This window comes from Boleophthalmus pectinirostris, unplaced genomic scaffold, assembly GCF_026225935.1.
Source record: "Boleophthalmus pectinirostris isolate CB_2022bp ecotype Guang Dong unplaced genomic scaffold, ASM2622593v1 HiC_scaffold_3, whole genome shotgun sequence".
Taxonomy (NCBI): Eukaryota; Metazoa; Chordata; class Actinopteri; order Gobiiformes; family Gobiidae; genus Boleophthalmus; species Boleophthalmus pectinirostris.
Window position 1 is genome coordinate 13,114,559 of NW_026571299.1, and position 121,896 is coordinate 13,236,454.

Here is a 121,896-nt window from a genome sequence, read left to right on the forward strand (position 1 = left end):
CAAAGTGGTTTGTGCATCCAGCAGCACAACATGACAGCGGCTCTTTCTGCAAACGACATGCACAGTCGAGCAGCGAGTGATGTAGTTTGCTATTCCCTGATAGGCTATTAAAAATATATATATATATATATATACAACAAGGAAAAGTGTCAGGAAAAGAGCTCCGGGCTGCAACACACTGCCATCTGCTGGTTGTTCAGTGGAGAGTGCATTTGCATTCAAAACCAGCGGCATTTATGTGTGAGAGGAATGTCTCAAAATTACGTCATTGAGAGAAAAGCAAAACAGAATCCACAAATGCAGATTCCACCTACAAAGTCAAGCATATTTATTTTCAAATCTCAAAAATACATTTACAAATGCACATTTATTTATACGAATGTGTTCTTTTATTTGTATGTCACGTTTTTATATTGGATATTTATAAATGTATGTATATTATATATATATATATATATATATATATATATATATATATATATATTTTTTATTAATTTTATTATTTTTTATTTGTATAAATCTTTATGAGACAAATCTCGCTCCATATAAAAACAGCTCATTAGCTCAAATGTAGTCAGTCTGCTGTGTGCCTCTAATTGGCTCTGTGGACAGCATGCAAGCTACCTCACTGTCTCTTAAAGCCAAGGATAATTTGAATTAACTGCGTAAAATGTAAAACAAACAACCTGTTAAGATGAAAATGATAACTTACTCGCTATTTCAAATGTATTGGCGTTAACGTATGGAATTGTACGAGGCTTTAGAATGTGGGTGTTCTGTTTACAAACACTGCAATGGTTTATATGGTTACAACTCGATTTTTGTCACCCCATCGCCCAAACCCACCTACATTGAGATGGGTCCCCAGTGTCTACCGCTCCAGACAGATTGCTCCAGCAGCATTGAAGGATGAGTCAAATGTGGGGGACAAATTTCCCTACAGGGACAATAAACTACCTTAACCACAATCCATATTCCATATCCACAAATGTATGTCCGATCTCGGTCCTCTCAGCCTCTCATGTGTGGTGTCCAGACAGCTGTGACCTCTGGCTGAGGCATGAGCTGCTAAATGCTAACATGATCAGTCAGGATGGATCGGCCTGTCCGTAGCAATTGACATAAGTGATAAATGATTCTATCCAATTACATGGCTGCCAACAGATAAGCGTCGCTACTCTGCAAGGAGGCAAGATTTTACACAAGAATAAGCTGTTTTTTTTAAATACAGGGGTCCCCAACCACTAGTGATCTGGTGTCTGTTGCCGGGCCCCAAAGAAATTGTTATCCATCTTTTTAAATGACCCATATCACGCTATTTTCTGGCTTTCATGGGAGAGCTCACAGGGGGACATACAAGGGGCTCACAGGAGGGTCCCAAACTGTGTCAGGGCGTGAAGACCTGTCCGGAGCTTTAGGTGCAGAGGAGGGCTCATGAAAGGTTCACAGAAGGGCTCCACACAGTGTCAGAGCGTGGAGACCTGTCTGGAGCTTTGAGTTCATAGGAGGGCTCACGGGAGGCACAGAAGTGGCTAAAAGAGGGTTCTCAGGTGGGTCACAAGAGGCTTACAGGAGGGCTCCACACTGTGTCAGGGCAAGAAGATCCATCTGGAGCTCCGGCTCAAGAGGAGGACAACTGTCTGTGGCTGTTTATATGCACACCAAAAATCTGATCATTATCTGATTCATGGAGTTCTGATTCCGTTTATTTAAAGGGCCCATAGCAAACTATTTTTGATCTCAGTCATGGGTCATGAAAGGGCTCCATGCTCTCTCAGGAAATGAAGACCCATTCAAAGCAATGGGTCAGAGAAGGACTTTTTGGGGGGACTCACTGGTGGGTTCAAGGAGGGGCTCACAGAGGGGCTCATAGGAGGGCTCCATCCTGTTTTAGAGCATGAAGGCCTGTCCAGAACTTTGGGTTCAGAGGGCAGCAGAAAAGAGGTGGAAAAAAGCAGCAAAAAAATGTTGGAAATATGATCCTGATTGTTTAAAGTTAGGTTTCATCTGGTTGGGTCATCTCCGCTACAGTGTGTGGTCTGCAAAGAGGTGCTTGTGAATGACAGCATGAGACCATGATATGGAGTAAGAACATTTTTGGAATTATTGGTGTGTCCATGCATATTTGGGAAATCCGTGCATATTTGGCTGTAGTTGAGCATAGAATAAATATTTATAAACTCTCAAATGAGTCCAGTCATACATAAAATGTGTTGTATTTTATCCATCAAAATACAAATTGAAAAGTTACAACATCAAGAATTACAATCATGAAATGAAAATTTGTGATTACGCTTTTTTCAGTATGAATACAAATTCACAGATGTGACTTTAGTGTCGATCAAGATGCCGGACTCAGATTGCTCTGTCCCTCCTTGTGATGTCATGAAGCATTGGTTTTCAAGTTAACAGCTATATTTTACCTTTTGTTCAGATATTGGCAATTCCACGGTTGAAATGATCCAAATGATTCTAGTAAAGATGTATGGGTTTTAAAAACACAGTGAAGCACTTCCTGTATTACCACATGACATCACAAGGTGAAACAGAGTGCTTTCTGTTTGAGATAACAGAACTCAGCCTAAATATGCAAATATGTTTGTGCATTAAACAAGTGAGAATGAAACAAAACACAACTCCAGATATGTATATGATGAGGAAACAACATTATAATATAGATCAGAAATGGCATAGTATGGACACTTTAAACTTTTTTCAAATTTAGTATTTATTTATGGGTTATCATATACATTTCTTTTTTTTTTTTCTCCACATTTTCCTTTTTCATTTTTTCCACAAAACATTTAGTTGATCTTGACTCTTGAACACTTTATTGACACTACACATCCATATCCCCAACAAGGCACCACAAATTTTTATTCTGCAAAATCATTCATATTCATACTCATATAATTCTAAAACCCTGTAATTTCTCCACAGCAGCGTGGTCGAAAGCGTTATCTCTCCATTTCTATCCACCCCCCAATTATCTCTGCATGGATCAGAATAATAATACGTATAATCCATAACTTTCCCACTATGTAAATGTCCCAGCCAGCCTTCAGTTATGGATGCCCTCGCTTCCTCCTGTTTTGAATACGCTGTCATAGGTTTATCTGATTGAGCGATCGGCTGTCACGCTGCGCTGTGATTGGTCGACAGGCGGTGATAACCTCATTATATATTCGTGGCGGCCCCTGAAACCTTTGACAAACGCGCCTCATGAATTCAGTAGCGGTGTAGGGGCTCAATTGACAGGTTGGGCATAATATGTTTAAAATATAGTGTTTAGAGTCAATGCTATTTGCGGAATATGGTGATTATACTGCATAGGAGGGCTGCTGGGTAATGTGAAAAGGCCCATATTACGATATTTTCTGATCTGTCTTGTTCCTATGGATATGTCATTGCTCTGCCTGGAATGTTCCACAATATTAGATCAAACAGTTCTACTTTACATTTTAGGGGAATAACGATATTCAAGTCTCACAATACGATAACGTCACGGTATGAACCTCATGGGACGATATTTATTGCAATATCGTGGGGAAGTTCACGATGTAACAATATACAAATCTCTCGGTATGATGTTTTCACGATATACATCTCATGGTACGATATTTATTGCGATATTTTGTGGAGATTTAATCCACAAAACTAAGATTTAAAAGTGCTTAGAACTGTTATTTCCATTGTCTATACTTCTATGTAGTTCCCTCTGTCATTTTTTTTTTTTTTTAGCTTAGTTGCTGCACCATAACTCTTAATTTAAGCAAAGAGACTTGTAATTCGATATGTTGCAATGGTCCACGATATTACTGTGAGAACTTTGACGATACGATATCACAATATTTTGGTTATTGTTACATCCCTATTACATTTACTCAGTTACAGGTGTTTATTTTTAGCTCAAAAACAGGCATTCTGACTGTGAGCGGGGTCGCTTCTCCACAGATCTGACCTGTAACTTGGTCTGGTTTGGTCTCCATGAAGACAGAAAGGTTTAATACCATGCTATTTCAGACAAGGGAATAGCATGAAGAAAAGCATTTGACGGACCCTTCACCAGAAAAGTTACACAATAACACGCAAACCTTGCATATTTAGGCTGAGTTACTGTCTCAAGCAGAAAAACTCTGTTCCGCCTTGTGATGTGCTCCACTGTGTTTTTAAACTCCCTGCACTTTCACTAGAATCATTTGGCTGATTTCAGCACAGGAATCGCCAATCTCTACTGAACTAAATATAAAAAAAAAAAATAGCTACCACTACATGACATCACAAGGTGGAACAGAGCAGTTTGAGCTTTGGAAATGTAGAAAGATTATTAAGAAAGGCTTCCTTAAACATATGTGAATGAAACAAAAGTCAACTGTACATGTTTTTCTGATGAGAAAACAACATTCTAACATGACTTAAAGCTCACAAGAACCAATTCTGTTTAATATAGGACCTTTAATAAAGCATGATTTAATTTGTAATTATCTAATACATGAATATATATTTTAATAATTGCAACTAATTATTAGCCAGGCTGGGGCCACCTAGTGCTTCCACTCAATTTTTTTTCTCTGCAGCGACGAGGTCAGGAATTTCTACGAAGTGAAACTGGCTGATGAATCAGGCTAACTAATTACAGGTATGTGGGCAGAAACAGGGAGTTTTTAGAGGACTCATGCCTTGAGCATAGAACAATACAAGATTACAGGATACATGCATGAGTTAATCAAACTACAGCTTTGAATAAACTAATGATGAGAGAACACTTTTTAACATTATAAAAAACTCAAATTCATGTTGATTTTGCATAATATGTCCCCTTTATGTCTAACTACAGAACAGCATCACAATTTACCTCAGTTTGTGACATGAGTCGGCGTTGCTGGCAGAAGAATGTCGATTACAAATAATATTAGAAGCTCACAGTGCATCTTCAGGTCATATTTTGCTGCATAAATGGAGACTTAATATGAAATGAAATGGAGGATACAGAAATGCCCTTGGGTTTTGTGGATTTGGCTGGTGTCCTTAGCGTCACCTCTATTACAGACCAACTATCCTTACATTTGCTGTAGTTATTAGATTGCAGTACAGTCTTTGCTTTGCTATTTTCTATATCGCTCCCATTTGGATAGTGTCATCATATTGTCAGTTATTTGTATGCACAACATCACTGTATTTATGCAAGCCAGTATTGTTTATGTACTAATTTATTTTATGAAAACATCACATATTCTAATATTTGTAGCTGTACTTTGGTGGTTGATTTGTCAAGTGTCTTCAGTAAAAAAAGGTAGGTGAAGGTGCAATAGACTCTGGCCAGTAGAGAAAACATACATTAAATTTTCAAACATATTTACAGACTAGAAAAGTAGGATCATTAGTGTCCCTGAAAGCAATCATTTCCATCCTGGGGGTGAGGACACAAATTTGGGTCCTCGAAGATTCTCGTCTTCGTAGGAAAGAGGTTTGAACCAAATGGTATGAATTTTAATGCAGGGATATCTATTGTGAGTGCAGTATTTTATAATTTTTTTTAAATAATAATTACTGTTCTATAACATTTATATTAAAGGTACACTGTGTAATTTTTCTAGTGGATTGTTTGTTCACTGCTTGCCTCCATGGAGAAGCTTTGCTTTGCCTGGAATGTGCTACACCAGAGTCCTGCACGGATTAATTTTTGGAGACCCGCACCCGCCTGGACCCACACAGTACAGCACCACACCCGTCCGTTAACCCGTGATTATATCAAAGTTAAAGCCGCACCCGCCTGGACCCGTTAACATTCCACTCATCACCCCTCCTTGCCTGTGATAAATTGGGGTCAGCCCATTAGTCTGACAGCTCAGTAGTCCAGGACTGAAGCTACGTCATGTCATTAGAGGAATATAATATAATTATATTTATAATATAATATATATTGTAAATATATACACGCCGCACTATACACCCCAGGACTACACCAGGACTGAACCAGGTCTAAACCAGGACTAAACCTACGCCATGTCATTAGAGGATTATAAATACATACACGCTGCCATATACATGCCAGGACTACACCAGGACTGAACCAGGACTAAACCATTTCTAAACCAGGTCTAAACCAGGACTAAACCAGGTCTAAACCAGGTCTAAACCAGGACGAAACCAGGACTAAATCAGAACTGAACCAGGTCTAAACCAGGATGAAACCAGGACTAAACCAGGACTGAACCAGGGCTGAACCAGTGTCATTAACATGAATATATACAAGCAACACCTGCCGAGCTGATTGCCAGGGCTACACCAGGACTGAACCAAGACTAAACCAGGTCTAAACCAGGACTTAACCAGGTCTAAACCAGGACTAAACCAGAAGTGCAGCCGATCATCTCCGCTGATGGGTTTAATGTAATAAATTCACTAAAGTCTCTCTCAGCCTGGTCCATCGCTCTAGGAAAAGCCAGAGAAATGGCACTTGTTCCAGGGCAACGGACGTCCTGGACTCGTCATTCATTTGATTCACCTGACCCGCCTGTACAATTCCAGAACGTTAAAACCCGCCCGTTTCAGCAACTATTTGCAGGTACCCGACCCGGTGCAGGCCTCTGTGCTACAATATGATAATGGACTTTTTATTTTCTTAAAAAACAAGCATGTGACACAACCAAGCGAAACTGCAGGCCAGATCTATGGACAAGTGACCCCGCTTACATAAGAATTCATGTATTTCAAGGTATTTTTGAGCAATAAAAACAACTTTAATTGGATGCCGTACTGTGGAATCACTAAATACTCAAATATGCATGGTTGACATCTGAAACCTCTTTAGGCATATTTTTGATGAGGGAACAACGTAACAACAGGAACAATGTTTAGCCAAATACCTCATCTTTAAGAAATCAGAATCAACCTGTCATAGTGTTATTATTTAAAACAGCATATTAATACACAGCTTTGTTTATGGCATCTGCACACTAGTCTGTAACTTACAATGGCCATTTAATCTTGAGCTATTTAACAAACTAACTGCTCCAAAGCTCTTTCTGTCTAATCACCGCTAATCACCCATTCATTGCCATTCAAAACCAGATTCATGCAGATTGTGTGAAAAGACGAACAGCAAGAAACCGCCGCCATGTTTTATTTTTAATTTATTTTTACGGCCCATTTATCTGAAGAGCGTAATGAAAGGCCCACAGTCGTCAACATCCATTTGATATAATGGAGTCTCTAATGCACTCAGAAATCAGTGTTCTGTGCGAGCGCTTTTAACGACGCAGATGTAATTATGGACAATTAAGCTCCAATTAGACACACTTTGGGTTTTTGGGGAATATTCTCATATCTCTCCACCAGATTTTGGCCTAAAATGACACCCCAAATACATTCTTCAAATACAACTAGATTTGTTCATTGGCTCATTTATAATATGTACAGTAGATATTGTTGTTGTTTTAAATTGTAATGTACACATTTGTTTTGTCTTTGAGCAGGACACGCGCACTACAAAATCCACTGATGTTATTTGTTGTATAAAGGAGAAATTACAGTTTGTACTCTCATGAAAACTTTTTTTTATTATTATTTCTACAAAGCCTAACATTACAGCCTCACTTTTATTTGTGGTCAGTTATTACTCTATGTACCACCACCTGCTTGTCTCCATGGAGATGTTAATGCTACGCCTGGAATGTTCTAGCCAGGATGGCGCCACCTAGTGTCTCCGCTCAATTCCATTTCTCTCCAGCGAGTAGGTCAGGAATCAAAATACAATAGACGGTTCGCAAAAAACCCAGAAATGCAAGTTTGGGCATCAGGTAATCAGCGAAGAGCCATATATTCAGTGTTGTCAACAATTCCCGAGATCAAGGATTTAAAGCTGAAACAAAGAAAATGTTTGGTGAATTTTATCAAGGGGAAAGACATTATTGCCCTTCTTCCAACGGAATTTGGGAAAAACTTTACATAGGTCACAACCAAATAGCAGCAAAAAAAAGTACCCACCTACCGTCGAGCAAACAAATCCTAATGCTGCGAGGTCAGATGGTTTCCACGAAGTGAAACTGGCTGATGAATCATACTAGTGATATATTCTCTATCCATCCATATTGCTCCTGCCAGCTATAATCTATGACACCCATAATTAAAAAAAGAAAAGAAAAGAAAAAAAAAAAATCACAATTTTCATCTAAAATTACTTAATAAAAGAAAAAACTCAACTGACTTCTGCTTTAGAAAACTGTAGTGTCCAAGCTCACGTCACTGTAAGCATCATCAAAACAAAGAGTCAGCACCTCTGATGGATAGCTGCACCCTACAGATTAAGAACATAAAATTATAAAAGTAAAAAAGTAAGTGCAGAGCAGCGGGTGTAAAACGTTGGCGATGAAAACAGGGACTGATATGGCATCTTGAAAATTAAATTAAAGATTGCTCAGATTTGCACAAATCACTCCAAATAGAACTTTGGGTGAATAAATGACGAGAGGCAACAACTCTAACGTGTTTTAAGGCTCCAAAAAGTTGATTTTGCATAATAGACCTACTTTAAGTTTTTGCTTTGGGGTCCGTCACCTGTTTGTTTCTATGGATATGTCATTGCTTTGCCTGGAATGTTCCACAGTATGACATTAAACAGCTCTGCCTTGCAGTTATTCACTTACAGGTGGTTTTATAGCTCAAAAATACCCATAAAACTAGAAAATACCTAGAAAAACATAAATATCTGACCTGGAACTTGCTCTGTTTTGGTCTCCATGAAGATAGAAAGGTTTAATACCACACTATGAAACTTTCCAGACAAAGCATTAGCATCTCCACAGAGAAAAGCATTTGACAGACCCTCCAACAGAAAAGTTACACAATGCACCTTTAACACAAATGCTCAAAACTCTACAAACTGATCGTATCCTAGTATTCTCTTATTTCGTGACATCTGACTGCGAATTCCTAACAACGTAACTTATATATATATCTACCCACCGCACTTTAACATTCCAATAGTAAAACTTGTGCCTACACATTTCCTCATGTCCTCAGGTGTACCGGTGTGATAAAACCTCACATACTTTTAATGATGTCTGCTCCTCCGGGACACTAAATCCAGCCCAAACGCCCTCACTTTCCCCGCGCACGCTAGCAGGTGTATTCTGGGTCATGCTATAATGTACGCTGGTAGGTCTCATTATAGTTTAACTGTGGATATCCGACCCTGCGCTGAGCTGTCGATCACAACACAGAGCCAGGGATGGAGATGTCTTCGCTTTTTTTACGACTACTTTTGACTTTTTTGGTGGTTTATTTTGAGGAGCATGTAAACAAATTCTACATTGCCAATTTTTTGTTTTGTTTGACTAATAATTATTACCTTTATACATTTTTTAAATTATTATTTAAAGGTACATTGTGTCACTTTTCTGGTGGAGGGTTAAATATTTAATGCTTTTCTCCATGGAAATGTCATTGCTTGGTCTAGAATGTTTCACAGTATGTCATTAAACTTTCTATCTTCTTGGAGACCAAATCAGATCAAGTTGCAGGTCAGATCTGTGGAGAGGCGACCCCACCCATAGTCAGAATGTCTGCTTATCTAGCTATTTTTTAGTTATAAAACCACTTGTGATTGAATAAATGTAAGGTAGAGCTGTTTAATGTCATACTGTGGAACATTCCAGGTAGAGCAATGACATCTCCATGCAGACAAACCAATGGTAGACCCTTCACCAGAAAAGTTGCACAGCGCAGCTTTAACGTATTCATTCTGACTCAACCAAAAGAGTTGGATTGTTAAAATTGGACTCAAGTGAGGTTAATGTTACTTCAAAATAATATTACACAAGTAGAAGTACAAAGTAGTGATCTAAGAAACTACTCTTAAAAAGTAAGAGCAACTTTCTGAACAGAACCTCTGATTTATAATGTTGAAGTGAACCAGAAGACAAAACATAAACTAAGGCACAAAATCTGGTATTTTCAAAATATTCGGTACATCCAAAAATTTTAAAAATTAAAGGTCCGATATTACACAAAATGCATTCTTGTGAGCTTTATGTCATGTTAAAAACAAACCTGGAGTTGTGTTTTGTTTCATTCGCACACGTTGGAGTAACCCTTAATTATTAGTCTGTTTACATCTCCAAAGCTCAAAATGCTCTGTTCCACCTTGTGATGTCATGCAGTTTTAGTTTTCAAGTTACCAACAACATTTTAGCTTTAGTTCAGTAGAGATTGAAAGCTCCAGGTCTGAAAAGATCCACATGATTCTAGTGAAGGTGCATGGAGTTTAAAAACACAGTGGAGCACTTCCTATATTACCACATGACATCACAATGTGAACCAGTGTTTCCTGTTTGAGAGCAGAATTTTGCCTAAATAGTATGTTGTGCTAATGATAATGACGTGTGAATGAACCAAAACCCAACTCCAGGTTTGTTTGTGATGAGGAAACAACATTATAAAGATCAGAAAATCGTATAATATGGGCCCTTTAATTTTAAATATATTCACTTATAGAGTGCTTTTCTTCTATGGCACCGCTTCTGTGAGTCCAATTTTCCCATCATTGCTCAGACGGAGTAGGACTCTGTCACGGTAAGCTGTCTATAACTTTTCCTTTTTCTATACGGACATTTCACAGCGCTCCAAACAGCACCTCCATAGAGCAATGTCTCCCCCTATGGGCCCATGGGTGACACTGCACTTAACAAAGGACAAAAACTGCAAGCTTTGTCTATATTTTCAGTGAGCGGAAATGTATATATAGTTCAGAAAGAGAAAATAGTCTGAAAATGAGAATGTTTATAAATTTTACAATGCATTTTGATGGATGAAAAGCACAAGGAAAGGACTGCCAGTGTGAAAACCAAACACAGTAGTTTCTCTGTCATGGTTTAACATCAGAGCACGAGAAAGGACTAAGTGAGTGGGACAAATAGTCTGTATCTTTCTCTCCCTCTTTGTCTGTTTCTTTTCTTCTTGTTCTCCTCTTGTTCACTGATTCCTCCCTCTCTCTCTCTCTTTATTTATGTCTCCTTTCTTTCTCACTCATTGACTCTACCTCTCTCTCTCTTTCTCTCCCATCCGCTTTCTCTCCGACTGTGTGCTCTCTTTCTTTCATCCTCTCTCTTCTCTCTCTCTCTATGACTTCTTACTCTCTCTTTCTCTCCTCCTTTAGGTCTCTCTGACCGTTTCCCTGCCTCATTGTCTCTCTCTCTTTCTTGCCGACTTCTTGTGCACTCTGACTACTCTCTTTCTACTACTCTCTCTCTTTCTCTCGTTGACTCCTTTCTGTCTGACTCCTTTCTCTCTCGTTCTTGTGCTTTCTGACCCCTCTTTCTCTTTCTCTGAACTTTCTCTCTGACTGTGTGCTCTTTCTTTCTGTCTTTGTTTCTCTCTCTCTCTCTCTCTCTCTCTGTTGGACTTCTTACTCTCTCTTTCTCTCCCCCTTTCTTTCCTTGCCCCCTCACCCCTCCTCTATTTCTTTCTCTCTCTTTCTCTTTCTTGTGCACTCTGACTACTCTCTTTCTACTACTCTCTTGTCTTTCTCTCTCTCGTTGACTTCTTTCTGTTTGACTCCTTTCTCTCTCGTTCTTGTGCTTTCTGACCACTCTTTCTCTTTCTCTGAACTTTCTCTCTCTCCCACTCTCTTTCTCTCTGTGCATTCTTTCTTCCTGTCTTTTGTTCTCTCTCTCTCTCTCTCTCTCTCTCTCTCTGGACATCTTACTCTCTCTTTCTCTCCCCCTTTTTTCCTTGCCCTCTCACCCCTCCTCTCTTTCTCTCTCTCTTTCTCTTTCTTGACTACTCTCTTTCTCTGACTCCTCTCTATCTCTTTGACGTCTTTCTCTCTCTCTCATTGACTCTGTTCTGTCTGTTTCCTTTCTCTCTTTTTCTTGTGCATTCTGACTACTCTGTTTCTCTTTCTCTGACTCCTCTCTATCTCTGTCACTGTGTCTCTGTCTTTCTCTCGCTCTCTTCCTCATTCTCTTTCTTGTGCACTCTGACTTCTCTCTTTCTCTGACTTCTCTCTATCTCTTTGACATCTTACATCTCTCTCTCATTGACTCCTTTCTATCTGACTCCTTTCTCTCTTTTTCTTGTGCATTCTGAATACTCTTTTTCTCTTTCTATGACTCCTCTCTATCTCTTTGACAACTTCTTGTCTCTCTCGCTCTCTCCTACTCTCTTTCTCTATGACTGTGTGCTCTCTCGCTCTCTCTTGGACATCTAACTCTCTCTTTCTCTCCCCCTTTCTGTCTCTCTGACTGTTTGCTCTCTCTGTCTTTCTGTCTCTGACTCCTTGCCGCTTCCACCTTCCTCTCGCTCTCTCTCTGTCTCTATCTCTCGGACTTCTTACTCCCTCCCCTTTCTTTCTCTCTAACTGTTTGCTCTCTTTTTTCTGTTTCTGACTCCTTGCCACCTCCACCTTCACCTCTCTCTCTCTCTGTATTTTTTCCCTCCTCTCTCTCTTATCTTTCCTTTGATAACTCTTCCCCCTCTCTTTCTGTCTCATCTTTTTTCCGTGTCTCTCTGTCTGACCTGACCCAGTTGGAAGTGCCTTAAACAGCGTCACAATAATTAGCCTGCACTGTACACACACAACAACAAAGGTTCATCCAAAACTTCTCTCAAAAAGTAGCTCCCCTTGCAGAATTCATGTTGTTTCTTCTTATTAAGAAAATATGAAAAATAATCACATAAAAACTTTGAGTCTTTGAATTAGCACTTTCTCAGTTTCAAGGTAGATTTTAGCTGTTAAAGCAGAACTCAGTGAGATATATATATATATTTTTTATATCTTTTTGAAGTTGTTGTGAGGTGCATAACATTCCTCACCCCTTAAATGTCTTTATTTGTGTCCATTTGAAAACGTTGATGAGAGTATAAGCATAACATACTCTACTGATACTTTGGAGCTAATGTCATCAACCTTCCTTGTGAGTGTGATGCTAACTGTAGGCACTGCTCTGTCTGAAGCTCTGTTACTTTGGCTACATTTACACATAGCTGGGTATGTTGAGAAACGAATATTTCCTTCCCTCCGTTTTCCAAAATAATATCATGCACACAGCATCAGTTTTCAAAAAAGCTTTCGTTTACATCAGCTTGCATAAATACGCCATTGAGCGCCGTCATAACTACGCCAAGCCTCTGGGCGGCACCTGGATTAGACTCAAACCTGTAGCATTTATTTCATTACAGTTGTAAGTATTACTCAAAAATAAAATGTGCATTACTGAGGGCTTGCCTCTCCACAGATCTGTTAAAACCTCATTCGTCTCTGGTCATGGATATGATCCATCAGCTGTGTGTGCAAATGTAAACACATGAAAAGTGTTTGCACCAAAAGAAATGCGACTGCTGCTCTGAATTCTCCATGATCATCATCAAAGCAAAAGGTAAAACACTGGTCGCACTTTTGGAGCATCAGCTTCTAAAACTCCGTTTATCTCGCTTTACATGTACCGTACTTTCTGCACTATTAGGTGCTCTGGATTATAAGGCGCACTGTCATAGAATGGTCTATTTTCGAACTTTTTTCACAAATAAACCGCACCAGACTTTAAAGGAAACACAACAGTTCGACTTTGTTTGGCGCGTTCACAGTGACTCTGGGCTTTGTTCAGTTGTGGCGTGTAGGGAGGGTGCTGTCTGGGACCGCTGGATTGTTGGCGTGTTCGCAGTGACTCAGTTGTTCAGTTGTGGGTAGAAGTGGCACATTGCACTCACTTTTTCGGTTCGTTCCTCCGTTCCGTTCCTCGTCGGCGTGGAGTGATGAGTGTGGCTGCGGGTGTTTTTCACTGCGTGGTCACTGTCTGCTCCCTGCATGTTTGTAGTTTACTTAAGTTGTGCTGGGACACCTGAGTGGATTCATGTATAGGACACTCTGGATTGCGGGGCGCGCTGTCATTTTTTTTGATGGGGTTGGAGGCTTAAGAGCACGCCTAATAGCCTGGAAAATACAACAATGTGAAACCCTAGTTTTCCAGAATCTCCACTCTAGCTAGAGCTTTTAGAAAGATTCATCTTCAGAAGCAAATTCGCTGTTTGTGTGTAAAAGATGGGTACAAACGAAGGGAAATGCCTGTTTTTAAAAATACCCATGTATGTGTAAACGGGGCCTTATATTAGTTATTAGCACTTTATTATTGAAAATCAGACACCTAAATATGAATGCTTGTATCGATCACAGGCTCCTAAATGCGTTGTTTAAATCCATTTTGTGTTTATTCTTGAGGTTTTAGACTATTTTAAAACTTTTTGGCAGCGTTTGCTAATGTGTACATTGTGTCACCATGGTAACTGATGAACACTTATAGAATGCCCCCACCATGATGTCGCTGCAAACCAATGAGACCATGAGAAGTGTATTTTAAATTAATCTGCTTAAAATGTATACATTCAATTAACATGATGCACTTCCTAAAATTACAAAGTTCAGTCATTTTAAGTCAACATGTATTTATTTTCCATTTCCCACACCTTTCCTTCTGCATCGTTATATCGGACTCCACAGACTGTTGCTATTCAGGACAAGCTCAGATATCCTCACAAAGTCGGGAAGAGAAATTTGAAATGAAAATGATCAGCACATCCCCAAACCACGCTGAGGTGTGTGCATTATAAAATATTAATCTGTCAATCAATATTTCATGTGGAAAATCAAAATTCTGTCTGTGCACGCGCCTACTGCATCTGTGGGTCAGGTAATGGGCTACGGAAAGAATTCCAAGTTTTTCACTGCTGTAGATAATGGTTTATTAAAGGGGATGTGTTATGCAAAATTTACTCTTTTAATGTCAGAATTGTTTATACTCAAATGTGACTTCTTTTACATGTATAAAGGTGCACTGAGCAAATTTTCTTGTGGAGGGTCTGCCAACTGCTTGTCTCCATGGAGATGTTATTGCTTTTGCTATGACATTAAACATATCCATCTAGCATTTATTCATATACAGGTGCTTCTATTGCTCAAAAATACAATACTCCTCCAGTGAATAGGGGCAACTCTCCACAGATTTGAATTGTAATGTAGCGTAGTGCTGTAACCTGCTTCATAGATAGGTTTAATCTATACTGTGGAACATTCTAGACAAACCAATTATATCTACTTGGAGACAAGCAAGTGGTGGACCCTCCACTCCCTCCACTGGAAATGTTACACAGTGCACCTTTAATGGTTCAGCTGTTGATTCTGTTGTTTCTCAGTTTTCTGTGTTTTTTATTTATTTATTTATTTATTTATTTTTCACATTTACTTATCACCGGACATGTTTGTTTTGACACAAATGCACCATGCGTCTCTCTGATTGGTTAATCTGCCTGTCAATCAAGCCAGTACCTGGAGAACTAAAGAAGAGAGTGAGGAGGGGCAGGTCTGGACGTATGTGGAGCACTGTGATTGGTCCAGCAAGTATTCACACTTCAGGGGCACCTGAAGGCAGCACAGATTTAGATTTAGGCTTTTTGATCAGAAAGCGACAAATGGTAAATGGTCACATTTTTATTTAGCGCTTTTCCACCTTCAAGTGTTGTTGTAGTCAAAACCGAACTAAGCGAGACCAAGACCTGTCCAAGAGCAAGGGTCCCGAGACCGAGATGAGACCAAGACCTCTGAGGGTCAAGACCAAGACAAGACCGAGACTTTTAAAGGCTGAGACCGAGACGAGACCGAGCCCACAGCCCATCAAGACCAAATCAAGACCATCTTTGTCATTTTCTATATTTGTATTTTACACTTATTTTGAACATATATATAAATGTTTTTATATATCTATCTCCATTTTATCACTTGACGAGTATCAGACCTCGAGACCGAGTCCAAGCGCCTTCAAGACTGAGACAAGACCAAGTCCAAATGCGGTCGAGTCCGAGACGAGACCAAGACCATAAAAAAACTCTCGAGGCCAGTCTGGAGACCAAAATCGGTCTTGAATACTACAATACTACCTTCAAGGCACTTAAAGCACTTTACAACAAGGAACCACTCACCCATTCACTCACAAATTCATACACCACTGTATGCAGACAGTGGGGGTGAGGTAGGTTAAGTGTCTTGCCCGAGGACACAACGACAGCATTCATCCCTGGGAGCTAGAATCACACCGCCAACCTGTTGGTCAGTGGATCTGACAGCTCAACCAATGATGTTTATGTTGAGAGCGGAATTTGAACCACCAACCAGTGGACAAACACTCTACCAACTAAGCTACTCGTCCTAACTTGTATGCAAGTTACCAAAAATTTGCCTGATTCGATTTCACTTTGTGGAAACCGTCTGACGTTGCAGCATTAGGATTTGTTCGCAATCACTGCTATTTGGTCGTGACGTATGTAATGTGCCAAATCCCGGAGGAAGAAGGGCAATAACGTCTTTCCACTTGATAAAATTCACTAAACATTCTCTTTGTTCCGGCTTTAAATCCTCGATCTCGGGAATTGTTGCCAACACAGAATATATGGCTTCGTCTACATCCATCTTGACCGCTTTGTTCATTGTTGTGCTGTACCACAAAAGGGACTCAGACAGGTGCTTGAGTTTGACGCCATGGCTTTACAGCTCTTCGCTGATTGGCTGGTGTGCGGTCTACAACTTCCGAGGTTCTTAAAAACCGTCTAGTGTATTCTGATTCCTGACCTAGTCACTTAAATTGAGAGGAAACACAAGGTGGCACCAACCTGGCTAACCTAAAATGACAAGGCACAGTAAATAATGCTTTTGAAACACCATACACGCAGTCTAGTAGCAAAAAAAAGTGGATTTTGTATTTAGTCCCACTTTAAATAGATCAAATATCCTCCAGCTATGAAAGTTTACTCCAATTAAAATTTAGCACTACCAACAGATGTGCAGTTTCTCAAAACTCCTCTCTCTCCTCCTGCTCTCGCCAATCCAACTGCACACAGACCTACGTGCCAATCCTTCTCTCCTCTCTGCTCAGCTCTGCCCAAGTGAGGAGCTGTAATCTGGCTGGGACTGTCAGCAGATGCACGGGGAGCTTCCTGGATGTTTTTCCGAAATGGTTTTTAGTATCTGTGAGCAGGGTAAAAACTCATCTGCAGCTTTAGAAAGAGGGTCTCCAAGAAGTCCAGACCTCATCTCTGCCAATCTGCCTACCCAAACGCTCTAATCTCCAGAACATGGTGGACCAAGCTATCTCCGCCACTGCAGGAGGTAAAGCCAGGAGAGAGTGGACAGGCAGGAGCAGCGTGTCGCATGGAGGAAGAAAAAAATAAATCATAAAAAAAATCTGGAAAAAAAAGAAAAGTAAAATGCTGTGTATGTAAAGGCTTTTAAAGAGCCTTTACCTGATCTATGTTATAATGTTTTATCCTCATCACAAACATACCTGGAGTTGTGTTTTGTTTCAATCATTCACACATGTTTAACACACAAACTCTGCAGATTTAGGCTGAGTTCCTCTCTGAAAAACACCTTATGATCATTTTGTAATACAGGAAGTGTTTTTAAACTCCATATACCTTCACTAGAATCATTTCGATTACTTCAGCCTTGGAAATCTCTACTGAATTAAAGGTAAAAAGTAGCTGTTAACTTGAAAACTACTGCTTCATGATGTCACAAGGTGGCACAGAGATCGACCGACCAACAATAAAGGATTACGCAAATGTTTGAATAAAACAAAACACAACTCAAGTATATTTTTTGAGGAGGTAACAACATTTGAACATGGCTAAAATCACAGAAGAGTCAATTTTGTGAAACAGGATCTTTAAACGAATAGAGTGCCTTGGCTTTTGTTATTGTGTGGCCAGGAGGTTTGGAGAAGATTTGCGATAATTTTGTTTTGGATAATTTTGTGAAACAGTATTTTCATTAAAAACTAATTTCATGTTGGTTCAATTTCAAGTTTTAAAAAGTCAAAATCACAACAGCGGTCGGTCGCCTCGACGGTTCAGCAAACTGGTGGATTTAAGAAAAACAGTTAGACGATCAAACAGGCATCAATCAATAACAGACAAGCAAATTAGCCAACGTTATCACCAGGTTTTGGGGATTATAAAACATAATTTAGCCAGCAGAATACAGTGGTATCCAGAAACTTTTTTGAATACTGTATTTTAAAAATGCCCAGATATATTTTTTCTAAACAGCCCCAGTCTTTGCAAACCAGCATTTGAACTTAAACATTTAAACTTTATTGTACTTTGCATTGTATAGATGTTAAAATACTGATATTGACATTGTTTTGTGTAGTTTAGTAACAAAAACATTAAATAAAAAAAAATATTTCAATGGAAAGCAAATGTGCTTTAACCTGATTTAACCTGGCTACAGACAAAAGCAGCATGATACGCTTATGCATATTGATCAAATGACAAAATCCTACCACTGGTTCAAAGTACTTTAAGTGTGGAGACACTTTTAAAATATTCCATCCAGTCCTTGTATTTGCAGAGGTCGCTGGTGCTAGGCTAGTGCATGTCAATGGCCATAGTTATCCTGCCACTAAAAACAGTCTTACCCACTCCACAAAACACCTGGAGCAAATCTATTATTACACGAAACTGTTGATGTAAATGTCTGTGTCGACAGAATAATGTCTGAAATAAAACTAACCTTGCAACACATGAATCCTCGCATGTTGAGGGACTATTTTCTCAGCAACAGTGGACTTTTACTTTGCCTGTAAGATAGGTGCTAGGTGATATCAGTCCGCTGCTGCCTTTCTATCAGGAAGTACAACTCACTGCTGCTCAAACATAAATCCTTCAAATGCAAGGTTAATTTTACTTCTAAAATTATTCTATCAACACAAACATTCACATTGACAGTCTGGCATAATATCTGTTTTGGGTGTTTTGTGGAGTGGGTAAGACTGTTTTTAGTGGCAGGATAACTATGGCCATTGACATGCACGAGCCTAGCACCAGCGACCTCTGCAAATACAAGGACTGGATGGAATATTTTAAAAAGTGTCTCCACACGTCTCCAACACTCTGGCTCACAAGGAAATGAGGTCCTATGTCCAAAATACTGGACTGTCCCTTTAAATAAAACTGAACTAGTGAACTACTAAAACGGAATTTACACTCTGTGGCAGTCCAAAGTTATTCCTCACTTTCATAAAGCATTCCAAACATCCTAATAATTCACTGCAGACAAGAGCGGAGTTTTGTCTTCATGATAATGCTAACTAACTAATACCACAGGAGTTATAGTGGCAAAAACTATTGTTGTGTCCTTAGGTGACTTCACCGTCATTGCCTAGAATGAATGAGGTGTGTGTAAGAAAGTCAGTGGTCGTCAAATCCGTCAATCTGCCTCAGGACGGCTGTGGAGACGATTGCAATTTACCACCACCGGGTATGAATATTACAATATACCTACAGCCCCTTTAACTTTTTTCACCACTACTCCCATTCATAACAACCCAGTTTCTCTCTGCTGCCCTCTGCTGGTCTCATCGTCCACTTTACAGTATGATTTTACGGTCAACATTTCCAAACACATTCTTTCAGTCCGATAATGCTTTCATAGCTCCACGCCTTTCATTCAGAGCACTGTGCCGATGTTGCCAGCTCCCCTGCTCGTCTCTCTGTGATGTCTTTATACAGACTTTATGGGACAGCTTGAGGGATTAGCTCCTACGGCGGCGTGCGGAGGAAATCTCTACGGAACCACACGGCTGAGGAGGAGGAGTGGACAGGAGCAGACGGGGAGCGCTCAAACAGTGAAGAGAATGTGGGAATGTGTGAAATGGACAGAAGAGAAGACAGGGATTAAAATGAAACTGGCAGCTTTCATTTAAATAAGGATTAAGCGCTGTGTTAGTGAATCAGTGTAGAAACAATTGGGGTAAAAATGGATCTCCTTGTCACATTTTCAGTACAGAACAGTAGACAGCACAAAGTAAGCATTCTGGGTTCTCAAATAACTTTAAACAATAAAAGGGTGAACAAATTTGGACACATGCAAAGTTATTGATAAGTTGATTAAGATTTAATCATTTGGTTTCAGCATTTGACCCATTTTTCAAAGTCTCAAACAATCAGGAGCACTGTGGGCAGAGACAGCTGAATATAGTATTACTGTAGTAGAGCTGGTGAGCATATCATAAAAAGTTTGTTTAACGACTGAAAACAATGTCTTTCAGAATTATCTTGGCTCAAGGGCCCATAAAATCTGTTTTGCCTCAGTTCAGATATATTGTACAAACAGCTAGGGTGAAAATGAGACTGATGTCTGCTGTCTGCATTTAATTATAAAGTGTTTTATTCTCTGCAAAACAGTAAGTGTGCCGATAGCATGCTAGGTGTTGTTTGTCTTACTGGTACAGCTAACTGTGGTCTATGCTGGTTGCGGAAAGCATTTAAAAAACGAATCGTAATGAATACCGTATTTTTTGGACTGTAAGTCACACTTTTTTCATGGTTTGGGTGGTCCTGCGATTTATACTCCAGAGCGACTTATAGTCCGAATAATTAGTCTGGTAATTAGAATGCTAGGATTGCAAAAGGCAAGTGAGCAATAAATATGGGCGGGTGCAAACTGTACTAGAGAGGGGCTATTACAATTCTGTGGGGTAATAACTGCTACCACATAACCATCCATCCATCCATCCATTTTCTTCCGCTTATCTGGGGCCGGGTCGCGGGGGCAGCAGTCTAAGCAAGGACTCCTAGACTTCCTTCACCACGGACACGTCCTCCAGCTCCTTTGGGGGGACCCCGAGTTGTTCCCAGGCCAGCCGAGAGACATAGTCCCTCCAGCATGTACTGGGTCTTCCGCGGGGCCTCCTCCTGGTGGGACATGTAAGGAGTACCTCCTGAGGGAGGTGCCCAGGAGGCATCCGGAACAGATGCCCGAGCCACATCCCCTGGCTCTTCTCGATGTGGATGAGCAGAGGCTCTACGCCGAGCTCCTGACCCTATCTTTAAGGGAGCGCCCAGCCACCCCCAGAGGAAACTTATTTCGGCTGCTTGTATCCGTGATCTTGTCCTTTCGGTCATTACCCAGAGCTCATGATCATAGGTGAGGGCAGGAATGTAGATTGACGGTAAATTGAGAGCTTTGCCTTCTGGCTCAGCTCCCTCTTCATCACAACAGTTCGATACAGCGACCGCATCACTACCGACGCTGCAGGATCTACCACATAACAAATTTAGATGATCATGTTTCCTTTTATAGCTTTAAAAATACTAAACTTGCAAAAAACAACAACATATAAACATGTTTTAGAAGTGTCAGTTTTGTTTTTGATGCTCTGAGTCACTCCCCCTTCAGAGCACTATCACAACACAATCAGCGTGTGCCCCACTAACGAAACTACTGCATCACATCAGGTTAGTCAAGTTGTTGTGTACAGTTTTGTATCATGCCTTTATTTAATTAGAGAGACTTGTGTGTGAGCCTGGATGACGGAGGCTTGTGGGCTGAGCATTGCACAGAATCTAACCATAAAGAGGGTTTGAACAGGACCTGAGAGAGATTGCTAAATTACTCAAAGATGCACGGATCACATCTAAAACCTGTTAAACATTATAAAGCAAGCTAAAAAAAAAAAAAGAAATTATCATAATACCCCCTCTTTAACTGGTTTTGTTTTTGTTTGTCTGAACCGGCCACCGCTCCTTTAATTTCCCTTAAGCAGTTATTCTAAGTTAACAAGAGACAGACAAATTTGCTCCTCGTTAAAATCACCAATATGAAAAAAACAAATGAACAAGGACACGCACACCTCCTCTGACTGCTCTTACCTTTCATTAGAGCAGATTTAATTAACACTATCTTAATTGAAAGCACACACCGTTGTGAGAAAAAGGCATCGGACTGGAAAAGACAGAGCGAGAATGAGCAGAGGACGAATCATCTCATTTAGAAACAGTTTTAATTAAATGGCCTTATTTCAGTTCTGGTGGAATTGGTATCATGGTTATTAAGCCTGCGTGGTTTCACCTATAGCCTAGTGGAAATGCAGTCATGTTTTAGTTTAGTATGTGTGAAATTATGGAATGGACTGAATAATGAATTGGTTCTGACTTAAATACAAAAGTAAAAAATCCGTCAAGTGTGAAATCACTGGTGTAATCTGTGTGAAATGCAGCTGGATATAGTGTTTTTTATATAGATACGTTCTGCAAAAGATGAAGATGCTATATTTCTTTCTGTCTTTTTTGAATATTGTAGGATCTTTTTTGAGATTTGTATAAATTGCGGTGAAAATTAAATGTGAAAAGGTGAAATGTTGACCAAAGTAAATCCTTCATTCATTTATATCACTCATTTATAAGAGCGGATGTTGCTGATTTATTTTTTTACATTTATAAATTATTATTATAAGTTACCACAACATGACTCCAGCATATGTATCACCAATAAAATGTACTATTGGGTATTAATTTACAGTGCATTTAAGGGATATATTTAGGTACAGTATATTCCAAAGATTGTATAAATGACCGCCGCATTTGAAATACAAAGTGAGCATGGGCCCACTTTCAGCTCCATCAACCAATTCACTTTGTATTGAAAAAATCTTGCCCTTCTCTCCATAACTGCTGCTGTAGGTTACTCATTTTGGTCTTGAAATATTCATATTAGCCCGTTAATGTACTTAAGAGTAAGAAGTTAAAGTATTTTGTGCAGATTTTGAGGTCTTACAAGGCTTCAAATATAGTGATTTTGATTAAGAATTGTTCAGAATTTTGTCCAGTAGAAACACTTGAATCTATCATTTTTCTAGGTGTTTTGATTTGTATATTTTTGTTTGCTCAAACTACAAATGTGTTCAAAAATGAACCATCAGGGCTTTTCAGCAGGTTTCAGACAATCAAATACTTCAGTCCAGTTAAAAAATTCTCAACGCAACTCAACTTTATTTCTAGAGCACTTCAGAAACAACATGGTGGACAAAAGTGCTGTACACAAACAGATAACAAAACAGTGACAAATGCAATGACAAGTAAAAATATAACAGAATACAAATACCGGTAAAAAAGTCAATCCTCAAACTGTGTTAAAAGCCAAGGGAAAAAAGTACGTTTTTGGAGGGCTGATTCCCCAGCCTTGGAGCAGCCACTGCAAATGCCCAATCCCCTCTCTGTTTTCTCCTGGTCTTTAGGACACAGAGGAGAGCCTGATCTGCAGACCTGAGAGCATGAGAGAGGGTGAAAGCTACAAGCAGGTCAGACAGATACTGAGGGGTCATACCATAGAGGCATTTAAAAGCAAATAAAAGAATTTTAACATCAATGCGAAGGTGTATGCGGAGCCAGTGGAGAGACTGAAGGATGGGGATGTGTGATCAGATTCACATGATCCAGTTAAAGGGCAAGTGGCTGCATTCTGGACGAGCTGTAAACAGGAGAGTGAGGTTTTACTGAGTCCAGTGTACACTAATCTAAAAGAGAAGTAATAAAAGCATGGATTAAAATTTCAAAGTTGTGATGAGATAAAATCGGTTTCACTTTGGCCAGTTGCCTCAATTGAAAAAAGCTATCCTTCCAATTTAAAACTTGTTAATTTGGGCATCAAGTTTAAAACCACAGTCCAGTTTCACACCTGATTTTGTCACAGCCCTAGCCTGATTCATCAGCCAGTTTCAATTCATGGAAACCGTCTGACCTCGCCGCATTAGGATCCGTTCTCTCAATCGCTGCTATTTGGTCATGACGTATGTAATGTGCCTCTAACGGGGCTAACTGGTATATTAAGCTTTTCGTAAATCCTGTAGGAAGAAGGGCAATAACATCATTCCCCTTGATAAAATTCACCAAACATTCTCTTTGTTCCTGCTTTAAATCCTCAGTCTCGGGAATCGTTACCAACACAGAATGTATAGCTTTTTGCTGATTGGCTGGTGTGTGGACTTGCACTTCCATTCTTGCAAACTTGCAGGGGTTTCCAACCTTTTTTCCTCCAGTGAGCTACTTTACAAAACAGAAATGCCAACGGAACAAACTGAGTAAATATGAGCCACAGCCTTACAATTAGAGGCCTATAAAACATAAACCATTTAGTAGTGTAGAAAGTAAAGTTATTATACATTTACAATTTTAATAGTCATTCTATTAACCAAATGTTTGTTATTCAGCACAAAACTTTTTAGTTTAATTCAGAAATCCTTTAGCGAGCTACTTGTAAGGAGGTGGAGAGCTACTGGTGGCTCCCGAGCTACAGGTTGGAGAACCCTGGTCTAGTGTAATTTGATTCCTGACCTAGTCGCTGGAGAGAAATGAAACTGAGCAGAGGCACTAGGTGGCGCCAGCCTGGTAACCACAGCCCAGTAGTGACAATATATTTTCTATGCCCCAATGTCGGAGAGTAGAAAATACATCTCTCAAACGTAGTGAAGTAAAAGTAAAAGGTATCCACTTTAAAATGTAGTTGAGTAAAGTAAAGAGACGTAAAATGTATACATGAATACAGTACTTTACTACTTTTACTTTGTTACGTTCCAGCACTGACCTTAACCTAATAGAATACAACAACAAAGAGAATTCCCTTAGCCCTTATAGAGTTAATATTGAACCCCCCTTTCAGTTTGACTAATCGCACTGAAACAAACTACAAGCAATTACAGGAAACAAGCCATTCCTTCTGCTATACTATTTGTAATCAGGGCGCATGCATATTAGCCCAACAGCTGCTAGCATCCATCTTCCTGCCTGCACACAGCGCTTCATGGTGTGCTAATGGGGCTATGAGGAGCTGGCAGATTGAAACATTAACATCAACATTACAGCGCGGAGGTCGTCGCCGCGGTGATGGATGAGCCGGGGTCATGTGACTGTACGCTCTTCCTGGCGTGTGACCATGTGTGGAGTGACAGGGAGTTGGCTGACAATGAAGTGTCCGCGCGGGACCAGAGCCAAAGAGGACAATATCCAACGGGCCGAGACGAAGGTGAGGCATTCTTCTTTCTAAGGGGTCCCCGGTGAATTGTGATGGTGATTTATCTACAATGCAAGCCAGAGCAATTTACTAAGAAAGATGGTGAAATATTCAAAAGTCAAACAGTGCTTATTTGTCATGATTTTGTACTTTTAAGAGCTGCATTTTCAAATAAAGGCAAGGTTATTAAGAGTTATGTGCTCTGTGCTGACTGGGCTCTCATTCAACTAATATCTGTAATGTTGTGGATTAAATTGGCTACAGGGTCATTTTAAATCTAAAACTTTCTGATTGTAACTAACATAATGGTGAGGAATGCAGTCACAGATAGACACAACATTAGTCAAAATACATCTTTGTGGACAGACCTAATCTTTTTTAATTCCGAATTAATTGTTCTGAATTAAATAGTTTGGAGTTAAAATATTCTCCTTCGGGTTTACATGAAAATAATAATTAGGAATTGAGGTTTACATGGAAAACACCTTAAATCACCTTTATTTAATTCCGTTGAATGTCTGGGGGTGGGGAAGGGTTCTGATTGGACAGGGACATGAACGTATTTACATCTACTGGAAGAAAATACACACTTTAGCAGCTACCGGCTTTTTTGCCATCTCGGTTTGTAGTTACGCCATGGACACAAAAAAGATACAAACTTTTTTCACAGTCGTTCTGATGATAATTAAGCAGCATCTCGTGAATTTTATCATCATGCTTAACTGAGGAGGAGAAGGGAAAAGTGTCGGACAAAGGAGGAAGAAGACAAAGAGTCGACGGCTGCTCTACCTCAGCCCACTCCTGCATCCCACTCGCGAATCCAAAGAGCAGTCGATGAAAGTCCGAAGCGAGGAATGGTGGAACCGGATCATGCAGATCGAGTCAGAAAGGCGACCCAAAAAGCATGAACTGAACACCCAGAATTATTTTCAAGAGGAATAAACGTTTACATGGTCGAGGAATAAATTAAATCAGCTTTAAAATCGGAATAAACCTCACTTACTTCAGAATTAAGTTTAATTCTGAATAATCATTTTCATTACGAATTAAGTGTTTACATGGTCTTTTTAAAGCAGAATTATTTTTTATTCAGAATGAAATCATTTTTATTCGGAATTAAAGCTCTCATGTAAATGTGGCAAGTCAATGTCAAATGCAACTTGAACATAACATATGGACAAAATCCAAACTTGACATATACATGGAAAAAAATACAGATTTCTAAAACCTCCATATACACACCTGCACACAAGATGCCATTCTTAAAAAACAAACCCAGTACATTCCCCTGACATATGAGTTTAAACCTTTATGGGCATGAAAAAGAACCTTATTAATATATTTTTCATATTTATAAGTGTGACATGCTGGTGAAAATGCTCAAGATGGACACGAAACCACACAACAAAGTGAATTTCAGCCGCATGAACACAGACACACTGAATAAGAAATTGTCTGACATTAAACGTGCACTAACCTGGAATGTTCAGGCCAACTTACAGGTCAGATCTATGGAGAAGTGGGCCTGCTCACACTAAGAATACATGTCTTTGCGGTAGTTTTGAGAAATAAAATCACCTGTAAAAGTATAAGTACAAGGATATATTTTTGTTTAATGCCATGCTGTGGACCATCTGAGGCAAAGCAATAACCATCACCATGAGACAAGCAGATGGCCGGCCCCCTACCAAAAAAGTTACACAGTGCACCTTTGATTTACTCCATTATTATATAAAAACAGCTGCAAGGAAAGTGTCACTGCAACCAGAAGAAGCCCGAGTACTTTAGAGGTGACACAGACCTTTCAGCTCTCTTTGGTAAAAGTATGTATTCAATAATTAAACAGTGTGAGCTGAAATTGAAATCGTCCCTGACACTGATCCGAGCAAGCAGCCATCTCAGCCAGCAGAACCAGCTCTTAACTTTTACTCAAAAAAGAGTAAAAGTATGGTGTCAAAACTACTCAAAAGAAGCGCAAAAAGTAAATTGTATTAAAAAAGTACTTTTATAGCAAAGTCTAAATATAAAGACCTTTACTTAGATTTTGCAAAGTAAAAATAGTTCCTTCTTTGCAACATCTTCCTGTCATTGCTTTACACGAGCCTTATTACCTCAGGCCAGATCCCTCCGCCTGGTACTGGGACGAACCTTATTACCCTGGGCCAGATCCCTCCACCCTGTGCTAGAGATGTCCCCGCTCTGGTTGGGGACCCTGGCTCCGACACAGGCAGGCTTCAGGCTAAAACACATGGACAGTGATGTATATTACAGGGACAGCGAGCCTCCCTGTGGGCCCAGTGCTTATTCTCATTCTGTCATAGGGCCATGTGTACGCTCATACATCTGCTCCAGTCACATCCAAGGCCTCTTAGGTGAGTTATTTTCTGCATGTTTAGAGTGATTTCACTATTTGGGCTGTTCCAGCTTTTATAAATGTGTATGAGCAGAACTGATCGTTGTGTGGTTATTTATTTATCATTATTTGGAATTTATTTGCAGACCAATGGAGAGCATATTAACTGCATCCAACAAGGTCATGACGCCTGCAATTTCTGGTATTGCAAAAACACAAAGCTGTATCATCTATTCATTTATATAATTAATGTGTTTTTACTGATGTAGATGTGAGAATGCGTTTATATTTATTTATATTTACTGCTGCAGATTCAGATTAAAGTTTTGTTGTATTTGGTACAATGACAACAAATCTAATCTATCTTACAATTTAATATATCTACATTTTTTTTTGTCTTCAGTCACCAATCCAAAGTGTGATGGTTCAATCCCAACTTTGACCAGTGCATGTTGCTGCTGTGTCATCTGGCAAGATGCTTTACTTACCTTAGTTAAGGACAGTATGTAAGCTCCTGATATGAAATTCCATAAACTCGACAAATTTCTAAAAATCGGTCACCATTGTCAAGTTGTTTATGTTAAAATTTGGTTCCCAGGAAGCAGAATGCGCCTCACATAAGCCTCTCATTTGAGTTACCAGTTTCCATGCTGAAATCCAGCTAGTTTAAAACTAAAATGCCACTCTCTGAGCTGAATGGTCATGACCTAAACCCCAGAACCTGCAGCAAATTATGAATCAGTGCTAGTGCAGCCTCTGCAGCTCAGGAAGGGAACTCTGGAGGTTCTGAGCTTTCATGCGAGGCCTGTCCGTATACTGACAATGAAAAAAACTTGTACTTTACAGATAAATAGATTAAGGCATTGGCAACACAGGTTCAGTTGTGATTGTAGAACCTCTTTTTAAAAACAGTAGGAGTGTCGGCGACATACAGTTCCTTTAAGCTGGTAAAGTGTAATGCAGATAGAATGTTTCATCATAACAAATACAAATTTTGCAACTTTTCTATAGCACCCAGTATCCATTCACCTTCTATTTATATTTTTGAGTGGGACAGATTGACAGGCATTAAAAATGACTTAAACCCCATTCACAAAGATCATTACATGTCTTGCCCAAGGACACCACAACAGTATTATAGAGCTTATAGAGGGCATCAGATATTTGTATCGCTTATATTCACTGTTGTGTTCTTTCTGTTGTCTCTCTCCAGTGGCTAGGCCAAAATTATAAATATATATTATATAGGGTGACCAAACGTCCGTTTTTCCCCGGGCATGTCCGTATTTTGCGTCATGTCCAGGGCGTCCGGGTTTTTTTTTATAAAGTGATGCAAATGTCCGGGTTTTCAGTATCGTTCATTGGGGGCATTAAACTGAGCATCTCTCATAGTGTCTGTGACTCAGAAGGAGCGAGATACAAACAGTCGGTCAGTCTGCAACATACCGAAGCACAAATGCGCATTTAACAATGACTTGTACAAGAAATTCTCCATTTTCCGTCCCGGTCGAGACAAGTGGGAGGCCATGTGCACAGGTTGTGAGTGAGAGTACAGTGGTCCCTCGTTTATCGCGGGGGTTACTGCGATAGGTGAAATCCACGAAGTAGTCAACTTTATATTTTACAATTATTCTATCTGTTTTAAGGCTGTAAAACACAAACTTCATACACTTTTCTCAGACAGGACAGGTGCAACCCTTTTTACTTCCTTCTTAAAACTTATTGCTGCTGTCGTCCTTGTGTTATTTTCTTCCTTCTTTATGTAACAAACTGAAGTCCAACAGCGCAGAGTCCCACACGGGTCCATTTTTGGATACCCCCAGTACAACAACGCACCCGCGCAGGACAGGACCGCACCTGCCCGTTAACCCGAGATTATATCAAACTTTTGCGCTGCCTACGCCACAGACTGAACCAAAACTAAACCAGGACTAACCCAGGACTGATTCCAGGACTGAAGAGGAGGACTAATCCACGACTGAACTAGGACTAAAACAGGTCTAAACCAGGACTAAGCCAGAAGTGAAACAGAACTCACTATCGGGGCGGGCTCAGAGGTGACCACAGGAGAAAGGACCAGCTCAGCTCCGCACCTCACGGAGTTAAACTCGGCAATTGCCCGATCCAAACTGCTCGGCTTTTTCTCTCTTAAGTCCAAGATTAGACCTGGTTTAGTCCTGACCCACCCGTGTGTAATTACTACCTGCCTGTAATACACAATACGCGTTCATACACTGTAAAATATTGCAAAATTGCACACACAAAAAAATCCAAGAAACTGTGAGCCCCCCCCAGGTGTCCGGGTTTTCACAAACGGAAATATGGTCACCCTATATTATAAGTATATGTATTGTATATAGGCTATATATTATTACAACGAATGCCAGAAACAGTCTTTTTGGTTACTATTGGCTGAACTAGATCTTGAATGGATATAAAAATAATTTGTCTCATATTTCATCAGTCCCCTGTCATATGCTTGCACTATGTTTGTGCTAAGAGGCTATGGTCACAACACAAGCACATGGCTTCAGTGCCGCTAATACAGAACACGGCAGAACACCGTATGTATATATTTTTTAATCTAGGTCAAGTTAGGGAGTGCGCCCTCTATCGACCAGCTGTCACTGTGTCTCTGTCTGAAACAAAAACAGAAGAACCATTAGAGAAAACAAGAAGAACCATAGGAGCTCATCACACGCAGACGCCGCTATGCTAGGCTGGGTTAGCGCCTGGGGCAGACTGCGCAGGCTAAAGCAGGTTAAAACTCTCTTCAGTGCTGGGGACTGCTCGGGGAGAGAGGGGAGTCAAGGGAAGCAGCACATTTCTGTCCTACAAAATGAAGCGCACCGACTCTTAATGGTCCATCACCGCAGGGGAAAATGAAAAGACCAGTGTGGGGGTAACAGGGCTATTGTGGTATGATGTGTGATAGTGCGATAAATAAAATGTCACCTATTTTTATCACTTTATTTAGATATAATAGATGATGTGATAAATGATGAGATGACTATATAGTTCAGTGTTAAATCAGTGGTAGAGTTTGTCTTGCGATGGCTCTAGTGGCAGGTATTTTGATTTGTTCATTGCCCAGTTAGTTTGATTAGGTCTTCTAGTAAGACGAAGCTTTCGATTTACCGGTCAGTCTTCGTTCCTATTCTCACCTGTGGTCATGAGCTTTGGGTAATGACTGAAAGGACGAGATCGTGGATACAAGCGCTTGAAATGAGTTTCCTCCGCAGGGTGGCTGAGCGCTCCCTTAGAGATAGGGTGAGGAGCTCAGTCACACGGCAGGAGCTCAGAGTAGAGCTGCTGCTCCTCCATGTCGAGAGGAGTCAGCTGAGGTGGCTTGGGCATCTGTTCCGGATGCCTCCTGGGCGCCTCCCTTGGGAGGTGTTCTGGGCATGTCCCACTGAGAGGAGGCCCCAGGGAAGACCCAGGACACGTTGGAGGGACTATGTCTCTCGGCTGGCCTGGGAACACCTCGGGGTCCCCCTGGAGGAGGTGGAGGACGTGTCTGGGGTGAAGGAAGTCTGCGAGTCCTTGCTTAGACTGCTGCCCCCCTGACCCGGCTCTGGATAAGCGGAAGAAATAGATGGATGGATGGATGGATGGATGGGAGGTCTTCTAGTACTGTTAACTATGGTTTTGGGGTAAGTGTATTTTTGTTTTTGTTTTGAAGGGCACTACAGTTATTGATTTTGTGTTTAAATGAATAATGGACGGTCCGGTCTCAGTCTGGTCTCAGTCTCAGTCCTGGTTTCAGTCCCGGTATGGTCCCAACCTGGTCCCTGTCTCAGTCCTGATCACCTGACAGTCTACGTGGTCGCACCTCTGGACCTGTCCTGACACTCAGTCCTTATTTAGTCCTGGTTTAGTCCTGGTTTAGACTTGTTTTAGTCCTGTTTTTTCTAGGTATTTTAGAGCTATGAAACCACCTATAATTGAATAAATGCAAAGTAGAGCTTTTGTTTAATGTCATACTGTGGAACATTCCAGGCAGAGCAATGATATATCCATAGAAACAAGCAGGTGATGGATCCCCAACCAAAAAGTTACATAATGCATGTTTAAAGCTATGCATAGATATGTTAATTCACATAACACACATGCCAGTATCATTTACACATTATAGAACCATCTTTTATATTTTTTCATCTGGTGAAGCATTTTCTAATCCCTGAGCTCCATGGCGTACCTCAGTCCTCCCACTCAAACACGAGTCTATTCTGTGCAGATGAATTCTAACCTCCCACACTGCTCTGTGGACAAAACGTCACCTCAATCCACACTGAAACAAATGAAGGATTATCTATGGGTGAAGGTGAAATATGTGGGGTATTGTCCAAGAATTATCATATTTATTTAAACATGCAGCTGGGATTATGCAAATACAAACATTGCATCAGCCCTGAAAACAAGTTGGAGAATTTTTTGGACATCCATTACAAAATAAATTAGGTGTTCTTAGCATACACTGTTTTATTTAAAGAGAGGTTATTATGCGAAATTGATTTATTTTTTAACTTTCTACCATGCCTGAAGAGATTTTAGATGTCATCCAGGCATGTTTAAGTAATTCAGTGATCTCTCCTGGGCCCTATTCAAATCCTCCTTACGGTTAGCCGTAAGATTCTGTCCACAAGCCTACGTCACCCATGCTCCACCACGACAATTCTCCATAAATATACAAAAATAATACTAAACTATACACAATAACTTCACAAACCTGATGCGATGTGCTGTAGTTTCATTAGTGTGTTGTGACAGCGCTCTGACAAAAAATAAACTGAAACTTATGAAACATAGTTAAAGGGACAGTCCAGTATTTTGGACATAGGACCTCATTTCCTAGTGAGCGAGAGTTTTGGAGACGTGTGGAGACACTTTTTTAAATATTGCATCCAGTCCTTGTATTTGCAGAGGTCGCTGGTGCTAGGCTAGTGCATGTCAATGGCCATAGTTATCCTGCCACTAAAAACAGTCTTACCCACTCCACAAAACATCCAAAGCAAAACAATTATTACACCAGACTGTTGATGTGAATGTCTGTGTTGATAGAGTAATTTTAGAAGTAAAACCAGCCTTGAATTTGAAGGATTTATGTCTGAGCAGCAGCGAGTTGTACTTCCTGATAGAAAGCTTGGCAGCAGCAGACTGATATCACCTAGCACCTGTCTTACCGGCAAAGTAAAATTCAGCTGAGAAATTAGTCCCTCAACATGCGACAATTCATGCAATGCAAGGTTAGTTTTATTTCAAACATTATTCTATCAACACGGACATTCACTTTGACAGTCTGGTGTAATAATAGATTTGCTTCAGGTGTTTTGTGAAGCGAGTAAGACTGTTTTTAGTGGCAGGATAACTATGGCCATTAACATGTACTAGCCTAGCACCAGCGACCTCTGCAAATACAAGGACTGGATGGAATATTTAAATAAGTGTCTCCACACGTCTCCAACACTCTAACTCACTAGGAGATGAGGTAATATGTCTACAATTCCAGACTGTCCCTTTAATATGTTGTTTTCAGCAAATATAGCATTTTCAAAACAATAAAAGGTAACATGGCGATCTAAATATGTTATGCCTTAGAAGAAAACTGTATTATTGTCCCTGTGGGGAAATTTGTCCTCTACATTTGACCCATACAGCTTGTGCATGTTTTGGGTTGAAACACACCCAGCGCAGAAATGTCAGGGTGGACAGGGAGTCAAACCCACAACCTTCTTGCTGTGAGGTAAGAATGCAAATCAGTGAGTCAGGATTTAACGATATCCAAATCTTTTGGTACGATATTTTCATGATATACATCTCACTGTACGATATTTATTGCGATATTTTGTGGAGGCTTACACAGTTGTTATTATGTTACTTATTCCTCTTAAAATGCCTTGACAAAACTTAATCCAAAGAACTAAGATTTAAAAGTGCTTAGAACTGTTATTTCTTCATGTAGTCTACACCTAAACGGAGCAAAGGATCATGGTCTATGTAGTTCCCGCTGTCTTTTAGCTATTGCTGCATCATAACCATTAATTAAAGCAAAGAGACTTGTAATTTGATAAATTGTGATGGTCCACGATATTATTGTGAGACCTTTGACAATACGATATCACGACATTTCAGTTATTGTTACATCCCTAAAAATGAGTTCTTTGACTTTACTGTTCCCATAATGAGCTAATGTTGTTAGCTTTAGTGTGATGGCAAAACTTCTGGTCTCTGAAAGTTCTAAAAAGCACTTGCCCTAAGAACTCATAAGAATGCTTAAGTAAAGTAAGGAACAACTTTGAAAACCATTGAAAATGAACTAGTTCTGTTTTGAATGTTTTTAAGACGGTAACATTTTGATACAGCAGCATGAATTAAACTTGTGTTATTATTTCAAACAGTTTCACAGCCTTTCTTTCATTGTGTGTACATTTTCTTCCAAACCACAAAATGCATAGAAAAAAAAGAAACACATTGCTACCATTCATTCTGCTGTTCCTTCCATCCTGTTGACCCTGCCTATTCAACTGATAAACTGTGACCCTGCCAATTCACCTGACAAACTGTGTACCTTTTAACACACACATACACACGCAATCAAATGTCCCCGAATGGTCCCAAAGTGAACAGATGTCTGGACAGCTAACGTGGCCTTGCACTGTCTGAGCAGCTTTTTGGACAGATTTAGTGAAAGCTGTTACGGAGTGTCCCTGAACGCCTCGGGCATCAACACCTGCTGTGGTGCATTCGGGTGCCTCTGGAGATACGGATGTGTGGATTTTCAAACACAAAAGCCCCCCGACTGATGTGAGACTAACATCAAGAGAGGAAGTAGTTTGCAGTCTGGAGTTCTGGTTTGGTACAAAGTGGAGTTTTTGTTTTGTCATCCATAAAGGCGTGTTTTTGTAGAGTAAGAGTAGAAAAATGAATAAAATCATATCTAACCTGTTGTGTGGCTAACTTTTGGCTGCTACAAAACATTATTTGATATTAAAGGTTCCTCATTACGCTATTTTCTCTATGTTAGAATGTTGTTTTTTCATCACAAATGGAGTTAAGATGATTAACTGAGATTCAGGAGCTGGTCCATGCCTCAACCTTCTTCTCCAGCCAACCACAGTTTATCTCAACCATGACTTCAATTACCCAGAAGCCCTGTTTATACAGCCTATCCCGACAACACCGTCCATGTCAGCTCTCTTGAAACCCTCCCCCCTATCCGTGTCTTTTGCCCATCCTTCAGTCCAAAGACATCATCTTCAAGGAGGGGGGCTTCTGAAGCAGATGGGTGAACATTTTGGATTGGAGATTGTACCCCCACCGCTAAGTCTCCCCTCCAGACATCACATCTGACCACCGTCAATAAACATCTTCATCATATTCCATTGTTGTGATATGGTCTTTCCTAGTGAAAAATATCTGGTGTTGTGTTTTGTTTCATTCACACATGTTTAACACACAAACCCTGCATATTTAGCCTGAGCTCTTCCCTCAAACAGAAAACATGTGTGATGTCATGTGGTGATACAGAAAGTGCTCCACTGTGTTTTTAAATCTCCTTGTCAAAGCCTGATCTCGCCAGATTTCAGAAACTGAGCAAAGCTGGGCCTGGGTAGAGCTTGGATGGGAGACCACTGGGAAAATCAGGTGCCAGAGTGAGCCATCATTGGCAAAAACTGTTGTTATGTCTTTGGGCAAGACACTTAATAAAATAATAATAATACATCAGACTTATATAGCGCTTCTTGGACACTTAAAGACTCACCCACATTGCCTAATATGAAAGCGGTGTGTGACTGTTGGTGGTGGTCAGAGGTGCCGATGGCGCAGATTGGCAGTCTATTCAAGTCTACTCCAAGGCAGCTGTGGCTACAATAGTTACAAACTTACCACCACCCAGTATGGAGTGAATGAATAAAGCACCAAATTATAAAGTTATATAAGCATTATTAAATTCCATACACATTCACTAGATTCATTTGGATCCTTTCAGCCCTGGAATTTCCAACTGCAACTGAACAAAAGGCAAGTAGCTGTTAACTTGAAAACTACTACTTCATGACATCACAAGGTGGAGCATTTTGAGCTTTGGAGCTGTAAACTAATAATAAAAGATTACTCGAACATGTGCAAATGAAACAAAACACAACTCCAGGTATGTTTTTGAGGAGATAACAGCATTATAACATGACTAAACGCTCATGAGTCAATTTTGCTTAATATAGGAACTTTAACCATAATGTCCTCTTATAATAATGCCATGATAACTGTTTGATTGGCCAACACATACACACATACATAAAACACACATGTGCACACACACACACACACACACACACACACACACAAACACACACGCGCACACACACACACACACTTAGATGACCCATACAAGCCCATGTATCTCCAGTACAAAGCCACAGCAGGTCTCACTGTGAGGGAATGCCTGTGAAGCCAGGAGGATACAAACTGCAATTCTGCCCCCTACTGGCCCAGTGTTACGCTCACAGAGGTCTACAGTGAGCAGCAGTAAAGTGTGGACACCCTGTGGAGAAAAAATAGCTGATCCTTGAATGGAACAGAGAAGAGAAAAGACACAGCAATAAAAGGCTGTGGAGAGATGCTTGAGTGACATTGGACTAGATCATGTGTATAGGTGAATGTGTGAATAAATGTCCCATATGTATGAATAGTGATATGGTTGGATAATGGTGTCTAGTATCCTTAGCTACTTCACCTTTTCATTTACCCTCTCTAAGTTGTATTTGGTGTGATTTGTGCATGTTTGAGTAATCTTTAATAATTTATTTTTAAAACGCCATTTTGCCGATTAACCTCAGCTTTACGCCCATTGCTCTTACTTTCGTCAAGTTCTACAATTGTATATCTTTAATCAGTGATATACGTAAGATTCAGTAGTCATTTTGGTACAAATGACAGAAAAATCCAGTGCTCCCCAGGTTGATCTCTTTATTGTGATGATTTGTAAAGTTTACAGCAAGGTCAGCTCCTTTTTGGCATCTCAGTTTCCTAAGGTGAAAGTTAGTCTTGTTTCTTTTATTATTTTTACTTACTTTTACTAATACTGAGCCTATGAAAAATAATTTTGCAGGACATTGCATTGTATATATGGTTATCAAAAGTATTGAAAATGAGATATTAATTGACACTAAAACTGCTATTGAAACTAGATACTCATTTGAGCAGGTATCCATACTAAAAAAAAAAAAAAATTCCTGAATAGCTTTAGAATGATCTGGAACTGTGTCAGAACAAATATAAGAGCACATAGACTAGTGTACGCCCATGGACCACTTTGGAACGTACCTGGACCATTGAGGGATTACACAGATACAAGACCACAAAAAGAAAGTACTACAATTTAATGTTGAAAATCCATTCTATTGTCTAAAGAAAGAGTGTCTTTTAATATCTGTAGCTCAAAAAACCTAGAAAAACAGGCATTCTGACTGTGAGCGGGGTCACCTCTCCACAGATCTGACCTGCGACTTGGTCTGGTTTGGTCTCCATGAAGATAAAAAGACTCATTGCTTTATCTGTAATGTTTCACACTATGGTACTAACATCTCCATGGAGAAAAGCATTTGACAAACCCTCCACCAGAAAAGTTACACGAAGCAAATTGACAAATTCAAAATACATACATAGGTGTATAATTAATTAATCAATTAGCATAGGTGGAGGTAATGTTATTGTACTTTGTGTAATTTTATAAAAGTGCGTATTGAAATCTTTCGCTTCTGTTGACATTTCTGTCTCTATAGGTATTCTGTAGGAGAAAAAGAGCCCGCTGAGAGGAGGATTGAGAGCAGGAGGGAGCTGCATCCAAATAACTGCAATCACTCCCATGGGTCAGTCCGCAGGGTCAAAGGTCATGAGGGAGGAGTGAAGCAGAGAGCGCACGGTCACGGTAAGGTCAGATCTCCAGCTCTGTAACAATCTCACACCGTCCTCCTGGGAGTCGGAGGTCAGGCTGTCTGCTGGGTGTGATGTGCTGGATTATATTGCCCTCTAGTGGTGGGAAAATGAACAACAACAAGGTGGGCTGAACCGAAGTTGAACAGTATTAGTTCTAATTCAGTTGTAAAAAAAAATTACATAAATAAATTGCACATAACCTGCACTCTTACTGTTAAAAAAAAGGTATTACAATCATAAGTTAACCTAAAGTTGGTACCTTCCCGTTATTATTTTTAGTATATTATTATTCTGGTTAATTGTATGTTTTATTTCACTGTTCAGCACTTTGGTAAACTTAGGCTGTTTTAAATGTGCTGTACAAATAAATTTGATTTGATTTTGATTTGATAAATGTGCCTAAACCTGCAGGTAGAGGACACAGTCTAAGCAATATTTGATTTGATCATGTTTACCTTGTATGTTAGGACACAGGTAGGTAATGATTATCAAATTTAAAATAAAAATATACAGTAAAGTAAGTATACAGTACAAGTAAAGTAAAGTAGACAATAAATGATCATATTAAAACTAATTTATGCAACTGACACAATAACCAAATAGCTGATTTATGATTATGGAATTTAAAATAAAAATATACATACAAAAATTTTAAAACTTTGTTATTAACTTAATTTCCAATGTATTGTTTTGTACATTAGTGCGGGACCAGACCATGAAGCGTGTCAAACCTCCGTCCTGACTTGAGATGGTCCAATCAGCCGCTCATTTGTAGCACGTGTCTCTCAGTGCAGAATTTATCTCCTCGTATCATTCACAACAAGACTTCTTTACTTTAGTGCTTTGTTTGTTCAGTAGTTGGTTCATCCACATGTTAATAGGCTCATGGGAAATCATGGAGACAAGTGATGGTTCCAGGCTATACTTCTTGTTAAGTTAAGTGCCCACAGAAACAAAGAGACAGTGTTAGCAGTCACCTCCAGTCTCTCTCTCTCTCTCTCTAAAACCTTCAAATCAGGCTAGAAATCTAGGGGTAATAATGGACTCAGACTTGAACTTTAACAGCCACATCAAATCAATAACATCTGCAGCCTTTTACCATCTAAAAAACATAGCAAGAATCAAAGATACACTGTGTAAAGTAGACTTGGAGAGACTTATCAATTATCCATGCGTTTGTTTCCAGTAGGTTAGACTATTGTATTGTTCTGCTCACTGGCCTCTCCAAACGAGCTGTGAGAGGCTGCAGAACATAGAAGGCTGCAGCTCGGGTCCTGACTCAAACCAGGAAGTTCGAGCACATGCGTCCTGTGCTCAGGTCTCTGCACAGGCTTTCTGTGGCTCAGAAAATAGACTGAGGCTTGTGTACAAGTCTCTCCATGGCCGAGCACCAAAGTACATCTCTGACATGTTAGTGTCATATGAACCATCTCACACTCTGAGCTCAGGGACCGTCTTCCTGCTGGTGCCCAGAGTCAGGACTAAACAAGGGGAGTCAGCAACTCAGATTCATGCAGCTAAAACCTGGAAGAGCCTTCCTGAACATGTGAGACAGGACTCTGACTCTGTTTAAATCCAGGCTCAAAACTATTCTGTTTAGCTGAGCGTATGACTGAAAGATTTTTATTTCCACACTCTTCTCTCTAATTTAATGTCTCTCGCTTTTTAATTTTATGATGATTATTTATGTTTTGATTTGTTTGTATTTGGATTTTAATGTATTTCTCATTCTGTAAAGCACTTTGAATTACTTTGTGTTTGTGCTATACAAATAAACTTGCCTTTCCTTAAGTATTGTAAAAGTGTGTGTGGTTTTGTACAGTTGGAACATGAAAACTAACACATAAAATATTTCAGAAGTGAGTGACTGCGTATTTAGTTCCCACTGACAGGATTACACTATCTACTACCTACTGCCATTGCGCCCTTTTGCAAGACACACACACATAGTTTTGTCCATACGACTCACTAGAATTTGAACTGAAAATAACAAATGGACTGAGAACTTGAAATATTATAGCGCCTTAAATATAAGTTAGAAGTTATAGCCTATCTTAGAGCTGAATAACAGTTCTTCAGTATTTGACAGTAGTTCTATGAAGAAGGATGAGGACTTCTTGCTATAATCTTCGCTCCTCCTTAGTTTGAAATGAAAAAGTAGGAACTCTCATCTTCTGGATAATTTTAATTTCATTTTCCAATTACCAAAACTCCACCCATTCCGCTTTGGGATTTCACTGTGCTCTGGCAAAAATGTCTGCGGCAAACGACCAATCAGACAACCTCAGTGTCTTGCCCGAGGACACAGCAGCTATACTAGTGCGTGTAGGAGGAACTGAACCAGCAACCCGCGAGCTATAACTGAGCTGTTAGCCTTAATTCTCGCTCCAATCTCATATTTAATTAGAAAAAGCTAGAAACCATTCATCATAGTGTAACATTATCCTCTCGAGAAAGTGGTAGAATAGATAAGAGGGGAAAATGACATTGAGTTATTGATTTGTTTAACCACAGACGTCATTTTTGTATGATTAAGGGCACAAGTGAATCATTTATTTAACAAAACGTAGATTAAATATTGTAATTGCACAAAATGATGAATGAGGAAAAGGGTTACCAAGGAGACTGGCCTGACAGAGATTTGAGAAGAAGTAAATTGTGGAACACTTTGCATTGAAGCACTAATTAAAATATGAATTAATGAATGAGATGTTTTGAAGTAATGGTATTTATAAGGTTTAAGTGGATGGGTGATGAATTATCCATAGCAACAACTAGGTTCTCAATCAAATTTTTTACAAACAGGAAAATATATGGACTTCCGAGTAACCCCAGATCTAAACCAGGTCTTAGATAGGACTATTCGAGGTCTAAACTAGGACTCAATTAGATCTAAACAACCACACTATTGCTATTTTAGTTTGTTAGTAGCAAAAATGTGGACTAAACTCAGACTAAAATAAAAGGGTAATAAGAGTAATATTTTTCTCTAGTCTCCAAGATTATGCTATATTGCCGTGTCAGGAATGTTCCACAGTAATGCATTAAACTTATCTATTTCCATGGAGACAAACAGATGACACGAGCAGGGTTACAGGTCAGATCTGTGGAAAGGTGATCCCGTTCACAGAAATAATGCATGTTTATCAAGCTAGAAATGTAATCTCTCTAAGATTGCAAGATTGGACCAGTGCCTTGGAAGAGATCTGTAATCAAAATTTGGCTTTTTTTCTATTACTTGATCCAGTTTGTAATTCATATTATTTTTTCACCACTGGAATGGAACATATTTCTAAATGTCTGTGGTTTTGTTGGGTTTCAGATGGCTTCACGGCATTCTAAAAGGCCAGTCATATTTTAAGAGGGGGTATTATCGAAAATACTTTTTTGGCACTTTCTACCATGTTATAACCGGCATCACAAACATGTCTGAAGAGGTTTTAGATGTCATCCATGCATGTTTCAGTAATTTAGCGCATTGTTTCCCAATGACTGGTTTGCGACCTCCGGTGGGTTGCAAGAGACTTTTTTTGGGTTGCCTTGTCCCGATCTACATGTAGGTCTGCAATATACATATACAGTATATACATACATATAGGGCTACATTTGATGTCCAAATAGGCTCCTTATGGATACTGCTTATTGCTGGTTCAGTTACCAGTGTTTCCTGTAGCACTTTATAATGGTTCCCGTCTTGACTATGTCCCTCCAAACCATTCTCGCAAAACTACGGTCATCACACTTCTTCTCCACGCACCCCCTGCTCCTCACTTTTGCGGCAGCACAGCTTTGCCTAACCAATTTTCTGTGGGAAACACTGATTACTGTTTTTCACTGTTGAGTAACACTAATTGTTCAGAGAGACACGATCACTCAGTCAACAATAAAATATCCTCATTAATGTTCAATAATGGTCACAAACTTTTAAAATATGGGTCTCCAGAATAAAAGTTTGGGAAACACTCTCTTTTGATTAGCTGTAAGATTCAGTCCAATGCTCAGCCCACAAGCCAACATCACCCATGCTCCATAAATACACAAAAGCATGATACAAAACTGTACACTACAACTCACAAACCTGATGTGATGTGCAGTAGTTTGATTAATGAGATGTATACACCAATTGTGCTGTGACAGCACTCTGAAGGGGGAGTGAGTTAGCACGGAGAGCGTCAAAAAATGAAACTTATAAAACAATGTTGTTTTGTTGGAATATATAGCTTTTTCACCCCCATAGAAGTAAAATACTCCCCTCTTTAATGCCATTAAAATGAATACTGTTAAAATGCAGATTTTTGTTGTAACAGAGGTGGTTTTGAGATTTAGCCTCTAAAAGAAATGATCAACATTTGTGAATTTACTTTTTGAATAGTTCTTATAAAAATACAGTGTAGTCAAAAACAACATTTATAAAGGAAATTTATTGTAAAACTTGTCTTACAGAAAATACAGTTGTGCTTTGTTGAACATGAGTGTGAAGTGTGAATCATTATTGCCTTTTATAGTGAAAAAATAAACAATTTCAATTACACCAAGTCATATTTCCAACACAGGACTCGTATTAGTAAAACAGGAATAAAAGGTTGTGTAGATGCTACACAATTACACACAAATATGCCGGTGATCAGCATTTTGACATACAATTAGCCCATAACAGCTCGAGACAAGAAAGTACAAATATTAAAATACACATTGTCCTGCAGCACAAAGAACTAAAGGAGATTAAAACTGGATTCATTCATTTGTTAAAGACAACTATTTACAGGTTTTAGAAGGACCAAAATACAACAGTCTGTCAAACTAGATGTATTCTCTGGAATAAAAAGATAAAAGGAAGAGTAAAATGTTATTGCTGTTAATACTGTGCTTAAGTGGTTAAGGTTTGGTGTAATGTCAGTAGCTGGTGTGAGTTTTGCTAATTTAATAAAAGTAATTAGAAATCTTTGGGGGAAAAAAATAAACTAAGAGTCAAATGGTCTGTTATTTTAGTTCAATGTCAAATTGTCAAAAGCAGCGAATAAAACTCCACATAGCCCAATATTGTTTAGCATGTTTTGTATTTTATATCAAACATTTGATACGTGTCATAATTTGACAATATTGAATATATTTGTGTTTGAAGATGGCAGCCTTTTTTTTGTGGTATAACTTGACGAAAAATTGGAATTTCAGTTTATCAATTTACATATTTGGACTATGTAGTTCTTGCTGTTTAAATTTGGTACGTTAGTAAAAGAACAGATGAAAAACTGTTTATAAAAGGACGACATTCACATAGTCACATGTCCCTTAGGTCATAGTAGAAAGACAATAAATATGTAGAAACCATAATACTTGATTATGTTAAACCCAAACCCAACACTTATCTCATATAAATACAAGGGCTCAGTGACTCTGCCTCTCGGACACCACGTCCTGTAGTCTCTTCAGCAGAACATCAGGACTGCTGCCGTTCTCAGGACACACCCTCTTACTGGGAGAGTCGCACGACGATGACATCGTAACGTCGCCATCGATGTTAAAGGCCCTCTTACGGCTCACACAGCCCTGACGGATCATACGGTTTATGTCTGACAACTCCTGATAAGCAGAAAAAATATTTTATTATTACTTACTTACTTACTACTATTATTACTATTACTGCAGCTTAAATGGTCTTATTACACAAAATTGATTCTTGTACAGGCCTGTCATGATAAGAAATTTTCAAGTTCAATATACTGCTATAAATAGTAAAGTAAATATAGACAATAAACGATAATATTAAAACAAATTTATACAACTGACACAATAGCTCAGTAGCTGATTTAAACTACAAAAACTATTCTAAATCTGCAATATTGTTGAAAAAAAAAAAAAAAACATGAGCTGCCAAATAGCCAATTAAAACACTTTAGTACTTAGTTTGCATCTTAGAAATTATTGATTAAACTTTTAACAGCTTAAATCTTATCGTACAGCCAAAACGTAACCACAAATTTCCCTTTAGTGCAAAGAAAATGTACACATGATAAAAATATTGTTCCAGCTTTCACATACTGAATGATAAGTCGATATAATAATTATCGTGACACCATGTTAGAATGCTGCTAAATCCTCCAAAATATACCTGGAGTTGTGTTTTGTTTCATTCACATTTGTTTCACTTGAGTAACACTGCATTACTGTCTAGGCTGTTTACATCTCTCAAGCTTAAAATGCTCTGTTCCAACTTGTGATGTCATGAAGCGGTAGTTTTCAACTGAACAGCTACCTTTTGCCCTTTTGTTTAGTAGAGATTTCCATTCCGGAGCTGATTCTAGTGAAGATGTGTGGAGTTTAAAAGCACAGTGTAGCACTTCCTGTACCACATGACATCACAAGGTGGAACAGAGAATAACTTAGCCTAAATATGCAGGGTGTGCTTACCTTCGAGGGGCTGTTGTTGATGCGGTAGGTGTAAGAGTTGGGGGACAGACAGCTGGGGGAGTTTTTGTGAGGAGACACATACAGAGAATGTCTTTGAGAAATCCTCCGAGGAGACAGAGGCTGCGCTCGCACCGAGGGGAACGGGGACAGGGGCGGGGCATCCGACTGAAACAGGAGAAGGTACAGAAATGTTACTTGAAGGCCTGATTTGTCAGATTATATCAAATAAATCAGTTTACTCATTAATTGTCCCATTTACTGAAAGTATGCAAAAATAAGACATGGTTTATTTCACAATTCAAAAGGTTGTGAATTAAAAAGTGTAACGCAGACTTTTTGGATGGGGGTCCGGCACCTGCTTGTTTCTATGGACATGTCATTGCTCTGCTTGGAATGTTCCACAGTATGACATTAAACACCTCTACCTTACATTTATTGAATTACAGGTGGTTTTATAGCTCAAAAATACATAGAAAAACTATACTGTGAAACATTCCAAACACTCCATGGAGACATTTGACAGATCCTACACCAGAAAAGTTACACAGTGCACCTGTAAAACAACTGTTAATAATATACTGTATCTGTAGTTACCTTGTTGTCATGACTGGCGTATCTGAGGGCAAAACTCTTCATCTTGAGCACAAACACGGAGTTGTAGAACTGGATGAGGTCACCACGCTCCTCCTCTCCTGATTGGTCAGTCCCCGAGCCCTGACTGCTCTTCTCCGCAGCTGCATTTAGACACAAGACATTTTTATTTGCTTTTTAATCCTTTTTCATTTAAATTTTTTTTAATTTACAAGAAAAGTATTCACAACCTGGAGCCAGTGTTTCTGTGGTGCTGTGCCTAGATGCTATACTTTATAATCCATATCATCAATGAATATCTCTATTATACACCATTGTTGTGCCGTGGTCTTTGCTAGTGAATATTGTGAATAATATGGTATGCAGTGTATGGTCTTACATTCTCCTCCAGAGGCCGGGTCCACCTCCATGTTTTCATCTGGCACCTGCTCTCTGGAGGCGCGACGAATCAGAACGCTCCGGTACACCTACCCACACACACATATTATTAAACCATCTTGTTCCAAAGATATTCATTTAAAGACATATTATTTGTTCCTGCTGTTACTTACATGGCTGTTGGCCTGAGGTTGGCTTCGGTAACACTTCATAATGTCCTGAAAGGTGTTTGCCTCTTTGGTCACCTATAGAAAATGCAGAAAAAAAGAATTGATCTGATAAGAATCTGAAAGGTTCCCTGAAATACATGTTTAGTCCACAATTCAATAACATAGTGTAAAATAGCAATTAAACATAATACAAAACAATTGAAGAGTAGATATTTAACTGAACATGCTTGGCCTGTTACCTTAGAGATGATGTAGATGCTGCAGAGGAGCAGTTGGTCCAGATGTCTGTCCTTCATGAGGTCGGTGCAGTGAACCAGAGCGTGTTCAAAACAGGTCCAGACCTTCCCCCTCAGCTCCGAGCTGACGTCCAGCTTCAGACAGAGGTCACGCAGACGCACGCTGGCCAAATGGTACACCTGCACATGGACGAGACAGTTACTACTACAAGTTCTGTAGAGGTGAAATGAAAAGTAAGACTGCAGCACGTGACAATGAACAAATCATAAAATCTTCAAATAGATCAAATCATCATATAGATTACATTTTGGTCTTCATTATGATAAAAAAAAATCTGATCAGCTTGGGTAATATGGGAAATAAACATCAAGAATGAGAGATCCTGATTTTTGACTGGATATTTTCCTTTCAAAAAGAAATTCCATTGGCTTTGAATATGGATTTCATGAACATAAACAAGACAAGACTTATAAATGAGTGGCCTTCAAAGTCAAAAGTTTTCATGGACCCAAGAGCTAAGTAGTCCTGACATAGCTAGAATTTAGTAGTAGTCAAGTTATCCATTTGTTAAAAAAGTGACAACATTCTCACACATTCACACAAACTATTGAAAGGAAATAGATTATCTTAGTTGAGCTGACAAAGAATACAGTTTCGGTTTAATGAGATTAGACCCAGTAATTACAGTTAATAATTATAAACCAGTTTAAAAAAGTTTGCATTTTGACAAATTACTATAAAATTCATACCTTGTCCCCTGCTAATTTTAAAGTTTGGGCAGTTTTGAAAGTTCTGTCCAATGAAGCTATCCTATTTTTTTTTTTTTTTATCGTTCATATAGTGTAGATGGAACACTTGTGAATATTCCTGTGACTTCTTTACCTTCCTAAAGAACAGAGCCAGTGAGCCTGTGCGCCGCGGCTTCCCTGCCTGGGGGTCAGAGGTCGAGGGGGCCACGTTGACCCGACTTGGGGACGTAGTGAGCAGGAAGTGCGCAGTGACTGCGTTTGAGGGGTTCACCTGCTGCACTGGGATCAGCGTGATGGTGCGGTCTGTATTCAAACCTGAAGAAAAAAAAAAAAAAAAAAAAGACTGAATTGTATCCATTTAAGTAGGCTAGTAATAGATAGTCATCTCTGGAGTATTGCCAGGGTAATGTACAAACTTCTGTTGACTGTTTTGCTGTTTTAATTTATTGCTTAAGTTGAGATAAGGCTAGAAGGTGACACTTTACTCTTCCAATTGTCCTCTCCAAGGCTTCGAATGCTTGACAGGTGGAATCAACCAATCATAGTGAAGTCTGAACTCTCAGAACAAGGAGATCATTTTATTTACAACTTATATATAATAATATAAAGATACCAAGTGTAAATTAATAGTGATAAAATTGAAAATGTAATGTGGCTCCAAAAAATTCATGAATGTAATTACTATTGTGGGAACCCAAAACTTGTTTTTATTGTCTTAAAATTGAGGAAAAAGATAACTAGTTAATTTTGAACTGGCTATTTCAATATTTTGTCACACTTTCCAAATGCATTCCTAGCATTATTCACCAAAATGAGTTTATAAAAATCTCATTAAAACTTTCAGAGGACAGAGCGTAGTTTTGCAGTCACAGTAATGCTAACAACTAGCATGCCAACAGCGCACCAGAATTACTTTTGTGTTTACAGTCAGTACAAAACACTTGAAGATGCAGACAGCACACTGGCAGGCTCAATTTAACCATAACAGATTATTTTATATCAAGAAGAAAAATATATATAATCCATTGTGAATCAATTTGTAGGTAATACTGACAATATTTATTTTTATTTTGGCTCTGATCTTACCTTGCAGTACCACGGTGCCTGGTGTGGGGGGCTGGGGGGCGATCTTGAGCGTACTGGTGGATCCAAAGGTCAGTCTCTTAGCAGGAGACGGCATCACGCTCCCATTGGTCGTTGCCCCCGTCGACGGAGGATCATCGCCGAAAAGACGACGCTTTGCACTTCCTGCTGCGGGGGAGCTGTATCTGTCATGGACGGTCAGAGGGGAGGCGGGGACAGCTGGGGACACAAAAAGAAAGAGATATTTAAAAAATATGGACCAAGTTTACCATCAGATTGTAATGCTGTTTGTGATTAAAAACATATATATTAAGGTTAAAGTACGCTTAAAATTTACCATCTACGTTTGAACCATCTGGTAGTAATATATAAGCTGCTAAAAACTGGGTAACCTTAAGTATCTTGGAAAAAAAAATGCAACAGATTAAAATAATAATAATAATAAAAAAAGTCTTTACTTTTGACTGAGCTGCCAACGGTGGTTCTGAATTCCCTGATGCGCGGGTGGATGATAGGGGACAGGGCGACCATGGGCAGGTGAGACTGTTGCTGGGATGAGTTTGAGGAACTGTTCCCCCCTGTGGAGCTGGAGCCAGTGTCCAGGCTGGAGGAGAAATTCACCTGGAGACCACACAGACAGGAAAATGGACATGAAAGTAAATCAGAAAGTCAAATATTTTCACAAGAGAACATTCGATTCCATGCAGACAGTTAGCACGTAAACCCGGTGGTTAGTGGCAAACTTGCAGATTTAGAGATGGTAGTTATAAAATGATGAAAAATTATGATGAAATATAAGCTGAAGAAACAAAAATGTATTTGTTCTAGAAAAATGATAATTCTTCCTGCTTTCATTACCTATCAGCAATTAAAATAATCGGCGGAAACTCAGTTCAGTATCCAAAAGATGCTCTGAGTCTTGAGATGTTCTTTCAGATCACCTTTCATTAACTTTCTTTGTTTGTCTCTTCATGTAAAGTGCCTTTGCATATCTTGAAAAGTGCCATACAAGTGTTATGTATCATTACTTTATTGGTTGTAATATTCCAGAGTATGGCATTAAACATATCCATGGTGCATCACATTCCATTACAGGTGTTTTATTTTCTACAAAAAACCTTGAAAAGCATGATTTTCAACTCTCCACAGATCTGAAAGCGTAATTTTGTGTCCTGTTGTCACTGACCTCCTCCACAGTGGGCACTTTGTTGCCCGCGGCCTGCAGAGCGGTCCACAGGGCAGAGTCTGAGGTCCAGGCTCGACTCTCCAGGACCTGCTCCTCGATGGAGTTTAGGTGCTTCACCATGTCCCGGGACAGGCCCTCCTCTGCTCTGATGAACACCTCGATCACCTGCATACAGGAGAGAGATAGGACGGCTTTAGGAGTTGTTTTTAAAGACTACCTTTGACATCCAACATTTTATTGTTGTTTTATGTGCTGCTGATAATCTAGAACAGTGTTTTGTTTCTGTGTACTTTTTATACTGAAATGACAAATTCTGTTTCTGACTGTAAACAAGTATGAGCACAGGAAGTAGAATTGAATTTAAACTTTAAAATTAAGTGGCCAAGCAAACCTGTTCACAGGGTAACAATGTAATAATTATTGTACATAATTTGTACAGCCTGTTTTATTCCTTTGTAAACGTTTAAACCAAGATACATGTTTCTATTTCCTCTATTGTATTCTTCCATGTTTACAGATTTTCTAGTTTCTTTCAGCATTTCTTTTCATTACACTGATCACAAGTTTTAATTAGATTGTCTCACTGAAGATAACTTAAAATGGCTTTTTTCCATATACATTTCCTTGAAAGGTACACATTTTAATCATTGCCATTTAACAATGGCGTTTCTAAATTTCTTTCTCCAGTGTTGGGCCTCTGCTTCAAATCACCTGTGATTATTAACAGGACTTTAGACCAAAGCAGATCATTAACCAATAGAAATAACTGAATCCTGCTATAATTTTATATACTCTTTTAAATCTTGTAAATTTGTATCAACATGATCCATTACATCATCTAAACGTTGCCTGTTTTGTCAGTTACATTACACTTAGTTTCTTATTTCCTGGTGTTGTCAGACTGGTGAGACTGACCTTGAAGAAGTAAAATGGAGGTAGTTTAAAGACGTTGATGATCCAGGGGAAGGTCCTCTGAGAACTGTACGAGAAGAGCACCACCTCCAGACAGCAGGCCATCAGCGAGCAGTGGAACATGTCCTGCTCCAGCAACACCTGCAAAATACAGAACACATCTCAAAAATAAGTCAAAGATACTTCTCACAAATCCAAGACAAAAAAAACTTAATACACTAATTCAGCGGACAAGAGAAGCCTTACACTCATGTCTTTTCCCTGTAGGCGTTTGGTCTCTTGAACCATGACATTTTCTAGGATCTTGTAGTAGAGGATTTCAGCCAACTTGAGTCGATTTTCTGCAAAGTCTGAAAAGAATTTGCAGATTCAAAGATAATTCAACAACCTCTGATAACACTGCACACTGTATCTACACTCTACCTACCTATATGTGATCCTGGAGAGTCGTCAGAGTCGTTGGTGTAATGTTCTTTGAAAGTTTGTCCCAATGTTTTGACTCGAGCCAAAATGCCGTCTGTGGGATCTCGGGTGCAGGACCTTTAAATATAAGACAAACATTAATTAGCACAATGACAAATGGTGTGAGTTCTAATCAAGATTATTTTAATAGCTGTTACAGGGATTCAATGTTTAAAGCTAAATGTCTATTTAAAAAAAACATGTTAATTGAGCTGGGCAATTTTCTGATAGTAAACACAAATTAATTAAAAATAAATTACAAAATGTCCATGTAATCCAGTTTGAAACTTAGCGTGAATATAACCTTCTTCTTCAGACTTTTTTGTGTATGAAGAAAGAGGCAAAGAACAAAAAGCTAAACTAACTTAAATATCTGAAGTAGGTTTTCACTGGGGGCTGTCCTCAAACGGGCCACCATACTCTGCAGCCGGCTGACACTCTGAGTAGCAGACGACACCGGCGTGACCAGGAGGTCCTTCTCCTTCAGGTAAACTCGCCCTGTCAGAGGCGTAGAGGGCGCCAGAGATCCCGACTGTGGAATAAACGAGAGAGATTATAAAAAAAAAAAAGGAAAACATTTAAAGTTATATGCCTGAACACAATTTTATAATTACAATAGGGCGATAAATCAGAATAAATGTGACTAGACAACTACTAAAAGAAAGTGTAATCTTATTTTGATCAATAACTAGACCAGGGGTGTCCAAATTTTTTTCATCAAGGCCCACATATTTAAACACAGACGAAGCAGAGGGCTGATCGAGGGCCGTAGACTGATGCTCAATACAGTGAATAATTGAAATATGTGCATGTTTAACATGTTAGAATGAGCCTTCAGTCTTTATTCATGCAAAGATCCTTAAAACCACACACTAAATATTAAATATTAGCTTCATCAAGGTAGATTTTCAAAAAAATTTGCAGTAAAAAGTAAGTTTTTAATTGAGGCAAAATAATTTGGGCCAATTCACCTGGAAACCTGAGGGCCAAGAAAAATTTGTCTGACCCCCAATTCACACCAAAGTGCAACGGCGCGTAAGCACAGCAGCACAGCACACGAGCAGCAGACGCTCAGCTTTAGAACTCCATTTTAACTGGTCTGACAGTGTACACCGACAGTGTCATACGCGCGTCCAACGAGCGTCAGTCGCTGACGCGCTGCTCGAGATAGGTTGGAGTTCTAATTTTGCAGCGTCAACGGCGCGTCTCCAAGGTTTTCAGCAAGGAAAAGACAGGAAATAAACACGCGGTGTCAAAATAAACTTCCGATGCCCTTTCAAAATAATTTAACCAAAGTCAAGACAGCGACGTAAACAACGCGCATGTGATTTACGATGTCAGACACCAATTCTACAAGGACTCAGGACTAACCCAGGACTAACCCAGGACTAACCCAGGACTAACCCAGGACTAACCCAGGACTAACCCAGGACTAACCCAGGACCAGGACTCACTGTCGAAATGTACTCAGAGGTCCTTCCGTGTAGCCCCAAGTGTCCGCGGGCGAAAGGACCAGTGCAGAGCTTGGAGAACAGGTAAGTGCAGCCGTCGCGCTTTTAGGACACCTGCTCCGCGGGGCTCAGGGTTCGCTATCTCTCTCTCTCTCTCTCTCTCTCCAAGATTAGACCTGGTTTAGACCTGATTTAGTCCTGGTTTAGTCCTGGTTTAGTCCTGGTTTAGTCCTGGTTTAGTCCTGGTTTAGACCTGGTTTAGACTGGTTTAGACTGCTTTAGACCTGGTTTAGACCTGGTTTAGACCTGGTTTAGACCTGGTTTAGACCTGGTTTAGACCTGAATTAGTCTTGACCTGCCCTTAAAATTCCAGAACGTTAAAACTCGCCCGTTTCAGCGACTATTTTCCCTTATCCATCGGTGCAGGACTCTGTATCAACATATAAACGTATAGGCCTTATTACCTGGACGGACATAAGATTTTAATCACACTCATAATGTATGTTAATTATACGTGATTTTATCTTATTAAGGAAAAAAAAACTGAAGTGTTTAATGTGCGTGTTAATAGATTTAAACCTCATTAAACGCAAATGCGTTGCAGTTGTACACTTAATTCACAATACAGCTAGCTACTAGTGATATTAGCTATCACATACAAACTTGTATATTAAGTTCTACTACTACAGTTTCAGCAGATGCTCCCCTTTGGTAATGCTGCTCAAAATGTATTACTAAAATATATATTCAGCATTTAAAATTTTCTCTTCAAATCTGGGGCATAATTAGACAATATTCACAAAATATTTAGAAACATCTGTCCAATACGTTTGCTACATACTCAAAACATGGGCTGATTTATTTTTTGAGGGGCTAAAATCCGTGTGTACCTTCTCGAAGTGTTGTTGAAGTTGGCTGTGCGCTGCCGTGTGGAGAGGTTCATGAACTGCTTTTCTGGGAGTCCCAATTTCCTCATCGGCATCTGCTACAAGAAACACTCGCTCATCGAAGTCCCCCACTGTCAGAACGTACTCCTCATACTCCCGGTTCATGGCTTTACTGAAAGACAACAGCGGAAATGTTATGTAATATTTGTGCATTAAAAGTGCACTGCGCAAGATTTCTGGGGGAGGGTCCGTTATGGAATGTGCCATGGTTTGACTAAACATATCCATTTAGTGTTTATCCATTATGAGTGTTTCTATTGATCAAAAATACAGTAATTCCTCCTATGTATTAGAGCTGGGTATCATTAAGAAGTTGGCGATACAATACATATCTCAATACAGTGCATTTTTGGTTTGATACGATATATATTTCAACTCGGTTCGATATGGGTCAATAAAAAAATAATGGCTAAATCATGGCCACTTCTTGTGCCAAGTTCATATGAAACACAAACATTTTAATCATCAAAACAGTGAAAATGTGTCACATAAATGAGTTTCCTTCTTCTGAAGAAACAACAAAACTATAGCACTGTAACAAAATAATTTAGTAAAATATACCAAAAATACTCAATACTCGACTTAGCAATATACTGATACAGCAGTACCTGATATCGATACTGTATCACCATATTAAATGATACAATAGAGATATTTCAATATTTTTGCACACCTCTATTGCATATAGGAGCAACTCTCCACAGATCTGAATTGTAATGTAGCATAGAGCTGTAACCTTCTTGATATATGATGATACAGTATATCCAAGGAGACCCGCAGGTTGCGGACCGTCCAGTAGAAATGTTACACAGTGCTCTTTTAAGATGAGGAGATATTATGACTTACTTGTTATCAATAAAGTTGTGAGGGTCCAACATGTCAGTCAGATAGTCCTCATTTCCCCTGAGGATCTGAAAGAATGAAAATACATAATCACAAAATAATTAATATTTACAACTACAATGTTTGTTATGGCAAAAAAGGAAATAATGCTTTAGTTTATACTAAATGGTTCCCCCTACTGGTCAGAATGGATTTTTACAGTCACTTTACACCTTGACATTTCAGTGTGAACGCAAACCTGCATGAGCCAAACTGAGTGACGCTCTGGTGTAAATGAGTGGCCAGTGTTACAATAGACGTTTTCTCAGTATTCACAACTTCCTAACCCTGAGGAGGAAGGTAGAGGAGCCAATGTACCTGACAAAACTGAACCCTAGTTGCCACCGCTTTACGTTGCAGATAGAAGACACAGGTTTTTCTCATGCTCATGATATGAACAGGCCTCATATGAAAGTTCAGAACCTCCAAAATTCACTCACTGAGCTAAAGAGGCTGCACGAGCACTAATTCATGACTGTCTGCAGGTTCTGGGGTTTAGGTAATGACCATTCAGATCAGAGAGAGGTATTTTGGGTTTAAACCAACTGGATTTAGTGTTAGGATCTTGCAAGCAATCCAAATGAGCTGTGAATTGTATACTGGCCTTCCTATCACTCCCACAATATTACCCATATTAGTATAAATGGGATTTTTTTTTTTTCGATATTGGTCAGATATTGAAAATTTTGCACAAATATTTTTCCTGCACTGCTCCAGTCTGTGTGCATTCATGTAACATTCACAGTTTGCCATCAGTGCACCAGATTTGTCTTTTTGAACAGAAACATGAGTGAATATGTTAATTTATATCTAAATAATATCAATAAATACATATAAATAAATAAATAGTGTAATTATTTTTACAAAAGCGAAAAGTTAATTTTTAACATCACTGTAATAAAAATATTGTAAATTTGGTCTTTGCAATTGATTTTAAAAGCTTAATATTGGTATCTGTAAATATCGGCCATTCACTATCTGCTCAAAACAAAACAAAAAAAAATCCATAAAGACGAACTAAGAACTAAAACCAGGACCTAAACCAGGACCTAAACCAGGACCTAAACCAGGACCTAAAACCAGGACCTAAAACCGGGACCTAAACCGGGACCTAAACCGGGACCTAAAACCTAAAACCGGGACCTAAAACCAGGACCTAAAACCAGGAAACCAGGTCAAATATCAAGACTAAAAAAGGACTAAAAAAGGACTAAAACCAGGACTAAAACCAGGACTAAAACCAGGACTAAAACCAGGACTAAAACCAGGATTAACCAGTATTTAACCATGCCGTGAAAACTCCTGGCTTAGCACATACCCCTTTGTCGAAGAGCTTCTGGATGTACGGTCTAAAGTAGTGCTGTTTGATTCCTTTGGCCTCCACCACCAGCCCATCGTGGAGCTCACACAGTCTGTCCAAAACACATGGAGGAGGTTCATCCAGGACGGGCCCATCCAGCAGCCTGTACTGAGGAGGGAGGCCTGCGCACACAAAGGGCACATAGAAGAGAGGGACATATATTAAGAGCTGCATTGTGTAACTTGCCCGGTTCTGGGTCCAGCATCTGCTCGTTTCTATGGATACGTCATTGCTCTGCTTACAATGTTCCACAGTATGACATTAAGCTGTTCTACCTTACATTTGTTCAATTACAGGTGGTTTTATAGCTCAAAAATACCTAAAAGAAACTAAGCATTCTGATTGTAAGTGGGGTTGTCTCTCCAGAGATCTGATCTGTAACTTGGTCTGGTTTGATGATAAAAAGGTTTAATACTAGGGGTGTAACGATATCCAAGTCTCACAATACGATGTCGTCACGGTATGAACCTCACGGTACGATATTTATTGCAATATTTTGTGGAGCAAACAAAACTGTTAATATGCTACTTTTTCCTCTTAAAATGCCTTGACAAGACTTAATCCAAAGAACTAAGACTTTAAAGTGCTTAGAACTGTTATTTCTTCTTGTAGTCTACAGTGAAATGGAGCAAAGGATCATGGTCTATGCAGTTCCATCTGTCTTTTTTTTAGCTGTTGCTGCACCATAACTCTTAATTTAAGCAAAGAGACTTGTAATTCGATATATTGTGATGCTCCACGATATTATTGTGAGAACTTGACAATATGATATCACGATATTTTGGTTACTGTTACATCCCTATTTAATACCACACTGTGAAACATGCCAGACAAAGCAAAAAGAATTTGATGGACCCTTCACCAGAAAAGCTACTCAATGCACCTTTAATGTAGAGTGGTTCATTGTATCTACTGTGTGTGTAGTTCAGGTTGTGGAGAATAGTTCTGATGTGGTATGAGTTGACTTTGGTTTGGTCCTTGTTGAGTTTTTTTAAATCATAAAATTTAAGCATGAATGAGCAACTTTTTAAAAAATACTGCCATTACAATTTTAGATTTTTCAGACTATCCATATGCAGACGATTAAGTATAAAGAATGAAATGTGGCTAAATGACTGAATAACAAAATATATGATGCCAAAACACTGCACCAGCTATTAGATTAAAATTTCATTAGTTGGATTTTGTTCAAAGTGCAGATGTCCAGAAAAATTCATATTTGATAGAACAAGGGATGTACCAAATCAAAGTATGATATTTATTGCGATATTTTGGACAGGTTAACAGAATTGTACATATGTTATTTTTTCCTTTGTAAATAACTTGACAAATCTTCAGTGTGAATCACCACTATCACATTCCAAAGAAGATTTAAAAGTGCTTATTTTATTATGTAGTAAATTAAGTAAAGGATCATGGCCTATGCAGTTCCCTCTGTTTTAATACTATAAGTAAAAAACCTTGCAATTCGATATATTGTGGCAGCTCACAATATTATTGTGAGAGTTTTGATGATAAGATATCACAATATTTGAGTTACTGTTACATCCCTAGACAGAATACAAGAACCAGAAGAATTTTGGTTGCTTGTAGAGGTCTAAATTTCAAGGTTAGCAGCTTTTCTCCATAATAAAGTATTTGGATAGGATATTTGGTTGCTTGCAAATGACTTAAACCATTGCAGTCTTTGCCAGCTGTCAAACTTGAAGGATTTGGAGGTGTACCTTTGAATGTGGGGTTGATGAGATCTTTCCTGTTTGAACAAAGCAGAGCGTTGCCAAAGACCAGGTCCAAACAGCAGAGCAGTAGGTGATACGAGTTCACCAGGTCATCACCAATCATACGGAAATTCCCTGCAAGTACACAACAACACTTTATCAACTTTTCATGTAAGAACTTCTAAAGGACAACTTAACTAAAGAGGGACAGGAAAGACCTACAGAGCTAGAACCATAAATGTTAAAATCCACGTTTGTACCTTTAGTGTAAACAAACAAAGTCCAGCAGAATTTGAACACATCACTGATGTGACAGGGCAGCCGTCTGTGGAGGAACACAAATGCAGGGATTAGTTCATCATTAGTTAAAACACAAGAACATTTTGAACCATGGCTGCACAATGTATGGAAATAGATTTGAAATTGATTTGAGTTGATACAATTAACAAATCAAAAAGAATACAGTTATTTAGATAATACAAAGGTCATCTGAAAACAACAAGAAGATCCTCTCTTTTCTATAAAAAATGTTGTTGTACTTGTAATTTAAACCTTTACAAACATGTTTTCAAATGTATGGCTATTTTTTCATTTATAAAAGAAAATTATAAAGATGTCCCTAACCTGGTCTTTCATTGTTTTCTCCAACAAGCTCCTACAGCTCCACTCAAACAGTGAGAGATACAGGACTACACTCATACCATACTCCATACAGCTGTACAACATCTCATCTTTATGTAACAGATGACTCGTCAATTATCATATAATCTTTGCACCGTTTTCCTTACGGCATCTTGTATATAGAAGTGATATTTTTATTACGTATTTTCTATTTTACTTTGATTTGTTCATATACATCTATATAATTACGTCTTATTTAACACCCGTCTCTTGCCATTTTTATTGTTACTTATGTATTTAATTAGAGTTATATTCTTTAGGCTTTGTTTTTATAATATGCTGTGATGTGTGAGCGACTGTGTCCAACTAATTTCCCTTGTGGATCAATAAAGTTTGTCTAAGCTTTGATATTATTTACATGAATGAACAGAAATTTACAAATAAGATTTCAACACTGACAAAATGCTGAAAACACAAATGAAAGTTTCATCTACTCCATAAACCTATAGTAACAATGCCAAATCAATAACCAAAATCTACTCTCATATCATATTTGAGCACTGCTGTCAGGACCTCACCTGTGTTTGCGGCTGCGCGGCTGCCGTGGCGGCTCAGCTCCCTGGGGGTTCTGAAACATGTCCATAAAAATGGGCTCAAACTTCCTGAAGATCACAGTGGAAACCTCAAAGTTCCTCTCTAGACGGTCCATCCTCAGCCTGAAGTCCTGCGGCAGGTTCGACATGTCCGCCCACTTCTTCATCTTTGAGAAGAACTGGATCAGGCTGCAGAGAGAGAGAAGGGGAAAAGGAGGAGGAGAATGTCAAGTGGGATAAAAGCCATTTGAATGTGACAATTTGACAGTAGAGATAAGGCCAGGCAAGTTTATTTGTATACCACAATTCGCAAGTAAATCAAAGTGCTTTAAAGAATAAGAAATACATTATTATCACAAAACAAACTAATCAAAACATAAATAATCATCATAAAAATTAACATTAAAAGAGAAGAGTAAGATGTAAGTGTAAGATAAGAAGGGATGTCTATAGCAGGGTTGTCTTGTTCAGTGTTTTATACAACACTTTGGTGGCACAAACCTTCCTTATTCATATATCAAATATATGGCATTGGTTACCAAAGCCAATGCATTATCATTATAATTTATTGATTTAAGATTAAATATAATTCTATACAATTATGATAATGCTGGTTCATTAGTCCAATGCAGAGCACAACCTGAGTTTGGAGGAGCGCAGGATCCTGGTAAGAGACACACAGTTCCCCTCCATCAGGCCTTTTCCCACAGTGGGAACAGAGCTTTTCCTGCAGGCAGCGTACAGAGCACAGGCCAGCCAGTGCACCACCTCCCCCTGGAACACAGAAACAAATCACAAAATATATTATAGGAGTGACACATTTTATAACAAAAACAACCATGCAATATATAGTTCATTACTCATTTGTTTCGTTTTCACCATCTTTGTTCCTTTTGTTTGCGGACTTGACAAAGGGCAACGTATCGAATTAACAATATTCTTAATGTTTTGAGGATATGCAAAATCTGAAGAACATATTATATGAAACAGATCAAAGTTCTGTTATAATCTTTCAAACATACTATATTAAAAAAAAAGGTTTATATCAGCATTTTTGAGGCATTATACGATCCTTTCTATGTCTGGGTGATATAGTCAAATAATAAAATCTGTTTTTGCACACTTAATGAAAGTCAGAAGCGTCTGTGACTCTTTGGGGTGGGGAAATTTTATTGAAGTCACTTTTCTTTCTTTTTTTTCCATTGCCAGTTGTTTGATTCAGTATGTTTCAGTTATGCTGTGTAAAATCAGGAGTAAGCTTGTTTCACGACAAACCTCAGTTTCCCAATTTTTTAATTTTTCTCAATGTTCATCAAAACGTGAATTAATCCAATTCATTTGATTAATTGTACTTTCACATGTGTCTATTACTTTAATTTTAACTAACACATAAAGACATTTCAAAGACAAAGACAGTAGCACAATTTCTTTTGGGTCCTCAATGTATGTTGTGATAATGCGGAAATATCATTATATTAATTTTAATTCAGTATATTACCAACCTCTACTCTATAATATACAATGCAGTAACATTTCAGCGGGTTACTGCATGTAGCCACAATTCTAATGCTATTTTGAACTGTGCTGTCATGAACAGAATTAGACTATTTTGATAAAAGGCAACAACAAACTAAACATTGGCCACATATCTAGATTAATGTGCAGCTTAAAAAAAAAAAACTATTTTAGCTCAAGGCTTCCCCTCTAAAATTACTCGAAATGTCCAGTATAAAATAAGAAGCTGTGTGAAATAGGCTTGCTTGGGTCTGTAGTTTTCAGGATGTGATGTAATCCTGCGGTTGCACTGTGACAGCTGTTTGACTCACAGAACAAGCAAGGACATGTCAGACCAGAGCTCAGTTGACGACAAAATAAATAAATAAACATTGTTCTTAAAATGGTCCTATATTACACAAAATTGACTTGCAAGATTTAAATCATGTTAGAATGCCGTAACCTCATCAAATACATGTCTGGAGTTTTGTTTCATTTGCAAATTTAAGAGTAATCTTCATTATTAGTCAGTCTATATCTCCAAAGCTTAAAATGCTCTGTTCCAACTTCTCATGTCATGTAATGGTAGTTTAAGTTAACAGCTACTTTTTACATTTAGTTCAGTGAAGATTTGCAAATTCCGGGCTGATATTATCCAAAATATTCTAGTGAAGGTGTATAGAGTTAAAAACACAATGGACCACAATGACACACAATAACATAACAAGGTGAAACAGAAAAAACTCAGTCTAAATATGCAGAATTTCATGAACATGTCTGAATGAAACAACACACAACTCCGGGTATGTTTTTGATGAGGAAACAACAGAAAATATCACAAAAATAATAAAAATAATCGCTTTTAAGCACAAAAATAAGATTATAGACCGGTCAAACAGAAACTATTCATAAAATGCTCTCGGGAACTCCAGTGTTTTGCATGTGAAAGACGAGACCATGTTGATAACAAGCAGCAGCTGATGGGACAATGGGGGACGCCTTCCACTTTAACACTTTACTGTTACGCGTGGGTTATTTTGGGACCAATAGCGAACCGTGCGCTCGTCGTGCGTAAAACGATTAAAACTCCGGCATCGCTAGCGGATTCGGCCTCGTATTTGCGTACCTCCAGAGTGTACGTGTTGCAGATGGCAGTGAAGTTTTCCATGGCCTCTGTCGCGGTTTGTTCGTCCAGGTTTAACTCCTGACAGAGGGCTTCCAAACTGCGCCGCGCCGAGCTCTCCTCCATCCTGCCGCTCTCCGAATCCGACGACTCCTCTCCCCGCATCCGTGCCCCCGATCCTCCGCCGGTCTGACGTCAAAAAAAACCCCAAAAATAAGGTAAAAACGGGTAAACGCGCAACCAAAACACGGGATCCCCTCACTCCTCCGTAAAACTACAACGACGCACGCACTTCCGCATACACTTCCCACAATGCAGCGGTTTGGCGGGAAAAGCGGGCAGCGTAGGCCAATCAGAGGAGGCGCGCGTGTGGTTTACTCCTCCAATACGTGAACGCGCTGTAAATGGCGCCCTCTGCTGGACACTGCTGCGTAATACAAATCGTGTCAAAAAGAGAATAACACACTACATACCTCTCCGTTACAGTAACATTGAAAAAAATAAAATAAAAATAGGGTGATCAGACGTCCCTATTTACCCGGGACAGTCCCAAATTTGAGTCATGTGTCCCCTGTCCCTGCAGATTTACACAAACCAGTGATTTGTCCCAGTATTATACAAGAAATGTCCCAGGTGTCCTTATTTTTTGACTAAATAAACCAAGACTAAATTGAGTTTAAACAAAAACAGGACTATAACAATTTCTGTGTAATCTGATCCCTACCAACAGTAAAGAGGAGCATAAATTGTCGTTTGTTTAGCCAAAATACAGAAAACCGTGTTTGCGAATGACCCTAAAGCAAAAAAATGCAGTGACAGAATCCATCCATCCATCCATTTTCGTCCGCTTATCCGGGCCGGGTCGCGGGGCAGCAGCCTAAGCAGGGACTCCCAGACTTCCTTCACCCCAGACACGTCCTCCAGCTCCTCCGGGGGACCCCGAGGCGTTCCCAGGCCAGCCGAGAGACATAGTCCCTCCAGCGTGTCCTGGGTCTTCCCCGGGGCCTCCTCCCGGCGGGACATGCCCGGAACACCTCCCGAGGGAGGCGCCCAGGAGGCATCCGGAACAGATGCCCGAGCCACCTCAACTGGCTCCTCTCGACGTGGAGGAGCAGCGGCTCTACTCCGAGCTCCTCCCGTGTGACTGAGCTCCTCACCCTATCTCTAAGGGAGCGCCCAGCCACCCTGCGGAGGAAACTCATTTCGAGCGCTTGTATCCGCGATCTCGTCCTTTCGGTCACTACCCAGAGCTCATGACCATAGGTGAGAGTAGGAACGAAGACTGACCGGGTAAATCGAGAGCTTCGCCTTTCGACTCAGCTCCCTCTTCACCACAACGGTCCGATACAGCGACCGCATCACTGCCGAAGCTGCACCGATCGCCCTGTCAATCTCACGTTCCGTCCTTCCCTCACTCGTGAACAAGACCCCGAGATACTTGAACTCCTCCACTTGAGGCAAAGACTCCCCACCCACCCGGAGAGGGCAAGCCACCTTTTTCCGGTCGAGAACCATGGCCTCGGACTTGGAAGAGCTGATCTTCATCCCAGCCGCTTCACACTCGGCTGCAAACCGCCCCAGTGCACATTGCAGGTCCTGGTTCGATGAAGCCAACAGGACAACATCGTCCGCAAACAGCAGAGATGAAATCCTGTGGTCCCCAAACCGGACCCCTCCGGCCCCTGACTGCGCCTAGAAATTCTGTCCATAAATACAATGAACAGAACCGGTGACAAAGGGCAGCCCTGCGGAGAGTCCAACATGCACCGGGAACAGGTCTGACTTACTGCCGCAATGCGAACACAGCTCCTGCTCCGGTCATACAGGGACCGGACAGCCCTTAGCAAAGGGCCCCCGGACCCCCATACTCCCAGAGCACCCCCCACAGGACGCCACGAGGGACACGGTCGAATGCCTTCTCCAGATCCACAAAACACATGTGGACTGGTTGGGCAAACTCCCATGAACCCTCGAGCACCCTATGGAGAGTGTAGAGCTGGTCCAGTGTTCCACGGCCAGGACGAAAACCACACTGCTCCTCCTGAATCCGAGGTTCGACTATCGGCCGGATTCTCCTCTCCAGTACCCTGATAGGACCTTACCGGGAAGGCTGAGAAGTGTGATCCCCCTATAGTTGGAACACACCCTCCGGTCCCCTTCTTATACAGAGGGACACCACCCCGGTTTGCCAGTCCAGAGGTACTGTCCCCGACCGCCACGCGATGTTGAAGAGGCGTGTCAGCCAAGACAGCCCCACAACATCCAGAGACTTCAGGTACTCAGGACGGATCTCATCCAACCCCGGAGCCTTGCCACCAAGGAGCTTGCCAACCACCTCAGTGACTTCGGCCAGGGTGATGGATGAGTCCGCCTCTGAGTCCCCAGCCTCGGCCTCCTCCTCGGAGGACGTGACGGTGGGATTTGAGAGATCCTCAAAGTATTCCTTCCACCGCCGGACAACGTCCCCAGTCGAGGTCAACAGCTCTCCCCCCGCACTGTAAACAGTGTTGGTGAAGAACTGCTTTCCCCTCCTGAGGCGCCGGACGGTTTGCCAGAATCTCTTTGAGGCCGTCCGATAGTCCTTCTCCATGGCCTCCCCGAACTCCTCCCAGCTCCGAGTTTTTTGCTCCCGCGACCACACGGGCTGCAGCACGCTTGGCCCGCCAGTACCCGTCAGCTGCCTCAGAGTCCCCCGAGCCAGCAAGGCCCGATAGGACTCCTTCTTCAGCTTGACAGCATCCCTTACTTCCGGTGTCCACCACCGGGTTCTGGGGTTGCCGCCGCCGAACAGGCACCACAGACCTTACGCCCACAGCTCCGAGCAGCTGCATTGACAATAGAGGCCGAGAATGAAGCCCACTCGGACTCCATATCTCCAGCCTCCCCCGGAATCCGGGAGAAGTCCTCCCGGAGGTGCGAGTTGAAGGTCCCTCTGACAGAGGGCTCCGCCAGACGTTCCCAACAGACCCTCACTACACGCTTGGGTCTGCCAGGTCTTTCCGGCTTCCTCCTCGCCAGCGAACCAAAACTCACGACCAGGTGGTGATCAGTTGACAGCTCAGCCCCTCTCTTCACCCGAGTGTCCAAGACACGCGGCCGGAGATCAGATGACACGACGACAAAGTCGATCATCGACCTCCGGCCTAGGGTGTCCTGGTGCCACGTGCACTTATGGACACCCTTGTGCTCGAACATGGTGTTTGTATGGACAAACTGTGACTAGCACAGAAGTCCAATAACAAAACACCACTCGGTTCAGATCGGGGAGGCCGTTCTCCCAATCACCCCTCTCCAAGTGTCACTGTCGTTGCCCACTGTGGGCGTTGAAGTCCCCCAGGAGAACAACGGAGTCCCGGTCGGTGCACTGTCTAGTACCCCTCCAAGGACTCCAAGAAGGCCGGGTACTCAGCACTGCTGTTCGGCCCGTAGGCCGACACCACAGTGAGAGACCTGTCCCCGACCCGAAGGGCGCAGGGACGCGACCCTCTCGTTCACGGGGTGAACTCCAACACACAGCGCTGAGCTGTGGGGCAATGAGCAGGCCCAACACCAGCCCGCCGCCGCTCCCCGCGGCCAACGCCAGAGGAATGGAGAGTCCAGCCCCTCTCAAGGAGTTGGGTTCCAGAGCCCAAAACTGTGCGTGGAGGTGAGGCCGACTATATCTAGTCGGTACAGCTCAACCTCCCGCACAAGCTCAGGCTCCTTCCCCCCCAGCGAGGTGACATTCCATGTCCCCAGAGCTAGTCTCCATGTCCGGAGATCCGGTCGCCGAGGCCCCCGCCGTCGACTGCTGCCCAGATCTCTCTGCACCGGCCCCATATGGATCCTCCTGCGGGTGGTGGGCCCACGTGAGGACGGCCCCACGTCGCTCCTTCGGGCTGAGCCCAGGCCGAGCCCCGTGGGGGGAGGCTCGGCCACCAGGCGCTCGCTGGCGAGCACCCACCCCAGGCCTGGCTCCAGGGTGAGGCCCCGGTGACGCCAATCCGGGCGACGTAACTGGCCTTTAACTCATCATAGGGGCTTCTGTTACCCTCCACCACGATAAGGTGACGGTTCAAGGGGGGGCAGTGACAGAAGTCTGTCAAATTATAACTGACATGAGAATCCACCATGTTACACACTCTTTTCATAATTTTATTTATACCAAATATCCCAACCCGGGTGTGTACCAGTTTTGAATTTTGAAAATCTGGTCACCCTATAAAAAAAAATAAATAAATTAATTAAAATAAATAAATAAATAAATAAATACAAATCTCCATTACAGCTAGAATAGTACTGCTGAGAGATCGCAAATTTGCTGAAAGTGTTGACTTTTAAAACCTCGTCAGATATGTTTTTGATGAGGAAACGTTATAACATGGTAGAGAAATTAATAACAATAAAAATCTTCCAGTAAAAATGTCGTTTGTTTGTTTGTTTGTTTTTTTCTCACCCTTGTGTTGATATCCCAGCCACATCAGATACGCTCTCTATTTTTCTGAGATGTATTAATTCTGTAACAAATATTATTAGCAAAATATCATTGAAGTCCCATTGGGTATACACAACTGTTAGTGTTTCATTTCATAGTTCCCATTTACTCCCAGAATGGGGTAGCAAGATTTTGAAAATAAAAAACTAGGACATCTCTACTTTGGGATGGTTGGTAATAATAAAATAGTGAAAATGAGTGCATAGTTAAGCCCATTCATGACTAACATGTGAGTCAGTATAGTCACATTTTCTTCGTGTTTTGGTGATTTTTAAGCAGCTTTTTTGTAGTTTACCGAAACAAATGACAGTTTATGCCTCTCTTTACTGTTGGCAGGGATCAAACTGGTCAAAAATAGACACCTGGGACTCGGATAGTTTTTGTTTAAAACTGGGACACATCAATGGTTTGTATAAATCTGCTGGGACAGGGGACACAGGGCTCAAAACTGGGACTGTCCCAGGTAAACAGGGACATCTGGTCACCCTATCCCAGAATACCCCGCCCTAGGAAAGAAAAACAACACAGGCTTACATTTTATTTTATTACATATGTTCACCCATGGCTACGTAAAGTGACACACCTATTTCCACAAAACATCCTGGATAATAAAAGTTTTCTATACAAAAATCCAACCCTCTAATGTAACAATAATATAGTTTAATGACTATTCTATATATATATATATATATATATATATAGGCCTAATGTATTGTGTACTGTAAGACGCTGCTGTACATGTATTCTGTGTCAAGCTTACAATTATTAGCTATAACTAGGCCTAGTGTATGTGTGTTTACTTTCATATTTTCTATTATTATAACGTATTAAAGCTGCACTATGTAACCTTTCTGGTATAGGGTACACCAACACTTTTAATAGCCTTTAATAGCATGAACAAAGACTTCATATCTTCAATTATAAGTACCATATTTTTCTGACTATAAGTCGCTTTTTTTTCATGGTTTGGGTGGTCCTGCAACTTATGCTCCGGTGCGACTATTATATTAAATTTTCAGATTGACAGCCAAGAGAGGGCGCTCTAGGTTTGTGTGTCAGTATCTAGTACTACCATTACTTCTGTACCACTGTCACTTCGCACTTTACTGCAAATGCCTCCTGTAGAAATAGCTGCTGTCTCGCTGCAAATAGTGAAATATGCAGCCAAAAACTGTAATCGAGCAGCAAAAAGAAAGTTTGGAGTGAGCGAGAAACTTGTGAGGGACTGGCGGAAAGCGGGGATGGAGAACACAGCTTCATGGTAACCGGGCGGGTGCACCATGAAACTTTTCTGGAAGTCACTGGACGAATCGACAAAGCCTGGACTTTAATGACAATCGAAACCATCCTGTCGGGATTCAGAAAGGCCGGAATAATTCTAACTGGAACTGATGCTGAGTCTGAGGCGCGGTAATTACCTCATGGATCTATGTTTTTTTCTCTGGAGGTGTGTGACAAGTGACGCTGAGGATGTATTCAATTCAATGTATTTAGTAATTTGGAGTGACATAGTGAGTTTGGTAAACTTATGTTCTGTTGTTTATGCTATAATTATCTGAATACCTGTCAGTATGTTACTTTAACATATTAATACCTATTCAGTATGTTGTTCTCTGTTCTATTGTTATTACTATAACTTGCCTTTCAAGATGAAATGTCGGTTCCTGGTCTCTGACTTTACAAAATACATTTCCCCAAGAAGTGTGACTTATAGTCCGGTGTGACTTATATATGTTTTTTTCTTCTTCATTGTGCATTTTTTGGCTGGTGGAACTTATATTCCGGAGCGACTTATAGTCCAGAAAATACGGTAACAAATTGTGTATAAAGAGTGACTCAGACTTAGCAACTACTTAAAGCTAAAATATGTAACTTTCTGGAGGTGGCACATCACCTGCATGATTCTATGGAAATAGAAAGTTTAAACCATACTTAAAAAAAATAGTTTTATGCCATACTTTAGAAGATTCTCATAAAAGGAACAACATTCCCATGGAAAAAAATAGTGCAATAAAACCAACCAACCTTTATTTTAGTCTCAGTTTTTGATAGAAAGTTACATACTGATGCTTTAATTAATACACAAACTTCTTAATTAAGTAGTAACTAACCTGAGTCATTCTTAATAAACTATCTGCTCATTATCTTTGTTGATGCTTTATTAAGGAGTAGTTATTAAAAAGTGGTACCCCGTTTCACATTTGGACATTTCTTTACACCTTATAAAAGCACGGGTCATTCATAAAGTCTCAGTGGAAGCTGAATCGGCTGTTGTCCCTGGTCTCTGTGGTCTTTATGAGCAGCTTGGGCAGAGGAGAGCTGCTCTGACTGCTGAAGCCATTTGAGCTTTTAGTGGGACCTGCACACAGAGGAGAGAGAGGCCAAGAGGAGGGGTGTGGAGGGGAGAGGGGATAAGAGCCAATCAATGACAAGCACGCACACAAACATGCACGGGACATTTCCAATCACTTTTATTTCTAATCTCATCCAGTTACAAGGTGGTTTAGGTCAAAGGTGGTCATGTTGCAGATGTAAACAATTTGAAAAGTGTAAAAGTGGCTCTTTGGTCTCGCTGAAGTCCGGGTCTCCGGTTACTTACTGTAGGTGGAGACAGACTGAATGTTGAGGATGGACTGTTGGCCCAGTCTGAAAGAGAACACAGACAATCAGGTCGATACGTGGGGTTGTTTGGACAGGGATGAAAAGCTGATGTTCTGAGTTTAATCTAAATGCCAACTCCATAATGACACTTCATCGGTGAGGGCAAAACCAAAGCATTACTTTGTCAAAGTCTTCTGTGTCAGTACCTGTCCTCCTCTCCTTCCAGGAGCTTCCTGTAAGTGGCGATCTCAATGTCCAGGGCCAACTTCAGATTCATCAGGTCCTGTAAACCAGAAGAAAAGTTTGCTCTGTGAAGTTGCTGTATCATGCGACCAGATGTATTTATGTTTGCTCAAAATGAGGCAGACTTTCTGTTTAATTTTAACTTATTCCATGCATAATGTAAGGCAGGTATGGTTTGTGTTACATTGATTTGTATTGGTCCCTTGAAATGTTGTGTATCAGACATATAGGGTGAATATAGTGGCTCACATCAGATTGATCAATTTAGAACAACCCAGTGAAAGTGAAAAAGGCGGAAGATCATGATGAGTTTTGTTTGAATCTGATTGGTCGAAGTGACACAATAGTGAACAAACTTTTGTTATATCCAGTTAAGAGAAAAGCACACATATCTTCCCTGTCCACAAATCCACAAAGTGCTTACCTCTGAATGTTTTTTACAACCAAAAAGTCAGTATTTTCACTAAAACAGGCTCACTAAACTTAGAAATAACATGAGAGTCAGTCTTGCTGTGTAAGGTTGACCACGCTGACCTGATACTCGCGGAGCTGGCGGGCCATGTCCTGCTTGGCCCTCTGCAGTGCGTCCTCCAGGTCTCTAGTCCGGGCTTTGGCCTCCTTCACCGCCAGCTCTCCCCTCTCCTCCGCCTCAGCCAGCTGGTTCTCCAGACCGCTCCTCTGAGGGCCACAAGAGGGCAGTCATGAGTTCTACATATCGTCCATTTAACTACCTCTCCTGTGCTGTTGTACCTGTGCTTTGACGGCCTCGATCTCACTCTGCAGGCGGCTGATGAGGCGGTTCACCTCGGCCAGCTCTCCTTTAACGATCCTCAGCTCGTCTCCAAACTGACTGGCCTGAACTGACATCTGGTCAAACTGCAACAAGGACACAACAACAAATAACAATCTAATAATCTACAATGGATTCCTCTGCCACCACAAGTGTTAATATTTTTATTTGTTTGTTTTTTTTTTGTTACATTTCACATTTAGGTCAGTTTAGTTACTTATCACAGTTTTTTCTTTTTTTTTTCTGTATAGTTATAACTATGCCTTATTGTTACTTTGCTTAAATTAGTATTTTTTAGTTTATCTTAAGTGTAATGCCTCCCTCTTGTGTTCACTTTTGGTTAATCCTTTTACCTCTGTCCTTTGATGGGTCTTTTCAGTTTTGGTTAACATGATCTAAGTTGGGGCAAAACGTTTGTTAATATTATTTGAAATTTGCATTATTACAATTTTTTTTTTAGCTTTTGTTGAATTACAGTTTTGCCTTTATTAAATATAAACTTATTTTTTACACCTCTGTCGTTGCCTTTGATTTTTCCAGACTGTGTGTACCTTGCTCTTGTACCAGGCCTCTGCCTCCTCTCGGCTCCGAGCAGCGATGTCTTCATACTGGGCTTTGACATCAGCCACGATCTGCTCCATGTTCAGACTGCGGCTGTTGTCCATCTGCACCACCACAGAGGTGTCCTTGATACTGCCCTGAAGTTCACGCAGCTCCTACACATGGATAAAAGAGAAAAGAGACAGTCAGCTAGAGGACACAGGAAGTTTGTGATGTTTTTAATGATGTCAGACTGGACACAGGAGGCTTCATACTTGACTAAAGCCTGCAATTATGAATATAGACTACACATCAAAACGTAGAACAAATGTTGACACTTGAATACTTTATTGAATAATAATAATAATTTCTTATTAATTAGGGTGTACCAGATTTTCTGAAATTTCAAACTATGAAGAGAGAAAGTTGGTATTTCAGTGCATTAAAGAGAGGGTAATACACTTACTATTACTGCATGTAGCATCAGGTTTGTGAAGTTGTATTGTTTTGTTTTGTATTATTTTATTGCTTATATCGAATAGAATCATACTGCTGCTAAGCGTAAGGAGGATTAGAATAGGGACCGGGAAAGATCACTAGATTTCACTAGATAATTCAAACATTATACATGCATGGATGACATATGGGACAACTTCAGGCATGTTTTTGATGAAGGAACAATCCAAAAAGTGAATTACTATTGCTAATAATATACTACTTATATTATTTGGCCTCTAGCACAGGTTTAGTACAGCTTTTTCAGACAGAAAAGTGAACCAGGATGGACCACTCCTGCGTAGCTCACACTCCAAAGGGTCGTATTGTGACTTAAATGGTTCTTTCTAACAAGTTTGCAATTATAAAATGAATTATAAAATGTTTTCAAATTAGATAATGACAATATACTATGAGTTGTATTCTAACTGGCAGAGAAATCACACATTATCAGAGATTATAATACTCCCTACATTGGAAGCATATAGTTAGGCTTGGATTGTAAAGACACTTGAGTGAGCGCCCTCTGCTGGTCATTAGAGCTTAATATAGAACGGTTGAGTCAACTGTTGTGTGTCACTCTCAGGTTACCTCCTCATAGACATTGCGCAGGAAGTTGATCTCGTCAGTCAGAGCTCCCACTTTGTCCTCCAGGTCGGCCTTCACCAGGTAGGCTGAGTCCACATCCTGTTTACACAATACATCTTTGTAAAAATGAATGGAAGCAGATTCTTGATATATAATATATAAAGAACCATGTATTTTTTGTTCTAAGATGATATTGTATTGCTGACTCAGAGCACTCAGAACTGAGTTTTGTTTTTAAGATAATGCTAACACAGGGTGACCAGACTCCCCTATTTACCCAGGACAGTCCCAGTTTTGAGCCCTGTGTCCCCTGTCCCAGCAGATTTATCCAAAACCAGTGATTTGTCCCAATTTTATAAAAGACATGTCCCAGGTGTCCCTATTTTTGACCAATTTGATCCCTGCCAACAGTAAAGAGGGACATAAATTGTCATTTGTTTAGATAAAATACAGAAAAGCTGCTTAAAAATGACCAAAACACAAAGAAAATAAAGAAAATATAACTATACTGACTCATGTAAGTTGTGAATGCATAACAATTTTCCTTAATCATGCACTTGTTTCACAATTTTATTATTACCAACTATTTTTGATTTTTGATTTTGAGAATTTGGTCACCCTATGCTAACAACAACAACAACTAGCATGTTAAAGGGACACCCCCACCACTTCCTGTTTCATGCATGATAAAAAAGCTTTATCATTAGATGCAGACAGTACCCAGTTGTCTCATTTAGCTTCTGTTAAAATATTTCTGTACTGGGCAAAACTACTTTTATTTATATTACATGAAAAGACCCAAAATGTGCTTAGGCGGCTACAACTTTTGAACCTTCTTTATGTTAAACTGCAGTTGTAGTATTTTTTGTATTTGGCTGAAAGTATATAAGAGGTGTGAAAGGGAGAGTACAATATAAAGTACAATAGGCAGTGTCACATTGCAGACCACACCTGTGAGTGAATGAGACTGACCTTCTTTAGGATCACAAAGTCATTCTCCAGGTTGTTCCTTTTGTTGATCTCATCCTCATATCTGGCAACGCACAGGGCAGAAATAGCAGGTTTATGTTTTAAAATGGGATCATATGAATGAAAAGGCCATAAGCGCAAAAATTATCTATATATATACTGTATATTTATACTCGTGTGTTTTTTTTAAGCGTAATAAATCAATATAGAGTTTCTCAGTTTCATCATGAATCTAATTATTACTCTTGTCATTGTGCAATAAAAAAGAAACTTGCATTCTGAATTATAAACACTATTATCAAATCTACAGTGGCTTTTAAGACATGAAACAGAACATTTCACTATTCTCTAATGAAATAACAAAAAGTAGTGTTACTATCAAAACACTGATACTGAAAAAAAAATCACATGAAGACAATAAAATCAGACTTCTGAATAGCTTTAGAAAAGTCAACATCACAATCAACAGGTTAATTAATTGCTGTGGTATCAACTGTGGAATGAAAATTGTTTTAATAATATCAAGGCTTCTGATTTGTAATCTAATTTGAAATTTTAGTATCATGACTAACAGTACTCCAATTTACAGGTAAATTTTTTTGCCACAATATAGATTTCATATAACTGGCTTTAATTATGCAGCAAATTATTGTGTTTCAAAATGTTCTATTATTGTGCAACTCTAAAAAAGCTTGACCAAATACAAACATGAAGGTCAAAAAAAAAAAAAAACATAGCAAAGAAAAGTCAATTTTAGTATGCATTTGTTAAGTCTCACAGTAAGAATCATTTTCACATTATGATTTTTCTGATCATAATGTATTGCTTTTCCAGGGCTTATTTGAGTTCACAGTTTCTATTCTTTTATCTATTATTCTGCCACACTTTAATAACTTCTTGTTCATCAAATGTGCTACATAAATAAAGTTCATTTATTTTTGTTTTTGTCCTTACTTGTGCTTGTAGTCCTCCACCAGCCCCTGCATGTTGCGAAGCTCTCCATCCAGTTTGGTTTTGTCGTTGTTGACCAGGTCCATCTGGCGCCTGAGTCCGGCCATGTACGCCTCAAACAGGGGCTCCACATTGGAGCGGCTCACCCCCTGACCCTGCAGCAGCTCCAGCTTTGTCTCCAGCATCTTGTTTTGCTGCTCCAGGAAACGCACCTGCACAAGCACAAGATACAGTCTGATGTTTTTATTTTACACTTGATTTGACTGCATGCATGCACATTTTCAAATTGTTATTGATAGGGAACTAGAGTTCACTATATATATTCATGAGGAGAAGCAGGTGACCTGGCCAAGCTACAGGTCAGATCTGTGGAGAGGATAACCTGCTCAAAGTAACAAGTAACTCATATGGCAAAAGAAGCTAAAAGATAAGATCAGAATAAAAAGCAGTTTTTTCAGACACTGGTTGCAAGAAACATCTGTCCTGAGATTAATAGGCATGGCTAATTGTAAACTGAGTTCTCTTTTGTAACATTTCTCATGGAAAATTATATTTTTAAATAATAGACATCATTTGAAGCAACAGAAAAAGTTTATTTAATATCTTTGCAAAGAGAGGCAGAGGGCAAGTCTGTTCAATGCAGGGTTGTTACTCTGTCTAAGTGAGCGTCAGACTCACAAAACATATATAGTAGTGTCTAAAATAAGTATTACCAAAAGAAAGGAAACATCCACATCTGTGCTGGGTCATGATGCCCCAAAACATATGCAAAGACAGTTACTCCCTAATATGAACAGGATATAAAAACACACACATGAAAACTGTGAATAATAATAATGGTATTTTCCCAATAGACATTGCATCCAAAATGACAGATATCGTGATTAAAATATAAGAATTACCCCTACAGTGCTGCTACTGTTCTGTTAATAATCACCAGTTCAACAACATATTATGGCAACAGAACTTCTGATAAAGAATGAAATGTCCGAGTCCAAGAGTCCTTGCCTCTTAGTATGAAATGACCACAAATATTCATGTATTTGGAGAAATGTTGGAGCAATAAAATCTTATCTTATCTAATTGTATAAATGTAAGATGGCTACATTTAACGCCATTCTATGGAATATTCCAGCCAAAACAATAACATTTGGAGGCAAAGGTTATGAGCCTTTTAAAGATGTTAGGATCCACTACTTCGTCTCCATGGAGATGTTATTTTTGTGACTGGAATGTTCCTCAGTTTAATATAAAACTTGTCTATCTTCATGGAAACAAGTACAACTTTCTCCTTTGACGGTAAAATTCTGGTCATTTGCACATCCGTCAGTGTTGAAACCCTTTCCTTCCTGACCCGTATCCCTCCTCTACATTTCAGTGGGACTTATTTGTGTCTAAGGTTTCCTCCCTCCACCCCCCTCCATCTCTCCCTCCATCCCTCCATTCTGTCCTCCAGCACAAAGCCCCAGTGTTCGGTCCTTCTCTGTGGGGCTGAGATGACCTCTTTATCGAGTTACACACTCAGGGCTCCGTGATGGGACAGGAGCACACACAGGAGCACACACTCTCTGGGCAGGTGGAGGGCAGGGGAGAGGGGCTTTAAGTAGAGTTTTATACAGGCCACTGGTTTGGGTTTAAAAGGGTGGTGCATTTAAAGACCAAGGGAATGCTGGAGTAAATTTTGTTGCTTACTATACATGGTATTGTAAATAATAAATAATGAAAAGACTACATTAATATATTAATTTATATAATAATTTTACCATGTATGTTGACATGTCTCTAATTGTTTTTCAAAAAGTGACATTTTTGGGGGGATATTTGGGTTAAACTACATAGATACTTTAGTGTTGTTACGATACGAAAATTTCAAACTCGATTTCAATACTAAGAAATAGACTTTGACAGATTTTCTTAGTATTTTTATTATTTTGTACCAGTGCAATTTATGTAAGAATTGCTACACCATGTAAATTAAAGTCTACCCTATGTCCATACTCTTTCTAAAATGTCCTTTAATCCATTGTTAACCCGCACTGATGTTTATTTCCTTTGCAGTGGCTGAACGCTCCGCTGACCTCTCTGCATGAGGGCCTGTGCTCTTAAATGTTTCAGTGTCCCGGACGGACCAGAGGGGGCAGTGTGATCAGGTTACGCTCAAATGACAGGGGAACTTTTACACGAGCCCATTTAAGCTTGTTGTTGTCATTGTGGAAAATTCATTAAAACTAGATTCACTGAAATCTTCAAGCACTACACAGTTCCATTTTCTTTAGGAATATACAATTATTATTGTAAATTTAAAGCTGCAAAGGTCATAAAACATGTATTCAGTCATGTTTGAATTCCCTCGTTTGTTAAAGTTACATTCTTTCTAGCTTTTAGAAAAAAATAACATTGTATTTTAAATGATTAATTAATTAAAGGAACTGTATGCAAGACTTTGTAAGCTTGACCCATCTCTGTCCCCAGATACGAGGTAAACATGTTGAAATCAAACATAAGTATATACTGAAAATTATTATAATGCTGCTTTATTCTTACTTTTGATGTCCTATTTATTTATGTTATAATTTGGTATTAAGGTTCTCAAGAATGAGCTTTGATTCTCTCATTTGGGTTGCCAGGTTCAGTGCTGAAATCCACGCTCTCTGATCTGAATGGTCACTACCTAAACTCCAACACCAGCCGCCAATCATTACTCTGTGCTAGTACAGCCTCTGCAGCTCAGTGAGGGAATTCTGGAGGTTCTGGGCTTTCACATGAGGCCGGTCAATATACTGAGAATGAGGAGGAAAACTTGTATGTGTCCTTTATCTGGAGATAGGTTCACTTGTGATTGTAATACTCCACGTCATCATGTGAAACGTGCTTATCAGCTCAATGCAGCGACAATAGGATTAGGATAGAAATGTGATTTTGATTAGTTTAAAAATAACTAGTTTGGTCCTTGAAATCAAGTAGATCTCCAGCACCTTTAATAACATTTCTAGTAGTATTTCTAGTCCATTTCTAGTATCTGTTTTAGATTGTTTTGATGTCTTTAAAGCAGGCCTCAATCCACAGTAATCCCTTGAAACCAGTTGATTGTCATCTGTGAGTCTCCGTGCACCTGCAGAGGATCCAGTGATGTGCCGAGAGCTGAATGCTTCTATTGTGTGAATGTTACAGACGCCGTGAGAAACTCGAATGAGCCTCGAAATGCAGTATCACTGACCGACTTAGCCAGCAGCCCTCAGCCTCTATGCTCCATTACACTGCAGTCCGCTTTTGACATGTACAATCCTGCCTTGAACAGTTTTCCATTTCTCTTGGTTGCATTTCTATTGATCTTACACCGGATGCCCTTCCTTAAAGAACCTAACATTTATCCAGGGCTGAAACTAGCTCTAAAACTGTGCTGTCTTTTGATCTCTAGCTGGATTACGATAAAGCAATATGTTTAATTGAAGTTGTGTGGATCAGTCTGCCCCAGGGCGGTTGTGGCTGCAGAGAGGTGACCACAGCTATGACAGGGGCATGAATGAATAATGCATTGTGAATTGTTTGGAAGTGTCATTTAAGCTTACCTTAACCTTTTAAGGAGTACAAAGATGCCGCTAAATTTGATACATGTTACTTTTGTCACATGAATCCACAGTTCTACGACAGAGTCTAGAGCTGCCCTGCTGCGGTAGGCTGATACCACTTAATGACGCATTAAGAATTAAGGTGTTACTTCACTTTCAGACATCAGTGAAGCTTGTTTTATCAGTAGACATGGTTTACATTTCACTATAAAAAATAAAGACTAAAACGAATGTGCATATATTCATGGGGTATACGTGCATAGTTCCATTCATTCTCTATATTAAGCTACTTTTTGCTTCAAGATTTAGAAGATGATTTTAAACTAAATGCAGCTTTTGTTGTTGTTTTTATTGCACCACAGCCCAACTTTGAGTGGGCTTGCATCTCCACAAGCATGACCCTTACTTGGCCTGCAGAAGGATTGTTGTCTCCATCGAGAAAGCTCACAAGACGGAATTTAGAAGTTCATGTGCCACCTTCAGTTTTAAGTCACTTTTATTTTTGCTTTGTAGGCCAAACAGCCTATATTTTGAACATTATGGGTCCTTTCTTTGGATAGAACATATAAGGGCTTTTAATATTTAATACCCACTACTCCATGCACGTACCTTATCAATGAACGACGCAAACCGGTTGTTGAGACTCTTGATCTGCTCCTTCTCATGTGCACGGCTCATGGAGAGGCTGGGGTCTATCTCCAGGTTGAGGGGGGCCAGCAGGCTCTTGTTCACAGAGAGCGTGGCCAGCGGGGGGCTCAGGCCGTGGTGCCCGTTGGCGTACAGGGAGCTGGAGCTCAGGGACACCCCGCTAAAACCGCCCGGGCCGTAACCACTGACCCTGCGCGGGCCACTGTTGCTGCGGACCGACGCGCTGGAGCTGATCCTCTTGGTGCGGCTCAGACTCATGATGACCAAAATGTGGAAAAGTTTAAAATGAAGCAGAGGAATTTGGAAAGCTGTCTGGAAATGAGCAGGAGCTTGTGGGATGTGCTGTGTGAGAGAGTCAGGTGTCTTGGTTTTAAAGACGGTGTGGGTGGAGTCAGGTCAAATGAAACACGGTGTCAAATGAACGGGTCATCATGGAGCTTTTGTGTTTTGTGATAGATGGGTGTTCACAGTACAGGTACTAAAATCTGCGAGGAAATTACTACAGAAACAAGAGTGGAAGTGTAACAAAGGTTTCATTTAGAAAAAAGCAATGAACTCTGTACAAATAAATAACACGCAGGAAGGAAATTTGTTAACTGGGCCATATTTTTGGGGAAGCAGGTCCATGTACCAATCGTTCTTTTGAATTTCAATTAAGAAAGAAAAACAATAAAATGGGAAAACAGTTTGTTATTTCATTATTCCGCTTTAGTGTAAAACAAAACAAAACAAACCTCTACTTTCAATATTTAAGTTTATTTCAAATAACACCAATGAAAAAAACAGTCTCGGTGCCTATTTCATTTTTAAATTTTATTCTCTCTCTCAAAGTTGTAATAGGCATGATGATGTTTTTTGATTGTTCAAAATATTTTTCTTTTTCTTTTTTTTTTGTTTTGACACTAAAATGGAATAATGAAATAAACTGTTTTCCCAATTTATTGTTTTTGGATCTTAATTGAAATTCAAAAGAAAGAATGGTACACCGACCGATGCAGTGATCCAGCTTTTTGAGTTCCAATACCGATTCCGATACTAAAGCTATAAATATCCATTGATACCTGATATCGACTGATACCAGGACAGAGACTGGAATCGGCATTTATTTCCTTTAAAAAAAAAAAAAAAGAAACAAAACGGATCCAAACGTAGCTGATATTTATTTCTGAGGTATGTATAAAAGAGCTTTGTATAAATTAAAATTCTAACTTTCTGGACAAATTACGGTCAGTGAATAGTCTGAAGCTGATATCCAATCCAGCCAAATTTTCAACATCCTATTTCCTCTGGACACTCCAGTTTTTCCCTGTCAACTAGAGATAATACAATCGATAATACAATCAACCAGCTAAGATCCTGTCCAAGGCTAGAAACAAGATCTAGAGATCAGTCCCACTGCTCCTCACAAGTTGCTCCAGTGGCATTGAAGGATCAGTCAAACGCAAGTAAAGTGTAACTTACCTATAACAGCTATAATTTCCAGGTTTCGAACATTCTTTTGCCTTTTATTCATTGTAATCCGCATTGTGTACCCTACATTTAAGAGTTGGAATTGTTTAAATAGCACACAGGGGGTAGGTGAAAACTAACATTTTCAAGGCACTCAAGCCTCAAATGCAAACATGCAGGAATAAATAAAATATAAAAAATATAAATAAATTAAAAGTGTAATTATGTTTAAATTATCACATTTAATATTAAAGGAATATGAAGTATTTATATCTAAGCACGGTCTAGTCTATCTCCTCTGGACGCGTCTTCTCTTGACTGGAGAGTTGGACCCTTCAGCGGACTGTCCTCTCGGCTTTTTTGGAGCAGATCTCTTCTTTCTGACACCTATGAAAGTTTAAAGGTCATATATTACCTAAAATTGACTAATGTGAGATTTTAATCATGTTACTTACTGAAAAACATACCTGGAGTTGTGTTTTGTTTCATTCAGACATTTTTTTTTATAACTTTGCATTATTAGTTTGTCTATATTTCTAAAACTCAAAATGCTCTGTTGCACCTTGTGATGTCATCAAGTGGTAGTTTTAAAGTTAGCAGCTATTTTTTATCCTCAGTTGAACTTATTTACTCCACAATACACTACTAGTATAAGTAAGTATAAGTTGTTGCATAAGGTGTATGAAGTCTGTATTACTACATGACATCAGAAGGTGGAACAGAGTGTTTTCTGTTTGAGAGAAGAACTCGAGTCAAGTCTAAAAATGCAGAGTTTGTTAAACATGTATGAATGAAACAAAACACAACTCCACGTACATTTGTGATGAGGAAACAAGATTATAACATAGAGCAGAAAATAGCTTAATATGGACCTTTTAAAGTATTAACACATCCCATGTTTAAAATAAGAGAATTATCAACATGCAGAAGATTCTCACCTTGATGGTCACGTGTTTTTGGGGTTCTCCTCTTCACAGACACAGGGAGTTTTTTTGGACCAGTTTTGAGAGTGACCTCCACAGGATAATGGTCACTGATGCTCAGAGCCTGAATGAACAAACATACAGTATGAGGAGAAAATTCAGTTTGTCGACTGGACAAAAGTTAGTTAGATTGAAGACGTTTCGCAGCTAAGACGCTTTCGCTAAGACGCTTTCGCAGCTGTAAAACGTCTTCAACCTTACTAACTTTTGTCCAGTCGACAAACTGAATTTTCTCCTCATGGATTCTACTTGGACAACTGAGGGATTCTTCACAAACATGTAGTATGTAATACACAATAGTAGTTACCAGAGTTGAGGACTTGCAAGTCGTGACTTGGACTTCAGTCAGACTTGAGTCACTATTTTTAGGACTTGAGACTTGTTTTGATAAAATGGACTAAGACGTGGGACTTGACATGGACTTGGTCCCACCTCTGGTAGTTACAGTGTTATTGCTCATTTGGTTAGTAATTAATAATCATAAGCAGTGAAACATAAAATGGTCACAGCATTTGAAGTTTGAGTGCAACAACAAATCTGTTTTCACCTAGCAACTATGCCCACCTACTTCTCTGTACTTGTGCTTATTGATACAGGATCATTTTTCAACATTTATCAGTACATTGATTAAGAGGCTGAGGTCACTTTGACAGTCCTGAGCAGGAAGTCAATGAACTTATTTATTCTATTAAGTTATAGTTAACTTATAAATCAATACTTTTAATACTAATGAAATAAAAAAATAATGAATATAGTTCAAGGATGCTTTCACTTGTCATGATTTGGTCTTGGTTTGAGCCCAGTTTGGTTCTGACGTAGCCTGGTTTGGACTGTTTTAGTTTTGGTTTAGTCCTGGTCAAGTCCAAATTTTGTTCTGGCTTTAGTCCTAGCTTGGATGTGGTCTTTGTGCAAATATTAATACACTTGAATACTAAATACCATAAAAAAGCATAAGTTTTATTTAAGGGCTTTTAGTTTGTATAACTAATTAAAATTTTGTCTACTATATTTGACATAAAAAAGTAAAAGTAAATAGGTAAATAGTTGACTTACTGTGTCATCGTCTAGTTTGAACTCCTTTTGGAAGTTAAAAGTCTGGGCTGAACCTGGTACAACAGCATGGAGCATCTTCTCTCCATACACCACAATCCTGCATGGGAATCACACATAACACGTTCATAACATATGTATCCATCTTAATGGTGCACTGTCTAACTTCTAAATTGATTGTGTCCATGTGGATTAATGTTCCTCAGTAAGGCTTTAACATATATGCCTTACCTTTGTTCAATTGCAGGTGTTTTATGGCTCAAAAATACCTCAAAAGCATAATTTTACTCTCCATAGATCTGATCATTAACCTGTTTCTATTGTGATTACCAAGTTTTTTTTTATACCATGGGCTGATCAAGGCAAAACAGTAATATCTCCATGGAAACAAGCAAGCTATAGCAGACCTTCCACCAGAGAAATTACACAGTGTACCTTTAAATTGTATTTGTAAATCACCTGTCGTAAGTGTTGTCGTTACGGTTACTGCTGGTGGTGTCGACGTCATCGTGGATCAGCCAGTGGTACGCCTCCGAGCGGATCCTGATGGTTTCAAGTTTCCTTTTGGAGAGATACCGTCCGTCTGCGTTAAAGTCTCCTAAAATCATTATATTCTGGAACAAAAAAATTAAGGCAAACCTATAATGCAAAATTTACTTTTTAGAGTTTTTGAAGAGCTTTTCCTCTTCTCATTTAGCCCTCTCGAAGTTGTGTTTGGAGTGATTTGCTGCACTTTTGAGCATCGTTAATCATGTATTTTCAAGACGCCAAATCCCCCTCACACCAGTAAATGTCCACTGCTCTGTACTTTCTTAATTTTCCAAGCTTTATTTTCTTATTAGGTAATACACCTGTAGGGTTTGGCAGTGCTGTGTTGTGTATAACTGAAATATTGTGATATCATATCTTCAAAAGTCTCACAAATAATATCGTGGCCCAGAACAATATATCGAATTACAACTGTCTTTGCTTAAATTAATAGTTATAGTGCAGCAATATAGCTAAGAAAACAGGGAACTACATAGACCATGATCCTTTGCTCAATTTCAGTGCAGATTACATGAAGAAATAACTGTCCAAAGAATTAAGTACTTTTAAATCTTAATTATTTGGATTATAACAAACCAGTCTTGTCACGGCATTTTAAAAGGAAAAAAGTGGCATATTCACTGTTTTGTTTGTTTGTTGTCCACAAAATATTGCAATAAATACTGTACATATCAGGTACATATCATGAAAATATCATACTGAGACATTTGCATATCCCATATCCAGAATTGTGTAGTAATTTTAGCATACAGTAAATCAAACAAACAAAATCAAAACTAAAAAAAACTAAAAAAAAAAAAGGCAAATACACAGCTCAGTAATGTGATGCAAATGGATAACACAGATGGAGACACAATAAGAATTCATGTTTTTCAAGGTATTTTAAAGAAATAATACATCTGTAATTGGGCATGTTTAATGCCATACTGGGGGACATGATTTCCACAAAGCAACGTCTCCATGGACACAAGGAGTTTCACCACTTGTATGTATGTCTGTGTATATATTTGCTAAAACGTTTGTTGATAATTGAGAGAATGATGATTGTCAGAAAAAACACTTAAGTAACATTTGAAACACTAATTACATTCACATTTTAATTTAACATTTCTTTTTATTTTGTATTACTTACATTGCTTCCCCAGGTGTCTTTAATGACTTGAACCACATCGTGCAGCTCATCCAGCTCCTTCAGGGAATCCTCTGGTTTTGTGTGCACTGGGACCAGAACTAGGTCTTTCACAACTGTTCCAAATAAAAAAATAAAAATAAGAAACATTAGGAACTAGTGAGACGCTGTAATCCCTCATTTATCTGCGAGTGATCCAGTGCAGAGAAGGTTTCAACGCTGTTCATCTGGACATTATTTTTGTGCAGTGTCCAGGTGAGCAGTGTTGAAACCTTCTCCATATTAGTAAATCATAAATAAAATATCAGTTGTACAAAGAGAAATGCCAACTATACTGTAAGTCCACAGACCTGTTGATGGGCAGTTGAAGCGTAGGATAAATGGTTCTCGGGCAAAAGCATCTTTATCTCCAACCTGGTTGTCCTCGTACTGGTAACAGGCCTTCAGAGACACCTTGTCCTTTCTGAGACACACAGAAAGCAATTTCATGAATACAATCTTGTTTCATTTGTATTGCCACAGGAGCGGTGCCGGGGGGGCTTGAGGGGGCACTAGAATCTCCTAGAATGGCCAAAGTCTCACAATAATATCATGGGCCATCACAGTGTAACAAATTACATGCCTCTTTACTTAAATTCATTGTTTTGATGCAGCAATAGCTAAAACAAACTGAGTGAACTACGTATACCATGATCCTTTGCTCAATTACAGTGCAGACTACATGAAAAGTAATAAAAATAATAATAAGAATCATAATTTTAAGCATGCTTAAGTCTCAAGTCTGTGGTTTATGACAGAAAAAAAGTATTGCATTTTCACAATTGTGTTAGCGTGTACAAAATATTGTAATAAATATCATACCGTGGGATGTATATCGTGAAAATGCCGTATAGAAAGATTTAAATATAGTTACATCTCTATAGGACAGTGTTCAAAATTAGACTAGAGTATTTCCACATTAGGTGTTATAGATCGCTACGGGGCTAACTACAGTTAAACTTGTTTAAAATAGCAAAGCAAACATGGTAGGGAGCGAGGGTGCACTCACATCCATAAATTCTCTCTAAATTAAAGTGTTAATTGAGCACCTTCATAGCTCCTCCAATCAAAAAAAGTCTGATGCCCAAATGTTTATTTGGCATCCTGTAGTAAATCTCCATCAATTTGAGTTGACATTTCTATTGTAGTAATGATCCGTTACCTGTAGAAGCAGACAAACTGTTCCTTGTAGCTGTCTCGTCCCAAAGGGCAACTGGACACCATCAAATATGGACTCTTTTTGTTAGAGCTATAAAAACAATATACACAATCACCAACATGTCCAGTCATTAAAGGTTTCAAAGTTATCTGGACTCTGTTTTTCAAAATCTAGATGTTTCGACTGCAATCTATTGTGTAACTTTTCTGGAATGTTTTACAGTACGGTATTGAACCTTTCTATCTTCATGGAGACCAAACAAGACCAAGTTACAGGTCATACTGTTTCTGTGCCTGTCTTTAGGTATTTTTCTATAAAGCCACCAGTTATGAACAGGTGACGAACCTCCAACCAAAAAGTTACACAGGCACCTTTAAATCTGGACTGACAAACTAGAATTTATACAAGAGCTACATTAGTTCTTCTATTTCAATGTATTTTTTTCTTTAAAGGTTCTATATTACACAACATTGACTCTTGTGAGGTTTAAGCCATGTTAGAATCTTGTTATACCTCCTCAAAAAGAGAGTTGCATTTTGTTTCATTCACACGTTTGAGTAGTTCGGCATTATTAGTCTGTCTACAACTTCAAAGCTCAAAATGCTCTGTTCCACCTTGTGATGTCATTTATTGGTAGTTTTCAGTATTTTTTTTAACCTTTTGTTTAGCAGAGATTGGCAATTCCAGGGCTGATTTTTTTTTTTTTTTTCTTTTTGAGAGAAGAACTGACACAAAATATGTTGGATTTGTGTGTTAAATATGTGTGCATGAAACAAAACACAACTCCAGATATGTTTGAGATGAGGAAACAACATTTTAACATAGATGAACAAATATAGATATAGTTTAATATGGACTCTTTAAAGTACAATCCACCTTTTGTTTTGGTTAGAAACAGTCTGCTTAAGATGTAGAAAAGTGAGACATTAGACCAGTCAAACAATAATCAAACAAAAAAACTGGTAATTCCAGGTATGTTTTTGAGGAAAAAACAAGATTATAAGATCAGAGTCAATTATAAGAGTCAATTTTGCATAATGTAGGACCTTTTCTCCTTTTCTATCTTGGCCCATTCCAGGACAAATGAGGGATTACACAACTCACATCCAGTCAGACTACAATACACTTACAATAAAAATACTGGAATTAAAAGAAAGTTTTGCATCTTATATTAATGATCTAGGTGTAAAAATAGCACTGTAATGATTAACTGAGGTAAATACTGGTAGATAAGTACTTTATGATTATGGAAATAACCTTAGCAAATAAGTGACCATAATTACACCAGATAACAAGAGATCCACAGAGTTCAATTGTCGTATCCTTTAGAAGTAGCCGAGGAGATGTGGTCCACTCACCTCAGGCTGTTTAACTTCTCCAGTAAAATCTGCATGGCCTTTCCACTCTTATCCATCACCTCCAGGACCACCACCACACTGTACCGACTTAAGATCTGCAAGACAAAGTAAAGGGTCCATATTATGCTATTTTCTGATCTGTTATAATGCTGTTTCCTCATCACAAACATACTGTACCTGGAGATGTTTTGGTTCATTCACACATGTTTAACACACACAGGTTTATACTGAGTTCTTCTCTCAAACAGAAAACACTGCTCTACCTTGTGATGACATGTGGTAATACAGAAAGTGCTCCACTGTGTTTTTAAACTCTATACACGTTCACTAGAATCATTTGGATAATTTCAGCACTCAAATTGCCAATGTCTACTGAAATAAAGGTAAAAGTTAACTTGAAAGCTACCACTACACGACATCACAAGGTGGACCAGAGCATTTTTCAGCATTGGCCATGTAGACTGACTAATAAACCAGGATTAATTAAGCATGTGTGAATTAGGGATGTAATGATAACGTGATATTGTGATACTGTATCGTCAAAAGTCTCACAATAATATTGTGGGCTGTCACAATATATCAATTTACAAGTTCCTTAGCTTAAAGGAATGGTTTAACAGTAGCAACAGCTTATAAACATACAAACTACATATCCCATGATTCATTTCAGTGCAGACCACTGGAAGAAATATGTTTTTTACTTGAATTCTTGAGATTATGATGGAAATAATTCACACCAAAATCTTGTCAAAATATTTTAAAAGCAAAAAAGTGTCCTATCTACAATTATATCAGCCTCTTATAAAATATCGTACCTTGAGATGCATTTTGTGATAATTTAATACTGAGAGATTTGGTTATCGTTACATCCCTAGTGTGAATGAAACAAAACGCAACTCCAGGTATGTTTTTGAGGAGGTAACTCTATGCAAACACGGCTTAAAGTTCACAAGAGTCAATTTTGTGCACTATAGGAGCTAGTAAGTAAATACTGGACAAAAAACGAAAAAACAAAAACTCAAACAGTACCTGGGTTAGATACTTGACCACTGCATTGTTTGTGACTTTCTTGATCCCCAGGTTTTTGGCATTGAAGGCTGCAATCTTCATTTTGATCAAACTTATCTGAAAACAAAATGACTCAAATTTGTAAAAGTAAAATAGTTTTAAACAGTGCATTTCTTGCATTATGTTTCGTCCCACATCCCTTCACTGTGCATTGGCATTGTCTTTACACACAGTTCCTCTTCTAAAAGACAAGAATAACCAATACATTCTACACAAATTAATGTTTGTCTGTTAGCAAATGTTACTTCTAATAGCAAAAACAACTGGTATTTTTTGTTATAATTAATATTTAAAACTAATACACTTTTCTGCATCACCCAAGTTATAAACAGTGGTGGAACGTAACGAAGTAAAAGTAGTTAAGTACTGTAGTTTTAGGTGTCTGTACTTTAGTACATTTTATAGTGAATACGTTTTTGCTTTTACTTCACTACATTTGAGAGTAGCATCTGTACATTCTACTCCACTACATTTGGACTGGACTGAAAAGATTTTTTATTTATTTTTTTTTTATTGTGTGAGATCTGCTAAAAAGGCTAATCAATTATTTTTAACACTGATAATTTGAGCAATACAAAAATTTAAAGGCTAGGAAAAACCTAAATTGTTTCCACTGAAAATTCAAAATTCAGCCTAAATCTTCATCAAAATCATTACATTTGAAGCTTTATTAGAAATTAAAATCTGCACAAAACAATTTTATATTTTTCCTATTATACTTTTCTTCTTTAAGTACATTTTTAAACAAGTACTTTAATACTTTTGATTTTCCATGTGACACTTTTACTTTACTGTATTTTTCTCCTGTGTTTGTACCTTACAAATTGAGTACTTCTTTCACCGCTGGATGTAAATATTCAACAAACAGTGAAGCGTAACAAAACAACTATACATGTCCAGTATTATAAAAAGTTTACATATGCACATTTAGCTAAACAAAGCATCAATAATTGTAAAGGAGAATGGATAATCAAAATATTCCCACGGTTACTCACCAAAAGCTGTTTCACAACTCGAAGCCAAAACCAAGAATGAGCAGAAAAGTTCAAGCCAGCATATATGAAGACCACAAAGAGGAAGTGTGTCTGCTGCACATCACTGCCTTTAAAACTACGTATATGCTTCCTGAAACACACACACACACACACACACACACACACACACACACAGCATATGTTACATACAGCTTAGCCGCCCCTTGAACAAATGCTGAACTTTGTGAAGTAGCAAATTTGTGGTTAAAGGTGTCTTACAGTACAAATGATAAAACTGTGCTTTAAATAATGAGCTTTGATAATGTTTTGTCTTTTAAACGGTGCTCTATGTAACATTTCTGGCAGAGTTTCTCCATGGAGATGTTATTGCTTTGCCTGAAATGTTCCAGTTATTTTTTATTTTTTTTAATTGCCAAGAGTGCCTTAAAATATATGCATTCTTACTGAGACCAGACTTGCCTCTCTACAGATCTGACCTGTAATTTGGCCTTATTTTCCATGGAGAAAGATATGTTTAATGCCATATTGTGGAACATTCGCAGCTTTAGACTTTAAAGTTAAAGCGCCTATATTATGCTATTTTTTTAAATCTCATTGTTTCCTCATCGGAGTTGTGTTTTGTTTCATTCACACATGTTCAACTCACAAATTCTGCAGTTCTTCTCTCAGACTGAAAACACTCTGTCCCACCTTGTGATGTCATGTGATAATACAAGAAGTGCTCCACTGTGTTTATAAACTCCATACATCTTCACTATGATCATTTGGATAATTTGCTCATTTGCCAATTTCTTTTGAACAAAAAGGTAAAGGGTTGTTATTAATTTGAAAACCACCACTACATGACATCACAAGGTGGAACGGAGCATTTTGAGCTTTGGCGGTGTACAAAGATAATAATAGATTTTAAATGACTGCACCAAAATGTTAAAAGACATAAAGCATATATACACTTTGGTCTTTTTTTTGTCTTTCTATATAACATTAGACTTAATACTGTGAGATAAAATAATTGTACCTTAAGATTTTCAGTCATATTTCTAAGTTTAACAAGTGATGCTTTAAGACACACTAATTTGTATGTCATTACGTATTTATTTAATTACAAACATATATGAAAAACATCCCAGGTTTGCCTTTACATTTGAAAACACAGGATTCAAATGATTCTTCCACCACTTCCTCACTCTGCACCTTTTTTTTTTTTTTTAGCAATTCCATCAAGACCACGTTTGCACATTCAAAGCTGACAAAATATTGAGTTACATCATCATCTTCTTGTTCCTATTTTAGCGGCATTTTGGATTGAACAGACACCATGGACTAAAATCTGCAAGTGATAAATAACATTTGTCTCAAGGGGAGGAATGTTTGGTAAGTAAAGAATTATGGATGAGGTGGAGATGGCAAAATTATACAGATACAAGCACATTTCAGCTTAACCGAATATTGTGGAAAAAATAATATAAAATCGCAGAAATATGTTTACTACATTTGTGTTTATTTCAAGATTTAGTGAACCATTTTAAGTCTTCTTCTAACGATTTCAAGCTTAAATTTTAACAACTTAATTGCAAGTTAGTTTTCTGGTAGAAGTCAAGCCACCTGCGTCTTATTGCTTTGCCTGGAATGTTCCACTGTATAGCATTAAACTTATCACCATGGGGACGAGCATGTATGCCAGCAGCCCAAGTTATAAGTCACATCTGTGGAGCGACAACCCCACTTCAAGGCCGCAATAAAAACACCCGTAATTGAGCAAATGCAAGATGGATACAGTGGAATATTCCAGGCAAAGGTACTGTATATCATCTCTGTGGAAACAAGCTGATGGTGGACCAGAAAAGTTACATAATGCACCTTTAACTGCAACAACATAACTAGACAATGGCTTTTTCCTTTATGATTAAGCATAAACATCAGGAAAAATCCGTAAATTATAAAAACAATGTTAAGCTCCTGAAAGATTCCACATTATCGTATTTATTGCCATGTGCATGTTTATGGAGTGCATCTGCTAAAACCATTTTCCAGTAATATTTGTCTTCAGATAAATCAGCCTTCTCTTTCTCGTTTCATAATGGGAGTCCCAGAGTTCGATTCAGATCAACTTAAATTGTCGCTCCTAATGTCATCTAGTGTCACTGTTCGTTTTGCTGCGTGTCTGTGATGGTGGACACTGCTCCCTGGCCTTTGCTGACGTCGCTGATACAGGCCCACTGACCATCCATGGACTCCTTCCACAACGTCACCTGCACAAAACAAAGACAAAATTAGCACCAAAATGTTAAAATCTCAGGATAATTCAAAGCTTATGTGCTGTTGTTTTCAAACAGGGATTTTGCCGCTAGCTACAGAGTCAGTGACACAAATATAAAGTAATCAAGTTATTCAGTTGCCAGTAGCCTTAGTTTTAAGTTGAAAATGTAAGGACTTTTTTTTTTGGGTGTAACTAAACTTAGACAAACTTTATTGATCCACATGGGAAATTATTTGGACATAGTAGCTCACACATCACAATAAATATAATAACAAAGAGCAAAAATATAAATGGTAAAATCTAAATAAATTAGCAAACAAAGATAGCAAGAGTGAGCAAAAGTGTCAAATAAGACATAATTATATAAACTTAAATGTACAAGTAAAAATAAAATAGAATCATAAGTAATAACATGATAACATTCCCATTACTGCATTACCTTATTATCTCCTCCAGACACAGCCAGGATGTTGCCAGTGATGGACCAGCTCACGTGCCACACCACATCGTTGAACTTGTGAAGCAGTTTGGCCGACCACGTGTTTCCTGCTGGGTCATCACATGTCCAGATGAACACACGCCCATCCTGGAGGGAAGAAAAAGTTCAAACAATTACAAAGGGTTAGCAATGAACCTATTTTTTGTTAGTAAGCTGTCAATGCAAGACTGAGGTTGTCAAATGGAATTCAAATGCATTATAAACTGATGCAAGTATTTTGTCATTGTATTTTAAAATTTTATTTAAATTGCAACAAGCAACTGTATAGCAGTATGGGTTACAGTTATGGTAATAGATAGTAAATAGATAGTAAAATCTTAAAAAGACGTCATTTTATTTAAGTAAGTTTGGTGAAAAAGTAAGGTAGCACAAGGAATAGTCTGTGGTACAAGTAAAATTGCTGAAGTATTGGTGGTAGTAGATTACTAGTAGCACAGTAGTACTAGTAGAGTGAACTGAATCAAAATGTTTTGGCTCCATCTGGTGGAGCAAAATACAATCCAATCTCAAATAAATAACAAAAGCCTTATTCCAAAACATGATATTAAAAAAGATACATCTATTATATCATTGTATAGATACCCAAAAAAGGATAAAATAAACTGACATATTTTCCTAACTGGATCATACCTGGGAGCAGCTGGCGATGGTGCTAGTTGGCAGACCAATAGAAGGAGCCCAGCCAACATCTCTGACCCAGTCACTGTGCGCTTCAAGCTTCTGATCCTCCTTCCACTGACCGTCCTCCTCCCTAAAAGTGGTACCACGTAAATAAATACAATATGCATTCAATTGACGTATACATCTTGAATTTAAAATGAGCCAAAAAATTAGCACTTACTTCCAGAGTTTGACGAGATTGTCACAGCCACCGGAGACAAAGCGTTTGACGTAGTTTGGCTTCTGTCCTGTGGGTTGGTCAATCAGGCTGCCAGGGACAACAGCAGGGGCCCAACTCACTGCATTACAACCGATCTTTAAGAAAAAACAAAAAGAGGAAAAACTGAGAAAACAAATGAAAAATTTAACTGAATTGCTATAAATCAGCAACTTCATAATTGGTTTATTTTATATTACGTTTTTAGGGGTATTTACACTATAACTTGTATGTCCTAATATTTTAAGTCCCGTATTTTCCGCACTATTGGGCGCTCTGGATTACGAAACAACAGTTAGATGGCTCAGTCGGACTTTGTTTGGTGCAGGGGTGCTCAATACGTCGATCGCGATCGACTGGTAGATCGCCGTGTCTCGTCTCGGACTTGATCGCGTTTGGACTTGGTCTTGTCTCTCACTTAAGCTCTGACACTCAACAACTGTGATCATATTGTACTTGTACCGGGGTGCAGGAGCGTGTGGGGCGTCTCAATGCAGCCTGTGCGCCCCCGCGGAGACTCTACGGCACATCACAAATACATACGCTTCCTATCACAGCTCGTCTGCAACAGCGTGTGCCCTCGTGTACCAGCGTGCATCACCGGGCAGGTTAAACTTCCTAAACATCCTACCTGTCCATCTGCCTCACGTCAGCACGCCGCCCCTTGCCTTTTCACGCTCTCGCTCCTTCCTGCGTGCAGCGAACACAAGCCCCTTCCACAGTGCGCGCTGATTAGAAGAGCAAGACGAAACGTGAAGCAAAAACGAGTCTAAATTTGTGTTACAGTGTTGGCACAAAGCAGGCCTACAGCATAGAGCAGACCTACTGCCACATTTGGCTGAAGTTTTCCTAACAAAAGTGCACAAATGCATCTGTGTTTGTCACGATGTGCGTTTGGTTTGGTAAATGTGCAGAGGCTGGTAAATATCACTGCAAAACCAGAAAAGAATGCAACTCCAGTTTGGAACTTTAAAAAACAGGTTTAAAAATCTTCCTTCACTTTTTTCACAGTTTTGTGTAAAGTGCCAGAGGAAGTTCTCTTAAAGAAGGGGTTCTCAAACTGTGGATGAGGGTCCAAAAAAGGAGCACAGAGTGTTTCAGTGCAGTTTGCTTGGCTTTGTATTAGGTAGATCTTTATGACTTGGTCATTTTTAAGTAGCTCGCATGCTGAAAAAGTGTGAGCACCCCTGGTTTGGTGCGTTCATGGTGATTCTTGGCTTTGTTCAGTTGTAGCGTGTAGGGAGGGTGCTGTCTGGGACCACTGGATTGTTGGCGTGTTCGCAGTGACTCAGTTGTTCAGTTGTGGCTAGAAGTGGCACATTGCACTCGCTTTTTCGGTTTGTTCTTCCGTTCAGTTCCTCGTCAGCGTGGAGTGATGTGTGGCTGTGGGTGTTTTTCGCTGCGCGGTCGCTGTCTGCTCCGTGCATGTTTGCATGTGCTGCGGCTTTGTAGTTTAGTGAAGTCGTGCTGGGACACCCGAGTGGATTCCTGTATAGGGAGCTCTGGATTGTGGGGCGTGCAGTCGATTTTTTGATGGGGTTGGAGGCTTAAGAGCATGTCTAATAGCCCGGAAAATACGGTACTTGCACATAAATTCAGAGTGGGCAGAGAAAGGGGCAGGTAAAAAAAGAGACATTTTCTAAACACTCAAGCCTTGAATGCATGACAATACAGGATGGAACACCACAATAGCATTAAACACTAGGAAAAGTCTATTTAACTTAATTTTCACATTTTCAGGATTTAATTATATTATGATTTATTTATTTATTTTAATTATAATTAAACAAGCACTATAATACATTCATGAGCATTCTGTGTGTAAATCTTACTGTGTGTGCATTGGGGATCTTCTTTATGTCCCACTGCTGATCACCAGTAAATGTGAGAAGAGAAATGGCTCCATCAGAACTGCCACAGGCCAAGATAAGACCAAATTCATAGGGACCCCAGCAGACTGAGTTTACTGCAGAGACAAAACAATCATAAATGTTATTAAGTTATTAAAAGGTTTTCAGGTTGGATGTAGTGATAATTTAAAATATTCTGATGCTCTGAAATAAACAAACAAACAAAGCCACCAACCTGACGACTCATGTCCTGTGTACTCATACATCTTGTCCCACGTGCCATTCTCTTCTTTCCAAATGATAACTTTTCGGTCGTAGGAGCAAGAAGCTAAGATGTTGCCAAACATTGGATGAGCCCACGCAATCTGCCACACAGGACCCTCATGGCTGCAAGAAACAAACAAATCTATGAAAACAAGCAAATACTAATACATTAAGATATATAAAAAAAAACTATTTGGGCTATTTACCCTCTAAGGTCAGCTACCAAGATCTGTCCTCCGTTTCTAACGTCAAAAATCTTTACAGTTCGGTCAGAGGAGCAAGTGGCCAGCCGTGTCCCGTAATAATCCATCTGGGCATCATGCTGAAACAAACACATTCATTATTGCAAACAGGAAGTTGAGTAATTCAGTCATTATTGCCTGTATTTGTTAATACATCATACAAATCTGTATACTGAAAGTGGAGCCTTTTCAACAAGTGAAATTTGAGAGTTTGATGTAAAATTAAACAAACACAGTTATTGTTGTTTATAGGTTGAAAAAAGCACATTAGTGAATGCAACTGATAATTATTAATTGTCATTCATTTAGATTAGGGTGACCACATTTTCAGAATAAAAACTAGGACATCCTTGGTTTGGTTGGTTGGTAATAATAAAATTGTGAATCGAGTGTGTAATTAAGGAAAATTGTTGTTGGCACTAATGTGAGTCAGTGTAGTCACATTTTCTTTGCGCTTTGGTTATTTTTAAGCAGCTTTTATGTATTTTACCTAAACAAATGACAACTGATGCCTCTCTTTACTATTGGCAGGGATCAAATTGGTCAAAAATAGTGACACTTGGGACATTTCTTGTTTAAAACTGGGACAAATCACTGGTTTTGGATAAATCTGCTGGGACAGAGAACACAGGGCTCAAAACTGGGACTGTCCCGGGTGAATAGAGACATCTGGTCACCCTAATTTTGCTCAAAATATCAGAAGTCGCAGCTACAGTATGTGTGCTAAAGTTTGCTATGGTGGCCATCAAAACATTCCAACTTACGATCATATCCTCGTGGGACGTGTCCACTGTGTTAATGACGGAAACCTGAAAGCACAAATAAGCGCACACATAAATAGGATGTATGATAAATAAAATAAGAATAAAACAAAAGCTGTAATATTCTCGTTGTACACTGTAGCTTGGGTGCTAATGCTAACAACTTGTACTGCCAACGTCAGCATCAGGCCACAAACAGCCATGAAAGTCAAGTCTACAACGTAATATAGAAGCTTAAATATATTATAAAATTACCCACCATAGCTATTGATGTTAAAAAACCCAATTAGTATAAATCGATCTATTTTATTGAATGAATAACTGGGATCTTCGCAAATTCCGACGTGGCATCAAGAAAAGCCGCTACCCAATGCGTCCGTCCTTGACTTCCTTCCGAGTGGAAACAAACGCAAGATTTTAGGGTGAAATGTTCCGCAAAATGAAGAAACCGCGTAGAATATTATTGTATGTATTTTAATTTTAGTACTGAATATTTTTGCTCTATTGTAATGTTAACAACGTTTAATTATTGTAAAAATCAATAGAAATCCAGTTTTATTTTTATTGCCATTAAATAGCGTAATGAAAGTTGTCAGATAAAGTTTGCTAGCTCCTTGATAATCCAGTGTCATGTGAATGTTATGTTTTTAGCGAATGTCAAATGTCAAAAATAAATCAAACACACTGGAAATAATTCACTATAAAGCTTCCTTACTTGCTGTTAGTGTTAAATTAGTTTTGTCCACGGGATGGCGACATTATACAGGGGTTTTTCACGTCTATTTTTATCATAGCCCACCATAGTGTCAAGTTCCCCCTTAGGCTGGGCTGTTGTACCTCGCCATGTTTTTAGGTTAAATCTTGTTTTATTTTCTTTCAGCGGTGGTGACAGCTGCCAAAACAACAAGATGTCGAATGTCTCCTACCACATCTCCAACTTACTGGAGAAAATGACCTCCACTGATAAAGATTTTAGGTAAGAATTTAGAAGTGAACTTAGTCTGACCCAACACAAACTGTACGTATGCTGACATGAGATGACAGTTTTTGGTGGGCTACACTTGGCTACCAACACTGCAGAGGACACATCTAGTGGGAGTGGTGGTGGGTAAAGTTCTAAAATGCATTTGACTTATTAATACCACATGTTAACCCCGCAACTATTTTGTTTTGTGTCCCAAAATATCCAGTTCTACAAACACTACAACCGGGTTAGGAATGAATGACCTACTATAATATCATTCTATAGCCTATCAATTTATCTGTCCAGGATTAAGTTAAACTAAAGTGATGATAGTTTGACAAACAATCTTTAAAACTCTTTTTCCATTGGAGACAGATAAGTTTTAAGCCATACTGTGGAATATTACAGCCAACATTCCCATGGAATAAAGCAAGAGAAGGCCCTCCTCCTGCCCAAAGAGTAGTCAGGTTTGTGGAGGTGCAAGCTCAAACAGAGTAAGGACGCATGACTTTAACAATTATTTTTTATTTATTTTTTATTTTTTTTATGAAATTGGTGCATATTTTGCCTCACAAAACCTGGAGCAAAGCAACTTGATAATACAATGGCCTTTAAAACTAAAACTGTACTCTCCTCTTCAAGGAAACATTTTAAAAAAAAATTTCAAATACTAAACAAGATTTCATAACAATTTCATAACAGTAGTGATTATGATGTTTCCAGATTATACTAACCATATTTTCTATAATTATAGGCTATTGTCCCACATGTTTTAAATTTTTTTTTAATCCTGGGTTAATACAGGTTTATGGCCACCAATGACTTGATGCTGGAACTGCAGAAGGACAGCATCAAACTGGATGAGGACAGCGAGAGGAAGGTGGTCAGTATGCTGCTGAGGCTGCTTGAAGACAAGAATGGAGAGGTGCAGAACCTGGCTGTCAAATGGTAAATATTGTCTAGCACTTGATTAATTAAAGATTAGAGTTAGAATTAGAGTCTATAAAGATTGTCTGATTCCTCTTTGCCTGCTTTTTCTATTGATGATGAAAAATTATAACAGACGTTGAAAAGTGCTCCTAACGACGCTTGTAAACTCGTAACTGAAACCCTGTAATTGGTTCTCAAATATTTTCATATTTTACTTACTGTATTCATATTCATTATTACTCAACAAATTCAATTTACATATTTTGCACAGATAATTTCTTTCACTTTCTCAAATATATTTAACTAAATCCAGTTAATTACCTTACTAATATTGGAAAACCAAGATCAAACCAGTGCAGATTCACCAACTTTTATATTGTATTTGAGCTATTTTTCTGATGGTATTTTTCTGATAATCTTTTTTAAATTAAATGGTGAGTAGTGGCACCTATAAACAAAATCCATTATTATTGTTTATCATAACATATGTAGACTAAACTCTAGACTTGCTTGAATCTTCACCAAGTACAAGACATGAGATGATCAAATTTTATCTTATGGTGTTCTTCCAGCCTGGCTCCTCTGGTGAGTAAAGTGAAGGAGCCTCAGGTGGAGACGATGGTGGACACTCTTTGTTCAAACATGATGTCTGACAAAGAGCAGCTCAGAGACATCTCCAGTATGGGTCTGAAAACTGTCATCGCAGAACTCCCCCTTTCCACAACTGGTACTTTTAAATACCTTTTTGTTCATATCTTCAAATTATATTCTTGGTTTTAAGGTGCACTGTGAAACTTTTCGGTTGTGTCTTCATCACCTTCCCTGGATATGTTACTCTGTTTAGAATGTTCCACAGTATGACATTAAACAGATCTATATTGAATAGATCTATTTATTCAATTACAGGTGGTTTTATATCTCAGAAGTACCTAGAAAAACAGGCATTCTGACTGTGAGCGGGGTCACCTCTCCACAGATCTGACCAGTAACTTGGGCTGATTTGGTCTCCATAAAGATAGGAAGTTTTTATGCCACACTGTGAAACATTCAAGACCGCAATACCACCTGCATGGAGAAAAGCTGTTGGCAGACCCTCCACTTGAAAAGTTAAACAATGCACCTTTAACATTTACGATTTCAGGTGTGAATCTGACCACTGGTGTGTGCAAGAAAATCACCTCTCAGTTGATTGGGGCCATGGGAAAGCAGGAGGATGTGTCAGTTCAGTTGGAGGCTTTGGACATTCTTTCAGACATGTTGGGAAGGTAATGAAAATATTATTATATTATTATATTAATACTGATTTTGTTTTTTTAGATTCCCTCATGAAAAACCTGTAGATGTCATCCATGCATATTTGAGTAATTTTACAATCTCACTCCTATTCACACCTTTGATGCAATGCTCTGCCTACAGTATAAGTCTTCATCACAGATGCTCCCACATGACAATTAAATACATATATGAAACGTGAAACAAAACTGTACAAAACAGCTTGATAAATCTGATGCAATGTTGAGTACAGTATGTCATTAGCGGGATATTATACAGTCTATGGGGGGGACCCAGAGCATCAAAAACTAAATTGAAGCTTATAAAAAAAAAAAAAAAAGTTGTTTTGGCGAATATACCATTTTCAAAATAATAAAAGGTAACATGGTGATCTAAATATGTTATGTGTCAGCACAAAAGTAAGCAACTCTTTACTGAAAATCTGCTGCTTGCTATAATGAAATGCCACTATAAAGAGATAGGGCAGGTATACAGTGCAGTTTAAAATGGACAACATGTGATATAATGATCTATGTAGGTTATATTTCAAAACTAAATACCCCAAACAGGATAAACATCTTTTAGACTTCTTATTTGAATCAGCTATCACGTGTATTCCACAGGTTAAGTGGCGCATTGGTCAGTTTCCATGGATCTTTGCTGTCTAGCCTGCTGCCTCAGGTAAAAATAAGAGAGGGATATTTTTTTTATCAATACAGTCTTTAACTGTGTAGTCAATAGTTAGTAAGTGAGGTCTATTAATAATAATAAATAAACATTGTCAACACTTTCCCTCGCATACTCAGTTAACTAGCCCCAGAATGGCGGTGAGGAAACGCTCCATCTTGGCTCTGGGTCACCTGGTGCCCTGCTGTAGCCCCGCCCTCTTCTCTCAGCTGACAGAACACCTGATGACAGAGCTGGCCAAGGCCCCGCCCACCTCCATGTCCCGAACCTACATCCAGTGTCTCGCTACAGTCAGTCGCCAGGGGGGACATCGAGTTGGTAAGATACTGTTTTTATGTCAAACAATCTCAAAACCCACAGCTCAGTGCCTCTCGACCTCCACTTTAGAAGCCGTAGAACTGTGGAAATCTGGGATCCATTGTGAATTATGTGCAAAATCACAGTTTATTTTTAGTGCTGTCTGATACCTGTTGGCTTCCACATGCCAAAATTCCCACTCTAAGCAAGTATGAAAAGTGCAGAGTAAAATAAGCTGCTGTAGGAGTATTTATGCAAAAACACATTTATGAATGCTGTACATTTTGGGACTTTTTGTTCCACAACATTGAACTAAATTCTCAACAAGCGCTGTTACAAAAGGTGGTGACATATTTTTTTCAGAGATTTAAAATTATATGTTTAATAAAGATAACAACATTTTTTTTTTTTTTTTTTTTAAATCAGTTTCTGTTGGAAAGACTAGAATTAGTATTAACCAAGCTTGGTCTAGAAAGGCAAAATACAAGTTGAATCCAGCCCTGTTTATTTGATCTATGTGTATTTTAGGTGAACACTTAGAGAAGCTCATCCCGATGGTAGTGAAGCTGACCAGTGTGGAGGATGACGAGCTCCGAGAGTACTGTTTCCAAGCATTTGAAGCTTTCATAAGGAGGCCTGTTACTTTTGTTACTTTTATTACAACTCCCTTTCAATGAGAAAAGTGATATTTACAGAAATTGTTTTCGTTTTCCCAGGTGTCCTAAAGAAATGTCGCCGCACATCTCCACGGTGACACAGCTGTGTCTTAAGTTCATGACGTATGACCCCAACTATAACTATGACGATGAAGAGGAGGAGGACAGCATGGATGTAGAGGATGGCTTTGGTGAAGGTGATGACTACATTACAATCAGCAGCACCACATTTTCACTTTTTGTTATTTTTTTTATTATTTTGATAATATTTTACACATTTTCATAAACATGTTAAATGAAAGCAACAGGGAAGGGATTTAATGGACTTAATATCACCAGAATGCTATCAATAACTGCAGGATCAAAAACTAAAAGGCTACCTTGTAGTTTGTACATTGGATCATTCACTCCAGTTGTGCAAGGGATTAAAGACATGTTACTTTTCTGCTTGTCTCCAAGGAGATGTTTTTGCTTTGCGGAGAATGTTCCATAGTATGACATTTAACACATCCATCTTGCATTCACTGAATTACCGGGGGTTTTACTTCCTAGAAAATCTTGCATTCCTAAAGAGAGAAACATCTCCTCACCACAGATCTGACCTCTTTCTTGGCTTGGTGTTGTCACTTCACTTGCTTGTCTCTGTGGAGATAGGTACTGTAATAATCTATCTAGTAGTAGCAGTTTATTTTTTCAGTCATGTACTTAATAAGGTTCTTAATAGACTGTTACAAACATTTCACATAAAACTATGACCAAAGGGGTTTAGGCTGAAATTAAATCACTTATGAATGTCTAACCCTAAGTCATCGTCAGTACTGTTCAGTACAGCAGTTCTTCTGAGAAAACTGTTACTTCCTACACTTGAAAAAACCATCAACATTTATCCTATACACTAATCTGATGCTGTAGACTACAGAATCTGCGATATTATCTTATTGTCTCTCTATGTAGTAAGAATATGTCTTTAAACCATTCTAGTGCTCTGTATTTGTCTATAGAATTAAATTTGTATATATTTTTAATGGCTTTCTTGATGTTGATCTGTTGTACTGTGGAACATTCTAGGCAAAGGGGCAGAAGGAACAGTGTGATTAGTTTTACAGGTATCTACATTTCAAAATCTGTCATTGCAGCCAGTGTTTGAAATTTAAAAAAAGTAGTTTGAGTGTTTAGTTCCACTTTAAAATATGATCATAGGAATTTGCCCATTTACACATCTTTCCCCCCAGAGTCCGATGATGAGTACAGTGACGATGATGACATGAGCTGGAAAGTCCGGCGTTCCTCCATCAAGTGTCTGGAGGCTCTGATCCACACGAGGAGAGACCTGCTCCTGTCATTCTACTCCTCCCTCTGCCCCGCCCTGCTCACACGCTTCAAGGAGAGAGAGGAGAACGTGCGCGCAGATGTCTTCTCCGCCTTCTCCACTCTCCTCAGACAAACCCGAGTGGGGAGTAGCCATGTTGGGCTGATAACAGAGCAAGTAGCGGCGAGAGAGGAGGAGCCAACGGTTACAATGTTGAAGAAACAGGTATGAACTGTCCAATTAACTCAACAATTTGATGAACAATTTGGTAAAACTCTGAAAGTTAAGAGGACTTTCTAGATACAGTACATCTCCTAAAAAAAAATCTTATTTTGTTTTATAAACCCAAACACAATAGAAATTGCAGAACAGCATTTCACCTGCCACTTCTTATGTTCTCTAATATTTTAAAAGATCCATGTTACACTATTTTCTGATTTATGTTAAAATGTTTCCTCATCAAAAACTTACCTGGATTTGCATTTTGTTTCATTCACAGATGTTTAGCACACAATCCCTACATATTTAGGCTGAGTTCTCTCAAACACTCCACTGTGTTTTTAAACTCTGTACACCTTCACTATCATTTGGATAATTTCAGTCCTTAAATTTCCATTCTCTACTAAACAACAGGTAAAAGGTAACCGTTAACTTGAAAACTAGCATTTTGAGTTTTAGATGTTACTGGATTAATAATAAAGGGTTACTCAATGTGTGAATGTAAAACAACCCACAACTCCCAATATGTTTTTCAAAGAGGTGATAACATTCTAATGGCTAAAAGCTCACAAGAGTCAATTTTTTGTAACATTGGACCTTTAACCCTGAAAGTGGAGAAAAGAAGAGAATAAATGTGAATGTTATATTTTGCTGAAGTATTTTCAATATGGTTCTTCATTTACTATCTTCCTTCCTTTCCTGTTAAACTGTACATACTCCTGATTTGTGGTGTGTTGTTGCAGGTGCCGGTGATAGTGAAAGCTCTTCACAAACAGCTGAAGGACAAGAGTGTTAAATCTCGACAGGGCTGTTTCTCTGTCCTCACTGAACTGGCCCACACTGTACCAGGAGCACTGGAGGAACACATCCCCGCCCTAATACCTGGTAATGTGTGAGATTGTGGGAGAGTGTGGGGTGAAATTTGTTCAAAAATCTTTAAATTTAGTAAATGATCTGCTTTTTTCCCATTTTCCTTAGAGGGTAAAGGTCTTGTGTAGTGCTATAGAGCCAAATCAGCTTTAACTCTTTTAACCATGTGCAGGTATAGTCTTCTCCCTGACTGACAAATCCACCTCCTCCACCATGAGGATCGATGCTCTGTCCTTCTTCCACGTCCTTCTGGTGTCTCACCCTCCACGAGCCTTCCAACCACACATGCAGGTTTCTAACTAGCATCAATTTTATCTATTGTTTATTTCTGTTGTTTGCCTATTGTTATTTCTTTAGGTTTTAAATTATTAAAGACTGACATGGTAGTGTACTATTCTGTCTGTTCATTTCTAATGTTTTATCTAATAGGTGCTGCTGCCCCCGGTGGTGGCTTGTGTAGAAGATTCCTTTTATAAGATCACCTCAGAAGCCCTCCTTGTCACACAGCAGCTGGTCAAAGTCATGAGGCCGCTCGACCAGAGCGCTGCTGGAGGATTTGACCCCAAGCCATTTGTCAAAGAGGTCACAATGTCCCTCTTCATTTAACACCATTTATGACCCAAACCAAAGTGCATCATATTTTAAGAACAAGCAGAATACTTTATTACACTCAATATTGTTAAGACATTCCCCAATGTTTTTCATTTGTATGCCCAGACCAGAAAATAATGCTGACTTAAAGCAACACCAGATAACTTTCTGGTGGTGGCGTGTCACTGCAAGTTGAATCCATAGTTTGAGACTTTATCCATGGAGAAAGATGAGTTTCATGCCGTACTGTGGAATGTCATAGTCAAAGGAATTTTGGGTCTTAAAAGTTACACTGTGGGGCTTTAAACCACAATATGTAACCTTTAAGCCAAAAAATAGACTCAAATTTTCTCTCTTGTAGGTCTTCTCTTCAACAATGAAGAGGCTCAAAGCTACAGACATCGACCAGGAAGTGAAAGAGAGGGCTATTTCCTGCATGGGTCACATGGTTTGTCACCTGGGCGACCACCTGGGGGCGGAGTTAAAGGGTGTCCTCAGCATCTTTCTGGAAAGGCTGAAGAATGAGATCACAAGACTGACCACAGTGCGAACCATCACTCTGATCACCTCATCTCCTCTCAAGGTTCTTTAAAAAAAAATTGAATCCCAATAGTTTGTGAGTTTGTGTTCTAGTTGTAGGTTTGTTCTCAGTTGGAGGCCGGGTAGCTGTACTGTTATTTGGACAATGTTTAAAATAAATGTCAACATCCAAGTATTATTTTTTTCCAGTCCAAATCAGAAGTTGTTATTGTTTTTTCTTGAGTCTTCCACAGTATAACATAAAATAAATAATATCTATCTTCAAGAGAAAAGCACAGTGGAACATTTCAGGCAAAGCAATAACATCTTCATGGAGACACCAGGTGGACTCTCTCATCAGGAAAGCCAAACAGTGCACCTAATTAGAAATACTGCATTATACCCTTGTAAGGATACATTAATATAGTTAAGAATGCACTCCAAGTTTCTTTAATTAAAACATTTTCTTGATAATTATAGACCATATGCTCAATATTATACTGATACCTTCCTATTTACTGATAACAATCATGCCTATGTTTTAAATATAAAAAATGTCTCTACACAGATATTAACCATTGTCATTCCGAGGCATCAACAAAGCATGTGTATGTTTTTCAGATTGACCTGTCCTCTGTTCTGCCTGAAGCCCTGTCGGTGCTGGGCTCTTTCCTGCGTAAAAACCAGAGAGCGCTGAAGTTGGGGACGTTGGCGTGTTTAACAGCTTTAGTCACGCATCAAACCTCCAGCATCAAACCTGCAGCTCTGGAGCCTGTCCTGAGTGAACTGCCCTCTCTAGTGGACGAGATCGACATGCACGTGTCACAGGTATTCATTCTTTGTTTACAATTACAATTTTACTTTAGAGTACTGTTCTATTACTCTTTGCTTTTTAAAAAAATAATTTCTGTCTGTCCAGTTATCCATCACTCTGCTGACCTGTATGGCCAAAGCCTGCCCCTCGTCTCTGGCCAAGATCAGCTCCTCTGTGCTCCCTGGAGTCTTCCAACTGGTTCACTCTCCGCTGCTTCAAGGAGGAGCACTGGCAGCCATTTTGGACTTCCTCCAGGCTCTGGTACTCTCCAAAGCCAGTAACATCGGATTTAGGTAAAGGGATTTTATCTGTGTTTCCTTCAAGTGTACAGATTCCTTTTGGTTAATTATAATATGGTAATAGAGTGGAGAAATATACAGAAATGCATTTTCTAGACACAACCTGCCAGAACAGGCATAAATCAATCATGAAATATTGTCTTTTTGAGAATTATTATTTAACGGTAACATACGTAGATCATAATTTTACAATTTTGTTCATTCTAAAACACAATAATGATCTAAAATTGCCTAATAAAGAAACATAGCTCTCCTCTCTACTTATGACACATGCATATCAATCTCAACCACTAGAGGGGGCAGTTCACTCAGGCTTCAGAGGTGCAGATTTGATGCCGGAGGAAAGCTGTACTTCCTCTCACAACTCTCTTTACACTCAGCTGCTAGAGTTCCTCTCTCATCTCTCTGTACAGTCAGCTGCTGAAGTCCCTGATGGAGCCCTTCCACAGTCCCCAGTGTTTGTCAGACATCCACAGACAGTCGTACCACTCTGTCGCTCGCTGTGTGGCTGCGCTGTGCTCTGTCTGCCCCAAAGACACGCCAAGCACTGTCTCCAGCCTCATACAACAGGTGGAATATTTATACACAGTTATCCGAACCAGATGTCTGACTAAACTAACATTACTCGCCACAAAAAAATGAAATCTGTCAATGGGACAAAGGTATTTTTTTCCTCACTGTAAAATACATTTGTCCATTAGCCAGATTTTGTGACATATTAAACTATTATAATAATAGTAATATAGTAATAGCGTTTAACTTTTCTGTTTAACGTTGGAAATGACTTCTCCCTCATTTTGAATAAAAAGTAAATATCCTGTATCTTAAATTTGATATTTCCATGATTATTTGCAGTAGTATATATCTAGCATCTGTTGTGTTTTCCAGGTGAAGAGCCACAGTTGCCCAGAGTCGGCTAGGGTCCTGGCCGTGCTGTGTTTGGGGGAGGTGGGGAGGAGCGGCAGTCTGGGGGGCAGTAAAGAGGTCCAGGCAGTCATCCTAGAGGCCTTCTCCTCATCCAGTGAAGAGGTACGGACCAAATGGTTTCATTCATTCATAAATTCATAAAGACGCTAAACATTACAAGGGAATTAAACACACCGATGTATAGATAACCAACTGAACAGGTGGGTTTTCAGCAGTGACTTTAAAATATATTTATTACTGACCAAAAGTGTGGATTATTATCTGATTATTACTTAAAAATGGCAAAAAGTAGAAGGAATTACCACTATTTCAAAATATTTTTCATAAGAGACTTCATATGTTTGTTATTATATATTATTATTGTCACTAAAATTGACTGCTTAAGATGAATATGTGAATTATGACCCTTTGTGTATTTCAGATAAAGACTGCGGCGTCCTGTGCTCTGGGCAGCATGGCGGTGGGCAGTTTGAATGAGTATCTCCCCTTCATGTTAAAAGAGATTGCCTCACAGCCAAAGAGGCAGTACCTGCTCCTGCACTCACTCAAAGAGGTCATCAGGTCTGTGATCTAGTCCTCTACACAGTCTTTTTGTCTACATTGAATCCCTGAGAATACTATTTTTATACTTTATTTTTTCTACTCAGTTGGACACTAAATCAGAGTTTGGTGGGTTGATCCCTTCTTTTCCTTTATTATATTCTTCAGTTGTGTTTTTGGCCTAAGTAGTTCACCCTCATTGCCTTCTGTTATCTTGTCATATTGATCTCTCATGTGGGAAATTCATTCTCTAAATCTGAGACAAATGATGTCAGAAGCATTGAGTTGCTGCCGTACAGTACTCGGGGACCCATCTCCAGATCTTGTACTTGTATTAGATGAAGGATGTGGTGCATGATTTGGGTTTCAGACACCGAGAGAAACATGCAAAGGTGGTAGAACAACTGTGACTGAGTAAAGACTGAGTAAGTGACGTAACTTGCAATACAAATGATTTTTAGCAAGTAGTAGTTCTTTATATTTGTCCCTAGACTCTACATAGAGATTCAAATGCTTTACATGACCAAATGTTCATGTTTACATACATTCAAAACTAATGTATCCAAACTTAAACACACTGTTGTACATAATGGCTGATGCACACAATAAATTAGCAGTTACCAAATTGTTTGTTAGTTATCTCTTCCAAGCTCATCCAATGCTCAAAGTTGCTTATTGGTTTATGCATGTTTCAAATGCGTAATGTTCCAAATAATATTTATAATAAATATTTGTTAAAATGTACCCTGATTATCTACTTTGCCTTGAATGAATGTAAATGCTACTAAAACACTGTCTGTGTGTGTGTTTGTGCAGTGCTTGTCCAGCCTCCAGCCTCTCCCCACACCTGGAGTCCATCTGGGCGCTGCTGTTTCAGAACGCCCTGTGTCCAGAGGAGGGCACCAGGAACCTCGTGGCTGAATGTCTGGGAAAACTCACTTTGGTCAACCCGGATCAGCTCCTCCCCAGACTCAAAAAGCAGCTCATAGGAGGTACAGAGAAGAGATTTGTGATTTTGATGTGATTTTGTATTATTTTAGATAGATAGATAAATACTTTATTGATTCTGAAGGATTTTTTTATTAACTGTGTTCTCTATGTTAAATTCACATTACATATGTATACATGTTTAACTGAAAAATTTGATAAAATATTCCCTTATATTTTTAGGATCTGCTCTAGCCCGTAGCACAGTGGTAACGGCTGTAAAATTCACTATTATTGACCAACCCGCTCCCATTGACGCACTGCTAAAGGACTGTATAGGTAATGTATTTTATAACTCTAAATACAATCTCTTTAATCTGCAATGTGCTCTATTATACACCAACATTTGAGTAAAGGGCCTATATTACTCTATTTTTGATCAATGTTATAATGTTGTTTCATCATCAAAAGACCTGGAGTTGTGTTTTGTTTCATTCACACGTTTACTCACAAACCCTGCATATTTAGTTCTTCATGATATCACACGGTGGAACAGAACACTTTGAGTTTTGGAGATATAGACAGACTGAGGGTTACTCAAACATGTGTGAATGAGAAAAAAAGTAACTCCAGGTCTGTTTTTGAAAAGGAAACAACATTCTAACATGGCTTAAAGCTCACAAGAGTCAGTTTTGTGTAATATAGGACTTTTAATAATGTGTTTTATCTCTTTATGACAGGGGACTTTTTAGCCACGCTTAAAGATGAGGACATCAATGTGCGGCGCGTGGCTTTGGTCATGTTTAACTCTGCAGCTCATAATAAACCGTCTCTCATTCGGGGACTCCTGACAAAAGTCCTGCCCCATCTGTACCAAGAGACGCAGATCAGAAAAGACCTGATCAGAGAGGTCAGTCATGTTACCTGAAGTACGATTCAAAGTATATGTTTGTTTGGTATATTTGAAGTACCATTTCTACAGTATTGTAAAATGTGAGTACTTTTGTATTTTGGATACAAAGTTAGACATTTCTTCTCTATAGACAGACCTTTTTATGAGAACAGGGGGTGGGCAATATTGACAAAATACATCTTGATATACTTGATCTTAATATTCAGATCATATTTTGCAATGTATTAGAAATGCACTAAAACGTATTTGTAAATCATGAGTCATATTAAAAAAAGAAAATTTACTTTTAACTTCAGTGCCAAGATGCAACAATATTACATTTATGTTGTCTTTATGTGTTATAAAATAAAATAAAAACACAACTTTCAGACAGTTTTCTTAAAGACACAATAACACAAGCTAATACTGCAAAATAACAATTCAAAAATTTGTCTCCTAAACGATATTGTCCATCTAAAGTCACAGCAGCAGAAGAATAAATAATATGTAATATAATTCAGATTATACAGAATAAATTTAAAAAGCTATTTTTCTGAGACATATTTAATGTAGGTAAATAACAGTTTTTTCTCTCTTTATTGAGCACTAAGTGACGGGGATACATTAAATATTTACAATATTGATTGTTACATTAAAGTACATTTTTTGGAAGTGTGGAAGAGAACGCAAAGAGATGATGGCTAGGAGAGAGAAAGGAGGAGAAGAAGAAAACAGACAGATATAAATGAGATGTATATGTGTTCACAATTGGTTGAAAGAAAATAAACCAAACAAAAATAAATACATAATACAAATAAAAATACAAAATAAAGAAACAAACAAAATTCAATTTAAAATCAATTAACAAGTTAGCTAAATTCATATCAGTAATATTCAGTTAATTCTACTGGTACTAGGTAACTAACACCAACATTATGAGGCCTGACTTTGTTCTAAATACAATGCTCACTTGTTGATGTTTTGGACTTGTGCACATGTTTTTTCAGGTGGAGATGGGTCCATTCAAACACACAGTAGACGATGGCCTGGACGTGCGTAAGGCTGCATTCGAGTGCATGTACACTCTGTTGGACAGCTGCCTCGAGGGGCTGGATGTACTGCAGTTTCTGGACCATGTGGAGGAAGGACTCAAAGACCATTATGACATCAGGGTGAGACTCAAATAGTTGTTTGTTGGATGAAGAGCAGTTGGAAGCCTGTCAGAAAATACAAAAATTGGAAAATGTATCTTCTTGTTTCTAATTTGGTAATTTAGTAATTGTTATCTGGACTATACACATACTCCAAAACATACTATGAGCTGAGAGAAGAAGGTTAGGAAAAATGTCGTAACAATCTCACATTCACAGGCCTTTCACAACTATCTGAAAGATCACTAGATTAAATGATTAGGAAAATAATGGTTAGTTGCAGCCTTAATGTGATTTTTTTCATCTGTAGATGTTGACCTTCTTGATGCTGGCCAGACTAGCCTCCCTGTGTCCTGCCGGTGTTTTACAAAGATTAGACCGACTCGTGGAGCCACTGAAGGCCACATGCACAACCAAGGTAAATGTAATTTTGTAAAAGTATATATACATCCTTCCATTCTCAGACCAATCTCGTGCACAATTCAAATGTGTCTTACCTTAGTAAAGGATGGTCAGGTATAGGTAACAGCAAAAACGGGGTTAGAGTTAGAACCAAGGAATGGAGACTAGTTGTTTTGTTTGAAGGTAGGTCTAATTATTGTCTATTAAAGATAACCTGTGTTACTTTTCTGGTACACTTCTTGCTTGTCTCCATGGAGATGCTATGGTTTTTGCCTGGATTATTCTGCATTATGGCATTAAACTCACATATCTTTCATTATTCAAATCATATATTTTACTGTTAAAACAACATCCATTCCTACTGTCCTACTGCTTCTCCATAGATCTGACATGTAACTTGGCCAAGTGGTTTCACCGGCTTGTCTCTACAAAAAGGATCAGATAGCTTAAAAAAATGCCATAACTTCCAGACAAACCAATAACAGCTTCAAAAAGACAAACTTTTGGTGGATCCCTTAACAGTCAAAAGCAGATGTTGTGTCCACAAGTAAAGTAGAAAATAACATGTCTTTTTCTCTCTCAGGTGAAGGCTGGCTCTGTGAAGCAGGAGTTCGAGAAGCAGGAAGAGCTGAGACGATCGGCCATGCGCGCTGTCGCCGCCCTGCTGGCTGTGCCCGAGGTGGAGAGGAGCCCCAGCATGGCCGAATTCGCCAACCTGATCCACACCAATGCAGACATGGCTTCCATTTACCAAAGCATCCAGGGAGGGGACGCTTCCGGGTTAGGCCCAGCAGAGGGCATGGATCTGGGCTAGGTTTGACATACGGTGCACCAGTTTCACAATATACCAATACAGATTTTAACTATTTTTTATGAATGTTTTAGTAGCGGTTTTGCCCCTGACACGAACTAGTTTCCATGAATTAAAGGAAAAGCAGTACACTCAAAAAGAAAGGTGTCTGTTGTGTTATTTCAACACATGTAAAGGAACATATGCTTTAGAAGTAATCTAAATATAACAGCAAATATTTAAGTAAGAACTCTTTTTGTCTGACATATGATGGTGTAGTGATGTGTTTTGTAGGCTGCTTACATGGATGTGCCTTCTCCGGGACTCCCGTGTATGCTCCTTGGGCCTTGTTTGTGTAACTCGATGGCCTCTCTGATCCAGCATTGATATTTGTTGCCTTCATTGTTGGGGAAGTAACTGTATTGAGAATATGCACTCTGAATACTAATTCTGAGTAACTGTATTTCAGTACGGTTATTTTTTCATTTGGTGGTATTCAGAATGCAGTTACTTTTCTAAAAATCAGAGGAATAAACAATTGTATTTATTGTATTTATATTTTTTTATTGTATAAACTGCACATAATTTGAGAGAAAGATATAAAACACTGCTCTTGTGGTGAGTACATGATTTTCCTTCTCCAATTAGTGAAAGGAAAAGCACAACAAATGGCAAAACAATTATAAAGCTGTCATTATTACCTTGTCTTTACTCTATAATTCAAATGCAATTTGATGTAAAAGTATTTTAAGTATTCAGAATACAGTACTTTGATTGGACCATGTATGAGAATGTGTTGCAGAATACATTTATTCTGTAACTAAATACATTTCGTGTCCATCACTGGTTGTCTATAAAAATAAGGTCACTGAACCCAATTCTCGACAATTATGATCCCTTCAGTTTGCTGTTAAAGATATATTTATTTTGAGAGAGCAAGTGTAGCAAAAAAAAATGCACACAATTATTGCTAAAACTATTATTATTCACGAAAAAGTCAGCAAATCACACAGAACTCTTTTTACATCTTTTTAAAGGATCACCATGTAAGTTTTCAGGTGGGGAAATTAAATGCTATACGAAATGGCCTAAAACTTAGCAATCTCTAATTAATAAGTAATAAGTATGTTTTGGAAAGAAAAGACGGTTATACCGTATTTTCCGGACTATTGAGCGCACCTGAATATAAACCACATCAACTAAATTTTAACAAAATTTTTAAATTGTACATATATAGTCCGCACTTGTCTATAAGTTGCAGGTGTCCACGACTTCAAGAACGTTTTCAAGTTCGGGCCATCTGCTTTTATCGCCTTAGAAAGTTTTTGTTGTCTTTTTACATTGAGCCAGTTCGTCACGCTGCCGTCGCCAGTGTCTCATCATCGACTCATTAATGCCAAGCTCACGTGCAGCAGTTGTTTCCTTCTTTGTCAGCGAGATCAGTTGCCGTTAACTTAAAAGCTGCATCATCTGCATTTCTGCGTGTATTTTCCATGAGGAGGGTGTGTGCATGAAGAGCAAAATAACTGTTCAAAACACAATCAAACTAGAATCTTCCTCGCCGCATCACCCCCGTCTCTCCCAGTGCTCTACGGAGCATGTCTCCTGCAAGAGCCGCTTTCCTGTCTTGTCTTCATGTCAGTGTCTTGTAGGATTTCAGCAGATTTCAGACTCTCCCAGGAGCGATGCTAGTTCTATTAATCAGGTATGAGTGGATGTTCGATTACTGAAGTTTGAGATGTTTCTTCTCGTCATTTACACACACGGGTAAGATGTATCCCTCTCACTAATGTTAATTTAGAATCATAACTTTTTTTATCCCTTGGAGATAAACTATTTGAGTACATTGACAATATTGTGAGCTAGTGTAGCAACTTCATATTAACCCTAGATCCATGTGTTACCCTCACAGACAGCAGCAGTTTCTGCACTCAGACTGTGTGCATCTGCTGTGTTGCCAAACCTTAAACTGTAAATATGAATGGACAGTGTGCCAAACAAATAATCTGTCCATATATTAACCGCATCGTTTTATTAGCCGCAGGGTTCAAAGTGTGAGAAAAAAGGTACTATACTGTGGAAAATTTTCATGATCCTCAACCAGAAAACTTGCATAGTGCACCTATAATATAGAAATTATCTGTAAAAATGAGCCAAAGAATCAATAATACAAAAAAATAAATAAAAATACAGCCTCTACTACTGTGGCTTAAGATTGGAGTGCATCTCCCTGTTGTTGTGGAGGACATGGTTCATTTGTCCTTCCTCTTAGTGAACACAGCGCTGTATTCATGATGGGAGGCGCTTGGTTTGGGCTTTGTAGAGCTTTGGGACTTTTTCCAAAATCCAGCCTCACAAAATGAAGAGACTCTTTACAGGACTCAGCTGTGGCGTACACCGTGGTCAATCCGCCTCCTGTGTCTGGATGCTGGATCTCCTCATAGACATTGTCTTCCTGTTGACCGAATAGAAAGCTACAATGAGCAGGCGCTTCTGTAGCTGCAAGTACAATTTCTATAAATTTTTTCCCATATTCTTGTTGAAAATTGCATTCTAAAATAAGCACATGCAACACAAAAATATTTATTGTAAATTTTGGCATAGAAAACTAAATTAAGTAGGAGGAAAAAAAGTGATCCAAACCGTTCTATTCCACTCTGAAGAGTCATTTCTTCTTTTGCCTGAGGAAAAGGACAATTACAAAGGGTTTTTGAGTACATGGAGCATTTAAAGACACTGTTTTGTACCCCCAGGCCCAGCCCCTTTTCTCCCACACTCTCCCCTTTAGTCCTCCAGGCCCCACCCCTTCTACTGCCCACTCTTCACATTAGTCCTCCACGATCCGCCCCTTCTCTCTCACTCTCTCCTTTAGATCTCGAGGCCCCGCCCCTTCTCTCTCTCACTCTCCTCTTTAATCATCAGGCCTCTGCCCCTTATGCCCCCCTTTAGTCCTCCAGGTCCCGCCCCTTATACCACCCACTCTCCCCTTTAGTCCTCCAGGCCCCACCTCTTCTCTCTCTCCCCTGTAGTCCTCCAGGCCCTGCCCGTTCTGTCTCTCTCTCTCCCCTTTAGTCCTCCAGGCCCTGCCCCTTCTGTTTCTCTCTCTCTCCTTTAGTCCTCCAGGCCCTGCCCCTTCTGTCTCTCTCTCTCCCCTTTAGTCCTCCAGGCCCTGCCCCTTCTGTTTCTCTCTCCCTTTTAGTCCTCCAGTCCCCACTCCTTCTCTCTCTCACTCCCCCCTTTAATCCTCCAGGTCCTGCCCCTTATAGTCCCCACCCCACTTTAGTCCTCCAAGCCCCTCCCCTTCTCTCTCTCCCCTTTAGTTCTCCAGGCCCTGCCCCTTCTCTCACTCTCCCATTTAGTTCTCCAGGTCCTGCCGGTTTTACTAAATGGGACTCTTCACATTAGTCCTCCATGATCCACCCCTTCTTGCTCTTACTCTCCCCTTTAGTCCTCAAGGCCCCACCCCTTCTCTCTCTCACCCTCCTCTTTAATCATCAGGCCCCTGCCCCTTATGCCCCCCTTTAGTCCTCCAGGCCCCACCACTTCTCTCTCTCCCCTGTAGTCCTCCAGGCCCTCCCCTTTCTACTCCCCACTCTCGCCCATAGACTGTATAAAGAAGTGGAGTCAGGAGGTGTGACGTCACCATAGCGCCGGCTCCAGTCAAACGAAGCTCACGATAGTTAACTTCATTTGACTCCAGCCCTTTATCCATAGCTAGTGGTTATGAGGGTGAATTTGGAGCTGCGTTCCATATTACGAATAGGAATTTATTTAATTTGCGGACAAAATAATGAAATAAAAACACCAGGATCATGTAGATTGGGTTCAAACGAACATTTTAGGACCCATTTAGACAATTTCCCAAAGTAAAGTCAATTGAGACAAGACCCAGAAGTGTGAACAATTCCTATTTGGAACAGGGCGGCTGGCGGGTTGGCTATGTCCATTTATATCTGCAGTCTATGTTCTGCCTTCGAGTTCTCCAGGCTCCGTGGTTTCTCCCCCTCACTCTCTCCTTTAGTCCTTAAGGCACTACCCAGTTTAGCAGCTTGATTTGACTTATACAGTGCTGTTTTACCAAAGTAAAACAGCACTGTATAATGGACCACTCACTCATTCACACACACTCATACAGCAACGTGGGTTAAGTCTCTTGGATATAACCGCATTCGTCTGTGTGACTGGGATTCGGAGCACCAATCTTCGGATTAGAAGTTGAGTACTATTTGAAGTGTAGTTATTACTAAAAAAAAATAAAATAAAAAAAATACTTACAATGTTTTAGAACCATAATGACAGCAACCAGCGTCAGTAACATCACAGTTACACTCATCGCTCCTGTTACAATCCGAACCATTCCTACAGAACACATTTCAGATGAATTAGAATCAGTCATGTCTCACTCATGGGATTATATTAAAAAGCCTGTCTTACTCTGCATGTTGTCCTGGTCTGTCGATGTGTCTAAAAAAGCAGATATGATGTTATTCAACCTTGTGACTTTAAAAAATATTTGGAAAATTGACTCTTGTGAGCTTTAAGGTGTGTTAGAATGTTTTCACCTCATCAAAAACAGACCTGGAGTTGTGTTTTGTTTCATTCACACATTTGAGTAACCCTTAGTCTGTGTACATCTCCAAAGCTCCAAAGGCTCTGTTGTTGCTCCACCTTGTGATGTCATGTAGTAGTATTTTTAAAGTTAACACCTACCTTCAACCTTCAGTTCAATAGAGATCCAATTCCAGGTATGTTTTTGATGTGGAAACAACATTATAACATAAATCAGAAAATCCGTAAAGTGTTGAAGAAGTGTGTATAGGCTCTATTCACGCTTACGTCACAAACCAGGAAGACGTTTGGAAAGATGCGATTACAACTTTCGATGTAGTTAGCGACAATGGGCTCGCCTAACATGGATCTATTAAAGCCGACTGTGATAAAACCCATTGAAGTAAATGTCATCAGCAGTAAAATGTAGACTGCATACGTGTGTTCTGTTTGGAGTCATCTTGAATTTGGTGCCTCATCGCTTCTAATCGCATGTACCCAGTGTGCGCGGAGTTGTGTCAGTGGGGAAATTATGAAAACTGAGCTATGGTTGCAATAGATGATTAGCCGAACATAACGGAACTCTACAGTGTCATTTAGATGAAGAAAACTGGGCCTGGGAAATTGTAATCACATCTTTCCAAACGTCTTCCTGGTTTGTGACGTAAGGGTGAATAGAGCCTATTTTGGAAGGCCATAACAGTTTGTGAGGAGGATTTTTTTTTTTACTGACCTGCATGAACAGTGAAAAACACTCTTCTGTAAGTCCAGTTGAAGTTATCTCCTTGTACCACACACCAGTACGTGCCTTGGTCTTCTAAAGTGACCTCAGTGAAGGTGATATACAAACCAGTGGAGTTCAGTGTGTAATTTGCGTGCTTGTTGATTGTTTTAACATCTTTACGATCAAAATCATTTGTTTCTTTGTATAAAAATATTTGTTGGTCATTTTCTCTGGAAGCCGGGAAGCCACATCCAATTGTAGTCTGTGATTTACTGGGGGCAACGTGGTTAATCTGCGGTAGACTGCAATTCACTGCAAACAAATGTTAATTAATATTTAAATATCATAAAGCTTTAAGTCGTGTTATAATGCTGTTACCTCCTCAAAAACATACCCAAATTTGTGCTTTGTTTCATTCACATATGTTTGAGTAACGCTTTATTATTAGTCTGTCTGCATCACCAAAGCTCCAAATACTGGGTTTCACCTTGTGATGTCATGTAGTGGTAGTTTTTCAAGTTAACAGCCAGCTTTCACCTTCAGTTCAGTGGAGATTGGTGATTCCAGGACTAAAATGATCCACAGTGGAGCACCGCCTGTACTGTATTACCATGTGACATCACAAGGTGGGACAGAGTGTTTTCTGTTTGAAAGGAGAACTCAGCCTAAATATGCCGGGTTTGTGTGTTAAACGTGTGAATAAATCAAAACAAAACTCCAGGTATGTTTGTGACGAGGAAACAACATTATAACATAAATCATAAAATTGTTTAATATGGATGCTTTAAAGTGAATATGAAAGGTTAGGCTACCATTTCACTAAAACATAATTTAAATTTTTCACTAAATTTTTTTGTCAAGCCTGTTTCTAGTTTTTAAATTTTGGTGACATTTATAATTTTACATTGTTGTTAGACATGGACATGGTCAGCACATATGGCATATGACACAATGTCAACCAGGGCCAAATAGCACAAACTGTATAATATTAAACATAAAATCATAACTGTAAATAAATGAACGCTTTTATTTTGTTAAATGAAAGTTTAAAGGGACAGTGAAGAATTTTGGACATAGGACCTAATTTCCTAGTGAGCCAGAGTGTGGAGACACTTTTTAAAAAATTATTCCATCCAGTCCTTGTATTTGCAGAGGTCGCTGGTGCTAGGCTAGTGCATGTCAATAGCCATAGTTATCCTGCCACTAAAAACAAACTTACCCACTCCACAAAACACCCAAAGAAAATCTATTATTACTCCAGAATGTCAATGTAAATGTCTGTGTTGATAGAATAATTGAAATAAAACTAACCTTTCATCGCATGAATCGTCACATGTTGAGGGACTATTTTCTCAGCAGCAGTGGAATTTAGATAGGTTCTAGGTGATATCAGTTCGTCGCTGCCAAGATTTCTATCAGGAAGTACAACTCACTGCTGCTGCTCAGACATAAATCCTTCAAAAGCACGTTTGATTCTACTTCTAAAATGATTCTATCGACACAGACATTTACATTGACAGTCTGGCATTATAATTGTTTCGCTTCGGGTGTTTTGTGGAGTGGGAAATTATTATGTTAATGATTTAGGTAGAGGGATTCTGTTTTTTAACCCAGCTCTACTTTGAGTATTTTTGTAGTTTTCCTTTTAGTCTTTTAGATGTAAAACTAACACTGGTACTATCCCACCAAACCAAGTCATAATTAGAAAAACATGAAAATCTGTCATATGCACTTTAGGCATTATAATTGCACATGAACAAATGACTTATGTACAAAATTTCTCTTACCAATTTGTATTTTCTGCTCATGTTTTCCAGTATAAATGTTAAAGTTGTCATTTTGTTGGAGATCTTTAACCACAACAACAGTAACATTTTTAGCCTCGTTTGGGATCTTTTTTGTTCTGACCATTGGGAAGCAGCTAACGCAAGGGTTTTTACAGTTGAACTTGACCCATCCTCCTGCACATCCAATACCTGTTAAAAAGAAAAGAATAGATCAAAGGTGCACTATCGCCTTGGTATAAACAATTTAGGTGAAAAAACAAGACAGTAAAATCAGATATAAATAGAGATAGAATTATATGAGTTTTTTAATGGCCAATGCCGATAATAATTGTGTAGAATCAAAATAAACTGTTGGCCAATAAACTCTACCGATAGTTTTAGCCCGATTTGGATTATTTTCCCCAAATTATGTAATTTAAATTTACTACAGACTCACCCCAGCCCTTTTTTTAACCCCAAACCTATAAGAGAGTTGTGTAGTTCCTCTGTTCCACCTTGTGATGTCACTTTTCAAGTTAACAGCAACTACCTTTTACCTTTAGTTCAGAGACTGGCAATTCCAGGACTGAAATGATCTAAATGATTCTAATGAAGGTGTATGGAGTTTAAAAACACAGTGGAGCACTTCCTGTACTACCACATGACATCACAGGGTGGAACGAAGTGTTTTCTGTTTGAGAGAAGAACCCAGCCTCAGTATGCAGGGTTTGTGTGCTAAATGTGTGAATAAAACAAAACAAAACTCCAGGTATATTTTTGATGAGGAAACATTATAACATAGCTCAGGAAATAGTTTAATACGGGCTCTTTAAAGTGCAAGTGACAGGTTAGACTACCGTTTCACTAAAACATAAAACAGACTCAAAATATTTTTCTAGTTTTTAAATTTTGGTGACATTTATTATTTTAGTTTCTGCTTGAACACATAATTAGTTACCTAGTAACCATAATGTACAAGGCAAAAACTTAATTGCACAAACATTAATACACCTTAATAACACTTATTTTGTTACATGTACAAATTTAAACTGTCCTTTTTCCACTTTCAATAATTTTGTACTTTTCCTTTTTAGCTTTTTATTTTTTCACCAACAGCCCCTTAACTGATGTAAAACTATGATAAATATTTACCACTCGTAGTATCCCACCAAGCCAAGTCAGAATTATAAACATATAGTCAAATGCACAAATTAAACAAACTTCTTCTGTACAATATTTCTCTTACCAAATTGGTATTCTTTGATGGAAATGTTATAGTTGTTTTTTCGTTGAAGATCTTTATCCATTGGAGATAAACTATTTGAGTAGCAGTTGGGCACTGGCAACAACATTGCCATTGCACGACCTGTTAAAAAGAATAAAATAGATCAAAGGTGCACTATAGCCTTGTTTCCTTTGCTTTAAACAACTCAGCTGAAAAAACAAGACAGGAAAAGCAGATATAGAGATCGACTGATATGAGTTTTTACTGTTTAGAATCAAAAGCTAAGCGCTACCTCTATTTTTGGGCTAGTTTGTTTTATTTTTCCCAAATGATGTAATTTAAATTTACTGCAAACTCATCCCCAGCCCTTTTTATCACAAATCTATTAGAGAGCTGTGTAGTCATATTTTGTTCAGCTATATTTCCTTAATAAAGCATTAATACAGCTTTGTGTGTATTTTTTAAGGCGGCAGACATTAAAATGCAGAGTAGAGTAGAGGTGTGCAAAAATATTGATATTTCGTGATTATAAATTGTTGCAGACTGATGTATCGATATAACACCAAGACAGAGAGAGAAATGACATAAAAGCAGAAACTGTAGTAGTTTTGTATTTACAGTAGCTTCAGCCACGTCTCACAGCATCACAATCTTAGAATTACTGAATTGGAATTTTGGGGAAGCGCTGAAATAGGCCTTATGATTGCAAGGATAATTATCTGATTTAATTTATTAAGAAATCATGAGTTATGTTTTGGTGCGTTAGAGTGTGTGTGTGTGTGTGTGTGTGTGTGTGTGTGTGTGTGTGTGCGTGTGTGTGTGTGTGTGTATATGTGTGTAAGAGAGAGAGTGTGTGTGCTTTGGGGGTGGGGCAAGCAGCCAGAAAAGTTGTGTGTACTTTTAAATAGGTCTGCCGCAATAACAAACTTTGAATTGCAATAAACAATAATATGGAAACCAAACCGTAAAGCAGAATTATCCCCAAAAAACTACTCGAAATGTACAATATTGTTAAAAAATTACATGACCTGCATCTGCAATAATTAAATAACAGAATGCAACACTTACATAGTTAGTTTGTGTCTATAATGAGTGATAGAAGTTCACAATTCAACACTCTACAGCTCAAATCTGCTAGTAGAAAGAAAAAAATAACCAAACGTGACTATATAGACTTCTGCAATTGGAATGAGTGAATATATAATATATCTAAAGAGGATTGTTAAAGGTGCATTTTGTAACTTTTCTGGTGGAGCGTCTGTCAAATGTTTTTTGCCATGGAAGTTACAGGTCTGATCTGTGAAATGGCGACTCCAATCACAATCAGAATATTTGTTTTTTTAAGGTATTTTTGAGTTATAAAACCACCTGTTATTGAATAAATGTAAGGTAGAGCTGTTTAATGTCATACTGTGGAACATTCCAGGCAGAGCATGACAAATCCAGGTGACGAGAGTGTGCCACTTTATTGTGTCCATGGAGATGTTAGCAATGTCTGGAAGGCTCCACAGTATGGCATTAAACAAATCTATCTGGCATTTATTTAATCACAGGCATTTTTACTGCACAAAATCACCCTGAAAAACATTCTTACTGTGAGTGTGGTGCACCTTTTCACAGATCTGACATGTAACTCATTTCATTGTTTGCATGGAGATATAGAAGTTTAATGCCATACTGTGAAACATTCTACAATGACAGCCAGAAAAGTTGCACAGTGCACTTTTAATATTAGACCAACTTAACATTTCTTGAAATTGGAACTTTTATGTTTCACAAGAAAAATATAACAAATATATGCAATAAATAAGTTTAGTTGGTATTAACAGTTTCTTACCTGTAGTCAGTGAAAAAATAAGTAGAAGACCTATATTCATGGTGATGTGCTGCAAGTGAGTGTCGAATGTAAAACTGTGTGCTTATCTCTGTTTCATGCATAGATCATATCTCCTCTGTAGCTCCTTTTTAAGTCCTTTCAAAGAGTCACGCTCATACACTTTGATAAACAACACTTGACCTTTTCAAATATTTTGTTCATTTGAGATGTTATGATCAAAATATTGACATGGTTTGGTCTCGATTAAAGCAGGAGGAACACCCAAAATGCAGAACCGTTCTTGAAAAGTTGTTTAGCAGAACACAAGAACAACCAAAAGTAAACCCAAACACAAACATCCAAAGGGGTACAGGACATGACAGTAACAAACAAACCAACAAAGGCCAGAGGAGAGCACAGGGTAAATATGCACATAATGGCCGTGCATCATCTCTCTTTCGCCGCTTCCTTCTCTTTGATTCCTCTTCTCGATTTTGTAGGAAACGGGTGAGGAAGTCCCACCCAAAGAGGAGATACAGGAAGGAGAGAGGATATAAACTCCTCACTGAGACCCATAAAGTTTGATTCTTTTATCTGATGTCTGCCTCCTGAAGCCTCCCTCAAGTTTACTCCTTCTGTCTGTGGTTTTCCTTGGGACACTGCTTAATAGGACACATTTGATTGACAGCTGAAAAATGGAGGATCGAGGAGAGGAATCAAGGGGAAGGAAGCGAGGAAAGAGAAATGAGGCGCGGCCGGTGTGATTTTCTTGCTAAAACCCTGCATTTCTGCAAACAATTTCTCATTCTAAGACAATCTATCAATGCATTATAACGATACTTATACTAATAATATTTTTATTTGTAATATTTTTATTGACTAAAAGTATTATTAGTCTATGACTTTCTAATTACTATGTTATTAATAGGCTGTAAATGGGAGAAACTGGAATCTTGTTTGGATTTTATTGGACTTAAGTGACAATAAATACGGAATTAAACCAAATAGTTCCACTAGTAAATATAGTTAAGGCTAAGATTAAAGTGCATTTTTAATCTCAAATATAGAAAATAGCATATGATTGAAAAATACAACAGACATCAGGACATTTCAAAGTTTTCATTTTTATTTGCGTTATGCTTTTAATATGGCAATGTGATAAACGTGACTAATATAAATGCAGCAGTGAATGTGTGTGGAGTTTAACAACACAGTGGGGTACTTCCTCTATTTCCGCATGACATCACAAAGTGGAAAAGAGTGTTTTGAGATATTTGAGAGAAGAACTGAGCCTAAATATGCAGGGTTTGTGTCTTAAACATGTGTGAATGAAACAACAAAACTTCAGGCTTGTTTTTGATGAGGAAACAACATTATAACATGGATTTAAAAAATGTGTAAAAGTATGACGCAATGAACACAACCTACTTCAACAAGAAACTCAAAATGCGTTAGTCCCTACCGCTCAGTGTCCTCGTCTGGGTTTTTTACCCCTGAGTAAATGACACCTGCAGAGTTTCCATCAGATATTGTGGTTTTGCTGACGTTGGTGTTTTCAGTCTCTGCATTTCCTGAGGTGGAATGGTTCACAGTGAAGTACACAGTTGTAGTACCTGTATCAATAGTACTAGTAGTAGTAGGAGGAGGAGTAGTACTTGTGCCAGTAGCAGTAGTAGTACTTGTAAGAGTGGCATAAGTAGGGCTAATACTACTAGGCCCAGCAGAGTCTCCAGTGGGTAATGTTGTACTTGTGACATAAATGGTGTTGATTGCAGTTCCTGAGTTGGGCCTTAGGGGGAGCTCTCTTGGGTTATCATATTGATGGACCTTCACAAAACATAACAAAAAGTAAATAAAAAGCAGTACTATTTATGTAACTCACTTTTAGGCACATTAAATTACATTAAAGGACCTATATTATACAGTTTTCTTGGTCTAAGCTATAATGTTGTTTCCTCATCAAAATTATACCTGGGGTTGTGTTTTGTTTCATTCACTCATGTTTATTTAGTTTGAGTTCTTCTTTCAAACACTGTTCCACCTTGTGATGTCTTGTGGTAATACAGGAAGTTGTCCATTGTGTTTTTAAACTCCACACACCTTCACTATAATCATTTGAAACATCCTGGTATTTCCCATCTCTACTGAACTAAAGGTAAACTGAAGCTGTTAACTTGAAAACTACACCTTCATGACATCACAGGGTGGAACAGAGCATTTTGAAGATGTAGACAGACTAATAATAAAGGGTTTCTCAAACATGTGTGAATGAAACAAAACAACTCTGTGCATGTTTTTGAGAAGGTAACAGCATTCTAAATTCTTACATTGCTAAAACCCGCAGGAGTCCACTTTGTGTAATGTAGGACCTTTAACTCTAGTAACTGCATTTTAATTTTCAAATACCAACCTCCGTATTCTCTGGTGTTGTGCTGTTCCTGAGGTTGTGCCCTGAAAGAGGAACTGGAATCATTTACTATGCAAATACACTCAGACAAATGCAGCAGGTAGAGTTTTGGACTAGTCTGCACTCTTGCCTCTTGTGACTTTACATCTGTCTCAGGTCTGTTCATTAACATGCCACAACTGTGACAAAATTAGTTGTATATTCTATAAATTAAACCTACTTTTCTTGAGGAAAAATACAGCAAGCCCCAGTAGCACAGCAACTCCACAGATAGGAACTACTATCGCCACTGTCGTCTTCCATTGGCCCCCTGTAAAACATGAACATGTGGTGTTAAACATGAACATGTGATGTGAGAAACATGGCTAACATGAGGACACACACACACACACACACACATATACACACACACACACATATGTATTAAGCAGCAATAGTATTAAGCAGGCACAGTAATGATAATGAACCCACCCACCTCATTTTTTATTATTTTATACCAGATTTGTATAAAGGAAATTTTATTTATTTATTTTTTTATATTTCATGTGCACAAGAAACAGATACGATTGTAGACAGGAGATATGCTGGGGATGCACGCAGGCAGGGGAAGGCAACTCGGGGGAGCCTCGCAGGTCCTAATTGTGAAGTGTGCCTGGACATGAATAGCATGATCATAAATGTGTCTCTTGTTTTTCAGTGCATACGGCATTAAATGGAAGTAAATATACACTCTTTGAAGCCTCTTTATCCGACCACAAGTGCTACACATATACACATGTCAGTGTTTGTTTTGGTGCTTACACACAAACCTCAATGTTGCTTGATGATTTGCCCACCCACATCATTAACCTTTCCATGGGATTCTCTCAAGATGGATTCTTGTGCATTTGTGAACTCACAAATATTGCGATAATCCATTTTTGTCCAATCTTAAAGTCTCCCCCTTCATAGAGCTACCTAATTCCTCATATCCCACTAGTGAAACTACTGCACCCCATCAGTTTGTGAAATAATATAGTTTTTGTATCATACTTTTACATATTTATGGCCAATTGTTGTGTGGGAGCATGGGTGACACAGGCTTGTGGGCTGATCATTCTTACTGCTAACTAAAAGTGCCCGGGACAGGTTGCTACTGACATATACTTTAGGCATGTTTTTGGTGAGGAAATGATGTTACAGGGTAGCCGCGGGGTCTTAAAAGTCTTAAAAAGGTCTTAAATTTGATGTTCCTAAATTAAGGCCTTAAAAAGTCTTAAATTATTTTGTCCAAGGTCTTAAATTTCATTAGCCTATTTTTTGTATACTCAACCGGGCTACAGTGCAATGTTAAAGGGTGGGAGGAAAAAAAAACTCCATGAAATCACATAACATGAATGAACGTCTAATTTGAAGTATGCACAAACAATATTTTGGTTTCAGCCGCCAGTGGCAATGAGTAAACAATCAGTACAGTGGAGGAAGATGTTGGATGGATCATGGGGAAGTGCAGGTTGAATACACAGTGGCTCTTAGATTATATAGTACATGTATAGTAGTAGCTTGGTCATTATTATTGGTGTTTTTCGCCAGCATAATGGGTGCGATGTTGGTCTTAAATTTCCTTTAAGTGGTCTTAAAAAGGTCGTTAAAAAGTCTTAAATCTGGGGTTGTCAAACCTGGGGATACCCTGTGTTATAACATGGTAGAAAGTTCCAAACAATAATTTAGCATAATACCCCTCCTCAAGACCGCAATAGTTTATGGAATATAAGTGTTCTGTACCTTGTTGGGTTTTTTGCGGTGACGTCCTGTAGCAGTCACTCAGTGATACATTGCCGCACAGGCAGACCCTCTGGTCCTGTACCTCACTGAAGGTGCACTCAGAAGGAACATAGGTACAGGTCTTACAGGTCTTGTCTGTCTCTTTACAGATAAAACAGCCATATGAGCTGCATGCCCCTTGACTGTTGTCCAAACAGGCTGAAGACACATGGTAAATGAATGCATTGTCAGGAGAATCTTGTCAGCAGTGATATTTATTTTATTGTATTTTAGCAACAACAACAAAAAGTCTCATGCACTATACATACATATATATATATATATATATATATATATATATATATATATATATATATATATATATATATATATATATATATATATATATATATATATATATCATATTTACCTGTTATTAAACTGATGGTGAGAAGACAGCTCCTCATTTTGCTGGTGTGTCTGGTGCAATGTGGATAAACTATGTTTCACTGTTAAACTGGCCCCTCCCAGATTACATTCTGTTTTGACTTGACAAGCATGACCTTGTTCCTTATTTTTATTTCCATGGAATAAAATATTCTAAAAACACACTGTACTGAAAACACTTTGCATGTAACAGTAGAACATACATTTGAATATTCACTATTATAGAAAACACTTTGCATTCAGCTTCACAGTAAAGTGGACTTTGTGTGTGA

The 121,896-nt window shown here is 39.0% G+C and overlaps 7 protein-coding genes across 9 annotated transcripts; 1 reads left to right on the forward strand and 6 right to left on the reverse strand.

Annotated features, from left to right (window-relative positions):
* Window positions 1-41,528: 41,528 nt before the first annotated feature.
* Window positions 41,529-59,802, reverse strand: rbl1 (retinoblastoma-like 1 (p107)). Of its 2 annotated transcripts, none has more exons than XM_055160748.1 (22): window positions 59,496-59,802; window positions 57,513-57,649; window positions 56,861-57,064; window positions 55,922-55,986; window positions 55,668-55,796; window positions 53,902-54,065; window positions 52,548-52,612; window positions 51,645-51,813; window positions 49,669-49,835; window positions 49,269-49,381; window positions 49,088-49,191; window positions 48,845-48,982; window positions 47,930-48,094; window positions 47,202-47,364; window positions 46,747-46,962; window positions 45,794-45,975; window positions 44,914-45,090; window positions 44,678-44,749; window positions 44,506-44,593; window positions 44,130-44,269; window positions 43,536-43,700; window positions 41,529-42,707 (listed from the first exon to the last, which is right to left on the reverse strand). In XM_055160748.1, exons 1-22 carry the CDS (start codon window positions 59,655-59,657, stop codon window positions 42,513-42,515), a joined length of 3,180 nt encoding a protein of 1,059 aa, XP_055016723.1. In that variant the 5' UTR covers window positions 59,658-59,802; the 3' UTR covers window positions 41,529-42,512. The 2 variants fall into 2 exon arrangements, with proteins under 2 accessions (XP_055016723.1, XP_020784066.1); XM_020928407.2 differs by having other exon boundaries at window positions 57,516-57,649; window positions 59,496-59,800.
* A 6,373-nt stretch (window positions 59,803-66,175) lies between these two features.
* On the reverse strand, window positions 66,176-76,444 carry si:dkey-222f2.1 (intermediate filament protein ON3). 2 transcript variants are annotated; one of them, XM_055160450.1, is made up of 11 exons: window positions 75,322-76,444; window positions 71,147-71,355; window positions 70,196-70,256; window positions 69,227-69,322; window positions 68,152-68,316; window positions 67,954-67,995; window positions 67,561-67,686; window positions 67,345-67,488; window positions 66,774-66,850; window positions 66,566-66,612; window positions 66,176-66,325 (listed from the first exon to the last, which is right to left on the reverse strand). In XM_055160450.1, the coding sequence occupies exons 1-11, from the start codon at window positions 75,616-75,618 to the stop codon at window positions 66,216-66,218; spliced, it is 1,374 nt and encodes a 457-aa protein (XP_055016425.1). In that variant the 5' UTR covers window positions 75,619-76,444; the 3' UTR covers window positions 66,176-66,215. The 2 variants fall into 2 exon arrangements, with proteins under 2 accessions (XP_055016425.1, XP_020784067.2); XM_020928408.2 differs by lacking the exon at window positions 67,954-67,995.
* A 57-nt stretch (window positions 76,445-76,501) lies between these two features.
* LOC110163444 (deoxyribonuclease-1-like) lies at window positions 76,502-85,280 on the reverse strand. The gene is made up of 10 exons (XM_020928399.2): window positions 85,140-85,280; window positions 84,106-84,201; window positions 83,077-83,171; window positions 81,722-81,808; window positions 80,871-80,983; window positions 80,524-80,636; window positions 79,302-79,456; window positions 78,846-78,942; window positions 77,748-77,856; window positions 76,502-77,196 (listed from the first exon to the last, which is right to left on the reverse strand). The coding sequence occupies exons 2-10, from the start codon at window positions 84,184-84,186 to the stop codon at window positions 77,099-77,101; spliced, it is 948 nt and encodes a 315-aa protein (XP_020784058.2). The 5' UTR covers window positions 84,187-84,201; window positions 85,140-85,280; the 3' UTR covers window positions 76,502-77,098.
* A 934-nt stretch (window positions 85,281-86,214) lies between these two features.
* sec13 (SEC13 homolog, nuclear pore and COPII coat complex component) lies at window positions 86,215-92,290 on the reverse strand. The gene is made up of 9 exons (XM_020928397.2): window positions 92,152-92,290; window positions 91,896-91,940; window positions 91,096-91,211; window positions 90,861-91,012; window positions 90,608-90,741; window positions 88,740-88,873; window positions 88,529-88,649; window positions 87,839-87,985; window positions 86,215-87,391 (listed from the first exon to the last, which is right to left on the reverse strand). Exons 1-9 carry the CDS (start codon window positions 92,152-92,154, stop codon window positions 87,281-87,283), a joined length of 963 nt encoding a protein of 320 aa, XP_020784056.1. The 5' UTR covers window positions 92,155-92,290; the 3' UTR covers window positions 86,215-87,280.
* A 10-nt stretch (window positions 92,291-92,300) lies between these two features.
* cand2 (cullin-associated and neddylation-dissociated 2 (putative)) lies at window positions 92,301-107,466 on the forward strand. The gene is made up of 25 exons (XM_020928402.2): window positions 92,301-92,357; window positions 92,773-92,868; window positions 93,661-93,804; window positions 94,359-94,513; window positions 94,928-95,051; window positions 95,682-95,739; window positions 95,865-96,063; window positions 96,571-96,676; window positions 96,759-96,895; window positions 97,931-98,232; window positions 98,970-99,111; window positions 99,269-99,387; window positions 99,526-99,678; window positions 100,049-100,270; window positions 100,828-101,034; window positions 101,126-101,313; window positions 101,733-101,889; window positions 102,208-102,348; window positions 102,668-102,807; window positions 103,603-103,778; window positions 103,957-104,052; window positions 104,454-104,623; window positions 105,613-105,777; window positions 106,067-106,174; window positions 106,742-107,466. The coding sequence occupies exons 1-25, from the start codon at window positions 92,320-92,322 to the stop codon at window positions 106,970-106,972; spliced, it is 3,774 nt and encodes a 1,257-aa protein (XP_020784061.2). The 5' UTR covers window positions 92,301-92,319; the 3' UTR covers window positions 106,973-107,466.
* A 1,470-nt stretch (window positions 107,467-108,936) lies between these two features.
* Window positions 108,937-117,091, reverse strand: LOC129411066 (uncharacterized). Its single transcript, XM_055160811.1, has 8 exons — window positions 117,049-117,091; window positions 115,233-115,352; window positions 114,008-114,196; window positions 112,230-112,532; window positions 111,383-111,412; window positions 111,224-111,307; window positions 109,592-109,629; window positions 108,937-109,403 (listed from the first exon to the last, which is right to left on the reverse strand). The coding sequence occupies exons 1-8, from the start codon at window positions 117,086-117,088 to the stop codon at window positions 109,158-109,160; spliced, it is 1,050 nt and encodes a 349-aa protein (XP_055016786.1). The 5' UTR covers window positions 117,089-117,091; the 3' UTR covers window positions 108,937-109,157.
* A 1,121-nt stretch (window positions 117,092-118,212) lies between these two features.
* Window positions 118,213-121,664, reverse strand: LOC110163452 (uncharacterized). Its single transcript, XM_020928409.2, has 5 exons — window positions 121,608-121,664; window positions 121,199-121,396; window positions 119,655-119,744; window positions 119,438-119,478; window positions 118,213-118,854 (listed from the first exon to the last, which is right to left on the reverse strand). Exons 1-5 carry the CDS (start codon window positions 121,642-121,644, stop codon window positions 118,486-118,488), a joined length of 735 nt encoding a protein of 244 aa, XP_020784068.1. The 5' UTR covers window positions 121,645-121,664; the 3' UTR covers window positions 118,213-118,485.
* Between the last annotated feature and the right edge of the window lie 232 nt (window positions 121,665-121,896).

Excerpts from the sequence above, each read along its gene's own strand:
- LOC129411066 (XM_055160811.1), bottom strand. The coding sequence starts at position 117,088 with ATGAATATAGGTCTTCTACTTATTTTTTCACTGACTACAG. Across the intron at positions 115,353-117,048 it reads TATTTTTTCACTGACTACAG|GTCGTGCAATGGCAATGTTG; the intron begins GTAAGAAACTGT and ends TCTTTTTAACAG. Across the intron at positions 109,404-109,591 it reads CTTCAGAGTGGAATAGAACG|GAAGACAATGTCTATGAGGA; the intron begins GTTTGGATCACT and ends TTCGGTCAACAG.
- LOC110163444 (XM_020928399.2), bottom strand. The coding sequence starts at position 84,186 with ATGAAGATTGCAGCCTTCAATGCCAAAAACCTGGGGATCAAGAAAGTC. Across the intron at positions 81,809-83,076 it reads GAGAAGTTAAACAGCCTGAG|CTCTAACAAAAAGAGTCCAT; the intron begins GTGAGTGGACCA and ends TTGTTTTTATAG. Across the intron at positions 77,197-77,747 it reads AAAAACACGTGACCATCAAG|GTGTCAGAAAGAAGAGATCT; the intron begins GTGAGAATCTTC and ends AAACTTTCATAG.
- cand2 (XM_020928402.2), top strand. The coding sequence starts at position 92,320 with ATGTTCCGCAAAATGAAGAAACCGCGTAGAATATTATT. Across the intron at positions 99,679-100,048 it reads CCAAGCCATTTGTCAAAGAG|GTCTTCTCTTCAACAATGAA; the intron begins GTCACAATGTCC and ends TCTCTCTTGTAG. Across the intron at positions 102,349-102,667 it reads TCTCCTCATCCAGTGAAGAG|ATAAAGACTGCGGCGTCCTG; the intron begins GTACGGACCAAA and ends TGTGTATTTCAG.
- sec13 (XM_020928397.2), bottom strand. Across the intron at positions 91,013-91,095 it reads TTGGTAGCTGACCTTAGAGG|CCATGAGGGTCCTGTGTGGC; the intron begins GTAAATAGCCCA and ends TGTTTCTTGCAG. Across the intron at positions 88,874-90,607 it reads AGATCCCCAATGCACACACA|ATCGGTTGTAATGCAGTGAG; the intron begins GTAAGATTTACA and ends TTTTTCTTAAAG.
- si:dkey-222f2.1 (XM_055160450.1), bottom strand. The coding sequence starts at position 75,618 with ATGAGTCTGAGCCGCACCAAGAGGATCAGCTCCAGCGCGTCGGTCCGC. Across the intron at positions 71,356-75,321 it reads TTGCGTCGTTCATTGATAAG|GTGCGTTTCCTGGAGCAGCA; the intron begins GTACGTGCATGG and ends GTGCTTGTGCAG. Across the intron at positions 66,613-66,773 it reads CTGGAAGGAGAGGAGGACAG|ACTGGGCCAACAGTCCATCC; the intron begins GTACTGACACAG and ends GTTCTCTTTCAG.
- LOC110163452 (XM_020928409.2), bottom strand. The coding sequence starts at position 121,644 with ATGAGGAGCTGTCTTCTCACCATCAGTTTAATAACAG. Across the intron at positions 121,397-121,607 it reads CACCATCAGTTTAATAACAG|CCTGTTTGGACAACAGTCAA; the intron begins GTAAATATGATA and ends ATGTGTCTTCAG. Across the intron at positions 118,855-119,437 it reads CAACACCAGAGAATACGGAG|GTCCATCAATATGATAACCC; the intron begins GTTGGTATTTGA and ends TGTTTTGTGAAG.
- rbl1 (XM_055160748.1), bottom strand. The coding sequence starts at position 59,657 with ATGCGGGGAGAGGAGTCGTCGGATTCGGAGAGCGGCAGGATGGAGGAG. Across the intron at positions 55,797-55,921 it reads TTTGTTTGTTTACACTAAAG|GGAATTTCCGTATGATTGGT; the intron begins GTACAAACGTGG and ends GTGTACTTGCAG. Across the intron at positions 49,192-49,268 it reads CTCTCCAGGATCACATATAG|ACTTTGCAGAAAATCGACTC; the intron begins GTAGGTAGAGTG and ends AATTCTTTTCAG.